This window comes from Coptis chinensis, chromosome 3 (genome assembly GCF_015680905.1).
Source record: "Coptis chinensis isolate HL-2020 chromosome 3, ASM1568090v1, whole genome shotgun sequence".
In the NCBI taxonomy this organism is placed as follows: domain Eukaryota; kingdom Viridiplantae; phylum Streptophyta; class Magnoliopsida; order Ranunculales; family Ranunculaceae; genus Coptis; species Coptis chinensis.
In genome coordinates, this window is record NC_141458.1 from 65,465,607 (window position 1) to 65,609,785 (window position 144,179).

General features: G+C 36.5%; 5 protein-coding genes, 2 long non-coding RNA genes and 2 pseudogenes across 16 annotated transcripts; 5 read left to right on the top strand and 4 right to left on the bottom strand.

Moving 5' to 3' along the window:
- Positions 1–23,597: 23,597 nt before the first annotated feature.
- On the bottom strand, positions 23,598–32,730 carry LOC147510431 (protein root UVB sensitive 3-like; annotated as a pseudogene). The gene is made up of 14 exons (XR_015218819.1): positions 29,894–32,730; positions 28,778–28,868; positions 28,339–28,658; positions 28,013–28,195; positions 27,292–27,375; positions 27,078–27,160; positions 26,841–26,970; positions 26,329–26,421; positions 25,617–25,755; positions 25,510–25,550; positions 25,245–25,432; positions 25,026–25,120; positions 24,358–24,761; positions 23,598–24,041 (listed from the first exon to the last, which is right to left on the bottom strand). The product of XR_015218819.1 is annotated as a protein root UVB sensitive 3-like (transcript).
- Positions 32,731–36,352: 3,622 nt separating this feature from the next.
- On the top strand, positions 36,353–45,000 carry PRMT10 (protein arginine methyltransferase 10). 2 transcript variants are annotated; one of them, XM_086602408.1, is made up of 8 exons: positions 36,353–36,650; positions 37,134–37,326; positions 37,602–37,707; positions 39,347–39,536; positions 39,864–40,049; positions 40,150–40,233; positions 42,375–42,598; positions 44,686–45,000. In XM_086602408.1, the coding sequence occupies exons 1-7, from the start codon at positions 36,459–36,461 to the stop codon at positions 42,549–42,551; spliced, it is 1,128 nt and encodes a 375-aa protein (XP_086458534.1). In that variant the 5' UTR covers positions 36,353–36,458; the 3' UTR covers positions 42,552–42,598; positions 44,686–45,000. The 2 variants fall into 2 exon arrangements, with proteins under 2 accessions (XP_086458534.1, XP_086458535.1); XM_086602409.1 differs by lacking the exon at positions 44,686–45,000 and adding an exon at positions 42,760–43,595.
- A 4,995-nt stretch (positions 45,001–49,995) lies between these two features.
- LOC147510433 (ammonium transporter 2 member 5-like) lies at positions 49,996–71,262 on the bottom strand (annotated as a pseudogene). The gene is made up of 5 exons (XR_015216005.1): positions 71,205–71,262; positions 69,408–70,016; positions 68,942–69,069; positions 56,404–56,585; positions 49,996–50,570 (listed from the first exon to the last, which is right to left on the bottom strand). The product of XR_015216005.1 is annotated as an ammonium transporter 2 member 5-like (transcript).
- On the top strand, positions 52,542–53,643 carry LOC147510434 (uncharacterized). Its single transcript, XR_015218820.1, has 2 exons — positions 52,542–52,721; positions 52,898–53,643. It is a non-coding gene; the product is annotated as an uncharacterized LOC147510434 (long non-coding RNA).
- Positions 71,263–74,277: 3,015 nt separating the features above from the next.
- Positions 74,278–75,292, bottom strand: LOC147510435 (uncharacterized). Its single transcript, XR_015216788.1, has 2 exons — positions 74,622–75,292; positions 74,278–74,526 (listed from the first exon to the last, which is right to left on the bottom strand). It is a non-coding gene; the product is annotated as an uncharacterized LOC147510435 (long non-coding RNA).
- A 41,316-nt stretch (positions 75,293–116,608) lies between these two features.
- DNMT2 (DNA methyltransferase-2) lies at positions 116,609–123,716 on the top strand. 2 transcript variants are annotated; one of them, XM_086602410.1, is made up of 10 exons: positions 116,609–116,766; positions 116,831–116,941; positions 117,014–117,107; positions 117,186–117,304; positions 117,422–117,544; positions 122,017–122,353; positions 122,453–122,547; positions 122,647–122,712; positions 122,795–122,859; positions 123,119–123,716. In XM_086602410.1, the coding sequence occupies exons 1-10, from the start codon at positions 116,704–116,706 to the stop codon at positions 123,195–123,197; spliced, it is 1,152 nt and encodes a 383-aa protein (XP_086458536.1). In that variant the 5' UTR covers positions 116,609–116,703; the 3' UTR covers positions 123,198–123,716. The 2 variants fall into 2 exon arrangements, with proteins under 2 accessions (XP_086458536.1, XP_086458537.1); XM_086602411.1 differs by having other exon boundaries at positions 116,628–116,766; positions 117,058–117,107.
- A 6,743-nt stretch (positions 123,717–130,459) lies between these two features.
- Positions 130,460–134,369, top strand: LOC147510437 (uncharacterized). Its single transcript, XM_086602413.1, has 3 exons — positions 130,460–133,176; positions 133,289–133,494; positions 133,758–134,369. The coding sequence occupies exon 1, from the start codon at positions 130,492–130,494 to the stop codon at positions 132,988–132,990; it is 2,499 nt and encodes an 832-aa protein (XP_086458539.1). The 5' UTR covers positions 130,460–130,491; the 3' UTR covers positions 132,991–133,176; positions 133,289–133,494; positions 133,758–134,369.
- Positions 134,370–135,052: 683 nt separating this feature from the next.
- LOC147510438 (uncharacterized) lies at positions 135,053–136,249 on the top strand. Of its 2 annotated transcripts, none has more exons than XM_086602419.1 (2): positions 135,053–135,761; positions 135,913–136,249. In XM_086602419.1, exons 1-2 carry the CDS (start codon positions 135,515–135,517, stop codon positions 136,086–136,088), a joined length of 423 nt encoding a protein of 140 aa, XP_086458545.1. In that variant the 5' UTR covers positions 135,053–135,514; the 3' UTR covers positions 136,089–136,249. The 2 variants fall into 2 exon arrangements, with proteins under 2 accessions (XP_086458545.1, XP_086458546.1); XM_086602420.1 differs by having other exon boundaries at positions 135,260–135,761; positions 135,916–136,249.
- A 321-nt stretch (positions 136,250–136,570) lies between these two features.
- Positions 136,571–143,767, bottom strand: UVR3 (DNA photolyase family protein). Of its 5 annotated transcripts, XM_086602416.1 has the most exons (14): positions 143,363–143,731; positions 143,091–143,162; positions 142,880–142,960; positions 142,626–142,796; positions 142,471–142,542; positions 139,161–139,247; positions 138,922–139,020; positions 138,771–138,854; positions 138,165–138,251; positions 137,981–138,052; positions 137,768–137,881; positions 137,519–137,606; positions 137,331–137,426; positions 136,571–137,106 (listed from the first exon to the last, which is right to left on the bottom strand). In XM_086602416.1, exons 1-14 carry the CDS (start codon positions 143,717–143,719, stop codon positions 136,925–136,927), a joined length of 1,662 nt encoding a protein of 553 aa, XP_086458542.1. In that variant the 5' UTR covers positions 143,720–143,731; the 3' UTR covers positions 136,571–136,924. The 5 variants fall into 5 exon arrangements, with proteins under 5 accessions (XP_086458542.1, XP_086458540.1, XP_086458544.1 ...); XM_086602414.1 differs by having other exon boundaries at positions 137,768–138,052; positions 143,363–143,737; XM_086602418.1 differs by lacking the exons at positions 137,331–137,426; positions 137,519–137,606 and having other exon boundaries at positions 143,363–143,760.
- Positions 143,768–144,179: the final 412 nt, after the last annotated feature.

Sequence of the window (144,179 nt, forward strand, 5' to 3'; positions counted from 1 at the left end):
AGACATATAAATTTGGTTAATTATGTGTTTAATAATTATGAAATAAATATGTTTTCATACTTTTCTGCGGTATTTGCAAAGAAACATGGAAATATTGGTTAAACCTGAAATAAAGCACGAGGAACTCCAGTATATACTGAATTCTCCCAAATCCACACGTAAGCATCAAACTTCCAAAGCTCCTACCTCTCGAACCGGGACTCGAATCGACCACGAGAGATGCTTTCGCATAATCGTAGGCGATGAACTCTACGCGATAGGCGGGAAATTGTAACACTGCCCAAAATACCGGACCGCCACTGGACTGCACATGGACCCACTATGCGGGGCCACAAGATTGGATGAGTCATCAATCATGGAGCATGTCAAGACAAAGATAACAAATTATTGGTGCAAAGTTGACACCTTGCATGTAATAAATTAGATTAGGTGTTAATAGTGAAAAAAAAAAAAAAAGCAAGGTGTCACTTTGTTTTAATGTGGTGGATAAAAATTCATTAATGTGGTTTGATAATTCACGTGGGAGGAAATGAGATTTCTCTCAAATGGAGAAGAAATTAGACAAGGGTGGGGGACACTCCATTTACTCCCTTGACTTATTTTCCTCACATAGCATTATTTTAGTTCCTTAGTGAAAGAAATGTTAAGTTAGTTTTTTAGTTTTTATTAGAAAGCTTGTAATAATTTTAATGGAGGAACACTTGTTTCTTCTAGAAAATTAAATAGAAGTGAGTTTGATTGTTTGATTGTTTAGTCTCTCTCTCTCTCTCTCTCTCTCTCTCTCTCTCTCTCTCTCTCTCTCTTTTTTTGTTTTTTTAGTTTATAAATCCTTGTCCCAAGGATCATGAGCTAACTTCCCTTTGGGGAGTTAATCCAACTCATGTCTTGGTAAATCAATTTTTGTTGGTTTGATAGGTTGTTAGGAAGAACAACTAGCTCTACACCCTATCCCAAAATGATACTTGGTGTAGTGTCTAGTTAGGAATCAAAACAATGAGCTTAGAGATAAGTCATTGTTTAGTTCCACTTGCTAGCATGTGTGAGCTCTTAAGTGAGCCATACATGCTAGGGATCAAATCTTTTCTTCCATTAGGGGCTTGTCTATGAGTCTAGGAAGGATCAAATAACCTTTTTCAAATCAACATCTAATGATAGTTTCACATGAGGAGGATTAACTCTCCACCTTTTCTTTCAAATCTCTATTTTGGTATTAAGTGCATGTTTTCAAACTTTAATGTCTTTCTTAATGTTTGTGTAGGAAGGAAATCCTAGCTTTAATATTATAACCTTACTCCTTAGTTCCCTTAATTGTAACATCCAATTTGTAGTTGTTCTAAACTTTAGGTTAGTTCAATCCTTATTCAAACTCTACTTAAACGAAGATCGTGAGTAAGGAACCTTGAGTGCTTTTGCATCAATTTAGAGTTCAAACCTCTAAGTAGTAGTAACAAGCATATATCAAATGGCGTTCTTTGTTCTAAAGCCATAGAACTTGTGCTAAAGATCGGAAGTTGCATCAAGGGGGAACCCCCATTCTCTTCCTTCCTTTCCTTTTCGCTTCGTTTACATTTTTTGTTGTTTTTTCTATTTTTTGCCTCGCGATAGACACGTAATCTAAAAAAATTCGTTCCACTTTCGGTACCAAAAGTTAGGATTTGGGAAAGATAAATACAAAGCGATTATAAGACTTCTGAGAAAATTTGAAAGTATTCTGAATTACTGGACACGCGTGCGCGGTTGTGGAGTCGCGTAAGCGAGTGGGACCCGCGTCCGCGGGTGAATTTCTTCAGTTGTTGCTCCTGTTCAACCACCAGCATCTCCTGATCTACCTTTATCCATTTCCAGGCCTAAATATCTGGCCCTGTACCTGAAAAATTCGATAATCCTTTGGGATTAATCGCGTCGACGAATTGAAACGTTTGTTTCAAGGGTGAAAACGCGGGAAGCTACAGGTTCCAATTTTCAGTATTATTGTAATTTTTTTTTTATTATGTTTTTCTGCATGTATGCCATGTATATAGTATTAGGAAATATTTATGGATTATTATTTAAGTTTTAGCCTTGAATTATGTATGAATCAAGTTCGTATACCGGTAAATATTTATATACGATTACTTGGACATGATCTGCATATTAATGTATATTTACATATTAATGGTACTGTTTTGCATCGGTATATGTCTTTCTACGTATAAATGTTTCTTGTTACATGTTTGATATTTCTCTACGTATACGTACACGGTATTGTCTAATAAGTCGATTTTGTCAAGAAAGAGGAGAACATTCCAACGAGGGTTAAAATCTGAGTTGGGTAAGTTGTTTCTAAATCCTACGGGGTAAAGCTGCTCTCTATAGGACATTCGCAATCTCAATGAGTATTGTCGAAATCGATTTATTATGCAATACAAGAGTCGTATTTTAGTTTAAGTATAATACTTTGCATGTTTAGTTTTGTCGTCTATTCTGCGTATGTATACTGTATTCGTATGCTAATGTATTTAGATACGTATGAGTGATTTAAATTCGCCTGCTTCTGTTGATATACGTTTACGTAATATCGATTTACAAATTAGCGTACATATACGTATTACTAATGTATATTTGCCTGTACGTATGGAAATATTTATCGATGACACAAGCTTGCCTATTCGTATAGCTATACGTATGAGTAGAGTATCTTCACATGCTACTGCACTTAGTATTGTATGAGTAGATCGTATTTGCATGTTTGTATTTTAACCCTTGCATAAATCTTTAAAAAAAATAAAAAAAAAAAAAAAATTAATTAATTAAATTAAATTAAAATTAATACCACCTTTGCATAAATTTTAATTCCATAAATCTTAAATCATATTCCAATGGTGTCTAGGAAACTTAAAAGATTGAGGTTACTTAATTAGAACCGTGCTTGCACGGAAAGCCTCCCTCATATCTCTCTTGTGACTGGCCATTTGGTTTATGCACCGTATTTCTAGCTTCATCGCTTTCGTTAGCGGCGGCTTAGGCATATGTTGTTAAAATATAATGCTTAAGATAATATTAAAATTCGAGTCCTACTAAATTCCTTACGCTTGCATGAGATTAAGGTCCGGTTCCACTAAAGAAATTGAACATACCTATCGTCGAAAAAAAATACGATAAGCAATTCGTAAGTTCTCACCTAAAAATGTTCTTCTTACGCTAATTACCTTCATCACAATCCTTCGTCGCCATCAACTTCGTCATTATGGCCGACGATCCTCCACCGAAGCCACTCTCGGACTTCTATTTGCATTCTGAGGAAGGACCTTCTTCCTGCATTAAACTTGAGGACATTGTCGGTGATTTTCGTATCCCACCAAACGTTTTCAGTTTGTTACCAATATATCATGGTTTGGAGCACGAAAACCGTACAATCATCTTAAATGTAGGCTTCAACAAGTGGCAACAACATTTCATCATCCGTGAATCTCTAAGGAACAACTCTTGCTTCGACTGTTTCCATTCACTTTAGCGGAAAAAGCGTCAATCTGGCTAGCAGGACAACAATCACAATCCATAGACACATGGAATAAACTAGTTCAGGCTTTCATGCTTCAGTTTTACAATCAGAAAAAAACAACTGAAATGCTTCAGAAAATTCAATTCTTTCGTCAAAATCCTCATGAATCCTTTACAGAAGCATGGAGTCGTTTTACTGATCTTCTGTTAGAATGTCCTCATCACCCATTGGAAAAAGCTGTCCTTGTTCGTTCATTCTTTAATGGTCTTTCTGATCATCAAAAAGAAACTCTTGATATAATGAACGGCGGTTGTTTCATGGACAAAGGAGCTACCGGTTTATACTTTTCTTGAAAAACAAGCGAAAAAAGGGTACACACCGGGGTAACACCGAGTCGTCTAGGTCATCAAAGGACAATGTTACAAAGGCCACATCTATTTTTGAGGTAAAACCCGATCCCGAAATAAAAATTTGATAGAATCCTAACTAAAAAGTAGATGCCCTTGCGGTTCAAGTAAACGATCAACTACCAAAACCGGTCATGAGCGTTGACCTTTGCCCGCTTTTGTCCTTTGTCTTAGTCGACCATCGATGCATATTGTCCCTTGTTATATGCTTCCCCTACTAAACAATCGGGAGGAGGCATGTGCATTCAACATTCCCGATGCACCGTGGAGACAACATCCGAATTTAAGCTTGGCGCCAAAATAACCAACAAATGGGGGCTCCTCGGGTTTAAGCTAATCCACTGTTAAGCCCTACCAACAATTTTATTCCATACCGCCAAGGAAATAATCAACAATACCAACAAGGTCAATTTCCAAATAATTCCAATGCTAATTATCAAACCAACCGCAGCCTTGTTCCAGCTAATCCAAATCCCAACTATAATCAACAACTTCTAAGCAATAATCAATAACTACTACTTGTTGCACAACCTGCGCCAACCATTACGGATAGGACAAATGAGACTTTCTTGGCTTACATGAACCAACAGTCTCAAATTTTAACGTCTATCCAACAATCACTTCAGCAATTGGCGCAAGAAAATAGTCAGAAAGGCGTGTTTCCTGCACAAGCAGTTCCAAACCCTAAACCAGCAAACACAGCCTTTGAACTGACCAATGCCCCTGGTACAAGCACCACTAACCAAGGTGAGGTGCATGCAATCACTACTCTACGATCTGGAAAAACTGTAGACAATCAGATACATATGCCAGATGATCAACCAAAAGAAAAAGAGGGTTCCAAGGAATCTATTTCTAATAATGAACCTCTACGGAAGATTCCCCGTTCAATGAGTCAACACCTCCGAATGTAGGAAACAAGCAAGTAGACCCTTTTGCCAAATTCACCCTAAGGCACCATTTCCTCGCTGCGCTTGGCAAAAGAATAAACTGGTGAGAATTTTGCTTGAAATTCGAGACTTTTCATAATTTAACAATCAACTTACCTTTTTCTCGATGCCTTAAAATTATTACCAAAACATGCAAAATTTCTGAAGATATGTGCACCACAAAAGGAGAACTAATGTTCCTCAACAAAGCGTTCCTCATTTGAGCGGTTTCCACTCCATCACCGAACCACAATGGTATAGTAAAATACAAGGACCACTGGTAGACCAACGGTTCCATGCACCTTAGGTGACAAATACACGGCTCTTTGCTTCTACTAGACCTAGGAGCTAGTGTGAACTTACTTCCATATTATTTATTTAAACAACTAGGTCTTCATGAGCTCAAACCTACCACCATGACTCTACAGTTAGCCGATCGTTCCATAAAGTATCCAAAAGGAATTGTGGAAAATGTCCTTGTAAAAGTTCAAGATTTCTTCTATCCTGTAGACTTTGTTATTTTGGATACAGAAGTTGCATGTGATTCCATTCCGATCATCTTAGGACGTCCGTTCCTCGCCACTGCTAATGCTCTTATTAACTGTCGAGATGGTTCCATGACCATGTCCTTCGGAAATCTTTCGGTCGAGGTGAATGTGTTCAAGTTGATGAAACAACTTCAAGAGCCTGACATTGATGGTGAGGTCAACAGGATTGATAGCATTCCGCAAGAGTATTTCACAAACTGTTTTCCTAAAGATGAAGTGTACCAATTTCTTTCCTTTAGCGAATCTGAATTTGAGGACGATGATTACACACAAGAAGTAAATGAGTTATTAGAGTCAGTACCATTATTTGACCCTACAACAGTGATGTCAAGTCACTTGGATGATCATCAATCTGTTTACTACATGGATGATGACCTTCCTTAAGAATCTTTAATACCCACTCCGCCCACCCCTGAATTAAAACCACTTCCTTCGGAATTAAAATACGTACAGCTTGATGCTGATGGTCATCACCCAATTATTATTTCTTCACAATTAACTGACGATCAGGAAGCTCGTTTAATTAATGTCATTCAACAACATCGTTCTGCTATTGGATGGTCCCTCGATGACATTAAAGGCATTGAACCTAATGTGTGCACCCATCGCATACACCTGGAAGAAAATGTTAAGACATCGCGTGAACCACAGCGTCGCCTAAACCCTACCATGAAAGATATATGTGGTCAGGGAGGAAGTGTTAAAATTACTAGATGCGGGTATTATTTACCCTATCTCTGATAGTGTTTGGGTGAGTCCTGTACACGTGGTTCCAAAGAAATCTGGCATTACAGTTGTGCGAAATGATAAAGATGAATGCATTTCGCTCGTATCGATAAAATGGCGAATATGCATTGACTATCGCAAACTTAATGCCGTCACTCGTAAGGATCACTTTCCACTTCCATTCATCGATCGGATGCTTTCGAGCGTTTAGCCGGTCATGCCTATTACTTGCTTTCTTGATGGTTATTCGGTTATTTTCGATAGTCATCGACCTGGCGATCAAGAAAAGACAACGTTCACTGTCCATTTGGTACATTTGCATATAGGCGAATGCCTTTTGGCCTTTGCAATGCACACGGTACTTTTCAACGCTGCATGCTTCATATTTTTCGATGATATAGTTGAGCGGTTTATGGAAGTATTCATGGGCGACTTCTCAATTTATGGAGATTCTTTCGATAGTTTGTCTATCAAATCTTGAAAAGGTCTTTACGTTGTGAAGAGAAAAACCTTGTTCTTAATTGGAAAAATGGCCATTTCATGGTTACTAAAGGAATAGTTTTAGGACATATCGTTTCAAAGGACGGAATCGAAGTCGACAAAGCTAAGATAGAAAAAATTGCTTCACTTCCTATACCAAAAACAGTTCGAGACATTCGCGCATTCTTAGGACCGCCTTGGGGTTTCTATAGGAGATTTATTCAAGATTTCTCAAAGGTTGCTAGACCTTTAACCAATCTCCTACTTAAAGATGCCGCTTTTGATTTCAGTTTCAGTTGAAAACAAGCCTTTGAGGTATTAAAAACCGCATTAACTACCGCTCCCATAATTCAACCACCTGATTGGTCTAAACCTTTTGAATTAATGTGTGACGCGAGCGACTATGCTATTGGAGCTGTACTAGGGCAACGCCGAGAAGATAAGCCGGTTGTTATTTACTATGCGAGTAAAACCCTTAATGAAGCTCAACGTAACTATACCACCACTGAGAAAGAGTTTCTCGCCGTTGTATATGCGTTAGATAAGTTTCGTCCTTACCTAGTGGGTTCTCCAACTATTGTCTACACCGATCATCGCGGCGCCGTTATCTATTAGCGAAAAAGATGCAAAACAAAGGTTGATCCGATGGATTCTCCTTTTGCAAGAGTTTACTCTCGAAATTAGAGATAAAAAGGTAGCGAAAATGTGGTTGCGGACCATTTGTCAAGACTTGTCGATTGATGTTGATAATCGATCTTGAACCTATCGTGATTCCTTTCGGATGAACACTTGTACTCTATTTTTTAGTCCCCTTTGATGCGCACATAGTAAATTACTTAGTTACCGAGGAAGTTCCTTTCTCTTGGTCTCCGTAATGACCGGAAAAAGTTTTTATCCATTGTGAAATTCTATTTCGGGATGATCCCTACCTCTTCAAGTATTGTTCAAACCAACTAATCCGCCGTTGCATTCCGACCGGGGAACACAACGATGTGTTATCCTTCGCCATGAACAATCTTGTGGTGGTCATTTTAGTGGTAAGAAAACTGCGGCCAAGGTTCTACAATGTGGTTTTATTGGCCAACACTGTTTAGAGATGCACATGAGCATTGCAAAGCATCTGTCGCTGCCCGCCAGTTAGGTCGCATTACTCAAGCGCAATATGATGCCCTTAAATCCCATTCTAATTGTGGAAATCTTTGATGTATGGGGCATCGACTTCATGGGTCCATTTCCAAATTCTCATGGCTTCCTATACATACTTGTAGCGAGTTGACTATGTGTCAAAATGGATTGAGGCATTGGCATGTCGTGCTTAACGATCATAAAGCGGTCGTTTTGTTTGTAAAAGAAAATATTTTTCTCGATTTGGTGTTCCAAAAGCTATAATTAGTGACGGGAAAACATTTCTGCAATAAAATTTTTGAATCATTAGTAAAGAAATATGGAGTCACGCACAAAGTGGCAACTCCAGTATCATCCTCAAACCGATTGGTCAAGTAGAAGTCTCTAATCGAGAAATAAAATCCATTTTGGAAAAAGCTGTCAATCCATCTAGAAAAGACTGGTCTCTACGATTATCGATGCCTTGTGGGCATCTGAGCGACTTTTAAGACACCTATAGGGATGTCTCCGTATCGCCTCGTTTTTGGAAAACCTTGTCATCTGCGGTTGAACTTGAGCACCGTGCTCTCATGGGCCATCAAAAGCCTCAATTATAACACTAACGTGGCGGGCGAAAAAGAAAAAATTGCGTTAAATGAGCTTGAGGAAATTGAGTGATGCCTATGATCTCTCGAAATCCTATAAAGCCAATATGAAAAGAGTGCATGACAAGCACATATTGCGAAAAAGAGTTCAAAGTCGGTCAAAAAGTTTTGATGTACAACTCAAGATTACACATTTTTTCGGAAAATTAAAAACTTCGATGGTGCGGTCCTTTCATTTGTCTCTGGCTGTCACCCCTTATGGGGCTATCTCTGTGAAAAACGTAAATGATGGTAGCGAATTTCAAGTAAATGGCGGTATTTAAACATTATCATGAGTTGCGCTCTCCGGATGTCGAAGAGACTCTTCTAAATGATCCAATCTACCGCACTAATAGATTATTTGGTGTACTTCTTTCCATGTATTTAAACAGGAAAAGTATGCCATTAAGGTAGCCGGGCCCTCTTCTATTTTCTTTTCTAAAAAATCCCTAGAGTGTGTGGTTGCAAGCGCCGGAACCTTAGTCCACAAAACTCTATTTCAGAACTGAGTATAAATGTCTTCTGATAATCGAGCAAAGCGTGCCTCGGGAAAACAATGGGTACCAAAATTTCAACTCCTTCTTTCTCCTCCCTTTTCTATTCTCTTCCTCGCGAACTCCAACTCATCATTTGGTCCAATTCTCACCCATCTCGAATTGGTAATGGTCGTAGTACTTTTGCTCGAAAGCGACGAGCGAAAAGGATGGGGTGGTGTATGAACTGTCAAACTCCTTTCTGTCTAGGTCTTGATCTTTTATCCGAGATGAGCGGTATAAGGTATATTATTGTCGACACCAGCTCAACGGGGATAAACTTCGTCGTCGTCCCGTTGCTCCAACCGGGTTGACATTCGTCTTGAGGATCGGCGTTAAAAGACTCACACATTAAGGATCGGCGTTAAAAGACTTTCGCCTCTTGAGGATCGGCGTTAAAAGACTCACATTAGTCTTGAGGATCGGCGTAAAAGACTCAACATGTATATACTCGTTTTGTTTTATTAGCACCGGCATGGTGCCCAAAGAGAGTCGATATGCACCATCGAATTTCCTAGTTCAAATGCGGGCAATGGATTCCACCGGCCAACCCGATCGGTTTTCTATGTGTATTTGTTTGGGCGGTTTGAGGCTATACCATATGTACTAAGGGTAATATTATTATTAGACCATTGCACATTGGTCAAGGATGGTGCCGCCCTGAACCCTAGGCCCCCAAAACATAAAGGATAAGCCCGCGTCACGGCTGGATTGGGTTCGCCAGGCCGACATGAAAGTTGCCTGAGTTAAAGGCTTTGTGATGTGTTGTTTTATTTGGATTTCGGTGTTGTTGACACATTCTTCTCGACTTGTACATTTGTATATAAAAGTGTAAGTAAATAAAAACCAAAAAAAAAAAATGTTTTCTAGTGGATGGCATTTTTAATGCTGATCGTTTTGATATCTCATCCGTTCAATTTGGAGTTGAAACGAATCGAATTTCCACGTTTGAAATTTCCGAACATTTCGGAACATAAGGGGAATTTCTGTAATTCATTTGTGCTTGGGCCAAAATTTTGACCCGACCCAAAAATCAAAAATCCGGGTACAAAACCCAACGGACTGATCCAAACGGTCAGATGCCCAACGGTCAGAAATCAAGTTATAAATACAACTCTCCTTTCCACTTTCACTCATTCCCTTCTCTCACTCTTCACACATTCTTCTTCACAAATTTTCAATTTCTTGAACATAATGAATAAAATAGAGCGATGGGAAAAGGAACCTTAATGGGCTATCACATTAATTGTGATAACAGTGTTTATCATTATTCTCTTGTCACTCATGCACAACATGATCCAGAACATCTAGATCTATGTAACCGTTTTTTTTTTTCTGATTTTCATTTTGTATATTAGTATGGTGTGTTAAATAATTCTCACACATTTGTACGGGTTACGTATTAAATGGAGAAGTTCCGTATTAAATATTTGTGTATATTAGTTGTCTTTTCCTCTCTAAAATATATATATAATAAAAAATAATAATAATAATAAGTAAATAAATAAACAAACCATAACAAAGAAAGGCCATCCAAAACTCACCAAAATAATTAATGGATACACATAGTGTTCAGAGAAAATCGCGCACGCTACAAGGTACACATAACACTTGTCACACATGCAACTCGATTATTCTATCCATATTCTATTACTGAGTTATGATCATCATTTCTGAAATTACGTGTAAGTTTAACTACCCTGTGAAACTTTCCTCCATATTTTCTAAACATTAAACCATCTCATTAATTGTATTTGGATATCTGACATGACAAAGACTTACTGTGGATCCCCTATGATGCTGCTCATAATCACATGGGTCATTAAATACACTTGGACTCCAGATTGGTATAGCCTCATAGATTGCCTATAAATCTCTTCTTTTTAAGCCATTCTTATTCATACAATTTTCACTATCCTTCCCTCAGTAATGGCTCAACCAAGAAAAATAACGCAGAGAAAGACTACCTAAAAACTTTTGAAGAAGGCGGTTTTCTCCTTATTTTGACACGAAAATCATATCGTCGCGGATGGGCGCCTCTTCTATATCATTCAAAGCAGCTAGTTATTCCCGAGAATTGGTTTTGATGTTCTACCAATTTAGCGGATATGAAGATGGAAAATTCTACTTCAATGCCTATGGACAACGATTGGAATTGAATAAGGAAATGATCTCCGACATACTTCAAATCCCAATAAAAACCCAGGAGTCCCTTGTTCAAGAGTCATCATTCGATTCATAAAAACTTTCTTCTGAAGCTACCAGATCTCATGGCGGCGTCGAAAATACACATCACATGGTTCTTCAACGCTTCTTTGAAACGAGAATCAACGTGTTGTGCTCCACTGGTTGGGACATAATGTGGTAGGTACATCACACCAATCTGAAGTCACAAAGCCTCAACTTCACCTACTTTGGATTTTGCAAACTCAAAGAGATGACTTTTGTCTGATCCAACACCTCTGGAACGTAATCACCAAGAAAACAAGAAGGTCGGCACTCTACCCACTTTGGTTACGCAGATTATGATGCATTGGGGTTATCCAATAATTTCTCCGAGACACCCCTTCAAAGAGCATATATAAAGGTACTTCAAACGGACTACTCCGTTGGTTTTGGACCCCGATACTCTAATAGATGAAGCGAGCACCCCAAGCTCAAATTGACCATTTATTTGATGAAAATGCCATCTTTGAATATTATTAATCCCATGGAAGGCATTAAACTTCTTCATCGTGGGTTTTGAGGGAACTACACTTCGTCGTCGAGAATATCATCATCACAACTCTTCAGATTTCCAAGATCGTCAAACAACGATGATGTTGAGCAGGAGGAGATCTTGGAAAATCATTCTCAATTCTTGCAAAATCACGCTCTCCTAATGGAAAATCAAAGCTGTACTCTCTGCCCGCCAGGGACATTCAAATGCATTTCGGCCAACAAATAGAAGACCTAAACAGTTTGGTGCAAAATATGCATCTCCAAGAGCAATATAAGAATCCATGATATTACTAAGTCAATAAGTATATAATCATCTATGTTATTACGTTTTCCGCCTTACTATGTATTTTGTCTTATTTTTGTCTTCTTCTTTTGTATGCAATGCTTAATAGGATTGTCATCATTTCCATTGTGACTAATATAATTTTAACATGTGCTACTGAGGAGGGTCTATTTTCTTACATACTCATTTTTTCCATCCAGTTTTTTGCTGTATCGTTACCCATTTCTTTACTTCATCCACCATGGCATCTTCATCAAACATTGCATCTTCATCATCCATGGTACCTCCCAAACTCATTCCCCGAGCAATCCTTTTTCAGTCTATGATGGATTCCAATGCCTATGGCCATCTCTTCCATGATTACATCACAAACATTAGGTGGTCTTCCCTAATTCTTCAACCTGACCAAACTTATTCTCCGAGTTTGGCTACATACTTTATGCTAATATGGATGACACACCAAAGATTCAACCATGCGCATGGTTTCTACTTAGGCGGGTTCACAATCCGAGTTGGTGACACACCTCATATCTTTTCTGAACAACAACTTGCCCTATCTTTGGACCTTCCATACCACGAACCCGCTGCATCTTGGCAGTACATCTATCATAATTCTTATCGTTCCTTTCAGTGGCAAGCGTTTCGCGACTCTTATGGTGATGGTCTTGAGATCAAACGAGAAGGAGATAGCCATGTGCCATGGCACAACATCACCATTCCATTAGCAAGCATGACCATGAACATGGGGACTGCAATGTTATTTGTACTCCTAAACATTATGGGAGATTGGCATTTTTCTCGCCCAATGAGGCTGCTTTGCGTTGTATTGATTGCACTAGCTTCGGGGTCATGCATTATTTAACATTTTAGGTTGTGTTATCTCCAAACCTGAAATGAGCTCGCGATTTTTCAAGATCGATTATATACTTTTACCGATCACCGCTTGCGGATCATGAAGACACATTTCCCACGTTTTGCGGCCACTTTTCATGATCGGGTCAAGGTAGATTCCATGTGCCCGAAAAAACGGAATCATTAAGCTCATTGAGGTTTTACGTCAATGGAAGGCGTCCCTCGATACGAGGCATGTTCGATGTTACCCAAAGGACCGAAAAGATGAAGACCAATTTGAGGGAATCCGGAGACAAAGAATGGACAGAAATTTGGCGGACTATTATCTATTGGCGCGATGCTAAGGAAATGCATTTCCTTAAAGAGGGCGCCGACCTTCCGTCTGTTGGATGGTAAACTTGAGTTTTCCATTGTACATATATCTAGCTAAACCTTCGTTTTGGTGTGCTATTGTTTTCATGTTTAGGTATGCTATGGTTCATTATTTAGGTGTGCTATGTATGTGTGTGCTATGTTTAGTGTGCTATTGAACATTTTCTTGTTCTTTCTGAATAATATATTATGATCTCCAACCTCTGTTCCGAGCAATCTAGCCCTAATTTTGCTCCGCGGATCTCGGGTACTTTCTCTCTTTAATTATTGATCCTTCGAGGACTAAGCATCATTCGTTTGGGGGTGCTTTAAACTGTAGCAAAAATTAGGCATCTTGTAGCCTATATATAGTTTTTATTTTCATATTAATAATTGTACTTAGTGACAAAGTCTTGTTTCCTTTTCAATGATGAAAATTGTCTAGAAATCTCACATTAGTATCCGAATTAGGATTTGTTTTAAGAAACTTTAGATAATACGTATGCAATAGTTTATACATCTTTTCATAAATATTCATGTACTGAGTATCATTGATTGTACATAACAGTAAGTTTCTGGAACCAACGGTTAGTTACTTAAACTATAAATCCTGTGAGAATCTAACCAAAAGCCTTGATAAGAGTGATTTGTGTGTGATGACACAGAGGAGTAGTTTTTCCGATTAGAGGAAATTACGCATCTACTTACTTGATCACCACCCGAACCCTAGGCGAGAATTTAGGCCTTCTTTGGATCGACATAGCTAAAAATTCTTACCTGTTACAAATTTTACCGCTAGTAACTCTACTGAACCGTTCATCAAACCTTTCACTTTCACCAAAAATTCCTTACCCATTTATTAAACCAAATAAAAGAACCTACCTAAGTGATGAGTATGAGAAATAGGATGAAATGTGGAAAGAATAAAGAGAAAGACTTGTCCCAAATAAAAGTCAGTTACTTGGCTTCAGGAAAGGAAAATAGAATCATGTTCTTAAGCCATATATATATATATATATATATATATATATATATATATATATATATATATATATATATATATATATAAAAAAAAAAAAAAAAAAAAAAAAAAAAAAAAAAAAATTCCTTAATATCCAGAGGCTTAAGAACAAGGTTGGAAAAACTTAGTTAGAAGAAGGAAAGGAAACAAGGATTTCTCTAGTGTAAATATATGAAGAACCCATTCTCTCATACTCGTAAATTTTGATTATCCATTTCCATTTTCTTGTACACTATCACCTAAGCCCCACAATACCTAATAAAGACCTCTAGCTCAATTAGGAGTAGGGTGGTGTGATAATAAGTAGTAGACGTGATTGATCGACATCGGCTCCTCTGACTGTCATTGAGATGTAAGGAAATGTGTGCCCACTGCACACTAGAGTTAACAAAACCTGAGTGGTAAAATTTTGAGTGGAATTGTGTTTCGACACATACCTGTGAGAACCCATTTAGGTACGCTCTCCAAGGGATCCAGAAACAACCCTGCTAATATATTTCAATGAAAAGTTCACTGCATGAATAATCATATGTAGATGTTTTAATTATTGAATACATATTAACTTGAGTTTCAAAGAAATCAATCCTCGTTCCATGCTAAGGAGATGTATGGATATCTGAAATTAATTTAGGAAACGAGTTTTACATCACGAAGTCGTTGTAGTATAAAATGAAGTTTGTGAGTATCTTTTTCGGAAAACTCTCTCACGAGGCTATAACTGGTCCACTAGGGAATTCCTAGTGGTTTAAGGCCTGTTGCATATGGTCAATGAAACCGCACTCTGCTAAACGAGAATTAATTTAGGACTACACATTTTTGGCCACTTATCTATTTTAGTGTCTCTTCTTTGCTTGAGGACAAGCAAAGTCTTTGTTTTGGGGTAATGTGATAAGCACCCAAAAGTGTATTATGAAACCCCATTGAAACATATAAATTTGGTTAATTATGTGTTTAATAATCATGAAATAAATATGTTTTCATACTTTTGCGTATTTGCAATAAACATGGAAATATTGGTTAAACTGAAATAAAGCACGAGGAACGGTATATATGAATTCTCCCAAATCCACACGAAACATCAAACTTCCAAAGCTCCTACCTCCTCGAACCCGGGACTCGAATCGACCGAGAGATGCTTTCGGACAATCGTAGGCGATGAACTCTACGATAGGCGGAAATTGTAACAACGCCCAAAATACCGGACCGCCATCGGATCGCATGGATGGACCCACTATCTTGGGGGCCACAAGATTGGATGAGTCATCAATCATGGAGCATGTCAAGACAAAGATAACAAATTATTGGTGCAAAGTTGACACCTTGCATGTAATAAATTAGATTAGGTGTTAATAGTGAAAAAAAAAAAAAAAGGTGTCACTTTGTTTTAATGTGGTGGATAAAAATTCATTAATGTGGTTTGATAATTCACGTGGGAGGAAATGAGATTTCTCTCAAATGGAGAAGAAATTAGACAAGGGTGGGGGACACTCCAATTACTCCCTTGACTTATTTTCCTCACATGGCATTATTTTAGTTCCTTAGTGAAAGAAATGTTAAGTTAGTTTTTTAGTTTTTATTAGAAAGCTTGTAATAATTTTAATGGAGGAACACTTGTTTCTTCTAGAAAATTAAATATAAGTGAGTTTGATTGTTTAGCCTTCTCTCTCTCTCTCTCTCTCTCTCTCTCTCTCTCTCTCTCTCTCTCTCTCTCTCTCTCTCTCTCTCTTTTTTTTTAGTTTATAAATCCTTGTCCCAAGGATCATGAGCTAACTTCCCCTTTGGGGAGTTAATCCAACTCATGTGAGGGTAAATCAATTTTTGTTGGTTTGATAGGTTGTTAGGAAGAACAACTAGCTCTACACCCTATCCCAAAATGATAGTTAGTGTAGTGTCTAGTTAGGAATCAAAACAATGAGCTTAGAGATAAGTCATTGTTTAGTTCCACTTGCTAGCATGTGTGAGCTCTTAAGTGAGCCATACATGCTAGGGATCAAATATTTTCTTCCATTAGGGGCTTGTCTATGAGTCTAGGAAGGATCAAATAACCTTTTTCAAATCAACATCTAATGATAGTTTCACATGAGGAGGATTAACTCTCCACCTTTTCTTTCAAATCTCTATTTTGGTATTAAGTGCATGTTTTCAAACTTTAATGTCTTTCTTAATGTTTGTGTAGGAAGGAAATCCTAGCTTTAATATTATAACCTTACTCCTTAGTTCCCTTAATTGTAACATCCAATTTGTAGTTGTTCTAAACTTTAGGTTAGTTCGAATCCTTATTCAAACTCTACGAAACGAAGATCGTGAGTAAGGAACCTTGAGTGCTTTTGCATCAATTTAGAGAGTTCAAACCTCTAAGTAGTAGTAACAAACATATATCATACATCAACATGCATATAAAAGATACGACACTTCCGGGATTCCAGTATCACAACTATAGTGTAGAAAAAGATAACCGCAAATCAACTTAGCATTTGCATACAAAAATAACACCAAAAGTTTCCATGTGAACCAAATCGTATTGAGAGTATTGTGCTAATTAGCAATATGGTCTTGCTGATAGGGTTATATACTAAAAGCATTACTTTTGTATTAGCTCTAATTCTTTATATTTTGAATGAGAATCATATGGGCAAATGTTATGCATATTATATATGCTATTAGTTATATGCATGTGTCTAATACTTTATGTTGTAGATGATATGGTGTGTGTTGACACACAGAAGATCATATCATCAGTACCTTATAAAGTATAAGTAAACGTTCACAACCTAAATGGATTTGGACAAACCATTGGTATGGTTGTAGTATAATCTGGTATTGGTCTATCTTGACTATAGGATTACACTAGTACACTTTGTGTGTATTGAATAGGACCAAGTTAGGTTGTTTCTCTTTATACTGACTATATAAAAGAACAAACACCTCTGTTATTATGGATGTTTGTCCTCTTAATCCGGATATAATAACAGACATTTATGTGCATTGTACATTGATTTAAATCATCAATGAGTGAGATTCATTTGTGAATCAACAAACTCGATGGATTGGGTAATGACATTGTATGTAAGGTGTGTTGTTGATTATAGAAGGAATCCGTGACCCGCAGGAAGTCGGGTTGGTGATGTCCCTTTGAGGAGCTCAAAAAGATTGTCATGTAAACCCTGCAGGTGGATTCATGACAATGAGGTTGAGTGGTACTACTCAAGGACATAAGAAGTTGATTAATGTAGTTGTCAGTAACTTGACTTAATCAACGGACATTCGATATCTTAAACACGGGGAGATCCACAAGCATATAATATGGAGCCCATAAACGTAACACATAATTTGGGATTAGAGCGATAGTGCAACAATGGCCTTTAGTGAAATAAGCCATTTGTTGACGGACTTGGGCCGTGTGTTCTGGGAGAATATGGGAAGCCCAAGCCCGTCAGGAGGCCCAACCCTAATTTCTCTTCATGGTCCTTGTTGTAGCCTATAAATAGAAACCCTTCTTTCTAGGCCAAAATTACTATTCATCTGGATTAAAAAGAAAGGCAAGAAAAGATAGATCCAAAATTGGTTCTAGCTTTGTGAGAAAGAAGGGGGTTGGTAGATCGTTGCTCACACAATGTCCAATCTATTGAAAGGAATACAACAGAAGATCAAGAGGTGGTTGCTGATTTCATAGCTATTGGATTCTCAGAGTTATCACAGCCGATCCAAAGGTAAATTTCTAACCAAACCGTGACACCCTTTATTCCGCTGCGCGTGGGTGTTTCGCGGTTCGTAGTAAATCATTCGGTGAAACCATAACGGTTCCTACACTTGCCACGCCCATGCAACAAAACCAGAAATGCATTAAGCAGCTTATAATCTACAATAGCAAGATTGCATTTGCTCGACTCTTTTAAAAGACTCATCTGGAAACTGCGAGACTTTGCCCAGAAAAAACTAAAACAGAAGGGGGCACCACATAGGTAGTGAACTTTAGCACCACCATACCATTCAAAGTTATAATCATAGGAAAATTCAGTTCCAACGAGTATATCTTGTTTGGAAAATATTCCAACTCTAACTTCCCCCAACACATTCTACTTCCTTGTTTCAAAATTTGGTTTGCTGCAAGTTCCAAAAAGTATGAACCAAGAGTCAAACCAGAAATTTTCGAGTAAAAAATGAGATACGGCAGTTAATTGTCGTCAATGTTGTCTGTTGGCAGCACCCTTGTGCCATGGGTTTGTTCTGTTGGCGAAATCTAGCTGTCGTGGTATTTTCATCACTCATATTTGAACGAAGTAAATTTTGGTGGAATTGAAAATGGTGGGAGTTCAGTTTCGCTAGGACAAGAAAATAAATGGAGGGAAAGTGTCAGATGAGAATGAGAAATATAAGGTTTGGATTTCTTTTTTCAAACTTGGGTGCCTACTTGGACAAAAAAAAGGTAGGGTGCTTGGTGAGTGGTGGTAAACCCATATGAAGAAGGGACACATGTGGAATAACCATTATTCCAACCAAAAAAAAAAAAAAAAGGGTGCTAGTCCCATTTTATGGGGTGCCAATACTGCGACCCTTTTTTTTAGGAGTCTATGAGAATGCCCGGTTAAGAAAACAAAGGCATGTGATGAGGAGAGATGTAAGATGCGAGCTTTTATATATACTAGCAAACATGCACGCTCGATGAGCGTGGTATGCATAGTGCTGCTGCATTTAGTTGGAATGAGAATGAAGACCATTCTTTCAGCTCCTTGAACTGTTTGAACATATCTTAGTTCAAGATTACAAACCTATTCTTTACTGTAAATTGAACTACTGCTTAATTGCATACAACATCCACTTGCTGACCCACACTAAGTACCAGCTACAGTAACTGAGTTCATAACTGATATAGTCTTTATTCTCATTCCAACTGAATTGAAAAAGAAAAATAGCAGAAAATTGAAGCGACCAAGATGATATGCTTCAAAATACTTTTCAAATAACATTGCATTATGAAAACCAGGCCAGTCTTTGCAAAATTGTATCAACAACACCTCATAAAGTATCTAATTAAGTTAATATTAATAGCAAGTTTACTCCTACATTTTCGCACAACACCCTTCCCCAAGGAAATAAAAGTACACAATCCAAGGTATACTATCGGGCACGCGGTCTAATCCATACTATATCGATATCAGACAAATAAATCTTGCTAAAATTTTACAAGTGTATATATGTTAAGCAACAAAAACAACTATTATTATTTTTATTTTATTTTTTGCTAAGTATATGATTTGTATTAATTACACAAAAACAGGTGGCATATAAGAGATGTCAGATGAATATGAAGGAAAAATGTATCCAAATTTGGGAATGTTTGAAAGGCCGGCATCAACATCCACAAGTTGGTGGAGCTTTAGGAGGGCTTCTGCTTTGCAAGCAAAGAGCTGTAAATTCCATTTACACCATTTCAGCCTGAGATAATATTCATCTGACAACAAATTCATTGCTTAGAATAAGATAAATAACAGAGCAAGTGATTTACCTGAGGAAATGAATCTGCTCCTGCTGCAAAGGCAGCATCACCTTCCATCATTGCACTCTTCTAGTCCCTCATTGCATCAAGGCATCTATTCAGATGTCGCTCCGCTAGTTGCAACTTTTGGAGCTCCACTTAATCAAGTTGAAGTCCATGAAAACAAAGGTGTTGTCGTGCATTCTCGATCTACCCTAACCTCTAACAAAACCAAGTTAGAAGGTAAAATGAGAGTTTCTTCATGTAAAAAGTTTGCCCACAAATAAATTCCAAGATATTTGTGCACGTCGTAGCTAACCTAAAGCACAAAATGTATTAAAACTAAGAAGAGAAATAAATTGTTCAAAGTGCAGCAGATTTAAGAACCAAATTCACAGCACCAATGACAATTCTTAAAATCACAATGTACAAAGAGACATACAGACTAATAAGAACCTAATAGACAAAAATGTTTTAAAAATGACACTTGTTATCCACCAATTTGTAATAACACTTAAGAAGGAAGCATCTATATAGTCATTCCCAAAGCATAAAACATGTAATTACACATTTACACTGGTCAAGCATTAGTAAAACAGATTGATACAATGGTACTTTTTGAGTTGAACATTTTGCAATTAAGTAATACAATAATCATCTCACTCACTATAAATGCAAAGAAGCCAACCACTGATGCACCTTGCTATACCCAGGATCCAACCATACTGTTTCGTCGCAATCTCTAACCGCCTCAGCTAACTACCCAACACTGTCAATGCTGCAGCCCTATTGCTTCTACACGCTGCATTGTCCAACGTGATTGCAATAGCTCTGACAAACAAAGTGCCTCCAAAAAATGTCCCTTCTTATATCGTACATACTCACACTAAGTCAACTTTTTTAACCCTTAAAGTAGTTATTCGTAAAGCCAAGAAGCATCAATTGTTCTTCACAATAGTAAATCATGTACACAGTATAACTCATGATTCATGACTTACCAACAGCAATCTTCGATAACTTTATTAGAAGGAAAAAAAAACTTAATAGAGTTAATACCAAACAAATTTGACATTAACAAAGTAAGGAACTCTTGAATGTTGTATTAGAATTATGAGTGGGATAATTTAATCAATTTTAAGACTGAAAGAGCAGATGAGTACCAAGCGGCAATTGGTAGTGGCCATGAACATTTGGTATGTCGGTACAATGAACATTTTGTCTTCCAGCCAAGAACCACCACAATTTAAAGCAGCATTGACAGCGAAATTTGACACGGGCCATATACGAAGAGTCCTCCATGCCATCAAAGTTGCATCACTTTTAGTTTCTTGGAAACACTGCTCTGAAAGTAGGCGATGTAGTCGGTGAATCAACAATAGCCATTTCAATAGTCTAGATTCAGTGCACTTTGCCATGAAACTATAAGGTATATTCATTCCATGAGCCAATAGTCACCTCACTAATGCTTATTGAATATAGGTTACAGTCAATAGCACATGGAATAAATCAACCATGGATAACTAATCATAATATAACTTCCAATGAACATGCATTGATTAACACATTAAAATGCAGAAACTATGCTTGCAGTGTTACTTAGACTTCCTAACAGCGATGTTGGCACTAGTAATTTCTTTAAGTAAACAATTCCAAGGGTAACTGGTCTGCTACATAAATGTTCAAGTAACCCAGTCCAGTTGAGATTTTACTATATATTAAATCTAAGGAGTATGTTTTAGGCAAACTGGTATGCAAAATCATATTATACAAACATGGAAACCATGCACAATCATCATCAAATTTTGAGTTTATAAAATAATTTTTTTTTTAAGAAAACGTAGTTGAAAAGGTTGGTGGTGTGATTCCCAGAAAGCTTTACTCATCTGAACGTCAGTCAAATATTCAAACTGAAAAACAATAATACCTTACCACGGCTAATACTATTTCAAGACCTTTCTTCAAAAAAATTCATGCAACAATACCAACGAAAAGAGGCAATGATTTGCATGGAAGATTCAACCCCCTGATCAATACTCATCAACACGGGAGTTATCATGGCAGCTCCGACCACCCACGACTCTCAATACAATTCACGTGCTGCAAAATATAAAATGTGCACACTGTAGTGTTTGACTCAGCTCAATTAAATTTCTCTGAAAAAGTTCATCAGTAGCAAAAAATGGGTTTTGAAAAATAGCAACAGACACAACTTTGAAGGATCTGATCATAGGGTACATGTGAACCTCCCACATCAATAATCACCACCAAATTCTGGAGCGTGACATACCAATGACAACAATGAGAAAATTGAAATCTAAACGTCTTTTAATGACCATCCTCAACCAAAACATCATCTAATGGTAGTTTATATCTAATAGCACTCATCAAAGCATGGTTACTGCTTCATCGGGATATACTACTATTATCCTTTGTCTGGATTGACTAAGTTGCAATAACTACTGAGGTTTAGAAATCATAGAAAAAAATAATAATAAATTAATTAAAGAGGATGGGAGAAAGTGATGCATGCAAAGAAAAGAGTTGAGGAAGTAAACCTATGGATATAAGTAATTGAGAAAAGAATTCTCAACAACAAAGATTTGGAGGTAGCTTCATTTAAATGTTAACAGCTAGAATATCATTTGTTGGGCATCGAACAAAAAGGAAAATTTAGAACTGCAATGACACAATTAGAGGCTAAGCAATTTTTTACTTCGATGATAATTTCTCCTCAAGCTCGGGAGATGAGATGTTCAACCCCTTTGAGCTACAAAACCCTAAGAATCGTAGTGCATCCTTCCTATCTAAAGAATATCATTGTCAGACCACCGTTTTTTTTAATGTTCTTCTCTTCCCTTTTTTCGGTTAAGAGCTTTCAATGATTTGTTACAGGTAATTTTGGCAAATCCCTACACGTACTCAGCATGCATAAAAAACAAAGAGCAAACTTATAGAGAAAAAAATAGTCTAACCTAAGCACTATGCATTTGAACCATGCATTTGAACCCATCGTAAGCAGTAGGTTCCTCTTCCTACTCAAGCAGTTTTCCTATCCTTCGTCAACACATTCTTCACCAATACCCACCACATTTTGCTAGATATGAACCTTTGGCTTAACTTATTTTAGTTTTGGGACCTTATTTTTAAGAAGATAGTGAGGTTAGATTAGACATACATAATGTGGTGATATATTCCAATTAATCCACTTATCCTAATTCACATATTCTACTTTTCAGCAAGAATTAAATAAAGACACTATTGATGCACAAAGAAAAAACCACATAGATAATCCAAAAAGCAAAAACAAAAAATGTTTCAAGTAGTAATATGTAGATGCAATTCACAACCTGAAAGTAAGTGCCCAAAATGTATCCACCACACTAATCCTATCACCAAACTTTGCCAAGTAAGTGTTGTGTGCGAACAATTTCTCACTGGATCCAATGTCTTCCTATTTAGTCCATTGAGATATATAAGATTTAAATTCTATTACGATAAGAACTCATATATCACTACAAGAAAACAGGTTTTACCCCACGGTCCAAAACCGTGGGAAAAGACCGGAAAAAAGTCTTTTCCCATGGTTTTGAACTGTCGCAGGACCGTGGGCTTTTTTGTGCGTCGGAAACAATCTACCCACAGCCATAACCGTGGGTAAAGCCTACCAATAGCGACGGTCTTTGCGTCAGCTATTGTCGTCGGTATAGCCACGGCAGAAACCATTAGATAATCCTTGGCAAAAGGTCATTTTTTCCTACAGCTTTGGTCCGTGGGTAAAGGCTAGTGTTTCCTACGGCTTTGGTCTGTGGGATATGCTGTTTTTGCTACGGCTATATGTTTTTGCTACGGCTATAGACCGTGGCAAAGTAATTATTTTTTTTCAATTCTTAGATCTTTTCACCTGCAATCCACGAATCACCTAGCAAAAGTCTTACACCTACAAATAACCACCAATCACTATAACCATCCTACACCTCATTAATCATCCCGAAAGATATATAAAAGAAAACTCGCAAAGCCAAGATTAAATTAACCAAGATCTCGAAAGCAAGCATGCTAGGTATATAAAAATTAATCATTCATGCATGCAAGTTAATGATAAACACCACGTATAATCATCCATGTTTGCTTTCTAATGCTCACAAAATTTTGCATCTATACTTGCTTACATAAAAGACTAGTCTCAAAACTTATAAGAAAATAAATGCAGTCTCACACTTTAAAGGCAGGAGACTCAAGAGGCTTCATCAAGAACAAAATATATAACTCTTTGACCAATGGATGACTTCACCAAGCTCAGCATCTCCTAACGTCCCATCTCCATCCTAAAGTGGTTTATCGGAATCAAGTATCTCATCAATGCAACCGTCATAGGAAACTGTACGTAGTTGGTGACATAGCAGTACGGACTTATCCAAGTGCAACGACCCTTTTGTTACGAACTTTTCACTAGACAACTTGCAGATGGAGGAAGGCCCATATTGGCTACATTAAAAATACAATGACAATAAACCAACATATTCCAAGGAAATGGAAAACGATGATAAACATAAAACAAATTAATCAAACAGTATGGTTACAATGTCATAGTGAAGATTATGCAAGATAGTAAAAAAATCAAACAGATTGGTTCCATTTAATTGCCCGTATATTTATGTGCATTCGTGTTAGCCATTTAGTAGACTAAATGAAACTCATAAATCAGTGTCTGATGACAATGCACAATCTCTTTTATGTCTAAAGGCCTAGAATATAGTGGAGTATCAAATAACATGGTGTTTAAGGTCAGCAAACAACATACTGTGACGACAAGGTAGTATTCTGATCCTCTCTCCAACGATGTAGTCTTCTAGGCATACGGCACAAGTTCTTGAAGTAGAATTATCTTCAAAAACCGCTGTGAATATCAGGTAGGCATGGCTCTCATTAACCGGCTGCTCATCCCATGGAATTCCCGAACACGAGGAGCTCGAGGCCTATCTCGCCTTATGCGATGTCTGCGAACGAAGAAACAAGTAGCAAGAACAGCAGACATTGCAAACAGGGATATAAAAGAAATGGCCATTATTGACCATGCTGAGTTTTCAAAAGTAGGGATAAGCCAAATCACCAGGTTGAAATAGCCATCAAACTTTTTAAGTACTTCACTCAAGGCTCTGTAAATAAACACGGCATGTATTTTGAAGCCAGCAGAATTTCCTGCCACTGTAAATTTTCATAGAATAATGCAATTAGATGGTGAAGCTTTTAAACAAAGAATGACATGTTGCTTAGTTCGTAACAAAGAAAATGTTGTGGACCATATCGGCTTTGCAATGTATTAGAATTGGCAATTAAGTTTGAGACAAGTACTTTCTAAGGCATTATAAGGATTACATTGCTTAAGTTTTAGCAGGGTTAGAGACAATCATCTTCAAGGCTAATGTATAGATGCCTCGTACTTGTTCAGCAATATATCAGTATTCCTACTTGTTCTTGTCATCTGAAGGGCCAAAAGTCCAATTGGCTTTCCAAGCAATTGAAGAAGCTAGAAGGCACTCTGTTTTCCATCCAGACGATTGCAGCTGCAAAACAAGCAAATACAGAAGAAATATTGTTTACAGCTGCAAAACAAGCAATTACAAGCGAATGAAAGTCGAGTGCAGTATCATAGTTTCTATAGCAATTTGCACTACGAATATCATTTACCTTTGTGATGAAAACTTCATAGTTTTTATCCATCCAAATGCAGCTCTCAGCGTGTGAGGAACTAGGTTTGCTTATAAAACTTCCCAACACAAGTGCATGCACATACTATTGCAAGACATCTGTAGCTGTTGATTCCTTATGCACTACAACGCTGATAACACCTTCCCTCTCCATCAGCAAGTACTTCACTGCACAAATTAAGAACTAAATAAGATTAAACTTTTGACTTTATAATCGAACTACTATATAAACAAATAATGCCAACCTTTCTTGTAATGAGAACATGCCGCATCAAAGAGGTCTTTCCTGTGAGCCAAGTACATGAATCCTCAGTCCTGTGGAGTCATAAGCAGCACTAAGTTTATAACTCACATTTCCGAGTGGCTAAGTGAGGAAACCCTCACACCCATGCGTATCTTTCTGTGGATCCGTTTAGAAGTCTTAGAGCACCAAGAGCTTGCCCACAAAGGTAAAATATGCTCCACTTCTGAAACCTGCTGTGGAGAAAGGACTGACAAGCGGTCCAGATATATGAATATAATAAAAAAGGTATAGGTTTACACTATATTTCTATTTCTAACTATTAGTGATACAAATATGCGATAAATCTATGAAGCTTTGATCCAGACCAGAGAAGAAACGTCTGAGAAAAATGTTTAAGAGCAAGTTATTTTAAGTTCAAGTTAAGTCTAGTGCATTTTATACTAGATCAGAATATTTGTGTTAGTTTCAGTCATATCAGAAATGATATAACTCGGTCAGTGTGTGGCTGTGTTGGCCAGAGAGATAGGAATGCCAGTCTCTCCTAAGCGTGACCCAAGTTTAGAAGAGCTACTGTGGTCATTTTATTTAATAGTCATCGGCCTTGATGAGCTTTTCAGTTGGCTGGTAAAACCCATGAAAGTTTCATACTCTTTTACGCATATTAACTTGAGATCTCTATTTTTTAAGTAATTGGTCAAACAGGCAGACATATACTGCCTTAGACTAACTTGTTTGCTGAAACTTAAAAAGTTATCATCAAAATATCTGTGAAACGGATAATAGAAGAAGAAAAAAGAGTAAATGGGCCTTAAAGGGTCACCCTGACCAGATTGCATAAAATGCTGCAGAAGAATCAAGCACCTTTCAGCATTCAATGTTGTGAGGGAAAGGCAACAAACGGCTCTATAGTTTGCTGCATAAGGAAACAAGCCAGATTTAGACAACACGTGTGTTTACTAAGAAGCAGAGTACATATTTTATCCTCGATCAGATATAGTTAAAAAATCACCAATCGTCTTATAGTCCTCACAAGAAGATCACGAAAGTCAGACACTTCACTTAAATGCTTGCTTGTACCCAACGAAATACTCAAGAATGGTAACACTGAGGACAAGAGAGATACTAGTGAAAATGGAATTTTTTGCTGAACGAAACACCCTACATGTATTTATTTACTTAAAAAAATAAAAATAATAAAATAATAAAAAACCCTTTTCTGGTACTGAATTATTGAACGTCCGGAAATCTTCATCATTACTACAAGGAAAAAGGAAATGTATGCACAACTAAGAACCATAAGCTCATCTGGGTAGAAGATGAAGCAAAACTTACCATACATATGAAAAACAGTGAGAGACAAAATAGAGACCCAAATACTGAGCAGATGTCCCATGGTTATGTGAGCAAGAAGCATTCCCAATACCATTCCAGTCATTGTTGCCAGAGTCTCCTGACTTCCTTCCTATCAAAACATGCAAGAACGAGTTTCCGGGATTATTGTCTCTATTAGAATCAAGTGAAACTTCCAAGAGTATTATCAGAGAATATATCACATTATCATAATCAAACCTTGGCAGATATATCGGCCGCATTATTTTGAAGTGAGAAATGTTGTGTCAAAGCTGCTCTAGTTGCCCCACTTGCAACGCCAGCTAAATAAGAACAAAATGTATAATAGATCAATCATAAGCATTGGTGATTACTCCATCGACAGTTACCAATCAACATAAGCAAAAGTGAAAAGTAACATTTGCAAGTATAAACCAAAAGTTTCAAAGCTTACTGAATGATCTTGAAATGCTTCCTAGGCAAACTATAAAAATGAATGCTGAAGGGAAGAGAGGAGAAACAAGGTCCATTAACATTCCTGCACCCACAGTAACAAAGCGGCATCACTTTTAGTAAATAGAAAGAAGCTCCATAGATATGAATATACACGGAGAAATGTCATTTTGACAAATGAAGAGTGGAACAGCAAAAGCATGTGATCTCGTTTGGTTGATCGTCAAGATGGAGTGCATGCATATGGTCTTAGGACTCGTAGCCACAATTTTGACCAATCATCTATCGCCTAGTATGTTTCTTAGCGTGAACTCCTCATATGTCAATTTACCACAACCTCATGCTCCAAAAATCATATCCTAAATTTAAGTGCTAATATATCACTCACATGATCATACTAACTTTATACAACTCTTATTCTGATTGATTCCTCACCACCAAACTCCAGCTATCACATTTTATAAAGAGGTAAAATAGATGCTACTAGGCTTTGCAATAGACTCTAGAGAGAATCGATTCATGTTGCTCTCCCATTTAAAGCAAGTCATGGCAGTAGAAAAACATAAATTTTTAGTATCATTCACGATATGACAACTAAGGCAGACCAATCCTTTGTCCCTCACAAGGTTTTCAGTAAGTTAACAAATAATTCTGCAATATATAAAATTCCACATTCACCCGAGGTCTTACATGCAAATCTAGCAACAGGTCAGCACTTTTACCTCCCCAGGAATTTCAATTGGGTATGCAGCAAATGAAAGCATGACATCAGAAACACATACAGCAACTGTATTCTTGTCAACAGCAACCAAACCCATGTCTCCAGAATGATATACTATAACGCCTGTGCCAAAGAAATGCTGCGAGTGAACACCATCAAGCATGGATGACGGCGGAACATGAACCTATATACAGCTCTTGTCAGTTTAAATGATTATAGCCAAACTCAAGTGTTGACTAATGTGGCAAGTGGAAGACAGATGTGTTGTATTAATTCCTGAGTTCTGAAATAAGGCTATACTATCAGGGTTGTGGTGGTGTCTATTACCTCAAACATCACAAGAGTAGGCTCTATCACTTGTTCAGCTAATGAAGCATTAGTTGTTGTTGTTCCTCTATCATCTGCATACAAAGTACTCTCTGAGGTTCTAAGAACTTTCAACTTCTCTTCGTCCGATCAGATGTATGAATTCCATCACCAGAGTCCTCATCTACTCGTCGTTTCTTATTTTCCACGTTAGACCCTTCCATAGTACCTGAAACCCACTGTCCCCAACTTACCCAAATCTACAGATTTATACACCCCAACAGTGACAAATCCAATTAGCTATTCAAACACCGAAATTCCAAACTTACTTTACCAATTATCTGATATACACATGGAAACATAGCAATTAACACAATAAACCCTAGAAAAACTGGAAAGGCACAGCTACAATCTTTAAGTAGAAGAGTAAAATAAATGAATATGAAGAAACTAAACTGACCTGGGTTTTGGTCAGCAACAATTCCAAGTTGAGACATTGAAGGAAAAAGAACGTATCTTTGAGTAATGAAGAGAAACAAAGCTTGTAAACACTAAGAAAATTAAAATTGAAAAATGTGGTCAAATAAAACCCTAGAAAAAAAAAATCGGTGCTTGAAATAATTTTTTTGATTTCATTACCATTTTGAGATGTGAGAAGTAGGAAAAAAAAAAGAAAGAAAGATAAAAAGGTAAGTGGCCAATTGTGGGGGTTGAAGATAAGCGGTGGTGGGGATTGGGGAAGGAGAAAACAACTTACCTGTGTGGAGTAATTGTGGGGATTGGGGCGAAGCCTAACCAACGAGTATCTGCATTTTTGTTTTGTTAAGTTAAAACAACTGATGAATGGTCTACTCGTCCAATTTTACGAGTCCTAAACCCACGTTAAAAAAGCATTGATGTGAATCTACAGAAGAAAAAACGCACCCGACGGTTTCTCTCGTGGCTGCCACCGACGTCCCAAGAAATAGGTAAACCGTGGGTAAAAGGTATTTAAGTAGGCCTACAGGGTGAAAACTATTGCCTACGGTCAATAATCATGGGCGAATCAGCAAGGGTTCATAACCGTGGCAAAAAATACCGGGCACCCGTGGAAAAAAGTCCATTTTCTTGTAGTGATAACTTAAATTATTTCATCAATTTAAAATAAGTACTCGGCCATGTTACTGTCACTTAATGTCAACGTAAGCGAAGATGGAAAGACAGTACTCAACAACAAAGGCTCTGTAAACCATGGTAAGTGTGGGATTGTTTGTAGAGTATGTACTTGGGTCGGTCACTATGTAGGCTTAAGGGATGTCAATGGCAAAAGAAAATTCACCAGGAAGGAAACAAACAGACCATTAAAGTATATACACACATAAGAAATAAGTGACAGCCACATTTAGCTCAAAGTGAATTGATGAATCTAAGAACAAACATTAAATAGCTAAAGTATTGCAAACATGTTTAGCTCGCCTATAAGAGCTTTGGAATGTTAAAAGTGTAGTTATTGACGAAACAACAGAAAAGTAATAGGAAGAATTCAAAATAGTTCAACGTCATAGACATGAAGTATGAATTATGAGCAGAAGCATACCTTTACAGACCATGGCTTCATTGGCGTTGTCCCATAATTACTGGTTGTATCAAAGGAAATGACTTTTCTTTCAAAACATTCATTGATTATTGTAGCCTTCAGTAAGACCCATGCACCCAACATAGATATTGATTAACAAACACACAAACACACAAACACACACACACACACACACACACACGCTTTTAGAATTGGAAGATATAACAACTCAAACCATTATATATAATGAGTTAAAGTTGCATTCCTGCAGCAGGGACATGTAGCTGAAACTATATTTTCAAAGGCAAGTAAATGTAAGAAAAAGAAGGTATAAAACAGAAAATAAAAGTAAGCACATGAGCACATGAAAAACACAAGTCCCTCTAAATAGATTACAAATCTAAATGTAGAGTCTCACGTACTGCAAATCCAATAGGAAAATGTTTGCACCAGCCACCATTGTGTTACTAAAAACAAATCTTTGTAGTGGTGAAGCGAATTGATTCGATCAAATGTAAATGATAGTGGATGGAGCATGCACACTCTCACACATGTTTTTACACAAAATTAGGGTAATACTAAACTACGCGAAACAATGGTCAATTGAAGGACATCCACTTTAGGTAGGCAAAAGTATAAGTTCTTTTGTTTGAAATCCAAACTTCATTGCAACAGTTACTTCCAAAAGATAAAGTTAAACTACCATACCTCAACAGACTCTGCGATTCTACCGCAATTATGCAAGCTTCCAGTCCCTTGCTCATTGATTTTTTGTTTTCCTTTGGGTCTTCCACGATGAATACCTATTTTAATTCAACCGCAAATGGAACTAAGTATATCTATTACATAAATATCCGCAAAGCTTTTCCACATAAACCTGTTCTAGTAAGAAAGATGTTTAATTTTTCAGGAATGCTCAAGGTTTTCAATGAAGTACATGTGACGAAACCATATGTAACTATTCACTCTAGGCATCGGAACTATTAAACCAAATGTAAACATTTTATATTGAGTAGACCTCTGTGATAACTGATACAAATAATACAAAACAATTATAAAGTTATTCCTTCCTATTCAAATATATACCAATATTTGTACGATCAAAAGAACGGAATAACAAAAGACTAAAATGGAATGAACATGCGAAAGGTTAAATATTTCAGCCACCTTCACCCTCAAAGAAACCTCGATATGGCAAATGCATTATTGGTTTGACTCTTGCTCACTTAGTTTTGCATCTTTGTGAACTGGGCAGGCATGGAGCTAGCTTCCCAATAGTACCACGTTTGGTGTCATGGCATGCCCCTTACCAGCTCTAAAGCCTCTCCAAGGAAACCAACTCCGCAAAGGAGATGACCATGTAACCATAGTGCTCAATTCCAGAGGCCCAAATTACCCCATCTCTTCTACTTGAATTTAAACATTAGGACACCCTCTTAAGCAAATCATCCTCTCCCACATTCATCCTATATCACAATTTAACCCATGTAGACCTTAAAACTTAGACAAACGCTTGATAAAATGTGTTTCAGAGTTTGGCAATTCCAATAACACATTATAAATACTTAAAATCTTAGTGAGATTTCTGTCCACCTATATGGAAAACCACGAGGTACTAACTACTAAGTAGCTACACCCGAAATGACAAAACCAATCACTACTCCCTCAAGCAGTGGATTTTCTATAAACTGGCGTATAATATCAGCACTATTTTCGATATAAGCCCAAAAACCGAATTTTACATAGCCGTTAATGTGGTTGATATATAGGCAGACAAAACACAGTGTAAATTGGCATAATTGTCAGAATCATGGTCGTAGGCATTTAATCAGTTATTTCATGGGCACGTCCATATATCATGTGATGAACTTATAAGTTATATCGATCATAGAAGAAAAAATTGTTTGCGTAAAAAGCCTAGAGTTGGCTAAATACATATCTTCTTCGCCGCAAATAATTATATTATTTATAGTCACATAAAAAGGAAAAAGGATATTGGCATCGTGGAGTCAGGTAAGCCACATCCAATTAGTAGAGTACACCATAATTAAATTAAAATTATGGTGTAATTATGGTGTACTCTACTAATTTAAATGTCCATTTCAATTTAAATGTCAATATTAAAAAAAGAAGAAAAATGGTGTCGGCAAAGGTGTTCGACTCTCTCTCTCCTCAAAAAGCACTGAAAACCACGCTTTCTTTCTTTCTTTCTTTCTATCTCCTCACGTGCAAACCTCGTGACACCATGGACGGCGGCCGAGGTTCAACAAGCACTAACAATGGTGTTGACAAAGGCTTTGACTTCGCCAACTATTTCTGCACGTATGCACATCTCTATCATCAGAAAGAGATGTTATGTGATCGTGTTAGAATGGATGCTTATTACAATGCTGTTTTTAAGAACAAAGAACACTTCTTTCGCAAGGTGAAACCTCTTTTTAAGACTGGGCTTTCTTTAAAAGTTTAAAAGAAATGAGTTTTATGCCGCTTAGGTGGAATGGAACTAGTTTTATTGTGGCTGTGTTTGTGTTTTTGGAGTTCAAGTTTTCAACTTTGGGGTTTGGGTATTGTTCAATTTTGAAAACTATGGGTGTAAATTGGTTCGTTTGGTCAACTTAAGTAAGTGTTTTTAGAAGAAAATGAAGTGTGGGGTTACTTAATATCCGGCTTTAACTTGATTAGAACACTGTGTTTTAAGTTTTAAGTATTTATGTTTGTGTTATTGGGAAAAAATTAAGCTTGGGGTTGCTTGGTATTATTAGGAAACCGTGTGGGATTGAAAGGTTTATAGCTATATTTATGCGTTGAATAACGTATAACAGTTTTTTTTCTCTTTATTGTGCTATTGTTTGTGATTGGAGTATTTTTTTAGTGGAATTGGGTTGGGCTTGATTCTCCAAAGCATGTTTATCTCCATCTAAGACAATACTCTCCAACAACCCATTAGCAACCAAGGACGATGTATCTTCACTTATTACAACCAATAAGGTCACTTGTACTCAGTCCTCTCTCTCTCTCCCTCATTTTTTTTCTTTTCTTTTTTTATATTTTTCTCTTTCTCATTCTTCTTTATATTCCTTCTAACCACCTTCTCTTCTCTAACCGCTCCCATCTTCTCTAACCGCTCTCCTCTCCCCATGATCTCCTTTTGTGTCTCATCTTCTTGCATTGTCCACCTGTCTCTCACGTTATCGTGTCCTGGCTATGGTGCTCCAGCTCTCTCTTTTCTTATTCAGCATCTCCTTTTGGGGCATTAATACTCCGCTGACCTATATGCCCTTTCGGATTCCGTGGTAATTCTCTATTCGCAGACTGGATCTTGTGCTCATTCTCCTTCTTTTATTATGTCGCCTCGACTCATCACCTGTCGTCTCGGTGGTCATGAATTAGGTCGATACAGACGACTTCAAACTACAATCTTTCTGTCTCACCAGCCACCAAGGACGACTCAATCATTCTGTCTCACCAGCTGTGACAAACTAGTCACAGGGCCGTAGTAGGTAACCGTCCTATCCAGAATGTCAGGCCTACCTGCCTTGTCACGCTAGGAAGCACTCTCATCCCCTTTACATTTATGGGTAATAGGCTCAGCGTCAATAGCCTTCTTCTTACCCTTACCATCCACCACAGCAACATCAACCGCCAACTCCTTCAAATCCATTATTTTCAAAAGAGCCCCGACCTGATGAAGAACGTCCACCCCTAGTAGCAGGTCGTTCTTCACTCTCAGCCTCAGGTCACATTCTTTTAGCCCCTTCTGGCTCACCACCTTCAGTTCGTCTCTTCAACATAGGCTTCCGAACTGAAAAATACCCTCACCTCCCTCCCTAGCTCACCTAGACACATCACGACTGCCAACAGCACCACCACCTTTAGAACTCCTCTCCCTAGCATTTGACCCTTCATCTCTTTCCATTTCAATAGCTAAATCCGAATCCGAATCAACACAAATCAACCAACGAGTCCTCTTCTTATGCTAAGTCTTCTTCAAGTTTATCTTCACACCACCTCGTCTTTTTGAAGTAGTGTGCAGCCTCCTCCAATAAAGACGTTTTTTCTTCCCAACTCAACCTAGCAAACTCTTTAATAGCTCCCGTACAAGTATGACCACGAATTACGACATCTGCAAAACAAACAAACGTCATAACGTAATCATATCAACTCGTAACCACAACAAACGACCTACACAAATAAACGACCTACACATAAAAAATGACCCACACAAATAACGACCTACCATCAGTCCTCACACAACGATTCTCAAAAACACATCTAGAAAGACAATAATTCTCCACAATCAACAGAGCCCTACGCCACCATTCATTCTTACTCACACCAACAATCACCGATGATTTACCCTTTATCACTTGTAAACCAAAGTTCATAACATAAGACATTTTCACAGATAAATGCTCTAGCACATCAGACAAACAAATACTGTAACCCCTTTGTCTCAACAGATCCAAAACATGAAACACCCTCCAACTATTACCTACAAATTGCAAAAGTGTCTTTCTACAAAGTTCGTAACGTCCAAAGGTCGACGCGAGAAACGACAACCCTCAACCCAAAATTCTTCAGGTTGGTCAGATGCGTAATCATAACCCCACCATCTCGAGGGATATAGTCTTAACCAAAAATGTTCTTCTCACTACTCAGATCGTATATCATCAAATCAGGAATCTCCATCCTAAACTCCCTTTCTCAAATCTCCAAAATTATCAAACAAACCCCATATCGCTCTAATGAGGAAGACTCCATCCTAATAATGCCTCACATTCACTACGAATCTCTAATGCCTCCACACCACTATCACCACTCCTTTCCATTTATCTCAATTCAAACATCCCTACCTCACCACTCATGCTTTTAGAAGTAATAAACATCAAATTTTTCGTTTTAACAAAGCTAAAATCACAGACAATAAAAGAAAGACAAAAGCACGCACTTGTTTTGGAGAAGAAGAAGATGACTAGTTTAAGTTTTTTTTTTCTTCACAACTGATGACAACTAAAAAGTCTTGGCAAACGAACCAACTAATAACTGCACAAAACCCAAAAAAAAAGTTGGCATACCCAAAAACATTACATATACTGACCACGCCAACAAAAACGGCATGACTTGGGCCCACAAATTAGAAATCATTTTCTCCCGCATAATTTTCAAAATTTTCGATTTTCAAAAGCCTATCAGCTATGCGACACATGTTCACTGTTTCAACTTTATTATTTTCAAACCATCTCATCCTAACGAGTCAAATAGTCTATAAAGAATAAAAGGGGTTATGTAAGTACCCTCCATTCTCAGACGTTCACTACATCACATGTGTCCAACCTACAAGGTCATATTCTCACAGCTCGTATACCACCAGACCTTACTACGCCACAAGGACGTAATCATGACCCAAACTTAGGTCGTCTCAAATATCAAATACAGCCATACATGGAAACAAATGATCTACCGCGATCCTGAAGCTCAGTCAACGCACCAATGAAAAAGACATTTACTTTGTAACAGCAGGAGTAATGACGAATCATCAAGAGAGCACAAAATATGGATCTACATTTGACAACGGCCTGAAGCAAATAAATAAAGTCAGACCAAACATCTATAAGTAGAGAGCGATGAACTACGTAAGACTTGATTCAAGTTTACCCAAGAAACTTGATATGTAGGCAACTCTTGTCCCAAACAAGAGTGCAGTCATTCCCAATCAAACTCAATATCATGTTATAGGTAGAAAACCACACATCTACAAAGAATAAACTAAGTTGATCTTTATTAAACCAAGGTTTTTGTTGTTGTTAGTGTTCTTTTTGTCTAGAAAAAAAATTGTAAAGCTAAAAACATTCTAGGGAAAAGGAAGAAGATTGATATGTTTTAGTTATGCATATTATTAATTTTTTATTAATTTATTTTATTTATTTATTTATAATGAGTTATGCATTTTTTTTTATAATGAAGAAAATGGAAAAATACGTAATGAAGAAGAACAACTCACTGATTCCTTTTACAATGTATTTATTATTATTATTATTATTTTATGTATTTTCTTTGTAAATGCTGCAATCAAAAGAGAAAAGAACAAGATGGGAGAGAGAGAAATTTGGAGGAAAAAATAGAATATAAATTTCATGATGTCATCAGTTTTAGTGGTTTTCTTATTAAAATCTAGACTCTTAGATGGAACCAATTTAAGGGTCATAAACATGAGTTAAAATTGAGTAAAAAAATATTGAGTCCCTAGAACCGGACCCTAATCTGTTTTGGCTTGTTTGCTTCTTGTAATTGTTGTATCAGTTAATGAATATAAAAAGTTAAAAAAAGAAGAAAAGAGAATTTGGTTGGGAATGAAGACCATCTTGCCACACATTCGAGAATTGGGCTTGGACCACACTCCTTTTCGGTTTGGAACACAAGTTGCACTCCCGCCTTTCTTTATTTATTTCTCTCCACTCACCTATATATATGAACAACAGCACTCTTCACTTCTACTCTCTCTCTCCTCAAAGCCCTAAAAACCTCGCTTTATTTATTTTTTTTCTTTCTTTCTTTCTATCTCCTCACGTGCAAACCTCGTGACACCATGGAACACTCCATTAACGGCGGCCGAGGTTCAACAAGCACTAACAATGGTGTTGACAAAGGCGTTGACTTCGCCAACTATTTCTGCACGTATGCATATCTCTATCATCAGAAAGAGATGTTATGTGACCGTGTTAGAATGGATGCTTATTACAATGCTGTTTTTAAGAACAAAGAACACTTCTTTGGCAAGGTGAAACCTCTTTTTGAGTCTGGGCTTTCTTTAAAAGTTTAAAAGAATGAGTTTTATGCTTAAGGTGGAATGGAACTAGTGTTATTGTGGCCGTGCTTGTGTTTTAGGAGTTAAAGTTTTGAACTTTGGGGTTTGGGTGTTGTTCAATTTTGAAAACTATGGGTGTGTATTGGTTCGTTTGGTCAACTTAAGTCAGTGTTTTTAGGAGAAAAATGAAGTGTGGGGTTACTTAATATCCCGCTTTAACTTGATTAGAACACTGTGTTTTAAGTTTTAAGTATTTATGTTTGTGTTATTGGGAAAAAATTAAGTTTGGGGTTGCTTAGTATTAGGAAACCGTGTGGGATTGAAAGGTTTATAGCTATATTTATGCATTGAATAACGTAGAACAGTTTTTTTTCTCTTTATTGTGCTGTTGTTTGTGATTTGAGTATTTTTTACTGGAGTTGGGTTGGGCTTGATTTTAGTAAATTGGCGAAAAAGACTGTGTTGGATGTAGGAACAGGTAGTGGCATTCTCGCTATTTGGTCGGCACAAGCCGGTGCTAGAAAGGTTTATGCTGTTGAAGCAACCAAAATGTCTGATCATGCACGTGAACTCGTTAAAGCTAATAACTTAGAAGATGTTGTTGAAGTGATCGAGGGGACTGTGGAGGATATTGATCTTCCCGAGAAAGGCAAGTAATATATTCGTCTGAGTTCCAAGTCATAAAGATCATGAAGAGTTATACTTGTGAGTTCTATGTTAACAATTTTGGGGTGAACTCCATTGGATTGTGTACAATCGAACACATTCCTGCAACGACAGTAGGAAGTTGAAATGTACCATAACACGGGAGTCTATCTCGCGCTTCTGAACGATCTTTTAATGCATTTGATGGAGTAAATTGAAATTTAGGTCTGTTATTTAACAATTGTTGATATTATTCTGAACATTATCTTTCTTGGCCAGTTGACATAATTATCTCGGAGTGGATGGGGTATTTTCTTCTGCGAGAGTCTATGTTCGATTCTGTGATCTGTGCGCGTGATCGCTGGCTGAAGCCGACCGGAGCAATGTGAGTTGTCTATGCTTTGTTTCTTATATAAATTTTGCAACCTCCTTCTTATTTGTTACTTGGTAATGGAGATAGAATAAGTCATTGTAGCTTATTTAACTCGTTACTCTGGCCTACCGGGCAACATTTTTTTCTTTAGTCTTACTCTGACCTGGTCTGTCAAGTAACTCAGCTTTTCAATTAGTTGGTAGCTCTGTTGCATGGGTACGCCCTAATTTCCTCTGTATCGCGTACCCGTGTCCGCAAGACACGGGTACGGACACGGACACGGACACAAGCAAAACAGACCCTAATTCTCAGATCTCACCGTGTCCAAATCGTCGTACCCGTGTCCAAACCAGACACTCCATCCCGTACCCATGCAACACAGGTTGGTAGTATTGCACTTATCTTGAATTTAGCTGCGGCGTAAGTTAGTCGGTCTTCGAATCAGAATCAGATAATAAAAAAAAATATGAACCTTGGTCAATGAGAACACGGCTAAAAAATGTGAACCTTAGTTAATGAGAACATGGCTAGGTGACAGATAGTAGAATGAAGGCCTTCAAAAGTTTCAGTCAGAATGGAACTCATGTCAGTGATTTTATGGTCGAGTATGAGAACATATTCTCAAACCAGCAGCCCTATAGTGTCATCAATACTGGAAATATTAGTGAGAATCCCTTAACTGTTTTCCCTTTCCATGGGTGGTAGATAAGGGACAGATTGTAGACTCGGGTTGGAAACTGAATACTTGTAATTGTTTGTTTCTCAGAATTATTTATTCAAGTTGGTGTTGGGAACTTTCAATATCCAATCCCTCTCTTTTCAGTTAAATTGATAAAAACAATACTTGTTGAAACAAAGAAAACAACATAATAGAATGTGCGACAGAGACATCAACTGCGAGGATTGAAGGAACAATAAAAACTCTATCACAGCATGGAAAATTACTAAAATGGTTTATATTCACATCCATTCTGGCATTTACTTCCTCAAATCTCAACTCTGACCTCTGACTAGTTGTAACTTGTATACTGCCCAGAGCAATTCAAAACCAAAGTGTTGATCTTAACGTTCATACAGATCTTGTAGGAAGATATCTCCAACGTTGAATATTTTGCCAGCTTGGTGTATCAAATTTAATTAATGCATGGAATATTCTTGTTAGTCACACACTTTCGTTAAATCCAAAGCTGAAATTGTGAATCTTGCTGATTTTGTCAACTTTTGAGGATGTTATGTGTATATTATTTATTAATTCGTGATGGGATGAATGCTTCCTGGAAGCACTTATGAGACGACAAATGGTTAGTGTTAAGGATCCCACAATATCGTTGAATCAGTTGCACTCCCTGCTTCCACTCTTTCATGGAAGATAGCAAGGGATTAAATAAATGTGTATACTGTTATCATGTAATTCTATTAGTTTACTTTCGCAATGTGAGGAGTGATTTTTATCACTTTCCTTTTTCCTTGGTTTTGTGTGCGGTGTTCTTCATTCAATTGAGTTGTATAATTGTAGTTCTACTGAATGTGAGGCTTATATTTGTGCTCTTCAAGCTTGTACTTACTGCCAGTGATGTTGTCTATTGAAGTGCACAATTGTTTATTCAAGTTCTCTACATGTACTTGATTGGATTAATTTTTGATTTCCTAGGTATCCTAGCCATGCCCGTATGTGGGTAGCTCCTATCAGATCTGGGCTGGGTGATCAAAAGACCAGTGACTTTGAATCATCTATGGATGACTGGTACAGATTTGTTGATGAGACTAAAACGGATTACGGTGTTGATATGGGTGTTCTGACAAAACCTTTTAGTGAAGAGCAGAGAAAATACTATCTGCAGGTATGTAGTAAATTTGTGGTGTTTTGGTTACAAGATATTTGAAATAATTATGGATTTTATGTTGTCTTATATGGCTTTTCCTTTCAGTTTTGAATTCTTTTAGTTACAAATCACTCTGTTTTCTCTGAAATCAAGCGATACTTTAACCTCTGCAATCAATAGCTTGCCTAGGTGTGATTTATGCCGCCCCCCCAAGTAAAATAAGTTATAAAGTGAATAAATAAAAAAGGCAAACTAATCCAAACTTTGGACATTCCTAGAGTCTTCTCATCACCAAGATTTGAGAACCAAAATTACATGCTAAGCTGTTCACTGTAAAATTTACAGACATCAATGTGGAACAACCTGCATCCCAATCAAGTTATAGGGGTGCCCGCCATTATCAAAGAAATTGATTGTTTGACAGCAACTGTCAATGAAGTTCTTAATGTGAGAGCAAGCTTTTCATCGTCAATCACTTTAGATGATACAAGGTTTTGTGGATTTGGCGGATGGTTTGATGTCCATTTTCGAGTAAGTTAGCATGATTACTTTTTCATGTTATTCAACAATATGTGATCTCAGATATGGACCTTTAAAATGACATGCTTGAATTGAGTTATTCTCTATACAGGGAAGCAAGGAAAGTCCAGCTAGGCACGAGATCGAGTTGACAACTGCTCCTAGCTTGGATAATGGGACACATTGGGGACAGCAGGTTTGTAATCGGTGCTAAACATAAATTACTTTATGCGGTCTTATTATTCCACCATTTAAGTGTGGGTTAAAAAAAAAAAAAAATAGGAACTTAATGGAATTATTTTTTCTACTGGATAAAATGTGATAAACTCATGAACAGTAAGTGAGAAATTTATCAATTAAACACATGTTAGTTTATAAGTTCTATTTAGGCCGTGTTTGCATGAACATATTAAATAGCGTAAGCCTATTTAGGTGATGTGTGTATTGTGTTTGGCCCATGTTTACATTTACAATTGAATGTATCACGTGCAGTGGCGGAGCCAGGGTACACCGTACACCCTGGTGCACCCTCACTTTCTCAAACAAAAAAAAAAACTATTCATGCTATTCCCGTGTCACTAAAACCCAAGCAAATAGGAAAAGAGAAAAACCAAAAAGACCCAAAAACAGTTACCCACTACTGGCTATTAAATTGTTGAGTATTCGCCGAGTAATCGGTGAGTACTCGCTGCTTAGCTAACCGACCGACTAACAATTTAATCCCCGATCACAATCGGGCTCGATAACTCCCCGAGTACTCGGCCGATTAGCTGAGTAATTATGTTCACTATTTTAACTATTTCAATGTTAAACATTGAACTCGACATTTCACCGATTCGACCAACCCTCGATTCTGTAAAATTCTACACTTTAATCATATTTATTTTAGTGGATTGAATGTTTTAATTGTTTATTGATTAATTGGGTTCTTAATTGGCTTCATTATGTTGGTATTTCAAAGTTAAATATATTTAATAAGTATTTGTAAAGAAATATAGTGTTATGAAAAATCGCCCGATTAATGCCGATTAATCCCTGACCGTTTACACCTACTCGCTACTCGCTCTTCTAGCGACTGAGTAAATCCAATCCAACACTCTTATTCTTACTAGTACCTTCGGCATTGGACTGACCACCTCTAGAGACACAAGATAATGACGATTCTGGTCGACTTTCCATGTTCTTTAATTATTTGAAATGTGTCGTCATTGCTAGGCAAACGAACACATGGATCACATCCTTGTTCATTCTCAATATTTTTTGTTAAATACATGTTGATCCAATTCCAGAACTGGATTCCTTCAAATAAAAAAAATCACATGGAGACTCTATCTCAAAACCAATCTTATCTTATCTCATATAACAACATTAAACAAAGAATTTTCATCATATTTGAAAACCAAGAAATACCAAGCACATAAATAATTACACTCTACGAAAGCATCCCGCCTTTTTTCCTTTTTATAATACATTTATTGCTACCATTTTATATGAATTTTGATATTTATCTTATACTTGTTTATTGATTGTGTTTGAAATATTAGTTTTAAAAAAATGAGTTTTTTTTTTTTTTTTATGTTTTGTTGTCTGGGTGGCTCTCACCCTCACTTAATTTCCTGGCTCCGCCACCACGTGCACATAAAACGGCCTTATGTTTACATTTATGAGTAGGTCTTTGTCTTTTGGGAATCCTTTGGGGTGTTTGTATGAAGTCGAGTATTTTCTTGCTAGTTAGACGGGATAATTTTGTAATTATTATTTTAAAATCTATCTATCTATCTGTATCTATATTTATAGTGTATTGCAGAATTCTTCCAAACTCTTAGACAGTGATGCCTATATTTATGGGTGAACAGTGCACAAATGTCACCAAACAATTGCTATCCTCATCTTGAGGTCGGCACTACATACATACACCCCCCCCCCCCCCCAAAAAAAAAAACACACACACACACACTATTATGGTGTTGGAAAGGTCGTTTATTGCTCCAGGATGGGCAAGGAGTCATTGCAAAGTGCCTATTAAAAGTATCTTTTGTCGTTATTACTCAGTTATGAGTTTGCGAGCCTTTCATGTACATTTGGACATATTAGTTCCCATCAGGGTATGGATTTTTTTAGGAGGGTTGTTTACTGTTGTGGATTTAGCTTTCTGAGTTCGAGCTCCTGTCTGAACCAGATGCACCAATGTGTTTTTTTCACTTTTTCTTAGATTTTCCCTCTTTCAACTTGGTAGATGCTTTAAATCCTAATAGTAGCATATGTTGGAAAATGTGACAAGTAAACCTTCCTTCTCATCCTTCTAACAATTTTCGTTACTCTTTTGATACTGAACAGGTATTCCTCGTGCATCCTCCTCTTCGAGTTCAAGATAGCGATGAATTGGTTGTTTCCTTCACAATGACTCGTTCGAAAGAAAATCATAGATTAATGGAAGTTGAGTTCAACTGTGACATGAGATCATCATCTGGGAAGCAGATCCGGCCCTTTGCAAAGAAGTTTTTCATAGAATGATAGAAGGAAAAAAAAATCTGATCTTTCGTATGGTGAAACTATTACAGGTAAATCCACTATTTTCCTAGTCAGCTGTGTCATTCATAATCCCTGTTTATACAGTGCTTATCATGCCTTGCAATGTGATTCATATAGTGTTGAACTACATTAGTTTTATTCAATTTCACCACTCCCTAGCCATAAACTAATAGAACTTTTGGAATGTTAGCTGGAAAGCAGAAATCACGAAAGCTCAGATCACAAACCCAAAGGGGAAGGGAGGAGAAAGAGGATCGGAATCGGGCCTTTGTTAGGCATATTTAATTATCTACTTATTTTACAATTTAGCTTATCCAAAAGCAATAGTTTTAGCTTTTGAAAAAGTCATCTTCCAACAAGACTGTTTTTTGTATCTTCTCTTAAAACCTAAGTAACACTAACGCGGGCAAGACTATCGGTATCCGACACGGGCTTGAACTACAGAGTATTGCAAAATACCAAAAATTGAGGTATATAACCTTCAATATGTCCGTGTGTTGTATCTGACACACAGACACACACATATATCTACATCGAGCTTTAGTGTGAAAAAGCTTTCCTTATTTCTGCTTTCCATCTGATTGCTCAAGCGGGGCGTTAATATACGTGGAACTGCGGATTGATGCGTTCCTTTACATGCTGTATTGCTGTGTAAGCTGTGGCAGAGCAAAGTCACTCAAATGTCTATAAATGTCCTTTTTCTTCTGGGGTAACCCTATGTAACATCATCTGGGCTTGTTTGCTGCATTTAATACCTGGTGAGGCGGTTTGGTCAATGCAGTGCTTGCTATGATGGAGATTGCACACTATTTTGTCCTTCTTATCCCTTGTTGGTGTTGCTTGTTTTCCTTTTAGTTTGAATTTAGTTTAAGTGTCTAGGGTGTATTGATCAAAGCATAGTACAAAATATCGTGATATAATATCGAGATTTCAACAAAAGATATGTAAACATTGCGATATATTGAAGATATTGTCGATATTATTGATATTTTAGGATATATTGTGATATTTGGAGATATTTGGCGATATTTTGTGTAGATAACAATTTTATTTAATATTTATCATTATATTTCAAATAAATATAAATTATTTTATGATATTTTATGATATTTTGGATAAATCTACGATATTTGCATATGAAACAATGTCAAATATTTCCAAAGAGAGAGATATATCTACGATACATATCTATAAATCAGGAATTGATATTTTGCCATATCTTGATATTTTGTACTATGGATCAAAGTACTGATCCAGAAACAGATAAGCCATGGTGTGGTTATAAATGATCACCCAAACTGCTATGACCTCTATAATCACCGTACTCCTCGGTCATCATTACCAATATTGGCTCCATAATAACCATTTAATCATTACAAATCTTCACCTTCTGAGTAGAGATATTCAACCTCCATCTTTAATTTGAAGCACTTTTTACTTGGGTAACCTTGAGAAAGACCCTTGGATCTATGAAGGTGAGGCGGTGAACCTAGAATTGAGAAGGGATCAAACAGGGACCGATGAGAAAGACCCTTGGACCTAGAATTGAGAAGCAACCCATGAGAAGGGACCGATGAACCTAGAATTGAGGGATTACTTTTGGGAGTTCCAAACTTATTTTTTCGTATACTTGATGAAATGCGATTCAGTCCGGTTAGAACTCGAAACTTGAGGAAGTCATATTGCTACTCTATAAGAGGAAGTAAATGTATCCCTGACAACAATGATTGAGAACTTGAAATGTATCTGTCTTGTACTTATTACCCCGTTTGATCATATACTTAAATTTATAAAAATAAAAAATATATTATTATTATTATTATTATTATTATTATTGTTATTATATTATTACAATTACTTTTATTTTTTAAATAAAAAAGAAAGAAACGGAGAAAGTGTTGCACCGAAGTATACGAGAGCCGGTGAAAGATAGATTCTTGAATAATCCACATCACTTGGTTCTATTGTAACAGATACATGAGATATCTGTTGGTGTTTCATTTTGTTCTGGACTTTTGATGCATAACTTGTTTGTCGCAGTGTTAACTTAGAAAAGTATTTGTAAGGACACTAGTATTTTTAATGTTCTTCCATCGATTCTTTCCACTCTTTGCAGATGAGGAGACAAACTTGTAACCTGTACGTTTAAATGCGGAAGCAATCAAAGCTTGTAACCTCTAAGTTATAACGCGGGAAAAACAATTGAAGCTTGTAACATGTAAGTTATAATGTTGGATGCAATGGACATATCTTGGACTTGCATCTGTATATCTCTTTATCTTGGAGGTTTGGTGGTGTGTTTATCTGTTGGAATTGGAGGGATCAAGTTATTTACTGAAAGAATGCAATTTTGTTGTATTTTTAGTGGTTTGAACCCTCATGCTAACTATGTGAATTTTTTTATTTACCAATTTTGTGATAATTTCTCGAATTATTTTTCTCCCAAATGACAAAATGCAACAATCATCTCCTGTCAATTATGTCAGGTTTTTTGTTTACCCTTCCAGAAGGTTAAACTTTGTGTGTGATGTTACAACTATTAAACTAGCTTCTGAACCCGTCCTACGAACGGGTGTTATTATATTAAATTATTTTAAAAAATATTAGTAATTATTCATAGCTATGAGATATGTAAATTATATTAATTATTTGTTCAAATTTTTTGCACTACTCTATATTAAAAGAAAATACCAAATCTTAGTAAAACCTATCGATTTTTTTTTTATTGTTATGTTTAATAATAGAAGCTTGATTGATTTTTTTTTAGAATGTCTAATGTGGTGAAGATGATATTGAAGCTACTTAAATAGCAAGTCATTTACAATCATAATAAAATAATTATAATAAACACTACTTAAAATGTAAAATTATACTTGTCGAGATATTATATTCTCTATATATATAATACGACTATGTTTCAATGTTAATTCAATGCATTTGCATCAAGTTTTTGATTTTATGTTAATTATTTTTTGAGGCTAGTTCAATGTAGTTGGTTCTAGTTTTCGATTTCTCATTAATTATTCTTTGAGGTTAATTCAATGTAATTGTATCAAGTTTTTGATTTCCCGTTAATTATTTTTTGAGGTTAGTTCAGTGCAGTTGCACCAAGTTTACGATTTTTCGTTAGTTATTCATATAGGTTAATTCAGTGCAGTTCCATATAGTTTTCAATGTTTAATTAATTACTCTTTGAGATTAGTTAATTGCATTTGCATCAATATTCTAATTTTCCGTTAATTGATCTTTGAGGTTAGTTTAATACATCTACATCCAGTTTTTTATTTTCCGTTAATTATTTTTCGAAGTTAGTTCGCATCTAGCTTCCAATTTCCAGTTATTTATGCTTTGAGGGTAGTTCGATGTAGTTACATCTGGTTTTCGATTTTCAATTAACTATTCTTTGAGGTTATTTCAATGTCTTTGCATCCAATTTCTAATTTTTCGTTAAATATTCATCAAGGATATTGCATCTAATTTTTTATTTTCCAGCCTGTTAGTTAATATATGATTTTAGTTTAATGCAGTTGCATTCAGTTTTCGATTTTCTGTTAATTATTCTTTGAGGTTAGTTCAATACAGTTTCATCCAGTTTTCGATTTTCCGTTAATTGTTTTTTTGAGGTTAGTTTAATGCATTTGCAGCAAGTTTTCGATTTCCGTTAATTATTTTTTTTCGAGGTTTGTTCAATACTGATTTAAATCAAATTTATGATTTTCCGTTAATTATTCATTGAGGTTAGTTCAAATGCATTTGCATCCATTTTTTGATGTTTATATATTCGTTAATTAGTCTTTAGATTAGTTTATTGCATTTGCATCCAGTTTCTGATTTCTCATTAATAACTCTTTGAGGTTAGTTCAATACATCTGCATCTAGTTTATGATTTCTGATTATTTATGTTTTGCAGTTAGTTCGATGTAATTTCATTCCGTTTTCTAATTTCCCGTTAACTATTCTTTGAGGTTATTTATATTTCAATGCATTTGCATCCAGTTTCTGATCTCCCGTCAATTATTCTATGAGGTTAGTTCAATGCAGTTGCATTTGGTTTTTGATTTCCTGTTAATTATATTTTGATGTTAGTTCAATGCATTATTTGCATCCAGTTTCTGATTCACCGTTAATTATTATTTGAGGTTTATTTGTAGCATTTTTGCATACCGTTTCCGATTTTTCGTTAAATATTTTTCAAGCATTTGCATCCAATTTCTAATTTCCCATTAGTTATTTTCTGACGTTAGTTTAATGCAGTTGCATCCAGTTTCCGATTTATAGTTAATTACTTTTTGAGTTTAGTTTATTGCATTTGTATAAAGTTTCTGATTTCCCGTTTATTACTCTTTGAGCTCAGTTCAATGTATTTGAATCCACTTTTCGATTTCCTTTTAATTATCCAATGTGGTGTGTAATACTAACTTTCTACTTATCCATCTATAGTGTCCTTGCAAACATGACATAAAAATAAATTATGTTTGATTTACTATATGAGATCATCAAAGATTATCCAGTTCCTGATTTCCTGTTAATTATTCTTTAAATTATATACCTGACTCACTATGTGGGATCTTCAAAAATTATCTACGAACAGGTCTGTCATATTAATTATTCTAAAAAATATATGCAACTATATATCAATATATGTATAACTATTATATACAAATATTATATTGCTTACTCATCCAAATTTCTTATAACATGAAAACTCCACGTACTCTCTATTAAAAAAAAAAAACTCACCATTGATAAAACCCTTCAACTTCATTTGTTGTTTAATAATAGAAATTTGATTGAAGTTTTATGAGATTGTCTAATAAGATGAAATTCATATTGAAGCTACTTGAATAGCAAGATGTTCCCAATTATACGAAAAAAGATAAGATAAACACCATTTTAAATGTAAAACTATACTTATCGAGACATTCCCACAACATATAATATAACTATATTTTGAGGTTAGTTCAATGCATTTGCATCCAATTTTTGATTTTCTGTTATTTATTTTTTAAGGTTAGTTCAATGCAGTTGCATCAAGTTTCCGATTTATTGTTAATTATTCTTTGCAGTTAATTTAATGCATTTGCATCCAATTTCCAATTTTCTGCTAATTATTCTTCAAGCTCAGTTCAATGTATTTGCATCCAGTTTCTGATTTCCAGTTAATCATTTTTTGAGATTAGTTTAATACATTTGCATCCAGTTTCTGATTTCTTGTTTATTATTCGATGAGGTTGCATTTGCATCTAGTTTCTGATTTTCTGTTAATTATTGTTTGAGATTAGTTCAATAAATTTGCATCTAGTTTCTGATTTTCCATTAATTATTTATTGAGGTTAGTTCAATGCATTTGTATCCAATTTATTTTTTGAAATTAGTTTAGTGTAGTTGAATCTAATTTTCGATTTTCTGTTAATTATTTTTAAATATTAGTTTCACGCATTTGCATCATGTTTCCAATTTATAGTTATTTCTTTGAGGTTAGTTCAATGCAGTTGCATCCAATTTCTGATTTTCCGTTAATTTAATCTCTGTGGGTTAGTTCAATGTATTTGCATCCAATTCCTGATTTTCTAATAATTATTTTTTGGTGTTAGTTCAATGTATTTGCATCTAAGTTTTGATTTCCCGTTAATTATTCTTTGAGGTTAGTTTAATGCAGTTGTATCAATATTCTGATTGTCCATTAATTAATTTTTAAGATTAGTTTAATGTTTGCATGTGCATCCAATTTCTGATTTTCCGTTAAATATTATTTGAGATTAGTTCGATGTATTTGTATCTAGTTTTATGTTTCTCATTAATTGTTCTTTGACATTAGTTTCATGTAGTATTATATATATTTTAAAATATTTGTTATTATTTTTTTTTAAAAAAAATTGATATTATATAGTTTGTGATGTTGTTTTTTGTATAATTTAATTTTTCACATGTAATTTGTCTTGGTTTGGTTTGGTATATAATTTATTTAAGCCCAACGTCCATTTTAACTAAATCAATAGTTATATAATCTATTTAAGCTAACGTCCGTTTTAACTGAATCTCGTTACTCCGCTAAAATTGAGAATTATAAAATTCATAAATTTAATTAGAATATGTTGTAATTATTGTGACATGTGGTTTTTGAAATCCTTAACTATGACTAAATGTCTAAATCCCACAATAGATGACACCTCAAATTGATCCAACTTTATTTGTTAGGCCCATATATATAGTGCATACAATACAACTTTATTTGTTTTGGGTGTACACTATTTTATTTTATGATTAGTTTACTTTTTTTTTTTTTTTTTTTTTTTTTTTTTTTTTACATGTGTGGTTAACAAATGCATAAAGCAAATGTTCAAGCAACTCAATTCATTTTTTCTTTTGTTCTTTCATAGTTTCATTATTATTTTCTAGAAAGAAACTTTGTTATGTTAAACTTCATCTGAGATTAGTGTGGAAGCTATTCTTTGTGGCGTAAGGGTTTTAAGAAAATCGTTTTTGGTTGAAAATATTGTTTTTTGCAATTTAGTTATTTTTATTTTTATTATTTTTTTCCGTAATTAACTATATTGTTTAGGAAAAGTTGGAGACTCTGTGAAACTCTAGATGAGATTTAGAAAAAACTAAAGTCTGTGTGAGTGCTCCAAAAAATAAATTGGTGAGGGTATAACTATAATATATATCTAAGAATTTGAAATTTCTATTTTTTCGTAATTAGTATTAGTGTTTACAAAAATTTGGAGACTCTATGAAGCCTTGAAAAATAGAGCCAAGAGAGTATAGCTATAATATATATCTGAGTGCTCCAAAAAATAGATTGGTGAGGGTATAACTATAATATATATCTAAGGATTTGGAATTTTTATTTTTTCGTAATTAGTATTAGTGTTTACAAAAAGTTGGAAACTCTATGAAGCCTTGAAAAATAGAGCCAAGAGGGTATAGCTATAATATATTGCTTACAAAAAGTTGGAGACTCTATGAAGCCTTGAAAAATAGAGCCAATAGGGTATATATATATATATGAGTGCTCCAAAAAATAGATTGGTGAGGGTATAACTATAATATATATCTAAGGATTTGGAATTTCTATTTTTTCGTAATTAGTATTAGTGTTTACAAAAAGTTGGAAACTCTATGAATCCTTGAAAAATAGAGCCAAGAGGGTATAACTATAATCTATATCTAAAGAAGAAAAAGAGAAAGAAATCAAGGTTAGATGGTACTGTGCTATGAGGAATCCACATTCTTTATGATGTTATGACATCCTAGAATCTTATTAAGAAAGATGAGACTCGGCATTCCCTATTAAAACAACCTCTGGATAAACTACGTATTTGATAAACCCAAGTGTGTTCTCCTACGCTTGAGGTGGCTCTCATTACAAATTTGGTGCCACAAAGAGGTTGTTTATGATTGCTACTTTGAACTGATCTTTGCTTCAATTTCTCAGGTTAATGGAGGCCAATGGAAAGATTTGGGCGCAATTAATCCAGCAAATATGTATTAATTGATTTTTGGGGGTACCAATCAGCACTGGGAATTTTCTTTTAGTACTCAGCTTGACCGTGTAGGCTTCTTCTCCGTGAGCAGCTTCATTTCCGATCTCCATATCATCCTTGGACCTTCGCAAAGGTATAAAAAGTTGCACAAACAAGCATATTATGGTTGTTCTTATAATGTTAAGTACAACAATGAACATAATTCCTGCGAGCTGAATTCCTAGTTGCCTGAATCCAGTTTTTGCCCTGCCCATTTGGAAACCATAGAAGAGCCCAACATATTTTAATGGTTTGTCAGAAGACAAACCATAAAATATGCGGTTTAAATTTGGTTCTGCAAATAATCCAGTGAGAATGCCACCCAGGCAACCTGCTACGGCATGTGTATGTCAGACAGCCTTGGTGTCATCAACTTTCTGAAGGAGCTCCGATTTCTTGTGGACAACCATCATGGTAAACCAGGGATTGGAGCCCGAGCAAAGTCCCATTGTCATAGATGCCCATCCTTGTACCACTCCTTCATTTTGCAATTTGTATATACATTAGATGTGTGGTTCGACTCATTGATGTGTGGTTGTGTGTGCCTGATCAGTAAAGTAAGAGTCCTGTATTGGGCGCCACACGAATTGGATTGGGCAGCCTCAAGCTCAAACCCAAACAGCGAAGCCCAGTACACCCCCACCTAAATCGCAAAAACTGGGAAAATCTTTTCAACCGGTATCATCTCTCTCGCGCACTCATTCACAAAAAAACCAAATCACAAAAAAATCAAAGATAAAAAACCAAAAATCTAACATTTTCTCACCAATTCGAGTTTGGGCAACCACCATTCGAGTGAGTTTGGACAATTCAGTTTAAGTTTGGGCAACACTCGTTTTCTCTCTTGGGCAACACTCGTTTAACTTGTTATCTTTACCTTGAATAATTTGTGGTGTGTTGATTATGGTAATTTAATTATACAAAACGAACTATTGTTTGAGAAAACTTGAAACGATTCAGTGAGGTCGTTTTGGAAATGGCCCAAACGACCCAGTAAGGTCGTTTTGGAAATGGCCCAAACGATCCAGTGAGGTCGTTTGAATGTTTAAAAAAAAAAATTAATTTATTTAAATATTCTTGAATATTCTTTGTATTCTTGATTGTGGATATTCTTTGTATTTTTGATTGTGGAAATGGCCCAAACGGCCCAGTGAGGTCGTTTGATTGTAATGCTGGAGAGGTTGTTATTGGTCTTGGAAAATTTGTTTTGGTGGAATGGGATAGGCTTTTTAGTCATGTGTGTCTTGAGGATGGGTACTAAAATATAACAAAGTTATTGGAACACCATTTGATTGACATATTGCACCCATCTAAAGGTATTCTTTAGCTCTTATCCATGGGTTATGGTCTTTGGCCGAAGTTAGCTTCTGGCGAATTGCCTAGCCTATTTGTCCTAAGTGTCTATCTGCTTATATCAAAATAAGTTTTACTTACCAAAAAAATAGAAAACTTTGCTTACGATTCATGATTCTTTCACACTATCCATTGGTTACCCTTAAAATTTCTTTAACCATATATGAGTTTACCTTTTGTCAATGATAGTTGTGGATCTCATGGTTAGTCCTCATTGATTGTGTCTAACATTTTCATTTCCTATTTTGTATTGGGTAAACATATAATCTACAGAGTCTCCTTTATGCTTAGTTAAATGTGAAAAACTAGCCTGGAAGTATTTTGGTTTGATAATTAACCTAGTCTAGAGCTAAGTTTTCTTTGAATTGATTCTGTTAGCTGGGTTTATTTATGGCTGTACATCTATTTATTATGTATTACTTGTTGTTTCTATCTATTATGTGAAAAACAATTTAGTTCTCATAGTGATTATTGCTGAAATGAGATATTTCCTGTCTTGAGGATTTTATTTGTTTTATAGGTTTCATGTCTTTCATCTTATTATTATTGACAAATTTTGTTTTTCATGATTGAATTTTTACGTGTTATTTTTGGCTTACTCCCTTATTGAATTAAGGAGCCAATTAAAAACAGGTTATCATTCAAAGGTAGTTCTCCTGGTGCTTGATGTACAAACATGCATATCGAGGGATACACCTCAATTCCTCCATCTTGTTGTTCTTATAGTGCATAAATTCATCCATTATTTATAGTTATTCAATTCCTCCATTATTTACAGTTACTAATACTTGTTTTATTTTTCTTTGTAGCAATGGGTCCTCGATCAAAGAATGTGAAAAATGTAGCGAAAACTACATTCAAGGGTGTGAAGAAGTTGTTTGGCGGTTCCTCTAGTGGTGACGTAGTTGGAAGAAAGAGACAAAGGGCAGAGGGCTTAACGACATTAGCACGTAGATGGGACCACAAAGAAAAAGAGGTTCTTGAAGTTCATTCATCGAGTGTAGATAGTATATATAGTGATAACAATGTAGGTTTAGATGTAAAAATGGAAAAAAGAAAGAGTATAGTGGAAGAGGAGAATGAGGAGGGGGAAGAAGAGGGTGATGAGGAGGGGGAAGATGAGGGTGATGAAGAGGATGACAATAGGGATGAGGAGGAGGAGTAGGATGATGATGTAGAAGAAAATGTGGTAGAGTCGTACCACCAGTGGAAGAAACACCTATGATATTGGATTTTGTGAGAAAATTCAATGATGATTTGGAGTTTAAAAGAGGTGAGTATGGGGGTGGCCCGTATGAGTCAGAGTTGTTGTATGACTATGCGGTGCATGTCACTCGCGATGTTTGGGAGAGAAGGATAATATTTTGATTTTCTGTAGTACTTTGATTTTCTTTTACAAAATTTTTTGTTTCTGCTCATATATATCTAATGCGTGCTTGGTTGTTTCAGGAGGATCGCGGAGCGTTGAAGTGTGTTTCACACTTAGCGAAGTTCTGCCAATGGGATTTCATGAATGAATTTAGAAGGTCTCCGAGATTTGCCCACGAGTTGAGAAGGACTGGGTTACATGATCTCGTGTTAAGTTATCACGAGCATATGGATCCACCATTGGTCTCTGCGTTTGTGGAGAGATAGCATCCGGAGACCAACACCTTCCATATGCCATTTAGGAAGATGACTGTGACTTTGAATGATATTGTGCAAATTTGTAGGAGTCACAGTTAGAGGAAGAGCGGTGCAAGGGGACAGTGAGTTGAACTTACAATAATCGATAAATCTCCTACATCGTGCTATGGGTCTCCCCATTGCTTTAATTAAAGCAGAGATGGAAGCTAGCAAGTTCACTTCAAAAGTAAAGCTAGAATTCCTCCGGAAGTATTTTGCTAACAAGGTTCATGATAACCCCATATGTGACGCTGCTGGGAAGGTGGTGGAGAAGGTCTCGAGTTTGCAGGAAGTCCAATGGGTTGTCAGAGCTTTTATCCTGTTTTTCTTTGGATGTGCCATTTTTACTAACAAGTCTGGGACTGGAGTGCCTCTATGTTATCTGAGGCCGTTGTTGAAATTAAGTGAGATAGGATAGTATACATGGCAGCAGTTTTGACATTTTTGTATAGAGGTCTTGGGGTTGCCACATGTGCGAAGGTAAAAGGGGTTACAGCATATATGACTCTTCTACAAGTAAAACTTTAGTATTTTAGAGATTATTTTTTTTAATGTTAATTTTATTACTCTATCAATATGTTAACTATTTGTGTATATATATATATATCTAGGTGTGGATATATGAGTACTTCCCGGTATTCAGACCAATCCCAAACATGGACTATAGCTTGTCTCAGGTGCGTGCTCATAGACACACAGTAGTCGCTCTACATTATGACAATACAACGCATGCATTGCAGTATTATCGAGCGATACTTGATGATATGAATTGTTTCAATCTTGCTACTCGGTTTCCCTTAGCATGCTCCGACTTTTTAATGAACACAACCACATTAACTTGTTTTCCTTTAGCGGTTGCCTAACCAATTGCCTCGCTACGTGTATGAAAGACCTAAACACATAAAAAACAACAACTATTATTAATACACTAATAAAATTACATTTAGAAAATAAAATAAAAAATGAAATCATTGCCTATTCCATCATATCTTTTCCGTAGTAAAAATTTATGTTGTATCACTTAAAATCGGTTGACAATCCACGTCATTCGAGTTTGCAGAGGATCGATTATCGGATAGTGGCAAAGGATCCTACATATAGAATAAAACAAGAGTCTAAAACAATTTGTGTAATGAGGGATTTCAAAGTCACCAAACGACCCAAACATGTAGTTCCATAGATGGTACAAACGACCCAACCATGTAGTTTCATAGTGGGTACAAACGACCCAACCTTGTAGTTCTATAGGGTACGCAAACGCCCCAGTCATGTAGTTCCATAGGGTACGCAAACGACCCAGCCATATAGTTCCATAGAGTCCCCAAACGACCCAGTGGTGTCGTTTGGGCTCGGGTTCTATAATCATTCATTCAAGTGTTTTGCATTCATTCATTCATTCAATCAATCAAGTGTTTTGCATTCATTCTAATCAATACTCTCTTATAGATTCATTAATTCAATCAATCAAGTGTTTTGTATTCATTCTAATCAAGTGTTATCTCATTATTTAGGTTTGTTTGTCTTTGTCGTCGACAATTTCTCGACATCTCATTTGCTCGACTAATCGCATATTCTATTTCTTCAACTTCTTCACCTTCACCTTCAACATTTTGTACCACTTCTTCACTTTCAATATTTCTTCTATTTTCTCCTTCTCTAATTTGTTGTTGCACCTCAAGCATTACCTCAAATGTTTCTTCTTCATCTTCGTGTTCCATTTAGGATTTTGATTGGGTATTATATGTAGAGAAACTTAAGTATTTTATGTAAGGAGTAAGGATTTGGATGAAAATAGGAGTAAGGAGTAAATGAGAAACTTGAGTATTATATGTAGAGATATTTGAAATTTTGATATATTTCGAATAATTGAGTGAAATATATTTGTAAACCCTAAACCCTAAACCCTAAACTAGTTTATTATTCACAATTGAAAAAAAAAGGAAAATAACAAGTTTAGATATAAAACAAATTATTATTTTAGATTTGGATAATTGAGTGAAATATGTTTGAAATTAATTTGTTTTTTATGTCGGTACGAAATTTGTAAACCCTGAATCCTAAACCCTAAACCCCAATCCCCAAACTAGTTTATGATTCACAATTTGAAAAAAAAAATGGAAAATAACAAGTTTAGATATAAAAAAAATTATTATTTTGAATAATTAAGTGAAATATGTTGGTACGAAATTTGTAAACTCTGAACCCTAAACCCCAAACCCCAAACCCAAAACCCCAAACTAGTTTATGATTCACAATTTGAAAAAGAAAATAAAAAATAACAAGTTTAGATATAAAACAAATTATTATTTCGAATAATTAAGTGAAATATGTTGGTACGAAATTTGTAAACCCTGATCCATAAACTCTAAATCCCAAACCCCAAACCCCAAACTAGTTTATTCACAATTGAAAAAGAAAAAGAAAAATAACAAGTTTAGATATAAAGCAAATTATTATTTTAGATTTTGACATGTTTGATTATATTATTTTAGATTTTGGCATGTTTGATTACATGTTTTAACTTGGTTATATAGATACTATGTCATAACAGATAAAGAGTGCTGAGTGCATGTAATTGTGTTGGTGCAACTAATTGTGTTGTTCCTAACCCAATTTTTTAAATTGGATCTTAGTTTTGCTAATTCAATTGGGATGTGTTGATAATTGATCATTACTAATTCAATTTTGCAGATCATTGTTTAAATAAATTACTGTACAATTATGATAGATTAATGATTTTGTATTATAAAAAAAAGTGTTCGGTGTTTATGTATAAGAAAAATGTAATTGGTGTTTATGTAATCAATTTTTATTGGTTAATCAGGCTAATAATTGGTTAATAAGAAATTTCCTTGGTTAATCGGGCTAATAAATTATTTTAGTCCAAACGACTCACACAGGTTGCCCCATAGTAGCCCCAAACGACCCAGTCGCACCGCTTTCATGTGATACCAAACGATATGGTTAAGCCGTTTGAGTGTACACTCAAACGACCTGATGGTATCATTTGAGTGTAAACGCAAACGACATGGTGGTATTGTTTGAGTGTATACTCAAACGACATGACGGTATCGTTTGAGTGTACATGCAAATGACCTGGCAGTTTCGTTATGGCTAGACCGGTTGAATTGGTTGTTGGGCCTGGGCTTTGATGGCAAACTTGTAAAATTTCTTTTTTTTTTGGGTTGCCCAATCCAATTTGATGATTGATGAGTGCCCAATTAAACTACCTAAATTAACTTGAAATACCTTTCCTCTATGTGTCATGTGTGCGTGTGTGTGGTAGAAGTTTCCTGCTCTTGGAGTTGTGCACACAAGGCCTGTTATCATGCCCTGAACTGCACCTATCAGTGATGCTTTTTTAAAAACGATGACATCAAGTATAATCCATGTGAGCAAGTTAGTTGTTGTACAAATGTGTGTATTCAATACAGCTAAAGACGCATCAATACTGACTGAGTACGGGTCACCACTGTAGTTTGCAAAGAAGATTCACAAAGATCAGCAATCAATAAACTAAACAAGAATAAGAACAAAGATCGAATTGAAATGTCTTTTTATTGATTGGTAACAATGGTTACAAGTTTTCTCTCTTTCTCTCTCTCTGCTCTGGTTTTGTTGGTTTTTCTTAAATGAAATTGGAATGAATCTTTCTTCCTCTTTCCAGTCTTTATATAGTGTTGTGAACATAGCTTTATCCAATCATTTAATGCCACGTGTCCATTCTCTTCTTCTTCCTCATTTTTCCGCTTTAAACCTGTGACATACAAACTGTAGTGCGAAATATAGAATTACAGTATTTGGGCTGGAATATCGGGTTGACGATATTTGCCCACGACATCGCCCCTCTCGAAACTTTCAAATTTTGACCACGAAAAATTTGAATGCTTCGAGAACCAAAAACCAAATTAAAATTTTCAAAATTCAAAAAATCAAGCGGTTACAGCTGGAAACAGACTAGTTATATCAAAATTATAAAAACTTTATTTCACTTTCTCTCTCCTCACTTATTTGCGAATACGCTTGAGAGAAAACAAAACCCCACCACCATTAACAACAACTGGAAAGCTTAACCTTGGCTGTATTCGCTGTCGTCCTCAGCAAATCTTTCCGCACACTTATCAGGTTAGTAAAAAGAGTAACTTAATAAGCTACCTATTGGCCAAACTTTACCGTTGTCTTAAAAATATCTTGAATAGTTTTGCCTGTTTCTCTTTCCCGATTATATTTAGGGCTTAATCTTTGAGTACTCACCTATTATCTGTGTATCTCTATACTAATTAGCCCTTGAATTATAATTTTTGACAGTATGGCTAGGAGAAAAACTTGTGTTAACTTTATACGCACCCTCTCGAAACAATCCTGGCTTCGACGTCAAGAACGTATGCGTTTGAGACACAGTTCTTCACCTCGAATCCCAGCATTATCATCCAGAGACCTCGATACGTGTTTAATAAATAATATATTATACAATTATACTAAATATAGTGATAGTAGCTCAGATAAAGGATATAATTCTAATAAAAAATTTATTGTTTCTAGTGATACCGACATGTCGAACGAAAGTATTGAATCTGCAACTCGAATCATCTCGTCTTCTTCGGCTTCGTCATCACAAAGAACTGAGACTGACGAACCAGAGTGGCGTCCTACATATTTGGCTGATGGCTTAACATGCCATCCTTTTGAGACTATGAGCTCGGAGTTCGAGCGTGAAGTTATGGACGGTAATAACATATGGAGTAGTGGTTTGAACCCTTGTTTTCCAAAAAGACCCAACTTAGACATAGTTAAGGCTACCTACCAGATACCAGATACGGTCCACCTTCAACATTACGCTGGAAGTATTAGAGGAACTAGATGCCAAAGTGGTGATCCTCAAACAACCATTATTATTGTTGGGAAACTAGCTGTTGGCTTACGCCTTTCTTTATTCGACCTTGATCGAGAGGTACTGAACTATCTGACCATATTTCCTGGCCAAGGCACATGCAATTTTTGGAAATTGCTGTACATTTGTAATTACTATAACTCCCATCTTGCATCCGATGTATAGAGATCCCAAAGAGTCCGTCTTATCGACATTCAAAAACACTATACCTTTGTTGAACGTATGGAAAAGAATAAAAACGGTATATCGGAGCCTAGTGGCTATTTTTATCCCAAAAAATGAATCAACCGCACATGCATCATAAGGACAAATCGAGATAGTGATTTCAGATGGCCATTATATCCTATCATTATATCCGGGCAATGGGAGTCATCTTCTTCTATCCCTGTTCCATCCTTGGCACATCCTGTCTTTAATATTAGAGGTACGTTATTTTATGACACCCCATCCCTTGAACCCATCTTTCAACCCTCTATCTCAGACCTGCTATTTGACTGGTATATCGTTGTGACCTTGTTTCAGTACTAAGACCAACCCCGATGAGAAGTCTTGGAGAATCCACTAGAGTACTAGAGCTTTTAAAAGGCACTGATGAAGAAATCACTGCTCGAACTGGTGCTGATAAATATGGCAATCCAAAATTGAATATCGATCTTCCAGATATCGACAATTATGTCGCTCCTCTATATTTCTTAAAAAGTATCGTCCTTCGAGGTCAAGATTCTTTACCTTCCCAATCTGTTATGCCATGCAAAACTATTCCATGCCCCTTACAACCTTGTTCATCTGAAAAAGTATTAAGAAAAACTTTTGATTCCGCTGAATTGCATGCTAACACTCCTCGATGTTATTTTGATTATATGCTTAATGGTTTTAAAATGACTGAAGATCTTTTTCCCCAAATCAGACAAGAGATTGCCGATTTCTATAATTATCCACTTTTGCCAGATGTATTTGATCATTACTGCTTATTATACACAGATATGGGCTCTTGCATTCCTCATGTTCAAGACAAATCAACCAAACACCTGAAAAGGTTTCTACAAAAAACAACAATTAGCAGCTCCTCCCAAGCTCCTACTCTTTCTCAAGAACAACCTGTCGATACCAGTCTTCATCAAAAGAAAAGAAAATAACCTAGTTCTACTGATGCACCACGAACCTCGAAGGTACCAAAAACTGCCAAAACTACCACTACTGAACCAGCTGTTCCTGTGCCTGCCAAATCATCCACTTTACCAGCCATTCATAAACCCAATGTTCCACCCACATCTTCAAGTTCCTCTTATCCTCCTGAAGTATTCATCGCTGATTTCGTCCTTCGAAATAAACAAAAAGTTATTAAATCTGCTTCTTTATTCTCTGATCCCCCAACCCTTGGCCTCGGAGAAGCACTTGTCATGAATACTATACTCCCTCGAGATAGATCAGCGATGGCTGAAATTGGCACCACCGAACGCTTTCAAATATTGTGCTCCTCCCTCGAAAAGGTAAGGAAACATCTTTGGTCGTATTCTTGTCCCAGTTTGCTCATTATGTATAATGTATTCATGAATCATATCATTATTTCAGTTTAAAGTTGCTGCTATTAGCCAATTTGAGCATGATATGTGTTTTTGCCTTCTCCAGGAAGATAATGATAAACTGAAACAAGAGAAGGAGAGAATACAACATTCGTTGGAAGAGGAAAAGAAAAAACATGCTTTCACTTTCTCCCAGCTGAACTCTGCGAATGCTGAGATGAAGAAATTTATTGATGAGAATACCGCATTGGTTTTGAAGTTTAAGAAAGCTTATGAGGACCATGCAGCGAGCCTTGAGCAAGAAAAAAAAATCAAAATAGCTAATCTCGAAGCAAAGATAGCTAGTCTTGAGGCAGAAGTTCAGAAGGCTAAACTTGATTTGGTTACTGCTGATACTCATATGAAATACTGTGTTACCACGATGAGGAGTTTCAGACCATATCTTCGTGCTGATGTTATCATTGAATACAACCTTGATTCTGATGATGAGAGTGAGATGCCTTCTGACATTGTTGCCCCTAACTTGGAAAAAGGCGTTGTAGACTCTGCTACCCCTATTGTTGAAGCTGTCGATACAACAATGAGTACCCCACCTTTCAATCCAGACTCGCTTATCAGTACACCCAGCTGTTTGGATGGGGTCAAAGTGTGGACTGCCCTCAACACCCTTCTTGAAAGCAAGTGCCTTGATGCAAAGCTCACCCAGAACTAGTCTTATTTCTTTGATACCTCTTGATTGTAATATTGATACAATGATTTAACTGTCTCTCTAGATCTCTTTAAACTTTTTTTGAATTATGGAAATAGATCTTTTTGCTTATTATAAACTCATTTTGTATGCAATACATCTGATATTTATCATCCATGAAAAAGAAAAAAATATAATTTTCGATACCACTCCTAACCAAAATAACATCAATACTTAGTGTATATTTTGAAAACTACTCAAGTTTCGATACCATTTCAACTACAAACAATATCGATACTTAGTATATATTTTGAAAATTAAAATCGAGTTTCGATACCACTCCAACTAAAAGTAGTATCGATACTTAATATATATTTTGAAAATTAAAATCGAGTTTTGATACCACTCCAACTAAAGCAGTATCGATACTTAATATATATTTTGAACTTTAAAATCGAGTTTTGATACCACTCCAACTAAAATAGTATCGATACTTAATATATATTTAGAAAATTAAAAAACGAGTTTCGATACCACTCCAACTAAAACAGTATCGATACTTAATATATATTTTGAAAATTAAAATCGAGTTTCGATACCACTCCAACTAAAGCAGTATCGATACTTAATATATATTTTGAAAATTAAAATCGATTTTTGATACCACTCCAACTAAAAGCAGTATCGATACTTAATATATATTTTGAAAATTAAAATCGAGTTTCGATACCACTCCAACTAAAGTAGTATCGATACTTAATATATATTTTGAACTTTAAAATCGAGTTTCGATACCACTCCAACTAAAGCAGTATCGATACTTAATATATATTTTGAACTTTAAAATCGAGTTTCGATACCACTCAAACTAAAACAGTATCGATACTTAATATATATTTTGAAAATTAAAATCAGGTTTCGATACCACTCCAACTAAAAGCAGTATCGATACTTAATATATATTTTGAAAATTAAAATCAAGTTTCGATACCACTTTAACTAAAGCAGTATCGATACTTAATATATATTTTGAACTTTAAAATCGAGTTTCGATACCACTCCAACTAAAGCAGTATCGATACTTAATATATATTTTGAAAATTAAAATCGAGTTTCGATGCCACTCTAACTAAAAGCAGTATCGATACTTAATATATATTTTGAAAATTAAAATCGAGTTTTGATACCACTCCAACTAAAGTAGTATCGATACTTAATATATATTTTGAACTTTAAAATCGAGTTTCGATACCACTCCAACTAAAGCAGTATCGATACTTAATATATATTTTGAACTTTAAAATCAAGTTTCGATACCACTCAAACTAAAACAGTATCGATACTTAATATATATTTTGAAAATTAAAATCAAGTTTCGCTACCACTCCAACTAAAGTAGTATCGATACTTAATATATATTTTGAACTTTAAAATCGAGTTTCGATACCACTCCAACTAAAGCAGTATCGATACTTAATATATATTTTGAAAATTAAAATCGAGTTTCGATACCACTCCAACTAAAAACAATATCGCTACTTAGTACATGTTGAACATCGATATACTTCCATATATACTTTTGCTTTTGATTCATAATTTTCTGACCTAGTATCAAGATGAGAATGTACAGATCACCAGTATTTTTTGCTTACCTTTGCACCCTTTGCCATGCTTAGATATAATAAATATTTATATTTAACAAACAATAATCCTAACCAACTGGCTCATAAACCAACACCCATTTAATTAAACCATGTCATTAACTCTTATTTAATTATCATTCAAACTTAAAAACTGTCCTGCGCACAAACAACGAAGAGTTACTTTTTCATTAATGTTCCTCGTTTTCATGCTCTCTTACCATTAATATTCATCGTTTTCTTGCTAATAACCATTAATTTCTCTCGTTTGTATAAACTTTACCACTATAAAAACCCTTTAAACATCTAACTTTGACTCATCTCTTACATTCCCTACTGATCAATCCACAATAGCTTAACTGACTAAAAACCATGTCTCTCATCTCCCTCTTCCTTATTATCTTAGCAATTTTTATGGTTTTGCCTGATTGGCCTCCTCACTGGTTTGACTGTCTACTATAGATTACTCAGATGACGAAGAAAAAACAGAAGAAGAAAAAACAAATGAAGAAGAAAAAGAAAAAAAAAAGAAGAAGAATGTGATGATAAATGGTTGAGAGATCCATACTGCTATGATTTTGTTAAAGATGACGATGGGTCTTCCACCACCTGCGATGATGAGGATGATGGTGATGATGAAGATGAAAATGAAGATGATGATAATGATGACGATGAAGATGATGATTAACCTTGTTTTCTATATTTTAAGTTTTTATTTCAATTTGTAATAGGCTGTTTAGCCTACGTTTTTTCCCCTTTTAATGAAATATTATTGCACTATCTCGTCCACTGGCATCCTTAATTATTACTATATGCTTCGACTTTCGACCTTGTATCCATAATTAAAAATCAACGTCAACATTCGACCCTGACATTGACATCGTATTAAAATATCACTTATAAAGACATACCTTACTTTCTCCTTATTCTGTAATCTGGTATCGACCACTCAATACCACACATTCCATACTTTCTGTCACCACGATCTTGATCTGAGTTTGCATTGCTGCTCATAAATGGATTTTTTTGACCTGAACTTGCCTTGCTGCCCAGAACAGTATTTTTTTACCCGAACTCGACATTGCTGCCAAGAACTGGATTTTATTGACCTGAACTAGCATTGCTGCCAAGAACAGGATTTTTTTACCCGAACTCAACATTGCTGTCAAGAACTGGATTTTATTGACCTGAACTTGCATTGCTGCTAAGAACAAGATTTTTTTACCCGAACTCGACATTGCTGCCAAGAACTGGATTTTATTGACCTGAACTCACATTGCTGCCGAGAACAGGATTTTTTTACCCAAACTCGACATTGCTGCCAAGAACTGGATTTTTTTACCCGAACTCGACATTGCTGCTAAGAACTTGATTTTATTGACCTGAACTCGCATTGCTGCCAAGAACATGATTTTTTTACCCGAACTCGACATTGCTGCCAAGAACTGGATTTTTTTACCCGAACTCGACATTGTTGCCAAGAACTGGATTTTATTGATCTGAACTCACATTGATGCCAAGAACAGGATTTTGTTTGACCTGGTATCGAGATGAGGATCTACATATCACCAGGATTTTGTTTGACATGGTATCGAGATGAGGATCTACAGATCACCATGATTTTGTTTGACATGGTATCGAGATGAGGATCTACAGATCACCAGGATTTTGTTTGACTTGGTATCGAGATGAGGATCTACAGATCACCAGAATTTTGTTTGACATGGTATTGAGATGAGGATGTACAGATCACCAGGATTTTGTTTGACCTGGTATCGAGATGAAGATCTATATATCACCAGGATTTTTGTTTAACCTGTTATCAATCATATGATTCTAGAGATACGGAGATCTACTATATTTGTATAAATATTGATTTTGAGAATGACTATATCTTTATTGAATGTATAACCTTGATTAAAAACAATACATCATGATACTTGAAAAAGTCTTTATTTATAAAATGCTTTCAAATTGCTTACATTTTGAGGCTTTGATAATATTACACCTTCAGCCGTTTTTAAGTAGTATACTCCATTGATCCCGACTTTAAGTCTTTAAGTCTTTGGTAGCTTGAAAGTGGTCACCCAAGCCGTTCTTTGGTCTTGAAAGTGGTCACCTAACTCATTATCAATCAATACATATCTTTGAGCGCCAGACTTAATCCTTCTGGCCTCATTTTTGTCCTCCATTACTTTACCCTCAGAGAAGTATAAGATATATGCTTCCATCCATGACGCCCCCAGTGCGTCAATCTCCATCACTTCTGAGTTGTCGATGTCGATGCTTGGTCTCCGTTGAACCCCGATGTGTAGAGTGCGACCCTTTGTGTTTTCCAGCATCGCTAAAACATATGCCAGTGCATCAACATGCCTGTACTCATTTCTATTGAGATGCTGAAGCTTTATCTTACTGAAGTCCTTCAATTTGGATTTTATGAAGTTCAAATAATACACCATATTTTCACATTTTACCAAATATCCTCCATTAATCTTGCTTATGACGAGCATCAAGTCACTGAAGACTGACAATTCTTTTATGTTGAGAGATCTCGCCATTTCGAGACCAGCTATTAAAGCTTCATACTCAGCCTCATTGTTAGATGCATGGAACCCCAATGTTATTGTTGTTTCGAGTCTTTGATTTTCCGGAGTAACTAGCACCACTCCGATGCCACACCCCTTATCTCCAGATGATCCATCGACAAATAACCTCCAACCATTAGCTCCCGCCCATGGATCTTCTATATCGATAATATCTTCAGGCTCTTGCAGCATTGAGAATTCCTCCTCTTCCATGCCCCAACTAGCATCCTCAGATGGAAAATTTGCCAGAAAGTCAGCCAATACCTGCCTTTTCTTTGATATTCAGTTTCGATACTCTACTCCGAATTCGTTTATTAGTTCCGACCATTTAGACATCCTTCCTGACTTTGCAGTTTTTGCTAGAGTTTGCTTCAACGGTAGATTCATCATCACTATCACAGAATGTGCTTGAAAAAATGGCTCCAGCCTCTGAGATGAAAATAAAAGTGCCAAAGCATATTTCTCTAGAATGGAGTACCGAGTCTCCGCCTCGAGCATCGTTTTGCTTTGAAAATATACCGGCCTTTCCAACCCATTTTCTATTTTCACAAGGACAGAACTTCTAGCAAAATCTGATACGGCCAAATAAAGGAGCAAACTCTCTCCTCATCTGGCTTTGTAGGTGTTGGCATTTCTTGCAAATATTTCTTTAATTCATAAAATGCTTCTTCACATTCCTCATTCCAACAGAATTTAACATTCTTTTGAAGCAACTTAAAAAGCGGCTTACATCGATTCGAAGTTTTGGAGATAAATCTATTGAGCGCAGTTATTCGTCCCGTCAACCTTTGTATCTGCTTTCTGGTTGTAGGAGATGGCATTTCCTGAAGTGCTCGTATTTGATCAGGATTAGTGTCGATACCACGCTTCGTAATGATGTAACCCAAAAACTTGCCCGAACTGACACCGGAAGTACATTTTTCAGGATTAAGCTTCATATTAAACTCTCGTAAAATTTTGAATACAGTGTCGAGGTCCTTTACATGATCTACAACTTTCATAGATTTGATGACCATATCATCTAATATAGACCTCGACAACTCGTTTGATGAGTTTTTTAAACATCTTCTCTACTAATCTTTGATAAGTGGCTCCCGCATTCTTCAACCCAAATGACATTATGATAAAACAGTATATCCCTCCATTAATGACGAATGCCATTTTTAGATGGTCCACAATAGCAATTAGAATTTGAAAATATCCCAAATACCCATCGCAAAAACTGATCAACTTGAAACCAGCAGTTCAATCAACCAACTCATCAATCCTAGGCATGGGATAATGATCCTTTGGACACTTTTTATTTACATCGGTAAAGTCGACACAAATTTGAACTCTACCATCTTTCTTCGGTACTACCATGATGTTTGCTACCCATTGAGAATGCTCCACCTCTTCTCTGATTATGCCATTTTTTAACATCTTCTGTATTTCGACTTGCACCGCTTCTCCATACATTGGTCTCACCTTTCGATATTTTTGGTGCACAGGAATTGCATTTTCTTCCATATTCTGCTTGTGTGAACAAACATCTGGATTGATACCGGTGAGGTCCGACATCGACCATGCGAAAACATCCTGATTTTCTTTCAAAAATACCATCAACTCATTTCTTATGCTTTCCTCCATCTCTGTACCAATGAACGTATGACGCTCAATTTCTCTTGTACTAATATTAACTTTCTCCACCGTTTCTATGGTCTTTCTTTCCCAAAGGGGTTCTTCATTTTGCTTCAGCTCTTGAGTGAACCTTACCTGCTCATATATTAAAACATTTGTGTCGACAGGCAAAGCTTGCTGTAATTGCTAATTAGAATTTTCCAAGTCGCCCCTAGTGTATTGACTTTTCCCCTTCATCATTCCCTTTACTGTGACAAAATTACACTTTTCTAATTCGGACTGATCGCCCCTAATTTCATGCAATCCATATTCAGTTGGGAATCGGATGACTTGATAGAGTGTGCTAGGCACATCCCACATTTTGTGTATCCACTTCCTTCCCAATATGGCGTTGTGATTAGAATGGTGCTTGATGACCACGAATGTCGTCATCACTGTTTGAGGCCCAGCTCGAACTGGCAGTTTTATCTCTCCAGCGGGCTTAGTACAAGTTCCATTAAAACCATATAAATTGAACTTCGGTGACTTTAAATGAGACTCATCGAGACCAATTCCTTTGAATGCTCTCCAAAATAAAATATTAACTGAACTACCGCAGTCCACTAATATCTTCTGTACATCATAGCCCACAATATGCAAAGTGATTAACAAAGCATTGTCATGTGGTAACATTACCTTGGATAGATCCTCTAGTACGATCATAATTTCCCTAGGAATGCTAGCCGACACCAGCTCCTGATTCACCAGACTTGGCTCGACATTGACCTCGAGCACCTCTTTCACAGTTGATATCTTTCTTATCTTATCTCGAAAGATTTTTTTTTTGGGAATTTCTCCTTTGTAAATCATGTTTATTACCCCCAGTGGCTTATCGCATATAGTCGCCATTTCTTCAGGTTTAACATCAGCCCAAAATTCTCTCAATTTTCCATTTTTCATGAGTTTGTCAATCTCTTTTACCAGCTGTAGACACCTATTAGTTTCATGGTTCTCCACCTTATGAAATTGACAGTAAGGTTTACCTTTTATCTCCTTGAGAGTGAATTTCAGCCAGATCACGAACTCTTCTTTCGCTATCCTCCTCAATATATCTTCCGGCGTGGAATTGAGAGCTATGAAATTACTAGGATCTAATTCCTCCTTTAGTGTTTTCTCAAACTTCCTTCTTTGTTGCGGCTGATTATCTCTGTTTGTGTACTGCTCCTGATGTCTTTTATGATCTGACCTCGAGGAATCTCGACTTTCATATTGATCAGTACTATCTTTATCTTTGCTTCCTGCATCAGTGACTTGCAACACTGCTTGAGCATTGGGCGTCTTTAATCCTTCCTCGACTCTGATATCTCTATCAACTTTATCATACAATTCCTGCAAAGTTTTAACCTCTTTTCTCAACAAATACTTGTGCATAAAAGATCCTGGTATTACACCTGCTTGGAAAGCTATGATAGCTGTCATTTCTGATTCATCCAACCTTTCTACCGACTTGGTTTCGGCCTTGAACCTTGCCAAAAAATCTTTCAATGACTCCTTCTTTGCTTGCTTTAATTGAAATAAGGCCGACACCTCCTTTGGCTTCACCCTCTGGTGACCGTAATTGGTGAGGAACCTTTCTTCAATTTCACGAAAGCATGAAATGGATCCTTCCGGAATTGTGCAAAACCATTTTAGTGCTTTGCCTTTCAAGCTTGATGAAAATGATCGACATAGTACAATATCCCAATACTCGGTACCCTGATCTGATATCGATAACTAAAAAGATGGTCCATGGGATCAGTGCCCCCCTCATACTGACTAAATTTTGGATTCTTGAACTTTGGAGGTAAAAAGGCCCTTTCTATCTCCTTTTTCAATGGATTCCTACCCACATCATTTGCCAGCTTTCGTATCGATGCTGAAACCTTTTCCAATAACTGATCTCTTAACTATTTCTGCATCATTTCTTGCACCATTTCCTTTATTATTGGTGCTTTAACTTCTTCTTCTTACACCACTTTTAGTGTTGTTCTCGCTACAGATTGTACTTCTTCAGGATGGCTTCTTCTCACCTTCTCGAGGTGACTCTTTCGTACCACTGGTGTACCTGAACTCGACTCCTCGTCATCCTTCTCATACATAGTGTCTTCAGCACGCTTCTCCTTTTCTTCTCTTATCGCTTTATTTTCAGCCATTAACATCTGATTTTGTTTTTCTAATTCAGCCATCATTCTCAACAAATCTTTCAGAGATACTTCTTCCTCTCGTATGTCCTCCACTTCTTCCACCAGTCTACTCGCTGACCGTCTAGTTCTTCGATCTGCATTCTTAGATGCTGCTTGAGATGTGCTTGCTTCATTAACCATTAATGCTTTACTTGTTGTCGCTCGTTTGGGAGGCATCTTGACAAGAAACCAAATATCTCTTTAAACAAATTCACTATTCTTCACTGATCCTATCGAAACTCCTTCACCCCCTCAACAGTAGATTCGAAACTTCAAAGAAAAAACAAGAAAAAAAAATGTTATTTTCTTGATCCTTGAAACACGGACGGTGCCAATGTAGTTTGCAAAGAAGATTCACAAAGATCAGCAATCAAGAAACTAAACAAGAATAAGAACAAATATCGAATTGAAATGTCTTTTTATTGATTGGTAACAATGGTTACAAGTTTTCTCTCTTTCTGCTCTGGTTTTGTTGGTTTTTCTTAAATGAAATTGGAATGAATCTTTCTTCCTCCTTCCAGTTGTCTTTATATAGTGTTGTGAACATAGCTTTATCCAATCATTTAATGCCACGTGTCCATTCTCTTTTTCTTCCTCCTTTTCCCGTTTTAAACCTGCAACATACAAATTATAGTGCGAAATATCGAATTACAGTATTTGGACTGGAATATTGGGTTGACGATATTTGCCCACGACAACCACCATTAAAACCTGACCATCCCATCCAGAGGAATCCTGCCCCAGCTAACATTACAAGTATGTTGTTTGGGGGAAATCTTTATCTGTCCTTATTAAGTCGAGGTCCGACCTGAGTAAGACACGAGAAATGGCCAGTTGGATTATTGTAATATACTTCCAAACATATTTTTCACCTATGATCCATACTGAGTGCGTACATTCAAGGGAAAATATTTATCTAACGTTATTACTAATTAATGGCTGTAGTAGCAATCTGATTTGTTAGTCGTTTTTGGTGAATGGTTGCAATTTTTATCTGTTAGTCATCTTTTTGGTAGTGAATGACGAATCCAGTCAACTTGCATGTTTTCAAGGCTTCTTCTGGGACTTCCGGTGCTATATAAGTACTCTGACAAAAAAATGTATCCAAATTGTTATATTAAAGGGAAAATGGAGCGACTACTCTACCCAATATGCTGCAGTAAAGCCTGCAACTCCAGCTGACAAATGTATGACAGACCCACCGGAGTAATCAATAATTCTAGCCTTAGTCAGGAACCCCTGTGTCGACCAGATGCTGAATGCTCCAAATGTATATGAAAAGGTTAGCCAGAGAGGCACAAACAACATCCATGCATAGAAATTCATCCTCCCAATTAAGTACAGCTCCAGCGATCAAAATCAATGTAATTGCCGCAAAAACAAATTGGAAAAGCACCATTGTTGCATTGGGAAACATACCGAGAAATGCCTGTTGTAGAAGGTACTCTTGCTCCTAAGTGACATCAATATTCCCCCAAAAAGCAAGTAATCTAGACCCAAATGATAATCTATAACCCCAAAGCACCCAACAAACAAGAACGCAAGCGAAAGCATAGAGAGTCATGAAAGCCGAATTAACTGCCCATTTCTTCTTTACTGCACCTCCATAAAAGATTATGAGCCCTGGAACACTTTGGAGGCCTACTAGTGTCGCTGCAGTCAATTGCCACGCAGTGTCGCCTTTGTTCATCCATTCAGGGTTTGCATCACCAGTACGTAAATAGGTTGGACGGAAGGGCAGCCATTTTCTCGAAACTTAGGTGTAGTGCTGGATTAAATAACACCTTGGAATCGTAACTCGAATTATAATAGTTGGTTCTCACGACAAGCTGTTGTCATAGATCATATCCTTAAGTCATGGATTGAGGTAAATGTTGTCTTATGTTTCTTTTTCTGTCTTTGGTGTGTTACAACCTTTCCAACGGTTGCTTCTAGGTTCTTAATTATTCTTTCAGTATTGCATTGGTCAATCAAGGTCCTTTTCTGCATGTCTACATCATCTCTTAATACGATCATTTTCCAACGGTTATTTCTAGGTTCTTAATTATTCTTTCAGTATTGCATTGGTCAATCAAGGTCCTTTTCTGCATGTCTACATCATCTCTTAATACGATCATCTACCTCAAGGACCTGAGATTGGAAATCTGGTCCTTTTTGATACCACGAAAACCACCTTCAATGTGTAGTTGTGTACCATAAAAACTAGTGTGATGTTTTGTATTGTCAAAGGTAGGATCAAACTTCTCATTGACGGCCCTTGGTTGTATGGTTATCATGATGTACTGATGTATCTTAATAATCAGTTCTAATTAACTACTTGAGCTGCTTTAACAGACTTCATATATATGTACTTTGGCTAATTTCATATTTAATTTATCTTTATTTTCTATTTTTCCTTATAGTTAGCTAACAAAATGTACAACAGAAGTAGACAAACAGATTATAAATCCAAGTGTTTGCTTGTGGTATACTTGTCCCTTCCTGCTCAGCTCGCTACATAATGAACTCAACAAGAACATTTTTAATCATATTGTAGCTAGCCAAGTAATCGATCTACATCGTTTTCTATTGCTTGTGTTGCTCTTATATATAGTACTTGTTTGTAAGTGAGTAAGACAGTGCTGTTGGACAGTTAAGACAGTGCCGTTTGGTAATTAAGACAGTGCCGATTGGTAGTTAAGATAGTGCCGTTCTGTAATTAAGACTCTGCCGTTTGGTCTTGTCCTCGTTGAGTTGCCTTGAGCTTTCCGTTGGGCACAAAGCCAAAAGCGTACGTAGTTTTGTTTGTATTGTATTGAACTGTAGATCTTTAGTTATAGGTGAAGGAGAACGACATCAGTTGGCATCATGTCTCCACTTACTGTTTGGGAGCTATAGAGCGTTGCCTCAAAAAAAAAAAAAAGAGGAACAGAAAAAAGAGTTGGTCGTCAACAAAATACTTACTTCTAAATCGAAAATGCTTCCTAGCTTCAACTGTCATGGGAGCGTCAACATCGCTCATTTAGTCATTTGTCTGCTGCCACTATACAGTAAAATATATACTTCTTTGGATTGATTCTGTGGATTTCTTTGTGATGTCTCTCCACCATTAATACCACTGTATGTACGTGTAAGCTACTAAGAAGAAAACTCCAAACTAGAATAACTGCATAGCAGTGGGGCGTGAGCGGAGCAGAGAGTCACTATGTCAGCCGATGATCGATCAACTTGCACCAAACCAAAAGATAAAGATGAAGAAATTAAAGGAGTGGATGAAGAAGAATGGTCCATATATAGCTCAACTAACCTACGTTTAGTTAGATCAAAATTAGGCAAGGTTCTGGTCCCTGCTCCCTTTGGGTAAATAGGACACTACCATATAATGAAGCATTTGTAGCTAGTGTTCGTTAGGAATACTTTTCAGTAAAAGGGTTGGGCAATTGAAATTCAAAAGAATGCAGATTGGTGCACATAATATATTTATTGTATCTACGATAGCAAGATACATCTAGATGGCGACATATATTGCTATAGCATGCAATGAGCAGGAAATGCATGGACCAAAAATACAATACGTACAATTAATAGGAATATATATAACCTTATAAGAGACACATTAAACACCAAAAAAAACAAGAAAAGGTGTTATGAAATACGTGGGTCTATATGGATGCCCACCATTGAGCCCATATGGGGCACCTCCTCATATGTTTCCATTCTTATAATCCTTGTATCTTGGAAAGGAGGTTACCTAGTTATATATAAACGTAACCTCCTCCCATTTATACACACTTCTATTAATAAGATTTTTCTCTCTCATTCTCTCTATTATTCATCTACTTTGGTTAGTGCAGTGTTCTCTCTAAGACTATAGTTAATTAAGTCTAACACATTATCAGCACGGAGACTCTAGGAGCTATCAACTTCTAAGTACTGTATTCTTTGACTCATCATCTAGTACACAAAAACAAAGTTACTTGAAAGATGTCAAACCTTACTAAACTCAATTTTCAAGCACTTTCAATTAGAGGCGACAATTATTTATCATGGTAGTTGGATGCCAAGATCCATTTACAATCTAAAAAACTTGGTGATGCTATTAAAGAAGGAAACAAAATGAGTCTAGAGGAAAATGCTACAACTCTCATATTCCTATACCTACGTCATCATATTCATGACGACTTAAAGAATGAGTACTTAACAGAGGAAAAGGCCACAACTCTCATATTCCTACGTCATCATATTCATGACGACTTAAAGAATGAGTACCTAACAGATGAAGACCCAACATGTCTTTGGAAATCCCTGAAGGATAGGTATAATCACCAAAAGATGGTCATACTACCAAACGCTCAAAGTGAATGGCTCAACCTGAGGTTCCAAGACTATAAGATAGTTTATGAATATAACTCTGCTTTGTTTAATACTAGGGTATGCCCGTGCCTACGACTCGCGAGACCTCGACGCGCTTGCGGCGCTACCCTGACAACTCATCGTGCCTTCGACGCAAGGCCAACCCAACTACCCATTAGCCAATTGTGCAGTACCATGTCAAATTTGGAGGCCCAAGCCCATCCGCAATTGTTGACTTTTGGCTGATTTTTGGATAGATCCCACGGTATTGATTGCACTTAACAAAATTGCACAAACCCTCCAAACACTTGGATCTGCCAAGTCATATTTTGGTGAGAATGATTACCTAGATGGGGACTTTTGGGCCCCATACTTCCCTATTTTGTTAGATGGATAGTTTATTGGTGAAATTATGTGGTGAAAAGGTAAATGATGATCGAGTAGATGTTAGAGAAAACTCTTTCTACCTTCCATGCCTCGAATGTGCTCTTACAGCAGCAGTATCGAGAGAGACGATTCTCCTAATATTTCGATCTTATAACATGTCTCCTTGTTGCGGAGCAAAATAGTAACATTTTAATCAAGAACCATAACTCTATACCAACTTGAGCGATGACAATTCCTGAAGCAAATGCCAACCTTGGTCAAGACAGAGGAAAAAGGGGACGTGAGCAAGACAAATTCTCCAGAAGAGGAAAATCTAAAAGAGGTGGATATAATAACTACTATATAAGAGATAGTTATATAAGCCTAAATAATAGTAAGAAATTCAAAAAGCAAAAGAAGTGGTCTGCAGTAAGAAAGATCAAAATCAAAATTCAGAGAGCAACTGCCACAGATGTGGAGAACTTGGGCATTAGTCATGTACTTGTTGTACACCAGCACATTTGGTAGAAAAATACAGGTGCTCTGTTAATGTCGTGGAGATGGAGACAAATGTGGTGAAAGAATTTGATACAGGAATACATGTTGACATTAAACCCTTGAGTTGTAATGATTTCTTCGAGGATGTTGATGGCCAACCTCTCGTTAATGAAGCATTTGATGCTAAGTTTGGACCATTACCAAACTAGATCCAAAAGATCTAAATTACTATTACTTGTTTGATTGGTAGACAATTTAGTTATTTTTGTTCTTAAATTTGATATTTCCTCATTAGGTGATGGTAACTATTTTTTTTTTTTTTTTCTATATTATTTTGAGTTTGGAATTAGAATGAATTAGTTATTATTTTGTGATTGTCTAGTAACGTTTATTTATTTATTTTTTCTATGTTTTTCTCTAAAAAGGTATGGATCATGGAATGCATGATTGTGATGATGGCTTATGTCTAGTCGACAGTGCCACAACATACACTATACTGAAAAACCAGAAGTTTTTCTCAGAGTTGGTTTTTAATCCACGAAATGTATCCACTATAGCTGGACCGGTACAAATCATTGAAGGCTTTGGAAGAGCCCATATAATGTTACCTAATAAGCACCCAAAAATGTAGTTTTAAACCCTTAATAGTATTACATTTAGGCCAATTATGTTTACTAGCAAGATGCACGTGCTCTGCACGCGATAGAGCAAAAACATGATTGTTTGTAATTCACTAATTCTCTATTATTTAAAAACATGATTGTTTGTAAGAGCCAATAGAGAGCATAAGACTATTGCGAGAGAAAAACATATATGCTAATAGAGCAAAAACAATTGCCATTTTAATGCAAAATATTTGTTTTGCCCAGCATATGGCATGCTCAAAAAATAAACAGATGGAGTCCTTCCTTTGTTATGTGATGAAGCTGAAGGAACAATTGGTGATTTGGTAACAGTCGCACTTGTGCTAATTCCATTAGATCAACCTCGAGTCCCAAATGACGCAATAATAATCACAGATGTATTGCTCGACTTCCACGTTCCGCTTTCCTGACTGGGGAGCTTCACACTATAAAGACGTACACAACTGTATCAACGACAAAGTAAGAACACATATATGTTACCTCAACCAATACATGTATAATACTATAATGTAATTCTTACTACGTATGTGTCGCCAGTCCCATGTGATGTACATTATACACTCCATACCTGCTGGTGCCTGTTCTTTTCTCTTTGTTGGTCCATTTGTTTGTTTGTTCTTATTAACCACCTGCAAGGTATAAGCCAATTAGACTTCCATGTGAATAATTTGACTTACTAAGTGTGCAAATTACTTACGTGTGCAAATTAATTTTCAAGGCTATTGCATTCGTCCTTCCCTCTAACGTGACTCCAAACTTATAAACCTTGTTATAAGCTCTTTTCTTTTGCTAGAAGATTTTCAAAAACAATACTTCTGAGTAGCGTACTATGACCTCAAACTACATAGCTACTCGTCTCAACACCAATTGGGTTATGTTATAAGGCCATCATACAAATATCCAATTCAATATAAGCACAATATTACAATATGAACTTTGACCTGAGGCATACATTTGTCATTAGAATTTAAATAACAGCTAAATCATACTTTACCCTCCAATTCCAATCCAATTATTTTTTGGAAAAATCGCGCGGATATCGGAACACAAATATTATGGCCAAATTCAGAAAAATATCGAATCGGAATTTGGAAAATTGGGTTTTCGGAAAAAAGTGGCACCCCCAATCGTAGGTCCTCGCGTATTTTTGAAGAAGATACATACAATGGTTACAGAAAGCCAAAACAATGTACTCACTATAGGTCCATTGCTCATAGCATACTCCTTTGCAAACTTGCATGCCTACTTCATTGCGAGAGCATCCATACCGTCCACCTGTTACAGTACATTCACATGTGAGAATCCATTGAAACAAAAATAATCTAAAAATAATTACTTAAAAACCACTATAACTAATTAATCTTTCTGTGTCCTGTAAGTCTTCTGGTTTGAATTGAAATAAAGTTCCAACTACTTACTGAATATAGTGAAACAAACATGGCTATGAATTGTCAAACCATGACGGAAATTATTCTTTTCCACCTAAGTAGTAGCACCTATGACGCTTAATCAAAACTATTACCAAAAAGGTACACACAATCTAGGTTCCGGCTTACTTGAATAAAGTCTGATCAAGCATTGAGGTTTAGATTCACTGACGCACTCAATGGCATATAGTATGTAGATACAAATAAAGTAAAGAAAAATAAGGAAAGAAAAAAAGGTTGGAAGGAATGATGTACATGTGACAGAGCTAGAGAATTAATCTTGTACTATTAACTTTATAAATCTTAAAATGCAACCACTTCTCACCTACAAGCGCTATGGTGTTATGACGCATGCATCACACATCATGTGATTCGGTTTTCAGAAGTTCATAGGATGAAGATACTCATATTGCTAGGACGAGCTATAAGGATTTTCAACTTACAAGAATAACGTCAACCTTCAGAAACTTGGAAGTTGTATAAAGGATTAAGAGTAACTTCAATCAAATGCAGCAACTAATATTGCTTTCCTCGAAACAACCATGTTAATGTACAGGAAGTATTCGTGTCTTACAGGTTAAACCAATTCCGAGTTGTCACAAAAGTTATCAATCGTTTTAGTTTGGCAAAACATATCCTTCTTTTATGTAAATCCTAAGAGCTACTTGACTCCACCTCGCCTGCCCTAACATGGTACTAAGGAAAGACATTACCCTGAACCCACACATGTTAGAACATCATCAATTATCCGAAAATCTCCAATTACAAAAACGTCCTTGGAAAATCAAAATTCTAAAATATGAGCACGCACCCCATAGCCAAATCATAAAAAAGGCCTCTTTATGTCGAGAACAACCTTTGGCACTCTCAAATCATCGCTTTTGGAGTTTTGGGAAATGACAAAACCTTAAAATGCATTATGTTCCTGTACTCCCACCTTTGAAATAGTACTAAACATACTAACACTAAATGCACATCAAGACCAAAATGATAATTACAGTTTTTTATGAGCAAACTATCTGTTAAACAATGCATGGACGTCTGTCCCTAACACAAGGAACCAGAGCGATAGAACATCTTGCAAAGGCAGATTTGTAGAGGAATAACTCACACAAGGGCGGGTAAAATAGCAGAGGCTCATGCTTTGTTAGTTCCAACTTCCAAGTCACAAAATCTAATTATTTTAAATTAGCAGTTAAAAGTGAAGAGGATCTCATTGCAGAATCCCAATTACAAACAAAACCTTGGAACTTCAATCTTCTAAAAGATAAGGTCCTAATAGCGCAATCATACAAGACCTCTTTTACATCAAGAACAACCCTTTGGCACTACCAAATGACCTCCCGAATGTACATTGGTAACCAGAACAGCATAGAAACGCAAAGTCGTAGAGGGTATAGCTTACATAATGGAAGGTAAAACAAAAGAGACTACGGATTTCTGATGAAATTATCAGTTAAAGTTAAATAAGATCTCATTATTATCAGCAACCATAGATTTAGTGCATAATGCTAGACATCGCACGAAGAGGCTAAAAAATGAGTGAAAAATGAGGTGTAGAAAGGTTTAGCTGTTATATTTTAGTTTCTTCCTATTTCTCCGTAAACCAATTTTTGTTAAAATAGATGCATGCAAGCATCGTAGATCACAACCTTGTAACTATTTACACCATCTACTTAGTAGCCGATATGAAGCTTCATCAAATTTATTACCAAGACAACTACAACTAATCCACAAATTTGCTACCGACCGCCCAATCCTACCGGTTCTTATACACTCATAGAGGCACATGAAGTCCAAAATAGTGATACACAAACAACCATCACACTTGCAACTTCCATACAATGAGAACTACAATGCACAAATGCACCTCATTTCACCAGACAAACAAATGCCTATTAAACCAAATCTTAATTGTAGACAATTTTATAAGTGATAAAACTTTAGCAAAACAAATACGAAGTATGGAGGTTGGTATTTTTGCATATATAATTGGTATAAATCATGGTGCAAATGTTTAACATCTGAGAGCACCTTAAGGCATCAAGAGTTACCTAAGTAATAAGAAGAGATGCTAATACAACTAAATAGTATCTTGCTAATTCAGCCAATCATAGGACCAAGGCCAATAGACCGCAAGAATAAAGGATAGTGACAGGGATAAGTAAAACATTTCTAATATAATCATTCAGAAGGGAGTCTGATTCCAACCTTGAATGTGTGTTCAGAAACTAAAAGATGATTGTGGAACTAGGAAGTTCGGCTCTGCAACGGTAGTTAAATGTTTAGTAGTTCTTTCTTATGAATCAAGTGTTTGCCTCATATATCTCAGAGCAGACCGCAACATTGCTCTTGCTTTCCTATCTGGAGTGACCCCAGATAATATCATTTGTTCATACAATGTATGAACCCGGTTATCAAGCACATTATCAAATTCTTGTTAAGATAAAACTTAAAAGATTAATCTAGATGAAGAAATGCTAAAACTTAGTAAAAGTGCCATTTAGAATGAGGCCTGAGAACTGCCTGAGATTAAAGTACAAGTTACCCAGGCAATCCTCCATATCAAAATATAGGGTAAGAGGCACATAGCTCACAGATCAATTATAGTCATGCTAAAATAATAACTCTTTTTTATCATTGTTTCCATGATGTCATCTCAGAAGCATACCAATTTCTAAACTAACACCTTCTTACTATTCACTTAGTTAGTATAGGACTCATGGGGGAGTCATGCATGGGATCGCAAGAGGTGGAGAGGCCTTCCATAAAGTGCATGAGCATAAAAATTGTCCTCATGTGGCAAGGAATATCCATGTGGAGCAGTGGCAATTGCTCAAACAAAATCCTTTGAGTTACACTTAAAAGAGTCCTCCAAAGCTATGGGTGGGAAAACATCTGAACTAATGTAGCAACATCTGAACAACTAAACTCTTTCTAATTCAAATTTGAGAACCAGCACCAGTTGATACGGTTCTGACAGACATTCTAACATGTTCCCCACACTAAAGGCTGCACCTACTCATTGACAGACTTAGAAGGTATAATTCTAATCAGTACACATCTAGAGCCCCTTACCAGTTTTTATAGTGGGCAAGTCAAACCCCTAAGAACATGACTAAACAACTAATAGTACCGCCACCTTCCACTGATTTACACGCTTAATGTGTGTTACTATGTGTGTGTGCTTAATGTAAAGAACATAATAACCACAATAAAATAAATTTCCCCTCACCTTCAATCCAGGTACATAATCACCGCACTTATAATAAGCCAGACTCTTAGTAGCTCTCCATTCCGCAGTCCCCATTCCATCTACAAAACAAAGACAAACCCAAATAAAAAACACATAAACAACAATGAAACAATCCAAAAATCATCCAAACTAATACTAACAATGATTATTCTCGCAAACCAAAATCACAGGCAAATCCCAAAGAGTGTTTTAGTTATTAGCCAAATAATTACTATATGTCTGTCAACCCCTTAGTTCTTAACTAATATTTCCAAATAACCTTAAAACACTCAACCATATAACCAAATCCTAGTATAGTAAAAGCACAACCATAAAAGAAAAAAATGTTCTTTATATCACAAGAACTAATATTTGAATCATACCAATAGATCTGTAAGTATTTGTATCCTCGGGCAATGGTCGTAATTCTTCCAGTGTTTAAAAAGCACGTTTTTTCCCCGTCTCTTTGTTTCGCATTTGAGCCACCACCTGAAAAATACATTTAGTGTAAATTAAAATATAATATAATATAAATGAATACAATTTGAGTACACTAATTTATTTTCAGAGTAATACCTGTTTCAACTTGCTAATAGCTTCTATCATACGACCTTGAATCTCCACAAATGCCTGAACCCGAATGGGTTAGTTTGTTTCGACTAAATTTATTTTCCGAAAGAAAGAGTTTATTAAAAAAAATCTTACGGCTCTGGTTATTGCTTCGACGTCTGCCATTTTCTGAGTGAATGGGAACACACACTTTGGAAGACAAAAGTATAGTTTGCAATCGAATGAGAGTAGTAGTTTCGTTGTGAGAAAAAAAAATTATGAGAAACATAAGAGATGGGAGAGAAGGGAAAAGAATCGGTTCCAATTCTCTGATTAGACTTTTCCTTTTCTTAACCTCTTATTAAATAACCCAATTATTGCTAATTAAATGACATTTATAGTGCGTACAATTGAGAAATGAGTGGATTTGGTTTTCTAATATACTGTCACATGAAAAGACTGATTGCTCCTATTTAAAGGTGGTAAGCAATATTTTTATTTAAGGACAATATCGGTACTGAAAATTTATAAATGCATTAAAAGACAAAGTAGTCCTCATTAATAAATATCTAGGCATCTGATTTTATTATTCATCAAGGGCATTATGCGTCAGAAAAAGACCCGGATGAATTTAAGAGGCTAAGATCATTATAAGATATACTACTAGTAGAGGTAATAAATAAAAGTTAGTATTGTTTACGTGTTTTTTTGTATTTCAGGTCTTGAAGCTGGTTATGTGCTTAAAGACGCTATTTTGCATGGAAAACGAGTCAAGATGATTGCTAGAGGAGTTTTATGTTTAAAACCCAAGATTCAAGAAGAAAAAACCTTTTCAAGCCCAGTCAAAGTTGGTAAGTCAAAGTCAATTCGGGTAGAAAAAGGACAAAAAACCATCAGAACTTCAAAAGGGCATATCTTTTGACTCAGGTCTCAGAATTGGGCCTAATTTATGTCAAAACAACCGGCTCGTAACGAGATATCCAATGGTTCGGGCCTTGCCCCAATAAAAGCTGTAAAAGTGGATGAAAAGAGTACTGAAGTATTTTCCAACAGAATTGGCTCTTTTAGACTTAACCTAATGGACTTTGGGCTCACATTAGATTCCCAAAGTCTAGCCTCCAGGCCTATGTACAAAAATGTAACCCTAATCCTCTTCTATATAAAGAGGATTAAGGCTAAACTTAAACTTGGCTACTCCCTCATTAGTTTAGTTTTAATTAGGTCTCTCTCCCCCTTTCTTTAGTTTAGTATATAATTTAGAACTAGGGTTTGTAGCCACCATTAAACCTTATTCAATAAAAGCTCTAGTTATTATTCAATTCCTTACTTTAACGTCTTTTATTTATTGTTTAAGTATTTTCAATCCAATGACACAAGGCTAAACCTCAAATAGAGGTGGTTAATGAAGCAATGTGAGGATGATTGATTAATTAGAATGGTTGTTGTTCAGAATAACGTTTCAAGTTTGATTCTCATGATTGTTTAGAGATAAAAATCATAAGAGTTGAACTAGAGATTAGAAACCCCATCAAAGATATTTGTGGGGGTGCTAATCTCTCATGCTAGTGAAGCCATGATTAGAGATAACTTGGTATTCACTAGGGATCAAAACAAGCGATTCAATTACTAAACTAATAGCCAATCGAATTGTGTAGTGGATTACCCCTCTCTATATCTTTCTCTCATCAATTTAAATCACTGTTTTAGCATAATAATTTACTATTTTTATAGCTTAAGATTACTCTCATTAGTGAATAGTTTATTTAAATTAATCTAGATTCGTATTCAAGTATGTGCAAACAAGAGTGGATCGAACACGATTACTCTATTATATCAACATGTTTAGAGAGTATTATTATTGATTGATTAGCATAAGTTTAGTATTGTAGAAACACTATTTTTACATCTATTAAAAGTTAATTATCAAATAGCACCGTTGCCAGGGAATAAATTACTACTACTTGTCTGATTGGTGTAGGCAATTTAGTTATTTTTGTTCTTAAGTTTGATTTTTCCTCATTAGGTGATTGTAACTATTGTTTTTTTCTCATTAGTTTTTTTCTATATTATTTTGAGCAGAATAAGTTTGTGGACAGGCAACTATTTGCTGTCCACAAGACCTCAAGTGCTGATTGGTGGAGAGGTTGCCCGAAAAAACTGTTTACCTACCCGAAAAAACTGTGTAGCTACCCACAAATTGTTTGGACCAATCAAGAGTTGTTGTTTATGGACAAGCCTGTCCACAAATTTGCTTTTTATTTTGAGTTTGGAATTAGAATGAATTAGTTATTATTTTGTGATTGTCTAGTTACATTATTATTTTTTCTATGGTTTTCTCTAAAAAAAGGTATGGATCATGGAATGCATGATTGTGATGACAGCTTATGTCTAGTCGACAGTGCCACAACACACACTATACTAAAAAACCAGAAGTTTTTCTCAGAGTTGGTTTTTAATCCACGAAATGTATCCACTATAGCTGGACCGGTACAAATCATTGAAGGCTTTGGAAGAGCCCATATAATGTTACCAAATGGTACTCATATATTCATCAACAAAGCATTGTTTTAGTAGTTTCAGAAGAAACTTACTTAGCTTTAAAGACATCAGAATGAATGGGTGTCATATGGAAATCATAAGTGAATAAAACAAAGAATACTTATATGCATCCTCACTAGTGTGGGAAGCTAGAAGCTTACACTTGAAAAACGTAACTAAGTGTTTTCTTCTCGGGATTATACTATACCAAAATTTTAAATGTGGAATCACACTTTGCCATGAGCCAAAAGCTCAAATAAAGTCCGAAACTCAAGCTAAGTCCGAAGCTTAGTGATACTAAAGCGTTAACTCTTTGGCATGATAGGCTAGGGCATCCTGGGATGACTATGTAAAAGAAAATAATAGATAACTCTAACTGACATTCTTTAGCAAACCATCAATTAATTTTTTTGAGTGGATATTTATGTACCCCTTGTTCACAATATAAACTTATTACGAGACATTCTTTCACTAAGATAACTTTAGAATCATCAGTTTTCCTTCAAAGGATACAATGTGACATTTGTGGGCCCTATAAATCCACCCATTGGATCTTTTCGGTATTTCATGGTCCTAATTGATGCTTCCACACGTTGGACTTATGTTAGCCTACATTCTTCTAGCAATATAGATTTTGTTTGTATGTTGGCCCAAATTATTAAGCTTAGAGCTCATTTTCCTGACCAATCTATTAATAAGTCTATTAGGCTTGATAAAGCTGTTGAGTTTACTTCTCAAGTTATATTTTGATGACTATTGTTCATCCATATATAGGGATAGATGTTGAGCATCTCGTTCCACATGTGCACACACAGAATGGTTTGGCTGAATCTCTCATTAAGCACTTTTAACTCATAGCAAGGCCTTCACTTATGCAATTTAGATTACCAGTTAGTGCTTGGGGGCATTCTGTCTTGCATGCATCAATGTTAGTTTGGATTAGGCCTACAACCTATCATAATTTTTCTCCTACACAACTTGTCACAGGTAATCCACCGAATATATCCCACTTGCGCAAGTTTCGATGTGCAGTTCAAGTCCCCATCCCACCACCTCAACGCACTAATTAAGATGGGCCCCCAACGAAGGTTGGGGATTTATGTTGGTTTTGACTCGCCCTCTATTATTCGGTATCTAGAACCAATGATCGGAGATGTGTTTACTGCACACTTTGCAAACTTCCATTTTGATGAGACAGTATTCCCGCCGTTAGGGGGAGATAAGAAGGTTCTTGAAGAACGCCTTGTCCTAGCAGGACAACCCGTTCGTAAAGAACGACGAGAATTGAAGTGGAATACTCCCACTCTGTCTCATCTAGATCATAGAACTCCTTAGTGTGAATATGAGGTTAGGAGAATATTGCATCTACAAGAAATTGCAAATAAATTGCCTGATGCATTCAATGATGCAGCAAAAGTGACTAGGTTACATGTTCCAACTATGAATATACCTGTTAAGATCGTTGTCACCAAATTCGGTGTTTTTTTTCAAAAAAATGCATTTAAAACCTATTAAATTGCCAAGGCGTCTTGTTCTAGTTTAAAACCCGGGTTTTTCAAAATATTGTGTTTTAAACGTTTTAAACTTAAAAAACATTTAAAACCCGAGATTTTGAAAATCTCCCGTTTAAAACTTTATTAAAACTTTTTTTTGTTGTTGTTTTGTTATTATTATTATTTTTAATCTAAAAGAAAACGTGAGAAGAAAAATTGGTTTTGGAGTTTACCTTTTTGAAGAGTGGGCATCAGATTGACTTATTGAGACAATTCTATTTTGCTTTGGACTATTAATACTTGGAAATTTTAAAGTTATTCACTTATTTGTAGTACTTGATTATGCAATTATGGTTGGTAATCAGTAGTATCTTATTTAAGGTTGTATTTTGGTACTTGAAGCTTTAATATTGTAGTGAGTATACTTCAAAAGATTTTAGATTAGAAGTTGAGGTTAATCTTAAATTGTTTAGAGTTTGAGTGAGGGAGATAGAAGAAGAAAGGTAGACTCTTGAATATTAGAATGGTTCTAAGCTAATGAACTTGAAAGCTTTGATTGTTGATTAAAATGACTTGAAAACATGAAAGGAAGATTGATTAAAACATTGAAATGAAACAAGTAAACAAGAGGAAAGATTGAAACAAAGAACAAGTAACAATTTGATTGAAATAAAGGAATTGAAATAACAAGTTGATTGAAATAAAATGAAATAAAACAACAAGAAATTTAAAAACATGAATTGAAAAACAAGACAAGAAAATAAACAAACCAAATGGTTTTGATCCTAAGACAATAGATGAGTTCTCTCTCCTTTGCTTTTTGATTATATAACCATACTTTTTCCATTTATTGATTTGCCCTCATCCATTCTAAACTAGACACCTCACCCCTTTCACTTTTGCTTTTGCTTTTTGGTGCCTTCTTGGCCAAGATAGGTTTAGGGATAAGTCTTCATAATTTGAAATAAGGGCCTCCATTTTTTTGTCTTCTGATTTGAGTTCTTTGATTGTTGACTGTTGACTGTTGACTTTGACCGGTTGACTTGACTTTTTCAGCACTTTTCCATAGTAGCTACTGGTCTTCATAATAAGCATGATTAAGGCTTCTTTTGGTGCTAAGACGCAGCTTTTATGATAAGTGGTCTGAAATACTCCTTAACCTGAAAAAGACAGTAAAAGCTATGAGTTGTCTTTTCGTTAAACGTAAGAGGGACTGTAATGCAACAATATACGGGTAATAAAACGCACATTTGGGAGCTGAACACCACCCCCAAATAACATCTTGCTTGTGCTCAAGGAAGGATGAGAGAAAAAATTAAGATCACAAATGAATGATTTATTATACGTTACACTAATCTCGTTTCGCAGAGTGTGATTGTATTGACCATATGCAACAAGGCCTTAAACCACTAGGAATTCTCTAGTGGACGAGCTTTAAACCACATGGGAGTTTTCCAGTAAAGGTACTCACAAACTTCTTCTATTTAGTACAAAGGGTCTTGCTTCCTTATTTATTCTTAGACGTTCATACATCTCATTAGCGGTGAATAAGGACAAGCTCTTTTGAACTCAGAATAACATATGTTCAATAATTGAAGTATCTAAAGATAATTGTACAAAACATGAGCAATGAAATGCAAAAGCAGAGTTGTTTCCGAGGCTTTTGGAGAGCTTCCTTAAGTTGGGTTCTCACAAGGGTGTGTTGCAATCACAACTCTCTGATAGATTCACTCAAGGTTCGTTCTCTCAAGTGTAGTGGGCACTTATATTCCTCGTATACTCAAATGACATCTAAAGGAACCGGGGTCGATTGATCACGCTTGCCACTTACTATTACACCATCCTATTCCTAATCGAGCTAGAGGTATTTTATTAGGAGTTACGAGGCTAGGGTGATGGTTTAGAAAGAAAAAGGAAGGGAAAAACAAAATCTGATAAGATGAGAAACTAGGTCTTCAAGATATTTGTAACTAGAGAAGAACCTTATTTTGTTCTTTTGCTTCCGAATTGTGATACATTATTTTAGCCCTTTGGCTTTGTGACTCCATATGATTTTGAATTTTGGGAGTTCTAACTTTGCTTTTGATTATTTTTGTTTTTGATATCGTCTCCTTTTGATTTTGAACTTTTGGGAGATTCGATTGTTTTAACTCCTTTGGATTTTTGGAGTTTTAGTTTTGGATGGGTCTTTCTTTTCTTTTTCTTTTTGAAGCAAATAATTGTTCTATTTTTGTACAAAGTCTTCTATTCTTTTTTTTTTTTTGATAACCATCAAGTTATTAACTCATCAGCTGGGTAAACTTTTTATTGTGTGTTGTGATGGGTTAGGAATTTTTAGTGAAGAATAAAAAGGCTTTTAGAAAGGGTGAAGGCTCAAGAGGGGTAATTAGTGGAAAACTATATTTTTGGGTTTTTAACGTTTATTTTGCTATACCGATCCAAAAAGGGCCTAAATTCCCTCATAGGATGTGGCGTGGTGATCAAACAAGTGGACATGTGGTCTTTCTATCTAGACATTATTTGTGTTATCACTCAATAATCATTCAGATGAGGCTTTTGGCTAGATTCTCACAAGATATGAAGCTTAATTGTTTTAACCTTGGCTTCGGAAACTCACTGCTATATACAAACAAATGCCGATGCATGCCATTCATGAAAAGATGCAGAAACTATTGTACGTATATTAGTCTAAGTATGAAGAACAAGTCCTTACTCTATTGCTATAATGAGACTTCTAAACTTTTTATTCATCATAGAAAAAGGATACAAGAATTTTTAATACTAAATAGAAAAATATTTTTGGTCTTTTTCGAAAATATTTTTAGAAAGGAAGAAATATGCTATTATATATACTATATAGAAAATGCCTAGGTTTTGCAAAATGTTACTATACCAACTCTATGATAGAACTATGTTTGTTCTCAAAGTATGAAGAGATAAGGAAAGAGATTACCATAGAAACATGAGCAAAAACGGCTATAGACCAATATCTTGTTCTTCATGATGAAAATATGCCACCCCCAAATAAATTTGGGGTGTGGGTTGTTTGATATAGAACGAGAAATACATAGTTTATTATAATAGTGATATTTATTCTACTATAAAATCTTTTTAGGTTTTTGTATTTTTTTTAAAACATATATAAAATGCATGAAGGAAAATGGAAAATTGTGGCATGATGCATCTGTTTTACCTTTTACTCATAAACCAAATTCCACAAGAAAAAACAAAATAAAACAAGCAGATAATATTAAACATAAAGTTAAACTTATACTACGTCATACACGTGAAAAAGAAGCATAAAAAAATAAAATAGATCCAACTATACGGACACTAGGAATCCTAGTCAGAATCCGTTCGTGACTTGTCTCGACGTCTAGAAGATCCTTCTCCTTGCTAACGTCGAGGCCTGGCATGTCTATCACTACACAGGAGCGCGTCTCTGATGATCTGCAATGTTCTAGTGACATTGTGCTGAAAACGTCGCTGCTCCTGTTGGAAGGTTTGTTGCTCCTCTCTAAGGGTATGTTGTTCTTCTTTGATATTCCGTTATGATGTTACCCTGGGTTTCCCTGAGTTGGTGGAGAAATGAGTGCAGAATCCTCTTGCTTCCATGGAGGAAGTGAATTCCGTTTATGGGCTGAGTGAACTGTCGAGTGGCATCTTCAGCGAAGTAATCCACCTTCTCAGTCGGGCGTGCTTGCTCAGCAGCTCTGGCTTCAGGTGGAAGCCATGACTTCTTGACGCAGTGGGCATAGATAGGACCTGTGGTAGCGTCCTTGACCTCCACTAGGGCATCTGTGGCTTGGAACCCCTAGTGTTGCATGATCATGGTGACCAGCACTAGTAGAGGGGCAGACGTCTTCTTCGGTTTGCAGAGTTGCTCGAAGATAAAAGAGACGATGCAGAAGCTATTCTTCTACTCTTGAAGAATCCATAAAATATGAAGTATCACCTTACCTATATCCGAAGGCTTGGCCAAGCCTAGCAGGTTGTATGTTGTCCACTAAGATATTGCTAGTTGGTTCCTTCATAGTGAACTCTGGTAAGCGCAGTGAGACTTGTGGTTTTTAACCCCCTTGAGAAGTGTCTCTACCATCATCACGTTGACGGTCTTACCGTCTGGGGATTGTTCCGTCTGAACATAGGCCTTCAGAGGAATTCCCAGAACACCACTCACCACCTCCTTGGTGAGCTCCAGCGAGCGGCCATCCTTAACAACCATAATGTGGTCATCCTCCCCTCTAACCATGCAATTATAAAATGAAAAAGTAAGAGAGGGAGAATATACCGCATCTTCCAACAAAACCAAGGGTTCCCATCCTCTTCTTCTGATCTCAGCCCTGAAGTGCAATTCAAATAGATCAGAATAGAAGAGGTTTTGCAAATTCTGCTCTGGCATGATTTTAAGAATTCGAACCATTTAGAGTAGGGATTTGAAAATTTGGGGTTTTGAGTTGGAATGGGGGTTGAAAATAGGGAAGGATGTAAAATTTTGGAGTGGTGGTGTGTTGAAGTGTACGGGTAGTCGCGAGCTCAGAGGGGGCGAGCGCGAGCTAAGTGGGGCGGCTAGGGTTGGGGATTTTTGGGATGGAGAAGAAGGGAGGGGGCGATCGCGTGGTCTTAAGGGTTTGATGGCACGTGCCTCTTTTAAGAGTTTGAAATTTTGGCCCAAGCCCAAATGAATCAGGAAATTCTGATCTTGTCCTCAATGCCTTGCCAACTTCAAAAGCCGATCCATGCTTCGTTACTCGTCCGATCTTGACCTGTGAAGTACCAAAATGATCAGTATTGAAAATGCAACGTAACAGTATAGGATAAACTCACATCCAACGGTAAATAAGAAACAAATGATGGAAAGAACTGTACAGGAACTGTAGGGAAAATATGTACAGATAACAGAAAGAAAATTTTAATTAATTTTTTTAGGATTTGAATAAATTTGATAGAAATTTTAAAAATGTGGGTCGTTTAAAGTCAGATCCCTAAGACTTGGAAGTTTTTGAAAACTTGAGTCAATCCCAACTAGACGACTGAATTACTCTCCTCAGCTGTGCTCGATGAGCAGGTGGCTGGCATATGAAAGCCGTAAAAACTGAATTGTTACGAGGTTGAAGACTGGGGCAAGTTGATGTTTGACAATTTAAGCACCAGCCTTCTCTCTTAGGTCGTCTCTTACGTGCGTATGAACTCTTACCTAAACCGGGAATGATTTTTGGTATATGTGTCAATATCTTAAGTTGTGGTTCTTTAGGAAGTGCTTGCACACAATCATTAAAACTGGTCCATCTAGTCTAGCTTGCTAGGTGGAGGATTTTTGTTTGATACAGAAGACATTTTTGAAAAGTTTTTCATAAATGAGAGAGATTAGAAGGGGAAAAGATTTAAACAAGAGGAGAAAGATTTTTGAGAAAGGAAATTTTTGAGTCTTTTAACGTCAGATTCTCGAGACAAAATAGAGAGGTGGAGGCAAAAAGATAGAATTAAACAGAGAATAATATCACTTTGGGTTACTCTATTTGTTTAATTCTCGTTTGGAGACACCTCATTTTTTTTATTTATTTATTTATTTATTTATTTATTTATTTATTTATTTTGTTTGTTTTCTCATTCAAAATATATCTCTATCCATATAGAGGTTTTTGCCAAGAAAATAAAATTATACGTTAATCCGGTATCATTTTAGTTACTCTGGACGTATAATTTTTATTTTTTATATCTTTTGGTTTTGAAAACTATGGAGAGATGTTTTAAGAAACTCATACTCAACAGCTGTGATTCTAGATGTTACTACTTTAAAACAAATCATAGCAAATATTCTTAGGCAACTTTCGTGTCAGCTCTATGGCGAACCCAATCTAAACAGACAGATAAGTTTCAGCTACGCGAGTTGGGGGATTTATTGTGCAAGACATGGAATGTCCTGACCTGGGCAAATAACTCGGTGATATAGGCGACCCTTAGTAAGCAAAGCTGATCTCAAACCACCCCTAGATTGCGTAGTTCTAGGGGTTGGTCTGTGTAAAATCCATTGTCCATTTTTGAAAAATCACTTAACTATTGATGTATCGAGAATCTATTATTAATAGCACAAAGAAATCAAACATTTTTGAAAAAGAAGTGTAAAATAAAGAAAAGAAAAATTGTATACTCGCTCCACAGGTTCACACTTACTCCAACGACAAGTAAAAAGTGTTTTACAAAGAATATACGAGATATACTGTGGACTAAGGCTCCGACACTTACAACCACACCCTCCAAGTGGAGAGGTCCGGTTACCCTATTGATGTATCCCCCTAAAGCAAAAGATGGAATGGAATGGGAAAGGAATACATCAGAAATAAGGATTCAATCCTAGTAGATGGGATGATTAAGAAAGAGTTTTTAGCACTCCAGCTTCATTCACGTTACTTGTTGCTTTAAAGGCTATGTTTGTTGGTTTAGGAGTAGGAATAACTTGACCTGGGAATACACCTTTCTAGGTTTTATCTTGGGCTAATTAACAAGTTCAGAGATTGTTGCGTGGATGCTAGGATTTGGGTTTGCTGTTGCATGATAAATAGCATTATTTCAGTAGGCTTATCTGTTTGGACACTACTTGATGGTGTAACGGGGACTAGGTCTCTTTGGTTGTTGATAGGTAGGTTTTGATAGTTCTGGTTAAACTGGGATGGAACCAATGCTCTGTTCTGATTGTTATAGGTACATTGTCCTTGTCTGAAGGTATTTGTTGGTTTGTTGAAGCCTGGTGGTGTTTGGTTTTGTGGAATGTTTGTCTATGCGAAATTTGGATGTTGTCTCTATGGTGCAATTGGTACATTGAAAGCACATACTTCTTCTTGCTGAAGTGATGATTGGTTTGTGATCAAGGGACAGGTGGCATCTATATGATTTAAACTTAGACAAAAATTGCATGGTAAGGTATTTACGTTCATGATAGAATGAAGGGTTTGGTCTTTTTGTTTGGTTTTGAGGGCATCTATCTTTCTTGTGAGGGTTTCTATTAGGGTTTTGATTTCTGGGTCTGATTTCACCTCAAAAATACCACTAGCCTTAGTTGTATTGGGTTGGGTTGTTCTGGAATTGTTTATGTTGCCCCAATAGGTACTCTTTTTAGCTTGGTTTTCAAGAAAGGTTAAAGCTTCAATTCGGTTGCACCTCTATCCAAAAAATTACCATTACTCATTAAGTCGAGGGTTACTTTGTGTTATGGGAGAAGGCCTTTGAAGAAACATTGGACAAGAGTGGTTTTTCTAGTTTATGGTGAGGACATGAATGGAGCAGGTCAAAGAATCTATCTCATGCTTCGAAAAATGTCTCACTTGGACTCTGCCTGAAGAACTGTATCTTACTTCTTATCTCTTCTGTTTTCTTCGGCGGAAAGTACTAATTCTTCATGAAGGAGAATACAACATTTTCCCATGTATCAAAAGAGTCGGCCTTCTATGAGAGAAGTCAAGCGTGACTCTTGCCAGCTAGAGTGAAAGGAAACACTCGTATCTTAACCTGATCGTTGGTGACGCCTAGATGATGAAAGACATTACATACTTCATGTATCTGGCATAGATGCTCGTACGCTAACTCGTGTTCTAACCCATGGAAGATGGGTAGAAAATTGAACACATTCAGTGGAATCCTAAAATCGCTTGTAAGCGGTGTGAGTCGTATACAAGATGGAGGTGTATCTGGCAACGGTGTGTAGAAGTTGGATAGAGGCTCTTCAGCTTGCACTACTTTGTCAGCCATCTTAAGAGATGGAGGACTAGAAACAGGAGATTGTCTAGGGTGACGAACTTTCCTACGTGAGTAAGTATGGAGTTTTGAAAACTTTGCTTTTGGTATATATTTTACTACGCCCTGTTCAGAGGAACAGTTGGGCGCGTAACTAGGATGGCTCTACTACATGCCTCAGAAGAGTAGGCAGTCACTTCACCAAGTGGTGTGCTACCAAGAATCTCACTCACAATGAATCTGGGGGAGGGGAGTGAGGAAGGTAGTTGGTCCACCGGAATCTGGTAACTGATTACTCTAAATCCTCGTGGCTATATTTTTGTCGTTTTCTGGAGGAGTGTGACTACTTGGGCTCTAGTTGATTGATTTTAATTAATTTTTTTGGTCTAGGGCTTTCAAGAATTAAGCAACGTCTAATTTACCTACATTGGGAAATGACTTCCCAATGGTTGTTATGGCTCGGGTTCAGCCTTATGCGCGGATGTAAATTGCAGTGCGGAAAGTAAATTTTAAACAATCACGTAAGCATGCTTGAACACACAAATATCCTCTTACTTAGGCCTCGAGGAGGTTTAGAATTTACCTCTCAAGCTGTGCTTACACGCTGCTTGGGGAGAAGGTGACGTCGGTTGGTGCTTGATCTGAGAATCAGGCCCAACCTTTCAAGCTTTACCCGGTTTTAAATTACAATAAAGGCCCACTTAAAAGCCCACAAGTTGGGTTTTTGACAATTTATACAACTTTGCCTTCAAGGGCTCAAACTTAAAACTAAACTAAGATTATACCAATCTAATTAACTAGTTTTAGATTAATCTCATAGATTACCTAGAGTTAATTGGACTTAGAGTGTTGATTACCAAGTTGATTCAAAGTGTGTGAGCTATGATCCACAACTTGCCTCACACACTTGAACTTCCCAAGGCAATTAAAACTTTAATCCCTTGGTGAGTATTAAACTTAAACCAAGTTTAACTCAAGTTCATCATAAGAAATCAATCAAAAACCAAGTTTTTTTTTTTTTTTTTTTTTTTTTTTTATTAATAACTATTACAAACAAGTTCCACTATTTTCTCATACTCTATTACAAAATCCGGGCTCGAAGTATAACTATGTGTCACAAATGAACTGGACTACAAAAAAAATAGCACGCACTTCTGTTGAGGTGGCCGTGCGGTCGCCCATCCGGTATCGGCAAGGTTCGTCGGTTTTTCTTTTGTGTCTTCAACTCCTATCAAGGTTCTTTGTTCCGCAGCCTGATTTGCAAGAAAGTAGATTAGTACAGAGAAACAATAAAAATAAAATGGCGAAAAATAATAAAAATAGAAATGGAGAGATGAGAATGATGCTCCCTTCTTAGATTCTCAACCGATCACTCTCACTCCTTTAATCCCTGGCAGTGGCGCCATTTGAAGCTTTAATATTGTAGTGAGTATACTTCAAAAGAATTTAGATTAGAAGTTGAGGTCCATCCTAAATTGTTTAGAGTTTGAGTGAGGGAGATAGAAGAAGAAAGGTAGACTCTTGAATATTAGAATGGTTCTAAGCTAATTAACTTGAAAGCTTTGATTGATTAAAATGACTTGAAAACATGAAAGGAATATTGATTAAAATATTGAAATGAAACAAGTAAACAAGAGGAAAGATTGAAACAAAGAACAAGTAATAATTTGATTGAAATAAAGGAATTGAAATAACAAGTTGATTGAAATAAAACAACAAGAAATGAAAAAACATGAATTGAAAAACAAGACAAGAAAATAAACAAACCAAATGGTTTGGATCCTAAGACAATGGATGAGTTCTCTCTCCTTTGCTTTTTGATTATATACCCCTACTTTTGTCATTTACAGATTTGTCCTTATCCATTCTAAACTAGACACTTCACCCCTTTCACTTTTGCTTTTACTTTTGCTTTTTGGTGCCTTCTTGGCCAAGATAGGTTTAGGGATAAGTCTTCATAATTTGAAATAAGGGCCTCCATCTTTGGTCTTCTAATTTGAGTCCTTTGACCGTTGACTTTGACTGGTTGACTTGACTTTTTTAGTCCTTTTCCATAGCAGCTACTGGTCTTCATAATAAGCGTGATTAAGACTCCTTTTGGTGCTAAGACGCAGCTTTTATGATAAGTGGTATGAAATACTCCTTAACCTGAAAAAGACAGTAAAAGCTATGAGTTGTCTTTTTGTTAAGCGTAAGAGGGACTGTAATGCAGCAATATACGGGTAATAAAATGCACATTTGGGAGCTAATCAGTACTTAATCTAAAACTTCTAATATTTGGATGAGTAATTGATAATTTGATACTTTCATATATTTGAATTTTCTTTCATTTGTATTATTACTAGTATTTGCCCGCGTACGACACAGATACGTGCGCCTTCGGCTCCCACGATGTGCATCCGCCCCGTATGGCCGAGATACGCGCACCTTCGGCGCCCCTAAAACACATCCAAGAAGAACCCGACGAAAAAAGCCCAACTGCCCACCTAAAAAATCCAGCCAATTGTGCAGTACAATGTCAAATTTGGAAGCCCAATAGTTTAGAAGCCCAACCACAATTGTTGACTTTTGGGTGATTTTTGGATAGATCTCATGGTACTGATTTAGTTTAACAAATTGCACAAACCCTTAAAACACTTGGATTAGCCATGTCACAAGCAGCATGAAATGTTGAGAAGGTATTTGGACCACCCTGCGGGGCCCACACCACCTTTATTTGTTATATAGATTATTTTTATTTTCTGTGCCTATTCTCTTTTTCACTCTTATAAAAAATCAAACTCTTTATCTATCGTATTCTTTATCATCGGTTTTTACCGTTTCTTTTACGTATTATACGTTTTAAACCCGTTTTACCGTTTTAAACCCGTTTTTTATGCCCCACATGTTTTTACGTTTTTTTTTCCATTTTTTTTTGAGATGTTCCATTTAAAACATGAACTAAGTTTTTTTTCCAAGTACATCGTTTTAAACCCGTACCGTACTTGGTGACAATGGTTAAGATTAATGTCCCTGTTGGACAAAATTTGAATACTACTGCAAATGAATCTATTGCATGCAGGCCAAAAACGTGGCAAAACTATAGGCGCCCCGGAAGAGAAGGTCTATTAGAAAATTATTCCCCGATAATACTTTATAAGAAGTTGTACAAAACACTCAAGAAGAGGTTATGTATGAAATACCCACTTTCTCTAAAACCCCGGTAGAGGTTATAAATGAATCACCTATGGAAACCTCTGAAGAGGAATTGGTATCAGAAAATGATGAGATCTCAATATTCCATGTGGATTCGGGAGAAGTGTGGGATATAAAGGATATGACCATCGATGACGTATTTGCATATACAGTAGCTACTGAAATATCCAAGGTAAATGAAGAAACTAAACCACGTAGTATAAAAGAATGTCAACAAAGATCTTATCGGCCAGAATGGGAAGCGGCTATCAAGGCAGAATTAGAGTTTCTCAATAAACGTGGTGTATTTGGATCTATAGTACAAACCCCATAAAGTGTTAACCTGTAGGTTACAAATGGGTGTTTTTTCGGAAACGAAACGAGAAAAATGAAATTTCTCGATATAAAGCACGTCTTGTGGCACAACAAAAACCTTGGGATTGATTGTGAAGAAACATACTCTCCTGTTATGGACGTTACAACTTTTAGATATCTAATAAGCTTAGTAGTTTCCAAAAGCTTAGATATGAGACTCATGGATGTAGTGACTGCCTACTTGTACGAGGACATAGACAAATATATTTACATGAAAATCCTTAAGGATTTGGTTTATGGGATATGCAGATTCAGAATTTCTATCAGATCCTCACAAGTGTCGATCCCAAACAAGTTATGTATTTTTTAGTGGTAATGCTGCCATTTGTTAGCGTTCTACTAAACAAACTTTAGTGGTAACTTCCTCTAACCACTCTGAAATTTTAGCTCTTCATGAAGTTAGTCGTGAATGTGTATGGCTAAGGTTATTAATTGGGCATATTCGTAGTTCTTGTAAATTACCTTCTATAAGAAATGTTCTAAGCATTTATGAGGTTAATGCAGCTTGTATAGCCCATATTCAAGAAGGATTTATAAAGGGAGACAGGACAAAACACATTGCGCCAAAATTCTTTTATACTCACCAGCTTCAGAAGAATAAGTAAGGTCGAGCAAGTTCGTTCTAGTGACAACCTTGTTGATCTCTTCACTAAATCACTACCGAAGCATACATTTCAGAAGCTTGTATATGGGATCAGCATGCGCAGAGTTTACCACTAAGCCATGTAAAGATTTTTGTCTTTACCAAGGGGAGTAATAGAACAGGGGGAGCATCCTGAAGAATTGTCCCATGACATATGCAATGTACTCTTTTTCCTTATATTATCTAGGTTTTATCCCACTGGGTTTTCCTAGTAAAGGTTTTAATGAGGCATTATTAAGCAAGTCCCAATACTATTTCAATGATTATAATAAATGTTGTACTATTTTTCTTTCGCTTTTGTTTTTCCCACTGGGTTTTCCTTAGCAAGGTTTTAACGAGACAACTATCATTGGATAGTCATAGAGCATCCAGAAGAATGCTACGAAAGATGCACTTTTTTCCTTTAGATTTGCTTTTCCCATAGGGTTTTCCAATCAAGGTTTTAATGAGGCAACAAAAGATGCACCCACTAGAATTTCCAGAAGAATGGTGGCCTGGAAATCCAAAGGAGAGTGTTATGAAATATGTGGGTCTATATGGATAACCACCTCGAGCCCATATGGGACACCTCCTCATATGTTTCCATTCTTGTAATCCTTGTATCTTGGAAAGAAGGTTACCTAGTTATATATAAAGGTAACCTCCTCTCATTCATACACACTTCTATTAATAAGATTTTATTATTATTATTTTTAATTTATTTTTAATAGAACTATGGCATTAATTTATAGCAAAAACCTAATACAACTCAGTTTGGACTCAACAAAAGCTTGCCTTTACAGTCATAGGGATAGATCCCTTACAAAGCAGTTGGATATTTGACTTAGCTGAAGCAGCCATAAGATGGGCATGCTGAATCAAACTTCTAGGATAGACGACAAACTTGCAAAAAACAAAAGACTCATAGAGAGTTCCGATCCCCTCTACAAGACTCGACATATACCATGAGACAGTTGAAGAAACACCAGTCAACTCCTTAACAAGTGATTGATTGTCAAAGTAGACCACCACTTCCTTAATATTTTGAAGTAATGCATGTTGCAATCCTATTCGGAGAGCTTGCGACTCGGCTTCCTCTGCAGAATCTGCTGTGATTGGCTTGCTTCCTGCAAAAACAATTTCATCATTCCATTTGTTAATGGTAAATCCAGCACCTAACTTATTTAGGATAGGATCAAAATTAACCACCATCAGAGGCTAACATATATAGGTTTGGTATATATTGCTTGGGGATAAGATACTTCATAACAATAGGCAGTTTAGTGGGTATGATTGAATTGTTGGCTTGCTGTAGAATGTGATATACATTAAGAGCCTTATAGTTGGCATGAAACACAAGATTGTTCCTATCCAACCATATAAAGTAAGCAGTAGTAGCTAAGAGAGAAATATTTGCAACATATTGATCTTTACAGGTACTATCAGAAATGATCTTATTTAGCATATCATTAATCCAAAAGTTATGAGATCATTCAGAGAATCTAATTGCTAAAGCAAACCAAATCATGGTAATATGATGACAGCTAAACAGAGCATGTTCAATGGACTCCACAGTAGTATGGCAGCGTGGACACACTTCAGAAGAGCAACAATGCCTATTATAAAGTACTTTCCTGGTGGGAAGGATATTATTCATAACATTCCAAAGGAAGAACTTAATTCTAAGTGGAATATTGAGCTTCCAAACCATAGTCCAAGTACTCTTAACAAAGTTGAACCTAGGTCTAACATCCTTAGATTGCAAGTTGCTCACAAACCAATTGTAGGCAGACTTTACAGAGACGTTACCATTTTTTTCTAATGACCAAAACATTTTGGAAGACATATTAGGAGAATGAATACGAGTTTTAAGAATCTCCTGTTAATCAGCTTCAATAAACATTGAAGAGCCAACATTGAACAAATACGATTAACATTCCAAGAGTGAGTATCTTGGTCAATGAGGTCAGATACAAACCCGACATTATGCAACAAATTTGGTCTAGGACCAATAGGCTTTTTGAAGGGGGTGGAAGGGATCCAATTGTCTTTCCAAATATCAATACCTTGGCCATTAGTGATAAGCCAACAAGGTATCAATGCGATATCATTTCTAACCTTAATGACATTCCTCCACTAAGAAGAAGCAGACTTGGAAATCTTGGTTTTAAGAAAAGGGGCATTTTTAAAATATTTAGCTTTTAGTAATTTGACCCAAAACAGGCCAGGCTTTGTAATCAACTGCCAACATAACTTAGCTAAAAGAGCTTTGTTATGGGAATATGAATGCTTAAACCCGGCCTGCCTCTCTTAAGCTTTTTTTGTTGCAGCAAGCAGTCCAATTTAAAGGATGCAACTTATTCGAGCCTTGATCCTTATGCCCCCCACCAAAAATTGGCATTTAACATATCAAGTTGATGACAAAAGGATTTTGGCAACAAATGAGTTTGCATAGTGTAAATTGGAATAGCAAAGACTACACTTTGGACAAGGGTACTTCTACCTGCCATAGAAAGCAACTTGTTATTCTAGGAGCTTATATGATTAAGAACATTATGCATGATTCTAGAAGTACTAACAAAGTTAGGCTTAGATGGATTAAAATCTATACCTAGATAAATATTATGACTATTAGATAAATGAATTTTCAGAATTCTATAGATTAACTAAAATGGAAGATTTATGACTGAAGAGAATGGAAGATTTATTGAAATTAACTGACTGACCAGACAAACTGCAAAAATGGTTAATACATTCCAAAACATGATGAGCCTCAGTTATATTAGCTCGCATAAAAATGAAGCAATCATCAGCAAAAAGAAGGTGAGTAATAGGAATAGATGACCTAGAAATATTGATGCCATGAATTTTTCTAGATGAAAGAAGATTATAACATATATATAATTTTTCTAGGGGTGTGCATGGGTACCCAATTACCCAAACCCAAACCGGAACCGGAACCATTTATAGCGGTTCTGGGTCCTAAAATGTTAGACCTATTTAAAGTGGGTCTTCAAGAACCGACCCGATAAAAAACCGAAACCGTTAGAACCGAATAGTAAAAAACCGATGGGTACCTGAACCAAAACCGGAACCGATTAGTTTGATTTTAATATATAGAATTTAGTATTATATTACACTAAATAAAGACAAACCCAAACATTATTATTATATATAGTTTATATTTGTTAGGTGTAAAATTATACTAAATATATATAACATTTACAATAATATTGAATGTGTGTTATTAAATGCATCTTTTATAATATTATATTAAATATGTGTATTATAAATATTAATAATAATGTTTGCGTGTCTACGTCTACACGTATAGTCGTATACTATGAATTAACTAATGCACTGTCTATATTAACTAATGCATGAACGTGTACGTGCTTGATATATTACATGTATATATATTAGATAACGAATACGTGCAATACTAACTAACAATTGTGGTACATGTGGTATTTATTCTATATATGACGCATTACGTATAGTATAATATACATATGTTCGATTTAAAATATACACATGAGTATAATGTATGAGAATATATTTAAAATTTTTAGATAACTTTCAAATATTATTATTGAATTTAGGACCATTACTTCTTATGATAGGACAAAAATATCAATGACAAGTGTTATGGTCGCCGTAAACCAACTTTTATATCGGTTATATAACTAAAAAAAATAATTTTAGCAATAAAAATGTATAACCCGATAAGGAACCGAAACCGGAACCGGAACCGACTTAATTAATGGGTAGGGTCTGGGTTTTCAAAATATAAGAAAAAACCCGAAAGAACCAAACCCGATAGGAACTGCTAAAAATAGACCCAGAACCGATAAGAACCGACCCATGAACATATATATATATATATGTATATATGTGTGTGTGTGTGTGTGTGTGTGTGTGTGTGTGTGTGTGTGTGTGTCTAGAAATAAAGGATCGCCCTGCCTAATCCCCCTAGAAGCATGGAACTTACCATAAGGTGAACCATTAAGGTTGATGGAGAAAGAAGAAGTCGTCAAACAAGTACTTATCCAATTAATCCATTTAGAGCAAAAACCAAACTGTTCTAAAACTTGGAAAATGAATGGCCACTCAAGCTGATCAAAGGCTTTATGCATGTCAAGCTTAATAGCCATACAACCATGAATACATTTTTTTGTTTTTTGTTTTTTGAGCTTATGTAAGACCTCTTGAAGGACAATGGTATTATCTGTAATCTGCCTGTTTTGAAAAACGCAGATTGCATATGGGACACTAGTTTACTTAAGAAAGGTTTTAAACGATTAGCTAAAATTTTAGAAATAATTCTATATGTCTCGACCAAATATGATCAAAACACTAAGTAGTGACGAAAGAGATGAAGAACGTAGAAAAGTAGTGAAAAAGCGATGGTGATCGAGTGAATGATGAGACCCTTTCGATTGCCTACGCACCCAAATTATCGATGGGATCAAGTCTCAAGAACGTAGCTCTGTATGAAAAATAGTTTGGTATTTATATAGGTAGAGTAGAGACTTATTGTAGCTCAAGTAATTATAATTGAATATAAATCTCAACTGATAATTATCTCTTTGATAAGAAACGAATATGGTCATAAATTAATGTACGTAAGTGGCAAACCATGTGGCTAAGGTTCAGCCCTAGACGCATGAGTTAATGGGCATGTACATCAATTTATGGTATTACAAATTGGGTCTTAGCCCTGTCGATTCAACAAATAAAGTGGAGACCTCTACTAATGGACGTTTGCCACGTAGGTGGGGGTCAAAACACCGCCCCCTCTTTGATATGTGAACGAAGTTCATATGGCAAAAAAGAGAAAAAAATCAATGAAAAAATGCAATAAGAAAAAAATGAGCGGAATGTATAACATAGTATGGTGTGAATACAAACGATATGAAAATGGAATGTCGAGAAAAATGTGTGAATTATTGTGAACGACATAATTGGGGATTTGAAAATTTTGGTGTAAAAAATGTAATCTAGAAATAGTAGAAGGGATTTGAAAAATATACAAGAGTAGGTGAGGTAAAATAGGACCAACGAAGTGTATCGAAATATTGAACATGAGTAGTTTTCAAATTTAAATCCGGATTGGATAAGGCTTATAAGCGAGTCTCCCACCTTAAATTGGTTTGGATAATAGAATTATATAAGGACTGGGATACTGGACCAACGCAAGATCGGTAAAAGGGAACGAATATATAAAGAGATGGAACGTGATGGTGACTAGCTAATAACGAACAAAAATATCTGAAAAAAGATTAGTGAAGATAGAGAAACACAAATGGTGCCTCAAATTATGATGCCGCGAGCGACAAGAATTCTCATTCAAAACAGTTAGCACAGACTAAGAGGGGTTCTCAAAAGAAGGACGATAAGGTACGTTCTATAGACTAAGTGATATCTGGGCATTCTCTCCTCCTCAATCTCTTACCTGTTCTTGGTTTTCCGATTTTTGGCTTGTTCGTTCTCTATTTTGATATCGTATTATGTACACCGTATCACCTACCATACAAACTATGGGCGTGTGATAGGCAAGAGTAGAAGAAGGTAAAATAACAATTGAGGTTATTAAACTTGGGGGAATCAAAATCGACGTGAACATAGAAAAAGTAATTGGTGTTGGGGCTATTTAATTGCAAGAAGTTAATAAGGCCATTCAACGATGGAACAACATACTAGAAAAAAGTACTGCTAACCAAAGTGTAAACTGCGGATCAAAGAGAATAAAAACAAAACAGGAAAAGCTAAAGTCATTGAATAAGGTCAATAACCGGTATAACAAAAAACAAAGTGAAGTTAAAGGAATCTGGAGGAAAAACAAAAAGTCTATAGAATTGGAGCTGACTGTATTGCCGTTAATATGTGATATCTGCAGGAAAAGAATAACTGGAATGAAGACGAAACATTGATGCTTGCAGAAGATGTCGTGATGAAGAACACACTTGTGGTGAGAGAAAACAAACGGCAAAGCAAAGTGCAAGAGCAAATAATCCAATGACCATTGACAAATACTGTCAGGGGTAATACCACTCACGGAGGAAAACCACAAAGTTTGTTAATGGTAAGTTGATTGTTGAATTTTATTTTTGTGTTTGTATGGTAATTAAGCTTGTTCCCAACAGTAATCCAAAGAAATTGTTAGATGAAGCAGAGATGTGCAAGTCAGGAAGACGAAGCGAATGTATCGCCAGGGACCAAGCCAAGTACCAAGAACACTGGCAGAAACTCAGAAAAAGAAAAAAGCAACGAAAAAAATTTGTCCGAGCAAAAAGAAAATCTAGAATCACGTTCAAAAAGAAAGAACGATGAAACGAGCGAGATATGATATTTTGGGAGAATGGGGGGGCAGACTATCCAAAGAAAATGGGATAAAGACAATGTGCAGTGCACAATGGAGGGCTCGAAAAATATCGAAAGTGTGACAAAAACACGGAGAATATGACATAGCAGTGTCAATGATTTTTGACAGTATGAAACAAGTATGTTAGTATTTTTTAGTAGTTATCTTAAAATTTTGGTTAAGTCTGAAAGACTAACGAAAAATTTATTCTTGTCGTCGTAGGTAGAAATGGCAATATGATGGACGAAAGAAATTCACAAAAAGGCCACGAAGAAAAGTTTCACTCCGCATGATCTCAATGCCTTAGAATAAATAAATAAAGTGAAGATAATTTTCGCTCAGAAATTTGACGTAATGCGAATTTTCGCTGCACGGAGAACCGGCGATTTTACGAGCAAAATAAATTCACAAAGAGTCGACGGAGAAAAGTTTCATGTAGAAAGGTGTCAATTAATGCCGTAGAAGAATTAAAGAAGTCGACAGAAGTTTCGTTGAGAAAGATCAGCTAAATGCATTAGAAAAAAATAATGAAACTGGCGACAAGTTTTAATTCGCTCGGAAAAATCGACTCAATGCCTTAGAAAAAATAATTAAGATGTCAAAAAAATTCGCTTGGAAAATTTCTCGGAGACAGATCGGCACAATGCCTTAGAAAAAATAATGAAGCTGTCAATAATTATGTAATTGTGTGAATGTAATACCATCGAGCTAAAATGTCTTTTTATAAAAATAAAAATAAAGTATGTGTTGACAATTGAATATCTTTGTCATGTCAGATAACATATCTGTGGAAAATTGACAATATTGTTGAGTTATGTAGATGAAATGAAATAGAATGAAACACCCCCAGTGCTAACTTAACGTGGCAAAATTAGACTAAGCGAGCGTAAAAATGTTCAAACTTAGACTGACGAAGCTAAACGTGGTAACTTCATCAGAGTTTGTCGTATTGATAATAATGAACTAAGCGAGCGTACAAGCGTTCAAACTTAGACTGACGAAACTAAATGTGGTAACTTCGTTAGATTTGTCGTAGCGATAGTAACGAACTAAGCGAACGTAAAAGCGTTCAAACTTAGACTGACGAAGTTAAACATGGTAACTTCGTTAGATTTTGTCGTAGCGATAGCAACGAACTAAGCGAGCGTAAAATCGTTCAAACTTAGACTGACGAAGCTAAATGTGGTAACTTCGTCAGATTTGTCGTAGCAATAGTAACAAACTAAGCGAGCATAAAAGCGTTCAAACTTAGACTGGCGAAGCTAAACATGGTAACTTCGTTAGATTTGTCGTAGCGATAGTAATGAACTAAGCGAGCGTAAAAATGTTCAAACTTAGACTGACAAAGCTAAACGTGGTAACTTCGTCAGAGTTTGTCGTAGCGATAGTAAAGAACTAAACGAGCGTAAAAGCGTTCAAACTTAGACTGACGAACCTAAACGTGGTAACTTCGTCAGATTTTGTCGTAGCGATAATAAGGTTCGCTAGAACCATAATAATACCATTGGAACTAAAGTGAAAGAACTGCATCTTTAATGAATCCAATCGTGACCAAGAATGACATTGTAGGGGGATTTACAATCCATCAATAGGAGATCAGTATTGACTTCTTTCTTCATAAGAGTGATCGGGAGAGAAATTTTTCCAACGCAATGAGTAGCAATACCATCAAAACATGACGCCCAGAAAACATGACGCTACCCGAACTACCAGTGTCAATCATTATACGTTGTACGCGCATACAGCTGATAAACGCCGTTATCACGACAACATTATAATGAGGAACATGCACTCCCATTAAATCTTGGTTAGTAAAACACAACGGTTCGTCTTCAATAGTCTCTGTGTGAAAACCTTCAAAGAAATTGATCCCGTTGACTTTGAAAAAATTATAAAGATATTTGACTTTAGAACGACGAACATTTTTCTGCTGAGTATTGAATGACCTTGCCTCTTTTTGTGTGTGTAGATTTATGGGATGTGGATGATGGATGATATATGATGTAGATGGATGATGGTCGTTGAACAAAATAGAAGCGTATCAAAACCTAATTGTCCCTCAATAAGTAAAGGATGAGTAGGGTATCGTTCCACTTTTAAGTGTATGTTTATATGAAGGACAGGACTAAAAAGGGAGTTTGAGGGATTAAAAACTATGATTATAGATATTGTAGATTCTAATGTTAAACTAAACTAAACTAACTAAACTATTGATAATTTATAAGAGAGGGAATTCAAGAGATTAGAATCCACCTATACCTTTGATCTGTGACCTTTTGCTTCATGGTTGTTCTTACAAGTAGAGTATAATTAGGCAATCGAGCGAGTGTCGATGCCCTCTTGGATCAAACATTGTTAACAATTAACTCTACTTAAGATTGTTCCTATGTTCATGTTACTAGTATCTTCTTTCCTTTTATGTGAGCTTGGGCAGCTATTCAATGAATCACCATCTAAGGCAAACACAAGGAATATTTCCCTTACTCTAAAACATTACACAACTAGAAGAAAAGTAGAGGACACTAGCATGATATTAATATTGCAAAACATAAACCCTATTCTATACTTCCATCCCCTGGTGTGGGCAATGGAACTAATAACTAAAAACATAAAGAACTAACCTGATTAAAAAACACCATGAACTAGAAGAATCATTAAACCTTAAGCATCGGCTTCATCTCCTCCCTTGAAGGAGGATATTAGTCTTCTGTAAAGAAGGAAGAACACGAAGAACGAGAAGAAGAAGAGTCGAAGAACATAAAACTAGAAAAGACTAATTTATTAAGACTAGGCTAGTTAAAACCGAATATTTTATTATTAATCTCTCTCAGCCTCAAGTTCTGGAGACAAGAATATAAGTGAATTGGCAAATTACATGAGGCACTTAGGTCCTCTATATATAGGAGTTACAATGAGTTCTAGAAGCATTCTAAACCGCCATTTGTTTCCTAATACAAATAGACTTCTTTCAGAGTCCAACTTCGTTTTCAAAACTAAGAAAGAATTGGCTACAGTGTCGTTTCATGCATCTGGACGCACGATCCATGTGTCTTAGACGCAATCAATGCGTCTGGACGTGCGATCCATGCGTCCCAGACGCGGAAGTCTATTTTGTCTCTTCTGCTCTTTCCTTCTATACTCTTTTGCGGGCTTTGGTCCAAGCAACGAATCATTTGGCCTTGGGCTTCCAAATAGGCTTTAAAATAGGTCAAAGTCGCATCTTTAATAGCTTCAATTCTTTGGCCTTCTCCATGATTGTCTACGGGCTTCCCATGTGATCCTTAATGCTCCGAATTGCTCCGTTTTACCCCTTTTTCTCTAATATTCCACAAAACTCTCTCTTTCACCTGTAGAATCATAAAACATAACTTACAAACACTATTAGTCAACTAAGATGGCTAAACAAGAGGCATAATCGAGGGTTAAATTGCACCTTTTGAGCACTTATCACAACTCCAACTAGTCTTTTGCTAGTCTCTTAGCAAATAAGATAAAAAATAGATAAGTGATCAAAATCACATCCTAATAACAAAAATAAAATCCTAACTCATTTTCCTAGGCATCGCGATTGCATTTACCATATGCAACAAGGCTTTAAACCTTTAAGTTCCCCAAAAAGGACGAGTTATAGTCTCGTGAGGGTTTTCAGATGATATACCCACAAAATCAATCAATAGCATGTTCAAGAATGATAGTATTTTTCAGAGAGAGAAATTCTTTACCCACTTAGTGCTTATTCTAACAGACGGTCTCCATTGCTGCAAAGACTCATAGATTATGATGGGAGATAGTAAAAATTGACAAAATTCTCAATTAAGGCTTATGTGTGTACTTAGTAAATCTCCTATATCTAAGAAACGGAATCCATAGTTTACCTTTAGACAGATAATCTCGACTTTCAATCCTCACCGGTCATACTCTCAGAAAAGAATCTCTCAGAAGATGGTATACTATTTTACCTCATGTATGTGGGGAAAAGAATAATGAATATGAACATCCCACATACTACCTTGAAAAACGGACTTCTGGATGAAAGTAGTCTCATAGAAAGAATGTCAATCACATATGAAGTGTCGGGGATTTTACTTTAGCATCCTCTCACCTATTCTAGACTTCGTACCATAATGTAGTGATAAGTCATGGGTTGTAACTTGGCTTGGGTATTGGTTTATGAAGGAAAGGTAAAAGGATTCAAAGGTTGTTTTTGAAACACTAAGGGTTTTGCTTCATTTTTTTGGAAGATTTCTTCAAATTCTGTATTGCAGAGAATTTTTTTCCTTTGTCTTAGCTTTTCCATCCATTCAGTTCAACTTTTTTTTTAAAAAACTCAGTGGTATATCCTTGATTAGTACTGGATATGCTTGTTTTTCACTAGCTTATTTCACTTAGAACAGAATGATGGTCTTTATTGTATCTCTCTGATATTTCCTTGTAATCTTCCTTTTGTGCTCTTTCTTCCTCTTTGTGCCCCTCGTATTCTCAGAAATATATGGGTATGGCTGATAAAGATTTTGGCTATACTCCTTGTCTGGAGTTGGGTAAAGGGTAAAGGGTTTTATGAAAGAAAATGGCTTATTGTAAGGCTCAAAAGGGTTTAACATGATGGTCCTACTAGGTGGGATAAAGGCTGAATGGGTTCACTACTTGACTTATCAGTATGATACTCTGTTTCGAATAGACTACAAGACCTAATGGCTATCTCCCCAGTTGATATCACATCGTGATTAACCTAATCAACGAATAATGAGACTATATTACAATGAGTTAAAGAACTGAAAGATGTTGAGTCACTAAGACTCGGATTTTTCGAAAGAACTCTCCAAAGAATGGGTATAAAGCTCAAGTCTCACGGGCTAAGTCTAAAAATTCTACTTCCAGTTTACTAGGGGTTTAAATCTCTCTTCTAGCAAAAGTACACAAAACTGACCAAATACTATGGTGGTGCCTTAATAAAGAATTCTATCAACAAGAACTATGTCCGAGCATAATAAATAGTCTAAGCGGTAATGAAATCAATAATATCAACTATCTATCAAACTCAACACTAAGTAGTATAGAATATATATCCCAGACTCATCATTAAAATTCATTTTTTCTCATGCTGCTGATATAGAAACAAAAATATTTTTGTTTTTGAAAGCTAATTTTCGAAATTTATTTCTCAAGTACACCCTCCCCCAACTTAACATATGCATTGTCCTCAATGTATAAAAATTAAGTAAATGAAATGAATGAGAAAAAGGGAAGATGTTACCATTGATGCCGAATATCAAAATTAATTCCAAAAATAAGAACATTTCCTTTTACCAAGATTTTTTTATTTTTTTATTTTTTTTAGGTCTTTTTAAGTCAGATCCCTAAGACTATATATCATGCATTATCAATTTGGAGTGAGGAGATAAGATTTTCTTACCCAAATTTGACGAATGTTTGGAGGACGAGAAGGTCTCACCTTGTGGGTTGTCAAAAATACTCCTTGATATGCTGGAAAGATTGCTGGTGAAGTTGCTTCTCTACCTTGAACTATTTCAGGTCTGATGATTGTGTGATATGCCTTGTTGTTCCTCTGTGTAGAATAGGGGTGGCAGTTTTGTACAGGACCCGCTAACCCGACACGAATCCGACACGAAATTAGCGGGTTTGGGTTGGAAAAAAAGGCTTTTGGGTCATTTAAGGGTTGACCCGCCAAACCCGTCAAATAAATAGGTTGGGTTAGGGTCACACATGTTAACCCGGGTAACCCATTAGTATACCCGATTAGTTCCCAGGTCCAATGGGTCGGGTCATCAACCCGTGACCTGTATGACCTGTTTTAAGTCCTTAAACATATATGTTTCCGAACTTTATTAAATCTCATAATCCCAATTACCTAAAAGAAAATACTAAACAGAAAATGATCAACTAGATTTAGAAGGATAAGCCGTCAATCCAGCATATAGAATATTATAGATTCATTCAATAAAATATATTATCATGTACATTAACATTGAACCTTTACCCTAGTCTCAATTATATAAAGAGAACAATGAAGCCGTCAAAGTCACAATAATATTTGTATTTATTTAATAATAGGTTTGCCCACGAGGTAGCAAAGTGGATAAACTGGACATGCATGGTTGTTGTTTCTAGTTTGGTTATGTTTTTTGTTTGGCTAACAGGTTGTTTCACTTGTTTGGTTCAAGCGTTCAGCAGATGCATATGCTTCAACAACTCTGCGCACTTTTGCAAGTTCTTTTATTATTTAGATTAATAAATATTCTTTATCCAAAAAAAAAAAATAGAACTTACGGGTTATCTGTTAACCCGATCCGAAATTGACCCGCTGGCTTAGCGGGTCACTCGTTGGGTAACCCATTACATATACGGGTTGGGTTTGGGTTTGACAAACTTGACACGATTAGTAATTGGGTCGGGTTTGGGTTTGCTCTTCTAACACGTGACCCGAGTATGACACGACACGAACCCGACCCAACACGACCCATTGCCACCCCTAGTGTAGAAGATTGACGAAAATCTTTCTTTCTAACAGGACAATAGTATCTGATGTGCCCTTTACCACCACAGTAATTATAATAGATATCCGGCCGATCAAGGCCAAGGTGGGCGATGGAGTTCACATCACATACTTCTCGTTCGCATAATGATGGTGTAGAAAAAGCTTCAGCAGTGCAATTTTTCTTATTAATATGGTCCATTTTCTGCTTCAGAAGACTCATTTTATTTTCTAGATTCTGTTGTTTTTCCAAAACTTCTTTAAGCTGATTCTCTAGCAACCCCATTTTTCAAGCGTAAGTCTGTTGGTCATCCTAAAATGTAGAGTTCATCTTCTCAAGATATGATACTCTCTCTGTCAATTTTCCATTCTGCTCATTTAAATCTTGAATTTTCTGCAGAGATTCCAAGAACATGGCTAACAACGCCTCCGTGGTGGGGTTCTTAGGTTCATCACAGTTTTCTATAGATTGAGCATTGTCAATTGTATCTTTGAATGGGAAGGATTCTTGTATCATGCTATCAAGGAAGTACACCTCTCCACCTTCGGTGTCATCACAATCCTTATGTAACAGGTGAAAGATTTTTATGTCCATGGACATCTTACCAAAGTTGATCTTCATTTTACCGTTGTGACAATTTATCAAGGCTTTTGCGGTAGCGAGGAAATGTCAGCCTAGAATAATTGGAATTTTATCAAAGGCCTCCTTGGTGTCTATCACAATGAAATCCACTAGATAGTAGAAATCAGCTACTTGAACAAGAACATCATTAACTATGCCTCTGGGAATCTTGGTAGAGCGGTCAGCTAACTTCAATTTGACTTGTGTAGGCTTTAGGCTCTCCAGGCCCAACGCTTGGTACACATGATATGTCAAGAGATTAACACAAGCACCAAGGTCTAAAAAAGCATTACCTGTAAATTTTTCTCCTATCTTGCATAATATTGTAAGACTTCCTAGATCTTTGAGCTTGACTGGAGCTTGCTGATGGATAATAGATGTTGTTTGTCCAGCCAGAAATGCTTGCTTTGGAACATGAGTACTTCTCTTTATGTTGCACGCATCCTTCAAGAATTTGGCATATGATGGCAACTGCTTGATCGCTTTGAGAAATGGGATATTGATGTTATCTTTCTCAAATGCCTCCTTCATCTCTAAAAATTGCTTGTCCTTTTTGCTTTGAGCAAAAAACATAGGAAAAGGTGCCTTTGGTACAAACACATCAGCATGTGTCTGCTCTTTTTTCTCTTCGACATTCTTGCATATCTTGTCTTGGTCATCTTGACAAATGGGAGTGGAAAGGATTTTCCCCACTTCCTTTTGAACTTCATTTGAAATCTTGACCGATTGCTCTGTAACAATGTCATCATGAGAAGATAAGTCAACCTTGTTATCTATCTTCAATCCTGATCTGAGAGTAGTAACTGAGCTGACATAATCATGGAGGTGATCAGTACTAGAAGTTGTTCCAATGTGGCATACATCTTCACTCCTCAATATTGGTTCCAATAAGCTAGGTTGAGTGGCTTGTGTCTTTACAAACAAAGTAGTTGTGAGTTGGTCGACCTTAGCCTCTAGAGACTCCATTCTAGAACATTGACTTGCCCAATAAGCTCTAGAACACTATCAAACTTCTGATTTTTCTGTGATAGCAAAGTAATAGCATTCTCCAGTTTGGCAGGTGCGGCATAATTTCTCCTAGGATCAGTCACTAACTTTCCACTTGTATTGGAATTCTGTTGAGAGTATAATTGTTGTTGAGGAACCAACTGTGAAGCTTGACTTGTCTGTGGAATATAACTTTGATCTTGGGAACCTGGGGGTCCAGCATTCTGTCTCCAATAATTGCCTTGAAAGTTATTACCACCTTGGTTGGGCCTTTGAAATGAGTTCATATTGTACTCTCCAACTTATGCATGTTGATAGTAACCAGGACATTCTAGAGTTGCATGGGAAGTGTCTGAACAAACTTCACAGTATCGGCTAGCTTGCATGAGTAGGAGAGATTATCTTGAGACTTGTTGATCTTGGAGGGATTCATAGAGAATTGGTTGAATTTCTTACTCAGAGTTTCAATGCTGGTGGCCAGGCTGGCTAATGTAGACTTCAGTTCTTGATCTGATTGTTCAAGTGCTTGGTAACCAAATTGCTTTGGCTCCCCCTCCACGCTAGCGACATCCTCGTTGCTAGTAGTCCATTGTTCTGTTTCTTCAGCTAATTCTCGAGAAAGTTGTAAGCTTCCTCTCCATCCATTGATGTAAACTTGCCTTTGTGCATTAACTGTATCATCTGCTTGTTCATAGTAGAAAGTCCTCGAAAGAAAAAATGAGCCAGTGTGCTCTTATCATAACCATGATGTGGACATGAGACTAGCAGATTGTTGAATTGCTCCCAGCTTTGATGATATTCTTCAGTCACCTTCATTTTGAAATTGTTGATGGCTTGCTGCATGGCATCTGTCTTCTGGGGTGGGTAGAACTTGTTCATAAACTTGTCTATTAAATTGATCAGCTGTGCAGTTAACCATTCAAATGTTTTACCTTCGAGTGAAAGTGGGAACAGAATGATCTTGATACTCTCATCCCTGATATTCTGGTTCTTAAAAGTTCTGAAGACTGAAAGAAATTTGTTCATGTGAACATAAGGCTGAACATTGTCTGAACCGTTGAACTTTGGAAGCATAGAGATTACTGATGCTCTAAGCTCAAACTGGTTAGCTTCTGTCTCTGGAAAAACAATACTGCTGGGTGGGTCTCCAATAATTGGCGAATAGAAATCGCTCAGTTTCTTCCTCTGCTGTGCTTGCATGGGTGGGATAGCTTCAGGATTATTGGTGTCCATAACACCTCCATCATTGTGTGCGGCCATTGTATCGATCTTGTCTAGTATTCTTGTGAGTTGGTTGTTAAACCTTGTCCACTGTTGTGTTCTTACTGGACGACGATTGGGACGACGGGACATACACTAGAAAATGCTATGCGAAGATGATGAAAAACTATCCTACTATGCTTGAATGTAATTAAACTAATATGCAACTATTCTAAATTATACTAATATGCAAAACTATTTTCCTTCAACTGGGTTGGGCTTTGCAGCTAGTATCTCGCCCGTTGTCTAAAGCTGTCTCTTCTAGGGTTATGGTGAATCACTTAGATTGCTTAAGTACCACGGCCCACAGACGATAGTCTGTTTGTCAAGATTCAGACAAGAAATACTAGAGTTTGATGTTTCGCTGTGTTGGCTTAAAACTTCAATTGTTGAAAAGGTCCTAAATGAAATTATACTAGAAAGCAATAAAACTAAACTACGATGCAACTATACTAAGAATGAAATAAAAAGAATGAAGATTCGACTAACCTGGATGGTAGATCTTGTCTTCAAGATGTCCTTCAAGCTTCTCTCTTTCTCAAAAGGATGGATGATGCGGCTAAAGTTACCTCAAGATCCAAACTTTTAATCTTAAAAGAAAACGTTAAACATAAACAACTTAAAACGGTAGCGGCGCCATTTGACCTTACCTCTTTTTGTGTGTGTAGATGAGATATGGGATGTGGATGATGGATGATATATGATGTAGATGGATGATGGTCGTTGAACAAAATAGAAGCGTATCAAAACCTAATTATCCCTCAATAAGTAAAGGATGAGTAGGGTATCGTTCCACTTTTAAGTGTATGTTTATATGAAGGACTGGACTGGAAAGGGGGTTTGAGGGATTAAAAACTATGATTATAGATATTGTAGAGTCTAATGTTAAACTAAACTAAACTAACTAAACTATTGAGAATTTATAAGAGAGGGAATTCAAGAGATTAGAATCCACCGATACCTTTGATCTATGACCTTTTGCTTCATGGTTGTTCTCACAAGTAGACTACAATTAGGTAATCGAGCGAGTGTCGATGCCCTCTTGGACGAAACATCGTTAACAATTAACTCTACTTAAGGTTGTTCCTATGTTCATGTTACTAGTATCTTCTTTCATTTTATGTGAGCTTGGGCAGCTATTCAATGAATCATCATCTAAGGCAAACACAAGGAATATTTCTCTTTTTCTAAAACACTACACAACTAGAAGAAAAGTAGAGAACACTAGTATGATATTAATATTGCAAAACATAAACCCTATTCTATACTTCCATCCCCTGGTGTGGGCAATGGAACTAATAACTAAAAACATAAAGAACTAACCTGATTGAAGAACACCATGAACCAGAAGAATCATTAAACCTTAAGCATCGGCTTCATCTCCTCCAGGAGAAGATTAGCCTTCCATAAAGAAGGAAGAATACGAAGAACGAGAAGAAGAAGAGTCGAAGAACATAAAACTAGAAAAGATTAATTTATTAAGACTAGGCTAGTTAAAACCGAATCTTTTATTATTAATCTTTCTCTACCTCAAGTTCTGGAGACAAGAATATAAGTGAATTGGCAAATTACATGAGGCACTTAGGTCCTCTATTTATAGGAGTTACAATGAGTTCTAGAAGCATTCCAAACTGCCATTTGTTTCCTAATACAAATAGACTTCTTTCAGAGTCCAACTTCGTCTCCAAAATTGAGAAGGAATTGGCTACAGTGTCGTTTCATGCATCTGGACGCACGATCCATGCGTCTCAGACGCAATCAATACGTATGGATGTGTGATCCATGCGTCCCAGACGCGGAAGTCTATTTTGTCTCTTCTGCTCTATCTTTCTATCATTTTTTGCGGGCTTTGGTCCAAGCAACGAATCCTTTGGCCTTGGGCTTCCAAATAGGCTTTAAAATAGGTCTAAGTTGCATCTTTAATAGCTTCAATTCCTTGGCCTTCTCCATGATTGTCCACGGGCTTTCCATGTGATCGTTAATGCTCCGAATTGCTCTGTTTTACCCCTTTTTCTCTAATATTCCACATAACTCTCTCTTTCACCTGTAGAATCATAAAACATAACTTACAAACACTATTAGTCCACTAAGATGGCTAAACAAGAGGCATAATCGAGGGTTAAATTGCACCTTTTGACGGCATGTCCAACCTTAATGACATTGTATTCTATTATAGTTAAAGCTTGAGTTGTCACTTTTTTCTGCACATATTGATCAAGTTTCCCATTCTGCACAAGCTTTTCAATTCTTCTTCGCAAAGATCGACAATTTTCAGTCTCATGACCATAATCATTATGAAATTTGCACCATAATGATTTATCGCGAGTTATTTTAATGTCGTCGCGCAGGGGAAACAGCGGAGTGAGCAAACTTTTATCCTTAATTTTGTCGTAAACTACCTTTAGTATTAAGCATATTTAGTATTAAGCGGAGTTAATTCAAAATCAGTAAAAAGCTTTTCGGTCCTGCTTTCGTGGAGTCTTCTTTCATATCTGAAAGAGGCTTTGATAAATTGAACCGGGTTGTTGTTGATCAAAAGTCGGATTCTTTATCGTTTGTTTTAAACCACCATTAGATCGGATTGTCGTTGAAATCCTTTCCTTTATTATCGTTCATGAGAAGTTCGAGCGGCCGTGTTGTCCTCAACAACATTGATAAATTGTTGAACTTCGGTATAACGTCGTTTCTTTAAAAGCGTAAAGATGGAATGTCCCGACAAGAGAGTTGTACAACCCGCCTTTATCAAACAAAATAGCTTCTTTAAAAGCGTAAACCACCATTAGATCGGGCCTTGGAAATCTAGGCATTGGCCGGCGGCGGCCGGCCGATTAGACCAGGAACGAAAGAACATGACAAAACTAAGAAAATGGAGAGTTTCATCACGTTGTTTCATCAACTATTTGATGTTGTTGAAAAGAACTCGGACACCATTTAGACATTTTAGATTATGATGAAAACATTTCGAAAACTTTTCGGTTAAGTCCTTGAACCGATGAATAGATTGCAGGGGTAATTCTCTAAATCATACCAACTCTTCCCCTTTTAATGTAGAAGGGAAAAATTTGCATTTCAAAGCATCATTACCTCTAGATAAAACTAGTTTGTTTGTGAAATTAATCACATGAAGCATAAGACAGCCCTCGACATCATCATATTGATCAAACTCTAGTTGTTTGAAATCTTTGCTATGAGTAGCCCGTTGGACGGCGAGAGAAAATTTATCCAAAATACCATCTTCAATTGCCAAATTCTCTAGTGTCGATTCAAAAGGATCGCTGTCCAGAAGAGCTTTTTTAATCATTTCTTTGACACGTTGAGGAGTCATCAGATCCACATCTGATGGCTCGTAATCATTGTCACGATGACGCCTATGGGAACAAATGGAACGAGAAGAAAACGATGAAGATTCATCGTGACTGTGTCGAGATGATTGCAGACGGTATGGTGTGACTTCAGTATGATATCCTTTGGATTGATAAAAATCGTGTCGCTGAGGTATTTCTCGAAATTGATGGTTTCTATCACGAGTGCGACCATTATTTTGTTCATCACCCAAATTTCTCAGCTGACGGTTAGTAGCATTACCTTGCCTACCGAGAATGTGATCGGGGGGTTGGTTGTTTCTCGGCGGAGGTTAGGAAATTATGCACCCATTATTTGGAACTCGTTGATAGCTGTTGTGAATATCGTGAATCTCATCCTTACCACTTAAACGATCCCACACACTATTATGTCGTTGGCGTGTGTTACGTTATGGTGTGACAGATACAACATCATCTGCGAGTAGAGTGGGTCGTTTCAGACGACGCCTGTAGTAGTTGTTCTGTTTGCGAACACTCTTGAACTTTTTAAGAAGTGTTTCGCGAGACATATGACTTACATTATCCGCATCAGCGGATGGAGAATCATCAGAGGTAATAACCTCGCGTTGAATAATTTGGCGCATTGGTGGAACGACAGTAGGGTCGCGTGCAACCTGTGGTGGAAAATGAGTAAAAGGGATTAGTCCGTTATCGCCAAGTTGACCTTGAACATCATGTTCGTGATGATCGTCAGTAATTGCATCGGGACCTTGAGCTCTTCGAGTATGCGTCATAACTTTTGCAGAACGTGATCGAGAGTTTTGAATAAGAACCACAAACGGCGCCAATTATATTTCGACTAAATATGATTAAAACACTAAGTGGTGACGAAAGAGATGAAGAATGTAGAAAAGTAGTAAAAAAGCGATGGTGATCGAGTGAATGATGAGATTGTACCTTTCGGTTGCCTACGCACCCAAATTATCGATGGGATCAAGTCTCAAAAACGTAGTTTTGTATGAAAAATAGTTTGGTATTTATATAGGTAGAGTAGAGACTTTTTGTAGCTCAAGTAATTATAATTGAATATAAATCTCAACTGATAATTATCTCTTTGATAAGAAACGAATCTGGTCATAAATTAATGTATCTAAGTAGCAAGCCATGTGGCTAGGGTTCAGCCCTAGATGCATGAGTTAATGAGCCTGTACATCAATCTATGGTATTACAAATTGGGCCTTAGCCTTATCGATTCAATGAATAAAGTGGAGACCCCTACTAATAGACGTTTGCCACGTAGGTGGGGGTTGAAACACTATATAAGATATTACATCGACTTAATTATAGGAACTAATGGACGTTTGCCACGTAAGTGGGGGTCTAAAGTTCTTAACCTGATTTGGATTTGGAACTTTAGGTATTAGAAAGATATTAAAAGAAGTTACTAATAACTGAAAACAAATTAGTTTTAATAAGGTCCTAGTTATCTTGGTAGAAAAGGGGGGTGAACCCATCAATCTCGGGGGCTTTGCATGGTTCCATGGCAAACAAAGCATCATGTATCTTATTTAAAGAAACATAATCAGTTAGCAAATCATTATCAGACTCAGAAATAAGACAATCAATAAAAGGAATATGATCAGGTAGAGATGGGTTAGAAGTAGAAAACAATTGTTCTAAAAAAGAAACTATATGATTGCTTATATATCTTGCCTATTCTGAAACCAATTATCATTATCATCTTTGATCATTAAAATCTTATTCTGTCTGCGACGGGAGTTAGTAGCATTGTGAAAAAACTTTGTGTTATTGTCACCTAATGCTAATTTAAGATATCTAGATTTGTCCTGCCAGAAGGCTTCCTGTCTTAAGTTAATCTCTTGTATCATAAGTAAGTAGGGTTTGTAAGTTGCACATGACTGAGAGTTAGCAGTAATTGTTGGACTTCATTGTCTAGATGTCGGAAATGGTTTTTATTCCAACTCAGAAGGCTAGAACGAATTGAATAGAGTTAAGGTTGTTAATAAAGTCTTGTGGTTGTTGTGGGTTTATCTGAGACCAGTTGTGTGCAACAACTTCTTTATCAGAAGGGTCAAGAGTCCATGCAGATTGGAAATAGAAAGGTTTGTGAATTTTGCTTTGCCTAGGATTAGAATCGAAAATAATAAAACTGTGATCAGAGTGGATAATGGGTAAGTTAAAAACTGTTGCATTAAAGCAGCTTCATTTAGAAAAACTTCATCCAATCGTTCTTCGGGTTACACCCGTTGAACCTAACAGAAGGCCAGTGTTTTGCAGATATCATCATGTAGTTGTTTTGTTTTTTTTTGTGCAGATATCACGATATATCGCGATATATATACCGATACTTTGGACTATAGATGCACCATAATCGACTTTTTAAGTCCATTCCCGCCGTAAGAAGACAGAATGGCCGGCGAGGAGGAGGAGCCGTGGAGAGTGTTGGAGTTCTACAGTGGGATTGGTGGCATGGTAAGGACATCTCTCTCTCTCTCTCCTTGTGTTAAGGTTTTTCTTTTGATATATTTAAATGTAGAGATACTCAATGATGCGAGCTGGAGTTGAAGCAACGATGGTGGAAGCATTTGATATTAATGATAAAGCTAATGATGTTTACCAACACAATTTCGGACGTCGTCCCTATCAGGTTTGACATGTTTACTTGTACCAAATGAATTTTCTACTTAATAAAGTATGTTTACTTGTGTTGAGCTTTTAGGGTAACATTCAAAACCTTACTGCTGCTGAATTGGACAACTATAGGGCACATGCTTGGCTACTATCTCCTCCCTGCCAACCATATACACGCCAAGGTCTATTATTCTTCATTCCCGTCTGTCTGTTGGTTTAATAATCTATAGGATCTGATTTATTATTTGACATATATGTAGGTCTACAGAAGGATTCTGGTGATGCTCGAGCATCTTCATTTATCAAGATTCTTGACCTTATCCCAGAAATGTCGAGTCCACCAAACATGCTTTTTGTGGAGAATGTTGTCGGGTTTGAGGTCAGTTCTAAGAGTCATTTCTACTAATTTTGACTTCAATTTTTAATGCATAAATTTGAATGTGATATTCTCGATGACACATATTTATATATGTTTCGACTTTTGTATTTGTTGCAGACATCGGATACTCATAAGCAAATGATTGAAATTTTGGTGCGCACCGGTTTCATTACACAAGAGTTTATTTTGACTCCATTACAGTTTGGTGTACCATATTCTAGACCGCGTTATTTTTGCCTGGTAAATTCTTAGTCTTTTTTGCACATTTTTACTTGATGTTGGCAATGTGTATGTTTTAAGACATTTTGTAGCTTGTTGAAGATATTGATAATGTTGAAAACCATGATTGTAGCTTTATATTTCATCACCTGGATTGAGATTATATGCTTTCCTTTGATTTGAGTCACGTATTGGCCATTGGAGTGTTCACTATCTCACAGTGTTCTAAAAATTGGTATAGGTCTCTGACTCGCCTAGGCCTCTATTGATGTAGGAAATCGGTTGGGCTGATTAGGTGGGTAACAAGTTCATACTTTTGTTTGCGTTTGAACTCTGTGAAATGTTTGGTTGGCAAACTCTTATGCATATTAAAGTAGTGGGGTTTACTTTCTCATAGTATTATAAATATTTATCTATATACAAAAAAAAATCGGCCACCAGTGTCCTCCCACCTTTCGCCTTGCACTTATTAGAACACTGCTGACTAATTCATTTGTTTATGCACCTCAGGAAAAGTCTTCCTCATCACTGTTGTGGTTATTAATACTAACTAAAAGGTTAAAAACTTAAAATCCAACTTAAAAATCCAATCCAATTGATGGAATCTAGTACCTTGTGATACAACTCAGTATTAGTACTGCTTGCAGTTGATTTTTAGAGTTAAAGTTACTGATTTACAATTTAGTAGCGTAGTTCCGAAGAGATTATGCTTTTCAGCTTTCAGTTTTCAGGAAATTAATTACGATCTCTCTCTAACAATGTGGTATCACTTTACACTTGATTGTTAGTTTGTGTCCTAGTGCCTCAATTAATTAGCCAATGAGAAAATTATGGGTAGATATAACTTGGAAAACGCAATTAGTTTTTCTTTACTTTGATCTTATGGAGCCTCTCTTATTGAGTGTGGTTTGCAGTTTAGTTTGTATATAGGCGGATAGGCTTGATTGATTAAATTTGTTTTAGAAATTTACTTTGGTATTTAGAGGGAGGGAGGTTAACATTGAATGGATGGTTTCACTGTTTGGCAAACGCCTGTTGGAGTCTTGGAGTAGACAAAGGTGTTGGAATATGCCATCCAGTGGTTATGCTTCTCTTTTCTTAAGAATGATATCCCGATCATTGAGAAAATCACGATGAAAAGGTACTCGATGAAAATCATGATGATAAAAAACCAGATTTGTATCAGTTGCTTTAGTATTTAACTCCAGAACCCTTGTTTCTTTGGATAAAGAGGGTTGGGATGACTGTGCAAACACTTGGGGGTGAATATTGTCTGTTAGAATTTGTATTCATTTTTGCTATAGAAAATACGATGTTTGAGCTCAGGCGGTTGGGGACGAGGGCAGAAGTGTCTCTTGGTCACAGATAGAAGAAAAATTGTCTAGAGAGGAGCATTTGTTTGTATGTTAAGATGGATTGTGAAAGAGTTCATTCTTGTTGCCAATGGAGGAACTAGAAGTAAGGTGTGGTTGGCAAATAAGAGAGAGAACACTGCTAGGGTGGCACCACCAACAACCATGGCAGTTATGTGGAGCTATGGTAACTTCATATCAAGATTAGGTGATCTTAGACCAAAACCCTTGTACTGCCTAAACAACTGAAGGCTAGAGATCGCAAGGATGGCTATCAGTTTATTAGGGATCTTGTCATTTCTCACTAGAGGTGCTGATACTAAGTCTTACACTGCAGCAACTGTGGTGATAAGGGGTCATGAATCGGCTCCTATAGCTCCCCTGGTATCATTTTTTAGAGCTGCTTTGATGATACCTTGATCTCCTGTTTCTTCAAATTCTTCAATTCAAGTCTCCTTCAAGCACTCGAGTAGTTCGAGAATCAGAGATTATTTGTGAGTTTGAGAGAACCTTAGAGGGCTGGGATTCGGTTTGTATGCTCGGTCGGAAAAACCCCTGTTAGGACCGATCTTTTACACAAAGGTGAAATTTTATGATTGAAGATGATCCTCAGGGTTTCGCTTCTCGACACTTTAGTAATTGAAGACAAGCACAACAATGCAACCAGATTGGAGTAAATGGTTGAAGATTATGGGGTTGCCTCTTCATATAGACTGGAAAGTATGTACATTATCCACTCATAATTAAGAACTCATGCATGGAGTAGCAACCATGTGACTATATTAATCGTGACAATGATTAGGAATGTCCTCTTATGGTACTCACATTATTACATACTGAATGCACCAGCATAACAATCTAAAGTTCAGTAGTTTCTGAGATTGAGAGGGTTTCCAGATGAAATGTAAATTTTCATCAGATGGAACATTATTTCATACACAAGACCAAATGGTTTCAATCTCCTGTGCACAAGATCCACAAGTCACAAAATAAATTTGTTGTGTATCGATGAACTTTTCTGGTATATCTCATGAACTAAAATATGTCTAACATGTCCTGGATAACAATGGAACTGCTTATGAATAGTTTATTATACGCAAAGCTGAAAAGTCAGGAATGTCAACAACTGTAAGCAAGAGCACTGACAAGGAGACACTAGGACTTGTAGGTATTTGTTAAACATAAAAGACTCATCGTTAAAGTTCATTATGGGTGGTTGGCTGGAGTGCCCTTTTCATAGCATATGCAGAGATAAGTTTATCAGTTGACTGTGCATCTGAAGAAGTTGTGGATTTCCTCGATCCATAGTCTATAGCTTTATTTTTTCGGAAATCCCTCTGCACTGAGTTCTCATTCAGACAAGCTTTACAGTTAACAAGAGTGGTGTAATCATTCCAAATAGGCAAGCTGTTGCTGAGGAGATATTGAGTAGATATATATTAGAATCTTTTAGTCTTTCTAGTACGGACTTTTGGATTGTCGTCTAAAAGAAATATGGATATTCCAACCTGTTCCAATAGTTAAGCTTTGGTGCATTTCGAGTCTAAAAAACAAGAGCTATAGGAGTATAGTTGGGATTTAGGAGATTCTTTTCTCTTGTGCTATGGTGGACTTGTTATCTGTATTTTATAGGTAGGACTCTTGTGTTTTTGTTAGATTGTACGTGAGGCTTATAGTCCTTCATTCCTTATTAAGGAGGAAACTGGAGGTTGGGCAGTACCACCTGTTGTGTAAATCTATATATTCATTTTTGTTTCACCAGTAAATTTTTTATCCTTGGTACTCATGCTTTTGATAGGGTTATATACTAAAAGCATTACTTTTGTATTAATTCTAATTCTTTATATTTTGAATGAGAATCATATGGGCAAATGTTATGCATATTATATATGTTATTAGTTATATGCATATGTCTAATACTTTATGTTGTAGATGATATGATGTGGACACACAGAAGATCATATCATCAGTACTTTATAAGTAATCGTTCACAACCTAGATGGATTTGGACAAACCATTGGTACGATTGTAGTATAATTTGGTATTAGTCTATCTTGACTATAAGATTACAATAGTACACTTTGTGTGTATTGAACAGGACCAAGTGAGGTTGTTTCTCTTTATACTGGCCATATAAGAGAACAAACGCCTCTGTTATTATGGATGTTTGTCCTCTTAATCCGGATATAATAACGGGCACTTACATGCATTGTACATTGCTTTAAATCATCAATGAGTGAGATTCATTTGTGAATCAACAAACTCGATGGATTGGGTAATGACATTGTATGTAAGGTGTGTTGTTGATTATAGAAGAATCCGGTCCCGCATGAAGTCGGGTTGATGATGTCCCCGAGGAGCTCAAAAAGATTGTCATGTAAACCCTGCAGGTGGATTTATTCCGACATGACAATGAGGTTGAGTGGTACTACTCAAGGACAAAAGAAGTTAATTAATGTAGTTATCAGTAACTTGACTTAATCAACGGACATTCGATATCTTAAACACAGGGAGATCAACGAGCATATAATATGGATCCCATAAACGCTGACACGTAATTTGAGATTAGAGCGGTAGTGCAACAATGGCCTTTAGTGGAATAAGTCATTTGTTGACGGACTTGGGCCGTGTGTTTTGGGCGAACATGGGAAGCCCAAGCCCGTCAGGAGGCCCAATCCTAATTTCTCCTCATAGTCCCTGTTGTAGCCTATAAATAGAATACTCTCTCTCTGGCCGAACTTCACTATTCATTGTTCTGAAAAAGAGGCAAGAAAAGTAGATCTGAATTCGTTTCTGATCTTGAGAGAAAGAAGGGGGTTGGTAGATCGTTGTCCACACAACGTCCAATCTATTCTAAAGGAATACAACAGAAGATCAAGAGGTTGATTTCAGATTTCATAAAGTTTGGATTCTCAGAGTTATCTAAACCGATTCTCAAAGGTATGTTTTCCAATCACAAATCGTGGACACCCATTGATTCCGCTGCATGTGGTGTTCGCGGTTTGTAAAAATAGTCATTCTGAAATAACGGTTCCTACAGCTTTTTCCTTATTTCTGGAATTGTTATTTTCATGTTTGTACTTATTTTATTTTTTCTGAAAAGAAAAATCTGATCTTGATTGTTATTTATTATGTTCATAGGCAAAAAGGAAACCTTCAATTTTTCAAAATCCACATGTCAATAACCAGCTGGTTTGGACTCCCAGTCCTTTGTTGGAAATTGATGTTAGCACATGGATTGATGGACATGATGAATCACATGAGAGATGGAAAGAATGGCTTCAATCTTGTAAACCAATAGAAAACTTTCTTGAATTAAATACTCCAAGCTATCAATCAAAGAGTTCAGATTGTGATGCTGCTACAGTGTTTTGTGAACCTTTGGGAAGAGAAGTTGAAGAAAACGGTTCTGGTTACAGATGCCCTGACCAATATGTTGTTCCATTGAGCTTGATTGAGAGGTTGGGAAGTGCTATGGGTATCCTTTTGCAGTTTCCATGTTGCCTTATTTTTGGGTTATAATTTCAATTACATTTCACTTGCTCATCATAAAGTGGCATCCTGAAGAGTTGAACAGATATTGTGTATCCTGATTCAAAGCGTTGTTGTTGTTTCACGAAAAGCTATTTCCGTTATGTGAAGGGCACTGGCTCCCTGTTGGCAACTGTACAAGTAGGTGCTATTATTCCATTATGCAGTTTATTTTATGTATAACAGTAATTCCTTGTATGCCTAAAACTTAATGTTTTCTTCCTACTCATTTGGGAACAGCCACAAAAGATGGATAAAGTGTCTTCACTAAAGGAGCAGGGTCTGAGATACTTCACACCAAGGGAGGTACAGTTAACTTGTCATTAGTCTGGGCCAGTTTTAGTATGAATGCGCTTTTTATCGACATACTATTCTTTGTGCTTTCCAGGTTGCAAATTTGCATTCATTGCCAGAGGATTTCCAGTTTCCGCCGCATATAAGCCTTAAACAACAGTAAGATATTTTGGGCATTTTTATGCTTTTCGCTTGTGTGAATGATCTGAGCTTTTGGAACCCTGTGTGGAATCCCTGCTCTTTCCTTCTTACCAGTGGCCATCTATGATCTTAATTTCTTTCAGCTCAATAGTTTTTCAACTGATTGTGTTTTGAACGTCTGTCCTTCCACCTTCTTCTTGTGGTTGAGATCTTCACCCACCTCCATCTTCTGATCTTTTTACTGGTGCTGCTGACTAATTACTTATTTTGTCCGTAGGTACGCCTTGATGGGGAACAGTCTAAGCATAGCAGTGGTTGCTCCCTTACTACGGTATCTCTTCACCGAATCATTGTGATTCTCAACAGAGAGCTGGCATTTAAGAAGTGGCTTACGCAAAAATATTTGATCCTCTCCTGGGGATGGGAAATCAGGCAAAAACACCTTGAGCACAGTGTAGCTAAGGTATGATTGGAAAGGCTCAGGCCTTCCTAAGCAAAATTTTCAGGGACACTGCCCCCAACTTAGTCATACTGGTGCAAGTATGGTACATTCCATTGTTGTATCATGTCCTTCACAAGTTAAATAGTCGATGTGAACGGTGGCAGAAGGATTCTGTTTGTTGTTGGTGGTGGTGAATTGGTGATCACCATTTTCTTCTTTTAGGATTGCTTCAGGTATGTTAAAAGGGCATGGACTCATTGAGGTGCTTCTCCTCCATATGAGTGGAGGAGGCTGGGACTTTATAAATTCAGCCAGGTACACGTGAGGGCCCCTAATGCTGGAGTACTGCGCATGCAGATTTTTGTAATAATGTACCAACGATGATGAAATGTTTGAACTTTGAGTTATATGTGTAAAATAGATGATTTATCAAGACTTTCCTGTTCAAAATAAGTAAATGAGCCCATGGTTGTTTTCGCACTACCAAAATGCAAATTTGATGAAGATGTTGCTGCCGCTTCTAAAATCAAGAAATGGGGCTCAGTCCCTTGGTTTTAATCCGGATGAGTGTAGACCCCTTCATATCGGCCCATACCACATAACCTCTCTATTTATCAGCTCATATCACAAAAACTCTCTGTTTTCCAATATCAGCGAAATTTTAGTCCGATTTCTATTTCCTATTTTATTTTATTACTTTTTTTACCCTTTTTCCATATTTGGATCAGATCTCATTGCTTGAAGCTTCTCATCCAAATTAAAAACCTCCTTCTCCATTTCACTGACCTCTTCAGCCTTAACATCATTTTTCGCTTCCAACTTCTTAACAAATTTCGGCATCCAACTTCACAACAGAATCGTCATCACCACTTATGATCACTGTACTACGCGATTTGAACAAGCCAATTATAACACCAAGAAGAGAAGGCCAAGCATGAGGAGTAAGGAAAGGATGGAATGCTTAGGTGGAGTGATGTCTGAAAGATGAAGTATACATGGAGAGTGGCCCAGAGCTCATGAGAGTGGCTCCTCCAAAGATTTGGGAATTTTAAAGAGAACTACTAAAGATACCAGCTTTGGTGGTTTTGAGATGTGTTGTGTTGAAGATGTGGTGTCTTGGGAATGCTATGATTGATGGGTATGTGAAATATAGTGAAATGGAGCTAGCTAAGTTGGTTTTGAGAGAATGGTGTGTAGAGATGTTGTGTCTTGGAATACTATGATTAATGGATATGCATTGGTTGGGAGTATTAAGGAAGCAAAAGAGGTTGTTTGATGAGATGCCCGAAAAGAAATGTGGTTTATTGGAATTCTATGTTGGCAGGGTATGTTAAATGTGGTGATGTTGAGGGAGCTCATGGGATTTTTTATAAGATACCTAGGTGAGGCGTGGTGTCATGGAATGCAATGTTAGCGTGTTACATACGAGTGGTAAATCGAATGAGGCTATGGAATTGTTTAATGAGATCTTGGGGATTTGGGTGTCAAACCGACCGAGGCTACCGCCGTTAGTTAGCACATCATCGGCTTCTTGGGCATTTAGGTGCACTAGATCAAGGAGCTAGTTTACATGCTTATATTAGTGAGCATAAGATTGGATTAACTACTATTGTGGAGTACGGCACCGGTAGATATGTATGCTAGATGTGGAAGCATTTCTCTAGCCATCAAGTCTTTTACTCTATAGAACTTAAGGATGTTCTTACTTGGAACACCATCATAATCGGCATGGCCATGCATGGACATGCCGCGAAGCTCTTCGACTTTTTAAAAAAGAGATGCAAGAGGTCGGTGTATGTCCCGATGACATAACTTTTGTAGTCAGGCTTAGTGCATGTAGTCATGCGGGGATGGTGGACGGCGGTCGAGATTTCTAGCTTGCATGAGCAATCTTTATGGTATTGACCCAAAGGTGGAGCATTATGGTCGTGTTATTGATCTCCTCTCTCGCGTCTTTGGGCTTTTAGTGGAGGCCGTGGAGTGATCGAGAGAATGCCCATGGAGCAAAACTCCGGTGCTTGGGGAGCATTGCTTGGAGGTTCTTTGGATCCATGGGAACATCGAGGTCGGTGAACTTGTGGGAAAACACCTTTGTCAACATCCAACCTCACCATAGTGGTCGGTAATAGTTTCGATCACATTACATTTCCTTTCTTGTTTTATGACGCCATATAGAATGTAGAGTTCATGAGAACGTGACTTATTTATATTTTTGACATTAACAGCTATACTTGTGAATTCTTCGGATGCCGACAATGTTTGGTTCGATGATATTGTCTCTTCGAAGGGATTGAGTCTAGAGAAGATCTCCGAAAGTGACCGAGTTGTGAACCGATACGATCGCCGCTCATGTGGATACCTTTGTTAAGGAAGAGATTTAGACTCGAAACGAAAATAACCCCGAAATTCTACCCGCTGTAGAACCCGCTCAAGCTCCTCTTTCTCGTCGTCCGGTGGCCTTGGTGGCTTTGCTCCATTGATTGCTCATTTTGATGTTATATAGACACATTTTGTAAAACTATATTTACAAATACTGAATTTTTATAGATGTTTTTTTTGACATTTGAGTTCTAACTAGGTGACGCGGGTTATGGAAATATGAATTTACATATGCAAATATGAAGTTACATATGTGAGTACAAATTTACATATGCAAATATGAAATTTCATAGACGTTTTTTCTGACATCTGACAGGTGACACATGTTATGTAAATATGAATTTTCATATGTAAATATAAATTTACATAGGATGACGTCAGCCCGGTTTGTCCTTAAGTCGAAATTATAAGTAAAGATTGATGGCGTCAGCCCGGTTTTTACAAGGGTATTTTGGTCTGTTTTAGCTTTAATGTTATGTTTTAAATAATAGGGAGGTTTTATGCATGTGTTCGGTTAGAGGGGGTTTTTATGCTGGTTATGTATCAACCAGGGAGATTAAACCCAAAATATGCTTCTAAAATACAAGTCTCATTGAAATTGTGCTCATTGACAGAAAATCTCGACCTCGTTCGAGATCTCGGACCCTCCAAAAACCGAGATGTCTTGCTCATTTCGGAAATCTCCCATTTGGCATAAACTGTTGGAAATATCGAAAATTTCAAAAATCTTAAAAATCTCGAAATTCTTAGAAATTTGGTTAAAAAGTGGTCAACAAGTCAAACGAGATATCTCGTTCATCTCGAAAATTTGATTAAAAAGTGGTCAACAAGTCAAATGAGATATCTCGTTCATCTTGGAAATCTCGTCGAGATCAAAATTCATCTTGGAAAAGAATACGTTGAATAATCGGTTGAGATATCTCGGAAATCTCGTCGAGATTTTCTGCCTTGGGTCATTCAACATTATTGATCTGTACCGAGAAATGGCCTGTGCATTAGTTTTTTTAATGAATCCAGTTGCAGGTTTTGCGTTTAATCTCCCTCTATCTTCAAGTGACTACATAAAAACCCCCTCCTTACAGACTATACCATAAAACCCCTATGTTTTTTTCTACATCCAGAACTTACCAAAATACCTACGTAATTAAAACAACCCGGGCCAGTTTTCTCTCTCTTTACAAGAGAAAACTTCTCAAAAAACTCAGCACTATCTCAAATGGTATTGTCTTCCCCACAATCCCAAATTCTAAGAATTTAATATCGATTTTATGGTGGAAGAATTAAAGAAGGTTATAGATTCATATTCGAACGACAATTTCAAAGATTAAAAACAGGGTGAAGATAATGAAAATTCAATTTCTAAATATGTTCTCATTATATATTAGATTAAATATCAACAATTGTTGATTTCCTACTCGAAAAGAGAAATCCAAATACTAAAGATTGAATGTTAATATTGGTGGTAAAAGTTTTGCAACCAAACTTGTGTTTGCCCGTTTGGGTTTGTTGGGGATCTTTTTCTTTTTGGTTCTAGCTTTCACAACGATTAGAGAGTTAAACTATGCAAATTAAATTTTTTAGAGTGATGTGATATTACTATGTAGTTTTAAGTTTACATAATACTACTACTATGCATTTTTAAATTTGCATAATACAAATGTTTTTTCATCAGGCATGTTTTGTTTCACAAATCTATTATGTAAACTTAAATTTTCATATGTAAATTCAAATTTTCTTATATCAAACTACTATGTAAATTCAAAATTTCATATATCAAATTATTCTGTAAAATTAAATTTTCATATGTCAAACTACTATGTAAATTTAAATTTCCACATGAAAATCAGAAGTCGAGCTTGTTCGGATTTTAAAGTTGGTATGGTGCCAATGGTTAGTTCATTCCTAGAATTGAAAACATATTGTGTTTTAGAAAAGGAAAGCCACAGACTTGGTAATAATTGTTACTATGCATTCTTATATTTTCTAAGTAGTCAATTCAAAAATTCATGATGTTAGAGTTTTGATAAGCCTTAATAGGTAGGTTTTTGAGTGTTTGTGTCTTTGAAGCTGTTATTATATGAAGTTATTCAGAAAAAAAAAATATGCAGTTATGGGGATGTAAACATGTGGTGATGGTACATAGTAAGACTTAAGTCGAAATGTTATTTTTCCCTGGGTTTGATTATTAAAGGTTGTCAGGTCCATATAGTAGTTTTATTCTGCAATCTTAAATTTTCATAATAGTTTTATCCTACAATCTTAAAATTCACTCTGCAATATTAACTTTTCATAGTGGTTTTACTCTGCAATCTTACATTTTCATAGTACTTTTACTCTACATTCTTAAATTTTACTCTACAGTCTTAAATTTCCATAATAGTTTTACTTTGCAATCTTAAATTTTCATAGTAGTTTTATTATGTAAATATAGATTTACATATACATGACTATATAAAAATACATCTACATTCTGTCAGGTGTCAAACAATTTTTATTACCAAAAAGTAATTATGTAAATGTAAGTTTTCATAGGTTAAGTTACTATGTAAATATAGATTTACATATATAATGACTATGTAAAAATACAGTTACATATATTATGTTAGGTGTCAGGCTAATTTCAGTCCCAAAAGTTACTATGTAAAAATATATTTACACACTAATACAAAACCGCTTTTAACTAGCTGTTTTAAAAATCTCCAACTAAAAATCATAACATATAAAATCCAATGTCAAACTATAAAATCCAACAGCATCAGAAAAAAGAAAGCAAGTTCATCGACATCTCATTTTTTATATACGAGCAACATCAAAGAATAGATCAAAGAATGCAAAATCATCAACATCTTGCTTTTATATAAGAGCAACCATCAAATAGCAAATAATTAAATCTATGCAGAGCATGTTATAGGAGTGGAGCCCACTCTTGGGTTGCGATGGTCATAGCAAGGGCGCTTGTTCTTCTTCCTACCTCTTGCAACACCAATGCTCTGCTTCCGTTTCTTGTTTGGTCTCCCAACTCTTGCTGATCAGACATCATTTTCATAATTTTCCCACGGATCTTGTCCACCATTGTAGTGATAGACAAGTGACATTCTAACATAATCCAAGAGTTTAAGCTTGCGGTGGTCATAGCAACGGTACTCACTTTTCACCCAACAGAAGCACGCCAAGAATTGAAGCTCCAAGTCTGTCTTTATCACACTATGCTTCAAAGAACGAATAAAATGAAATGTCCAATGGATAAAGGAATAAAATCCGACCATTTTCCCCCTTAAAATCTATGATAATACAATTAGCGCCAAGACGAACACTAGTTAGGATTTTGCAACAAATGACAGAAAAGCACAATCCCTCTATTTCACTACATTTACAAAAACAATGCCAAAACTTATAAACACTATGCAAATCTAACTTTTCATAGTAGTAACACCAAAACTGATGAATCATTACGAAAATATTACTTTTCATAACAAATTCAAATCTAATAGAAACACATAAAACCAAATTAAAGCAAAGCGAAAACAATATCAAGATGTATAATTGCATAAAACTATAAAATACGAAAGAAGCTAGTATTAATTGAATAGAGTTCGTAATCAAATTGAGAAAGCATCCAACACAAATTTGAAGTCGAACGAGATGAAAATATATACAACTTTCTTCAATCTCTCAGATGTAAGAATAACCATTTTATAAATCTTCAATGTCAAATCTTGTTTCTTCAATAGTCAAACAATGAGAATCTGAAAGTATCACTGGTTTCGGTGTTTTTTTTTTTTTTTTTTTTGGTAATTCTCGGTTTGTCAATCTTAAATCTCTATTTCATTGAAAGGGTAGAAAAGGAAACAATTTTGGTGAAGATATTAAAATTAGACCGAGATTTAATTACTTTTACAAAAACTGGAAGGTTACGTATAAACGACTTAAAAAGAGGGGGGGTTTAATGGGTATTAGCGATTTGAGGGTGGATTAGTGTAACGGGTCAGAATGATGGAGGTGAGCCTCATTTTTTGATCCAATTGTGCTATGCAGCTGTTGCTTTAAAGCAAGGCCCAAAATATCGCCGATATATATAATATATCAGCAAGATATATCGTTTTTTGGTACACTGACATAGATATATTCGATATATCTCAACCGAATATTGAATTTTTTTTTTCAATATATATCGCAATTTCTGATATAATGATATATATCGACCGATATATACGATATAAATTGTTGACTTTGACTGATATATTGACAATATTTTCGATATAATCGAATGATATTTTTGATATATCGACATACAAAACAAAATTTTGACTGATCAACAAAAAAATAGATATTTTCGATATTTCCGATATATACATCGAAATATTTACCGAATTCGATATTTTGGGCCTTGCTTTAAAGTTTAAATAAGTGGAGCGAATTATTAGCATTCTAGCTCATCACACAAGGCTCCTGTAGCGCGAGGTTTGTGGAAAGTCGGATGCGCACAAAAGGAACATGACACACTATGTATCTAGCAAAATCTGCACCAAAGCATACAACAGAGCCTTCATCATCCGCTGTACCAACCAGCATTCACATTGGACGTCCCTATCATAAAACAAAAATGCCGGCGCAAACCTTATGCTTGGTGTTTCCCTTTTACAATCTACAGAAGAAAATGTTTACCAGCTGTAGAGAGAGATATTGTTGCCCAAAAAAAAAAAAAAAAAAAGTCTGAGCCCAACCCAACCAAATTCGGGTTCGACCCGACCCAAGTCAGAACTCAGAAGTACAGAGGGGCTGATAAATGAGACCAAAAATTTAATTTTCAGTCAAAACCGACTTGACAAATGAGAATCTCATTTTCTCCTTCCCCATTTCTATTCCGCCTCTACAGAAACTCTCTCTGCACAACTCCAACCATTTCCTCTCAAAATCCTTCCATACCACCCACAGAATCACAAATTCCCAACACACCCTTTTCAAAAGATGAAATTTCCCTTCATTCAGTAGTCACACAAGATCATGTTATAGTGACACTTTTAAGTCAACAAAATGACCCAAGCGGTGCACTTCATTATTTCCAGTGGGCTGAAAAGCAACGTGGTTTTGTTAATAGTGTTGATGTTTTTTGCATTCTTGTGCATATTCTTGTGTCGTCCAGGCGGGATAGTGATGTTTTTCAGTTACTTAATCAGTACATTTCTGGTGATTCTAGTACTAGTCCAACTGTTTTTGTTGACCACCTTATTGAGACATCCAAAAAATGTGTATTGGATAATAATAATAATAATAATCGTGTGTTTAGTTATGTATTGAATAGTTATATTCGGGCGGGGCGGATTGATAATGCAATAGAGTGTTACGATAGGTTGGTTGAATGTGATGTGGTTACTAGTATTTGGTGTTTTAATGATTTTTTACGTGCATTGGTTAGGACGAATAGGAATCAGAAAGCGATGGATGTGTATAAGGAGTTTGTAGGGAAACGAATAGAATGTGATTGTGCTACTCTAGATTTAGTTATGCATGCTTGTTTGAAACACGGTAAACCTAATGAAGCTGTAAAGTATTTTCAAAAAATGAAAGAGAAAGGACTTGAACTTGATCCCATATCATATAATACTGTAATTCATGCTGCTTGTAAGGAATTGAGACTAATGGTTGCGTGCGTTTATTTGAAAGAGATGAGAAAGATGGGCTGGATTCCTTCTGATAATTTATATATTGCTGTAATTGGAGTTTGTCTGAAGAAAGGAAATGTGATGAAAGCGGTAAAGTTGAAAGATGAAATGGTTAAAAGTGGGATACCCATGAATGTGGTGGTTGGAACAAGACTGATGAAGGGGTATTGTGTTCAAGGAAATCTGCAGAGTGCTTTGGATATCTTCTCCGAGATGACTGAGAGTGGAATTTCTCCAAATAGAGTTACATACGCTGTTCTGATCGAAGGTTGCTATAGAAACAGGAATGTGGAGAAGGCTTATGAGCTTTACAACGAAATGAGAGGCAGAGGTATATTGCCCAGTGCATATACTTTTAATTCCTTGATACGTGTTTGTTTGGACACTCATTCCATTGAGAAGGTAGATGAGATCTTTGATGAGGCAGTTAAATGTGGGGTGGCTAATATCTTCACGTACAACATTCTCATTACCTGGTTTTGTAGAGAAGGAAGAGTGACTGAAGCTTGTAATGTATGGGATAAAATGGTGGATATAGGGGTGGAGCCTAGTGTTGTCTCTTACAACAACCTTATATCTGGGTATTGCAGACAGGGGAACATGGATTCGGCATCAGTTGCATTTTGTGAAATGCTGGAGAAGCACATTAAACCAAATGTGATAACCTATTCAATTCTCATGGATGGATATTTTAAGAAAGGTGAAACTGATCAGGCATTCAGGTTGCACGACCAAATGCTAAGCTTAGGGATTGCCCCTACAGATTTGACATTCAACACTATTATAAATGGCCTTTGCAAAGCAGCCAGGACACACGAAGCGAGTGAGATATTGAAGAACTTCATGAAAGACGGTTTTACTCCCACCTGTATGACTTATAATAGCATTATTAATGGGTTTATAAAGGAAGGTTCTGTGAGTACAGCTCTTGCAACTTATTGGGAAATGTGTGAAAGTGGCATATCCTCAAGTGTTGTCACTTACACCAGTTTGATTGATGGATGTTGCAAAAGCAATTGCCTTGATCTTGCTTTGAAGGTGCTGGGTGCAATGAAAAGCAGGGGTCTTCAAGTAGAGGTCGCTGCATATTATGCTCTCATTGACGGATTTTGCAAAAAAGGAGATATGAGAGGTGCACAAGCTTTATTTAATGAACTCGGCCAGGTTGGCCTGACTCCAAACACTATTATTTACAATTGTTTGATTGGTGGTTTTAAAAATGTAAATATGAATGAAGCAATTTCCTTGTACAAACGAATGGGGAAGGAGGGATTGTCATGTGATTCGAAAACTTATTCAACATTGATTGATGGGTCCCTAAAAGCTGGCAATGTACAATTTGCATCAGAGCTCTACGCTGAGATGATAGCCAAGGGTATCAAGCCTGATGTCAACACTTGTACGGCTCTTGTAAATGGTGTTCGCAAGGCAGGACAACTAGAGGATGCACGCAAGGTCTTGGAAGAATTGGACAGGAAAAAGATCCCTCCTAGTGTTCTTATTTATAACATATTAATAGCTGGCTACTTTAAGAAAGGAAATATAGAAGAGGCCTTTAGAATGCATGATGAGATGCTTGACAGAGGTCTTGTACCTAATGACGCGACTCTTGATATCCTTGTAAACTCCAAATTTGAGGAAAATGTTTCCAATTCTGGTGCTTGAGGTCATGTAGATGATCAGTCAAATGATTAAGTCTACATGATCCGTGTTGGATCCCTTGAAGCAAAAGCATATAGTTGAAAGCCATGTGGCATATTTTATCGTTGCATGGGATTTTTCGTTCTATCTGCAAAGTTATGGAGCTTGGGCCTACTTCATCCTGCTGTCTCCCAATTAGGGGCCATTCAGGTGACGTCCTAATGTGTTCTTTGAAAAAGTAACTTCTCGCAATACATTCGAGTGGAATCGCACAATATTTTGAGTATCCTAATTCCCATGTCATACAATATTTTTGATGTAGGTATTCCATTTACAAGTGTATATCAAGAAGTCGCATTTCTTGCTTGGTGATTGCCCAGTGCTTATTTCTATACTTGATAAAGCTTCGCCTTTGTGTGACCATTTGGCATTATTCAAGGTTGAAACATCAGTACTGTTCTTCATCTACTGTTCTCAGGAGCTACTATTCCTACTCTGTTTCTGATGGCTTGTAATTGTAATCTTAAGGTGAGTGTTCACTGTCATTGCACCTCAATTTTTATGAATAGTCTTTTGATATTTTTGTGTCATTGTCATCTACTGAGCAAATGGCTGTGTGATGAAGTTACTGTGAGTTTCACACTGTCCTCACAAGAAAACTAATTTCAGGCTTCTTAAGCTTGAGTTCTATATATCCATTTCAAATAGTTGCATTAGTATAATTCTAATAGTGATAAGTCGATACTCAACAAATATTACCTGATGAAAGTTGTGTACATGTATTTTATAAGATAACTCCAGGGGTTTAAAGAAGTAGGATGAGGATGGAGTATAAGCAGTGCAAAAGTTGGCTACAATTTATAGACGTAGAAGATTCTCCAGCAAACAGATGGCCAAGAAATGGCATGAAGTAACATTTTTGGGTTTCGTGGTTTTCGATTGAGATGAATACGAAGAATCAGAATATGTTGCCTAAAGGAAAAGGATTGACAATCAAAATGGAGTTGAGCATCTCTGAGTGCCTGATATGAAGGTGTCTAATTGCCTACTGGTCAGGCCTTGGGAAGTCGGGCCCAAGGTTTTGGGATCAAATCTTACTTTCAGGCTTTCAGCAGGGAAAGGGGATTTAGCGATAATAAAGTTGTAACTATCAGAAAAAAGAGTACCATGTCTGATATGTTCGAAGATGCTGTCTGTGCCATTTTGGGTAGATTCATTCTTTGCTCTAGATTCAGTACAAGTTACTAGAAACGCTACTCTGCTAATGGGGATTAAGGTGGTGATAATTATAATTGTCAGTCAGTAATGCAAGAAAAAATCAATGTTTTGATGTCAGTTTTATCCTCTTGTTTTTGTACTTTCATTGTAGAACTTCCTGATATGCAAAATCATATTTTGTTTCAGACTTTCGCCAAATCAATGCATGTAAATCATGTTATAAATTCTGCAATATAAATTTTGATTTTCTAGGATTAAGGAAGCACTAGTTGGAAGAATGCCACCCTGTTATTAGAAGGACGTGATCCCCACCAAGACAAGTGGTTGTTATTCAAATCAAATGGTGTTGGGTGTCAGAGGTTGTGTTGCAATCTGAGAAATTAGCGGAACTAATCTGAAGTGAAAAATTGGAGCTTTTAGTACATCCTAATCAAATTCACCGTGTGAGGCATCTCATGGTAATTTGGCTCTGAAATCTGAGCTACTTATGTGTGTTGCTTCCATAAAACCATGTCAGAATTCCCCAGGAAATGGACCATTAACTTGATATAAGAAATTTTTACACCTTCCCTTCTGCACCCTTTCTCCAGCCACAAACTAATCCTACTGAAAGAGTGACTTTCAAGACTGGGATGTTGAGATAGTAACTCGTCAGTTGTCATCTCCACTTTTTTTGTTTTAATTACCCATCTCATTATCTTCTTTACAGATTGCAATAAGATATGAGACCTCATAAGATATAGCTGGATAATTAAACAGAAAAGAGAATACTTCGCAGTTTGTAATTTTGTATTACTATTTGAGCAATAAAGCGGCACAAGGTCTAAAAGTGCCTACCTAAAAACTTGAAAACTTTGTCAGAGCTGCTGGTGGGTTCAAACTTCAAACTTAAAAACAATAATATGGTTTAAACTAAACTTTGAAGTTGATCCACCCTAGTCCAATCCATTATAAGGCCTAATCTGTATCAATTTGGACTTTGGACATTCAAACCCATACTAAGATCTGAACCCATATACACCAGTAGTCCAGTACTGTAGAATTATACAGTTGTATCACGTGCATGGTGGCTATTATTGTACTGAATTTCAAATCTCAAACTGAGGAAGAATCGGAAGAAAAGTAAACAGAAGCTCAGGGTCCAAAGCAATCATCATTACTAAATATAACGAACAAGATTCTCTCAACTAAACTGTTCTTATCATATCTCTAAACTCCAGTACTCCACACTATAATATTTGCATCTATATATAAAAAGTCCACTCTTCTTCTTCTGCTTCCTTTGCTTCTTCTCTATATTAAGCTAGTTATCTTTTTCTTCTGTTCAAGAATGCACAGATCAGCCAGCACTTCTCGTGCATCCGATGAATTCTTCATTAACTTATCTCCTGCGTCCAAGGGCTCTCCAGGTGTAAAAGTAGCAGATGTTGATAACCTTGCAGCATATGATCCTATTGCCGACATCTCAAAGAAGGAAATAACCTCACATATTAAGTCCTCAGGCGAGAATTCTATTCACATCATACCTATTGTTCTGATTGTCTGTGCTATCACTCTATGGGTCTTCTCTCATCCAGGTATATATAGATAACAGGAAAACCAAGAGAGAGCATTTATCTTTTGTATAAAGTGGTGTAGTATATGCATTAATGCATCCATTCTCTGCCATGGTTCTTTTCTCTGACAAAATGTTTTCATATAATTTCCTTTGTTCCCATGTTTACACAGTAGTGGATCTTACCAAAACAGCTGATGTTGCTGCTGTAAAAGTCGAAGGAGCTAATATACATAATCATGGAAACAAGACTGGCTTGTCTTCAACTGTGAACCTGAAGAACTTGGATCAACAAGAAGGAACTGGAAAAGGGAAAACAGACAAGTTCTTGGAGAAAAATTCTGGATGAGCTTCTTCATCATTTTGACATAGTTATTTTGAATATGTTGTCACTTCTATGTTAAGTTTACCCAGTTGGAAGTCAGTGGAATACATGATGATCTAATGTGATCCAGAAAAGTGTCAACCATTTGTGTAAAAGTTTCTCTTTATATATCAATGGTTACTGTACTCTTCTCTGTTGAATCACCTGTGATGCATTGCTTCGACGACTTTGTTTTTAACTGTCAATTTAGCCATTTCGAATGGCAGGGCAAGATGAATTATTCATGGAAACTACCATATAGTTTCGTCCCAAAAATTGCGTAATCCAGTAAGCTTTTATGTCTGTCACAACCTCATCCTCAGCAAGCTCAGATGTTGAACACACACTTCAGCCACCGACACCATAACTGATACATGTATCATCTATGTTTGAGTGCAGCACATAAGTCAGGATCAAAAGCTGATCTCAAGGCAAACTATTAAATTGCAAATTATAACGTTCAAATCTGGAAGAAAACAAGATACCAAAGTAAATATAAAGTGCAAAGAATGCAGACACCGGAGGTGCTACACACAATATGAGGATAAATTACAGTAGCCACTCGCATGTGCTGCTTTCTTAGATACAGAAATTCTATTCCAAAGACAGACACGGATAAGTAGATATATTTGTTCCACGAAAACAACCGAAAAAATTGTTACAAGTTAATCATGGCGTCTGACTAACAATTAAAGCAGACACTCCAATATGTCTGCCTGCGTCAATGATAACAATAATCTGGTACTCTGTTTCTTCGACAGATCCTAGGCTGCAGCTCCCTACTCTTGCATTTCTGGATTGAATCAGCACCAACTTCATGCTTAACCAATCAACTTCTGCTTCTGGGTTCTAACTGTCAGAGATTGATGTTGATCTTCCTCAAACTTTCTCCGCAACCCTTTCAAATCTTCTTCTCTCACCAAACCATCCATTCTGCGATTCAACTCATATGCTTCCCCCATTTTCCTCTTACAATCTTTCATCACAACATCATGGTCAACCACTGAAACAATAGAGAAAAAGTAATGAATGTTGGCATTTGGAAATCAACATGCATGAACCCAAGGCTTGAAATCCTTAAGGCAGCCTCAATTACCAAAAACATTTGGTCAGCCAGTTGGTTACACATTGAGAAGATTGGTAAGATACAGAACCCTGTGGTTCAAGAAAGGTGGGATCCAAGTGCATTAGTTTAAACCTACAAGTATCTAGTAAAAGACCTCTGACCTGGTTTTGGATAATCTCTTCCAACTATGCAGTTAGCTTTGGTTTGGATGCTTATTGGTGCAGTCCATGGCTCATATATATACTGCTTTGGCATATCTGATCAAGGGTACTAGTTATTATACACTTAATTTAACAAGATGCTGAAAATCAGCCAAAGTAAGCAATAAAGATGGATGTTCATAGGATACCTTTCAGAACAGGGAGAAAATGCCGAATATAATCCCCATTAGGGTCATATTTCTTTCCAAATGAGATTGGGGAGTAGACACGATTATACTGATAAGAAGAGTGGAAACAAGATTACAATATGTGAGTCTGGGACAAGGTTTACTTTCCTTTCCTTGTGTGAAGTAACAGTCTGGTGATTCTAAAGTGCATTTATAAAAAAAGTTTAATTCGAGGATTTGTTCACAATGTAGCTAAAAGTATGATCAAACCTGGTAGAAAAATGATGAGCAAGAGAGCCATAGCCAGTTCCCATTATTATTTGCCCAATCTGAATCAATCAGCAATCTATCAAAAACATCACGTCCCTTTTCCCAATGAACAAACTTCAATGAACGAATCAAGGAGATTAAATACCATAAGCAAGACCGTACACTAACAAATGAAGGGAAGGAAAAGACTCGTCGTATATAAAGGTCATATACCAAGTCGCCGCGAGTAAGGAAGCATGCAACAGAATGTCGTGCAAGGTGGTGCATCCACCCCCACTTTCTAAGCTATCATATCAAACATAGACTGGGTTAAAGTATGTCAACTTACAATTGCCAGATGAAAAAAAATTATGCTACGCTTATTGGTGACAAAAACATATCTCTAAAAGGACCAAACCTGGACCATGATGGCATCAATCCAAGGGTATCCTGTCCGAGCCTCTCTCCAAGCAACAAGCAAGTCATCCTCATCATTCCAAGGAATCTACACACCACGCAATGCTATGATAGTTTAGTCTGTTTTCAAACTAAAGGTGGAAATGAAATCTCCTAGAAATGTCATGCACATTCAGACAGATCCTATGAAGGGTGTTTCTTGTTCCAACTGCAATTCTAAATGTGAGACTCAAAGATAAAGATAAAAAGGGGGTGGGGTGGGGGGTGATGATAAGGTTTCTGCATTCATCTTTTAAGAATTACAAAAAACCAAGGGCACTATTTTATTTTCTTCTCTTCGATAGAAAGGTGAGACTATTATATTGATAGATGGATGGAGCCAAAGAAATATGATTAAATTACAAGTGAATTCACCAAGAGAAGTTTCTGAATATGGAAGGAAGAGACTTAGAATGTCGAACAGTATATATTGATAGAGGCATATCAGAAATGCCTTTGACAAGCATTTAGCTATTAAACTTATTATATCCTGATTCCCACCAGGAGCATGTTTATGTGGCGACAGTAATAAACCATAAGACTTAAATAATATGTCAATTACAGTGACCTGTTTGCATATTCTGTTATCCTTCATCTGATCAAAATTTGGAGTCCCATAGGCCACAGTGTAATAAAAATCCCGCCATAGCAGCTGCCAATAAGTTAGAATATCAGACCAAGTTGCAATAAGAGTATCAGCAAATGACTGTTGAACTAACCTGTCCATTAAGTGAAACTGGTGGTGACGTGTGCTTTTTAACACTCTTATATACATCTTGAAGGCATTGGTAAAAGTATCTGGAAGAAAGGCAACCGAACTACCACTAGAAAATAAGCAAGAGAAACATAATACTTTTTTGGAAAAATAAGTATAAGTTGGTGGGGAGAGAGAATGTTCAATCACATTAGCACTTAACTATGTTTACACCAATTTCAAAGATCTTTCTATTTTGCTTACTTTCAGATATGGTGACAAAACAGTTGTTGCGGGCTTTAAGAATGCTGACGGATCACCTTTAGGTTTCTCAAAGTTTGCTATCCATTCCTGCATCATATTGAAAAAAAGGTGGGGACATTTCCACAATGTCATTGCTCAGAAAAAAGAAGAAGATAACAAGTCCACAAATCTTTGTAAACACTAGTAGTGAAACCAACAGACCTGCCCCCACTGGTGGAAGGTCATCTCATTTTTTAAGTTCATCTATCCACATTACTTAAATACTTACCAAAATCCACCTTCATATACAACTAACCAACCAAATAAAAGCTTAAAAAAGCGATGGAGAGACATAAACCAAAAAAGAAAAAAGGAAGAAGGAAATCACATTGCTGAAATGGATAAGGCTTGATATATAGGATATATATCCACCAAGCAGGGATAGTGGGATAAAAGATGGCAACAACTAGTTGCCTTTCTAAAACTTCCATCTAGAATAATATCTAACGATACAAGATGGTTAGAAGCATCAAAATATTACGAAAAATGGCTTCTGGCAAAGACCATGGTTGTCAACGAAAATACGAAAAGAAATGCATGTTTCATTAATATTGAAGGGAATTGATACATCCATTAGGCCACACCGATGATATTCATCTATTCAGGTGATTACATAACTACTGTCCATGTGTCTTTTCTTAGTGAAAGTAAATATCTACACTTCTACTGGAATCACTAAACCTACTAGATTTAACATCGCCTTTAGAAGTATAAAGGGATCAAAGTTTTAAAACAACGAGTTAGAGTGGATAGTGAACTGTTTTGTCCATGTCTATCATTATTGCCAACATGCTATTTCAGCTTAGATCAATACAAATTTTTCCACAAAATCTTTCTTCTGTCATTAACCCTAATCGAAAGACACTTGATATTACTTAAATTGCAAGTTAAAGTAATTTCTAATTACTGAATTTCCTTTTATGTCAAAAAAACCAAGCATTGGAAAGTTGTCACAGTTGATATTAGCTAACAAATAAGATTCACAGAATCTACTCTTCGTCATTAGAGAGGAAAAAATCGTTTCTCCAATGGTCAAAGCAGATGTTGTGGCTGAGATGAACCTTAAATTTACGATTTTCAATATCAACTGAGACAGAACATCCAGGAAATCCTGATTAACATCAGATTGAAAAATCGTAATGCACAACTCAGAATCCAAAAAATATTGTCTGTAGGGCCTAAGATTGAATATTCCGCAGATTGCAACTACGAATGATGACTATCCTAGAAACAGTAAAAAAAGAACTATTTTATTGAATTTCCATCTTTCATTTTCTCGCCTAAATTTTTGAAAATCTGATAACTTGAACCATATTTATTTCTTGAGTGTCACATCCAGGGCTAAGATACATTTTCTCATGATTCTAGCAGATGGAGAATAGGGTTCAAGAGGAAACGTGTAGCCAGACTCAGTGAGTTAGAAAAAGGCATTTCGGGAAGATGTTTCTTAACTACTTATCAATATCCCAGAGCACCTAAATTTACCAAAGTTCATATGAAAGCATGAAACTAATAGTGACCAAGTATTAATTAAGCATGAAACTTAACTACTTCTACAAATTACTGTAACTGTCAACTTGTCAGGTAGTTACTTTTTTATGAGTACCATTTCCATCATTTTGGGAAACATAGTCAGTTAAATTGCATGTCGGCAGCTCTATTGGGAATTGCATAGTGCAGGCCATCATGAGTATAGACTTACCCTAATGAATGGGTGGGAGGACTAAAAAGAAAAGATGTAAACTTAAAACGAGCAGCTATCGCTTAACAGGATAAAGTGGGTAAAAAGTAAGAACCTTCCAGAAGCTTAGAGTCTCCTATCTTTATGTTACATGTTTTGTTAGGCAACTTTTATCAATTGTTACAATTAATCATTAAATCTATATAACAAAATAGGGTGGTGTCGGACCAACCACACCTCCCCCTAACCTTTGGATTAATTTTATGACATGGAGGATCTAAAAGATGATGGGGTGTGTGCAACTTTGTTAAGTCACTCCATAACCATTTGGTCAACAAAGGCTACATGGGCTGGGCTTTTAACATTGGGCCCTTTACACTTTGTGAATGGACACTATAACTATTTGGGATGGGCCTTTTATGTTAGGCCTTTTTACACTTTTTGGGCTTTTTAAGTTGGTGGACTTGGGCTGGGTTTTTGCACCACAGATCGTGTTGCACGGGGCTTCGAAAAGCCGTATTTGTTTGTGCCGTCTGAGGGGTGGATGCGTTGGAGGCCAAAGGCGCTATCAGACTGCCGCCGCACGCGCACGGCAAATACTATTATCTTTATCTAACAAAACAGGGAGGAGTGGGAAGACAGATTCCACGTCATAAGGTGAGACGTGGTCGACACACCCCCTAACCATAGCCACTCAAAACTCATGGAAGGTGAATTAAAAAGTTTTTATGGGGTGAGTTAAATAGTTTTTCTCACCTCACCCACCCCCATACAAAAAAGTCAACATTGGACAAAATTTTTATGGGTTGAATCTTTTATGGGCTTGGAACCATGAGCATGGGCTCAATTAAAAAAAAATTGTAATAGTGGGGGTAGGCATCCAAAAATCAGCTAAAAGGCTGGGCTTATAAACTGTTGGGCCTCCAAATTTGACATGGTATCGCTTGACAATTAGTCACCCAATTGATGTTATTGGGCTTATGGATAATGGGCAATTGGGGCCTTTACCTTTACGCCATCATCCGTTGTTTCCAGCGCCGAAGACGACATACATTTTTGCGCCCGGCGAAACGAGTTGTTTCGTCAAGACACGCGTTTTGCACGCCTTTGCCGAAGGCACAACGAGTTGTCGGGGTAGCGCGACAGGCGCGTTGAGGTCTCACGGGTCGTAGGCACGGGCATACCCTAATATCTAACAAAACAGAACGGTGTGGGGCTCTTTCGGGCCCTATCCGACGGCTCAAAATCTTTTTCAATAAAATATGACACGACGAATCCAAGTGATTTAGGGGCTTGTGCAATTTTGTTAAAACACTCAGTATCCATCGGATCTATCCAGAAAGTCAACAATTACAGCTAGGCTAGCCCATATACTCTTGGGCCTCCAAATTTGACATGGTGGGCTTATAGATAATGGGAAATTGGGCTGGCCTTGATTGGGTTTTTTGGCACCGAAGGCGCGACGAGTTGTTCAGTGCCGTACGGCACGGGCAAACCCTAGTTCATAAACAAGGTATACACTTAAATAACATGAAATTTAGTTCAATAATTAATACAAAAGGAAGTTGCAAAATAACGAACAGCAAGCACCTTATCCTTGAGTGATTCTTTCAACCTCTTTAATGCTTCTGACTCACCCCCTTTGAAAGGTGTAAATTCTTCCTGCACAATTATTTTTCTTATAAGGGGTTCTGTACATAGCTAAATCTATCGCAGGTAACATGGAGCTTGGGAGCAAAAAAAACCTGTGAGATATCTCCGTAGCCAAGTTGTTCAATTGTTGGAACTCCCAAAATCTCAAGATCTCCAGTACTCCCCACAGGGGGAAGCAAAGAAACCGTTGATGCGAGTGGGGGTGAAGGCTTCCCAGCCAGCTTTAAAAACGACTGATATGTCAGAGGTGGCTTTCCTGCATTCTTTTAGAAAAAAATAATCATTGGCAAAACTCATCTACCCAAACCCTTGAACGAAAAGAACTAGGTGAAAATACGACATCTACCTTCTTTATAATATCTGCAGGATTGAAGAGAGTATGGCTCACTGGAGAAAAAACCTCAATCCCAGCTGAAGACGCATAGTCCTGTAGTAATAACAGATAATTAAACATGTAACTAACAAAGAGTCACAACACAAAGTTTATACACACTTCCTTCTCAAGTAATGTAGTATGGAAAAACAGTCCAATCTCAAGAATATATTATGCTTTTGACCTTTATTCTTCTGTCCAAGGACTGATAATATGGGTCAGTGTCAAATTCAAAGCAAAGCTTCTTCACATCCCACTGCAAAAATAAATGAATGATTCAATTGATATCTCAATATGCATCAAGACGAAGCACAATCACTAGAGCCTATAGGCCATCAAAATGATATGTGCAGTGCCTTATCCTAATCTTTACAGTTGATCCTACATTCCTATTCAAGTCATCAAAAATATCATCTTCATATTTACCTATAGTCAATAAACAAAACATTGTCATACCTCCTTCAAGAGACGAATCAAGACGTCAACAGGTTCACCTTTAAAGAGAAGCAACTTTGAAGCAAGCTTCTTTAGACTAGAATCAAGATCAACCAAACACTCAAGAAAGAAGTGAATCCGGTTCAACCCGGACAGAGAAGAACCCGGAGAAAAAGCAGTGGGGTCGGGTTCAAGATAATGCGGATCAAGAACGAAGACTGGGTAAAGATGTTTGGAACCTTTGATAGCGTGTTCTAAAGCAGGATTATCGTGGATTCTTAAACCTTTGCGGAACCAAACAAGGGAGTTGTTTAAACAAGAAGAAGCCATTGTGGGTAGAGGAATGAGGGGAGGGAGAGAAAGAGAGGCTTGCTGCATTTAAATGATTATTATAGGAGTGAGTGATCAGTTTGGCGCCACGTTGGATGGGAAAGACTGGGAGACGTGTTTAGTCAGTTAGGATTTTGGGCTTTTGGGGGAAGTTTTTAGTTTTTACTAGGAAAATAGTGTTAGGCCCGATAGAAGTGGAGCTTTTACTAAGCTGTTAATGGGGATGAGACAATTTGTTGTTGTTTGCACAACTACGAAACAATTAATGGCTATGAATCGAGTTGGTGAATGGTTTCGAAAGGAATTTGGGTGGAGAAAGAGGAAGGAGATGAAAAAATGTGTGACAAACAATTCTTGGCGCTGGACACCCAAATGTTCGTTTTTTCTATTTGCCTCATCGTTAGAGACCTCATAACATCGGTCAATAACTAGGTTTATAGAGGCAAGTGGGAGAGTTTAGGTGAGATCGAAGCTCTTTAGTAGGTAAAGTTAATTATCACTTGAATGA

Coding starts and splice junctions, on each gene's coding strand:
- PRMT10 (XM_086602408.1), top strand. CDS start 36,459: ATGGAACACTCCATTAACGGCGGCCGAGGTTCAACAAGCACTAACAAT. Junction 37,327..37,601: donor TATTGATCTTCCCGAGAAAG/GCAAGTAATATA, acceptor TTTCTTGGCCAG/TTGACATAATTATCTCGGAG. Junction 37,708..39,346: donor CTGAAGCCGACCGGAGCAAT/GTGAGTTGTCTA, acceptor TTGATTTCCTAG/GTATCCTAGCCATGCCCGTA.
- DNMT2 (XM_086602410.1), top strand. CDS start 116,704: ATGGCCGGCGAGGAGGAGGAGCCGTGGAGAGTGTTGGAGTTCTACAGT. Junction 117,545..122,016: donor GACCGCGTTATTTTTGCCTG/GTAAATTCTTAG, acceptor TTATGTTCATAG/GCAAAAAGGAAACCTTCAAT. Junction 122,860..123,118: donor CATATAAGCCTTAAACAACA/GTAAGATATTTT, acceptor TTTTGTCCGTAG/GTACGCCTTGATGGGGAACA.
- LOC147510437 (XM_086602413.1), top strand. CDS start 130,492: ATGAGAATCTCATTTTCTCCTTCCCCATTTCTATTCCGCCTCTACAGA.
- LOC147510438 (XM_086602419.1), top strand. CDS start 135,515: ATGCACAGATCAGCCAGCACTTCTCGTGCATCCGATGAATTCTTCATT. Junction 135,762..135,912: donor ATGGGTCTTCTCTCATCCAG/GTATATATAGAT, acceptor ATGTTTACACAG/TAGTGGATCTTACCAAAACA.
- UVR3 (XM_086602414.1), bottom strand. CDS start 143,719: ATGCAGCAAGCCTCTCTTTCTCTCCCTCCCCTCATTCCTCTACCCACA. Junction 142,797..142,879: donor CTGCAGATATTATAAAGAAG/GTAGATGTCGTA, acceptor TTTTTCTAAAAG/AATGCAGGAAAGCCACCTCT. Junction 137,107..137,330: donor AAGAGATTATCCAAAACCAG/GTCAGAGGTCTT, acceptor CTATTGTTTCAG/TGGTTGACCATGATGTTGTG.